The 143608-nt window shown below is 31.5% G+C and overlaps 15 protein-coding genes and 3 pseudogenes across 32 annotated transcripts; 9 read left to right on the top strand and 9 right to left on the bottom strand.

Annotated features, from left to right (window-relative positions):
• Positions 1-134: 134 nt before the first annotated feature.
• Positions 135-1167, top strand: LOC121219029 (uncharacterized). The gene is made up of 4 exons (XM_041096460.1): positions 135-234; positions 373-453; positions 553-654; positions 1063-1167. Exons 1-4 carry the CDS (start codon positions 190-192, stop codon positions 1165-1167), a joined length of 333 nt encoding a protein of 110 aa, XP_040952394.1. The 5' UTR covers positions 135-189.
• Positions 1168-2248: 1081 nt separating this feature from the next.
• LOC121230504 (probable serine/threonine-protein kinase PBL7) lies at positions 2249-6021 on the bottom strand (annotated as a pseudogene).
• Positions 6022-7480: 1459 nt separating this feature from the next.
• LOC121230488 (zinc finger CCCH domain-containing protein 11-like) lies at positions 7481-11436 on the top strand (annotated as a pseudogene).
• Positions 11437-12510: 1074 nt separating this feature from the next.
• LOC107957964 (60S ribosomal protein L4) lies at positions 12511-15374 on the top strand. Its single transcript, XM_016893596.2, is given in 3 exon segments — positions 12511-12848; positions 12851-13740; positions 15082-15374. Coding segments are annotated over 3 exon segments (1215 nt in total). The 5' UTR covers positions 12511-12637; the 3' UTR covers positions 15196-15374.
• Positions 15375-36374: 21000 nt separating this feature from the next.
• On the top strand, positions 36375-39510 carry LOC107905271 (APETALA2-like protein 3). The gene is made up of 10 exons (XM_016831877.2): positions 36375-37129; positions 37266-37291; positions 37416-37446; positions 37530-37617; positions 37713-37858; positions 38267-38311; positions 38400-38503; positions 38597-38733; positions 38816-38932; positions 39040-39510. Exons 1-10 carry the CDS (start codon positions 36630-36632, stop codon positions 39289-39291), a joined length of 1446 nt encoding a protein of 481 aa, XP_016687366.2. The 5' UTR covers positions 36375-36629; the 3' UTR covers positions 39292-39510.
• A 12235-nt stretch (positions 39511-51745) lies between these two features.
• Positions 51746-52727, top strand: LOC107905272 (geranylgeranyl pyrophosphate synthase, chloroplastic). The gene has a single exon (XM_041115374.1). It carries the CDS (start codon positions 51748-51750, stop codon positions 52651-52653), a length of 906 nt encoding a protein of 301 aa, XP_040971308.1. The 5' UTR covers positions 51746-51747; the 3' UTR covers positions 52654-52727.
• A 7709-nt stretch (positions 52728-60436) lies between these two features.
• Positions 60437-61144, top strand: LOC121230474 (geranylgeranyl pyrophosphate synthase, chloroplastic-like). The gene has a single exon (XM_041115369.1). It carries the CDS (start codon positions 60437-60439, stop codon positions 61142-61144), a length of 708 nt encoding a protein of 235 aa, XP_040971303.1.
• Positions 61145-63823: 2679 nt separating this feature from the next.
• On the top strand, positions 63824-66761 carry LOC121230472 (beta-glucosidase 44-like; annotated as a pseudogene).
• A 2924-nt stretch (positions 66762-69685) lies between these two features.
• Positions 69686-83513, top strand: LOC121230466 (uncharacterized). 3 transcript variants are annotated; one of them, XM_041115355.1, is made up of 5 exons: positions 69686-69926; positions 70044-70283; positions 70441-70570; positions 80892-82500; positions 82600-83513. In XM_041115355.1, the coding sequence occupies exons 2-5, from the start codon at positions 70054-70056 to the stop codon at positions 83226-83228; spliced, it is 2598 nt and encodes an 865-aa protein (XP_040971289.1). In that variant the 5' UTR covers positions 69686-69926; positions 70044-70053; the 3' UTR covers positions 83229-83513. The 3 variants fall into 3 exon arrangements, with proteins under 3 accessions (XP_040971289.1, XP_040971293.1, XP_040971295.1); XM_041115359.1 differs by having other exon boundaries at positions 69715-69926; positions 70044-70247; XM_041115361.1 differs by lacking the exons at positions 69686-69926; positions 70044-70283; positions 70441-70570 and adding an exon at positions 80338-80497 and having other exon boundaries at positions 80646-82500.
• Positions 74042-76774, bottom strand: LOC121203465 (protein SRG1). Its single transcript, XM_041115364.1, has 4 exons — positions 76444-76774; positions 75924-76174; positions 74869-75190; positions 74042-74354 (listed from the first exon to the last, which is right to left on the bottom strand). The coding sequence occupies exons 1-4, from the start codon at positions 76684-76686 to the stop codon at positions 74118-74120; spliced, it is 1053 nt and encodes a 350-aa protein (XP_040971298.1). The 5' UTR covers positions 76687-76774; the 3' UTR covers positions 74042-74117.
• A 1357-nt stretch (positions 83514-84870) lies between the features above and the next one.
• On the top strand, positions 84871-89584 carry LOC107905278 (uncharacterized). Of its 5 annotated transcripts, XM_016831886.2 has the most exons (9): positions 84871-85246; positions 85614-85808; positions 86254-86520; positions 86882-86916; positions 87006-87110; positions 87398-87548; positions 87647-88308; positions 88454-89264; positions 89417-89584. In XM_016831886.2, the coding sequence occupies exons 1-8, from the start codon at positions 85123-85125 to the stop codon at positions 89222-89224; spliced, it is 2310 nt and encodes a 769-aa protein (XP_016687375.2). In that variant the 5' UTR covers positions 84871-85122; the 3' UTR covers positions 89225-89264; positions 89417-89584. The 5 variants fall into 5 exon arrangements, with proteins under 5 accessions (XP_016687375.2, XP_016687373.2, XP_016687378.2 ...); XM_016831884.2 differs by having other exon boundaries at positions 88454-89584; XM_016831889.2 differs by having other exon boundaries at positions 84946-85246; positions 87006-87083; positions 88454-89584.
• A 919-nt stretch (positions 89585-90503) lies between these two features.
• On the bottom strand, positions 90504-92101 carry LOC121230463 (40S ribosomal protein S23). Its single transcript, XM_041115343.1, has 4 exons — positions 91995-92101; positions 91125-91280; positions 90910-91036; positions 90504-90822 (listed from the first exon to the last, which is right to left on the bottom strand). Exons 1-4 carry the CDS (start codon positions 91997-91999, stop codon positions 90682-90684), a joined length of 429 nt encoding a protein of 142 aa, XP_040971277.1. The 5' UTR covers positions 92000-92101; the 3' UTR covers positions 90504-90681.
• On the bottom strand, positions 92000-95776 carry LOC107905279 (interactor of constitutive active ROPs 2, chloroplastic). Of its 5 annotated transcripts, XM_016831893.2 has the most exons (5): positions 95601-95776; positions 94801-94881; positions 94416-94599; positions 92766-94331; positions 92000-92101 (listed from the first exon to the last, which is right to left on the bottom strand). In XM_016831893.2, the coding sequence occupies exons 2-4, from the start codon at positions 94818-94820 to the stop codon at positions 92790-92792; spliced, it is 1746 nt and encodes a 581-aa protein (XP_016687382.2). In that variant the 5' UTR covers positions 94821-94881; positions 95601-95776; the 3' UTR covers positions 92000-92101; positions 92766-92789. The 5 variants fall into 5 exon arrangements, with proteins under 5 accessions (XP_016687382.2, XP_016687381.2, XP_016687384.2 ...); XM_016831892.2 differs by lacking the exon at positions 92000-92101 and having other exon boundaries at positions 92729-94331; XM_016831895.2 differs by lacking the exon at positions 92000-92101 and having other exon boundaries at positions 92729-94328; positions 95601-95773.
• Positions 95777-102398: 6622 nt separating this feature from the next.
• LOC121202837 (uncharacterized) lies at positions 102399-112104 on the bottom strand. 8 transcript variants are annotated; one of them, XM_041115317.1, is made up of 12 exons: positions 111822-112101; positions 109606-109828; positions 109482-109517; positions 109316-109392; positions 108967-109232; positions 108516-108584; positions 108323-108381; positions 107606-107707; positions 107388-107477; positions 107245-107272; positions 106596-106654; positions 104963-105300 (listed from the first exon to the last, which is right to left on the bottom strand). In XM_041115317.1, the coding sequence occupies exons 2-11, from the start codon at positions 109805-109807 to the stop codon at positions 106615-106617; spliced, it is 969 nt and encodes a 322-aa protein (XP_040971251.1). In that variant the 5' UTR covers positions 109808-109828; positions 111822-112101; the 3' UTR covers positions 104963-105300; positions 106596-106614. The 8 variants fall into 8 exon arrangements, with proteins under 8 accessions (XP_040971234.1, XP_040971251.1, XP_040971236.1 ...); XM_041115300.1 differs by lacking the exons at positions 104963-105300; positions 107245-107272 and adding an exon at positions 102399-103529 and having other exon boundaries at positions 111822-112104; XM_041115302.1 differs by lacking the exon at positions 107245-107272 and having other exon boundaries at positions 111822-112104.
• LOC121218984 (cytosolic sulfotransferase 17) lies at positions 102547-103209 on the bottom strand. The gene has a single exon (XM_041096439.1). It carries the CDS (start codon positions 103207-103209, stop codon positions 102547-102549), a length of 663 nt encoding a protein of 220 aa, XP_040952373.1.
• Positions 112105-114191: 2087 nt separating the features above from the next.
• LOC121230457 (mitochondrial import inner membrane translocase subunit TIM14-3) lies at positions 114192-115809 on the bottom strand. The gene is made up of 3 exons (XM_041115297.1): positions 115652-115809; positions 115373-115551; positions 114192-114633 (listed from the first exon to the last, which is right to left on the bottom strand). The coding sequence occupies exons 1-3, from the start codon at positions 115682-115684 to the stop codon at positions 114474-114476; spliced, it is 372 nt and encodes a 123-aa protein (XP_040971231.1). The 5' UTR covers positions 115685-115809; the 3' UTR covers positions 114192-114473.
• A 926-nt stretch (positions 115810-116735) lies between these two features.
• LOC121230456 (protein IQ-DOMAIN 1) lies at positions 116736-120024 on the bottom strand. The gene is made up of 6 exons (XM_041115294.1): positions 119843-120024; positions 119513-119609; positions 118597-118884; positions 117909-118130; positions 117671-117790; positions 116736-117582 (listed from the first exon to the last, which is right to left on the bottom strand). Exons 2-6 carry the CDS (start codon positions 119585-119587, stop codon positions 116887-116889), a joined length of 1401 nt encoding a protein of 466 aa, XP_040971228.1. The 5' UTR covers positions 119588-119609; positions 119843-120024; the 3' UTR covers positions 116736-116886.
• Positions 120025-127136: 7112 nt separating this feature from the next.
• Positions 127137-129724, bottom strand: LOC121230455 (elongation factor 1-alpha). The gene is made up of 3 exons (XM_041115288.1): positions 129542-129724; positions 128248-128729; positions 127137-128151 (listed from the first exon to the last, which is right to left on the bottom strand). The coding sequence occupies exons 2-3, from the start codon at positions 128707-128709 to the stop codon at positions 127270-127272; spliced, it is 1344 nt and encodes a 447-aa protein (XP_040971222.1). The 5' UTR covers positions 128710-128729; positions 129542-129724; the 3' UTR covers positions 127137-127269.
• Positions 129725-143608: the final 13884 nt, after the last annotated feature.

Below are 143608 nucleotides of genomic sequence, written 5' to 3'. Positions count from 1 at the left end.
CTGGACAAAGTGCATCTGATGGAATTATAATTAGCGTACTTCAAAATTAGGAATGGATCCCTTATGACAATGTTCATGTTTTCTTGCCATGAATTGTTCTGATATTTCTCGAACCTCTATAACTTAATCATTTACGTGTAACTGTGGGTCCTGTTCTTTTCCAGAGCTGATGAGCTTGAGATAGCACTTATGGAGTTGACCAAAGAAGATAATCGACAAGAACTGAATGAAAAGGTATATGTAAAACTTTTTATATGAATATGCTAAACCCGCCAAGCATATAATTGATTCAACGAAATACTTCCACTGTTCTGTGAGCTTTGGGTTACTGAAGTTGCTTGCAGGATTTGAGGTTTGTTGATAATGCTGCAGATTGAACAGTTAGAGCAAGAGGTGGCTGATCAACACCAAGCTCTTGCTTTTAAGAGAGAGCAAGAAGCTGCAATGCTTAAGGTATAACTTGCCTCTTCTTGAATGCATTTTTTCTGGAACTATGCTAAATTATTATTCTCTTACAAGTCCTCTAGTGATTTTAGATTCTCTGTGCTACAGGTTTTAGAGCAGCTGGAGCAGGAGCAAAGGATTGTCGAAGAAGCTCGCAAAAAAGCAGAGAAAGAAGCAGCTGCCTTGAGAGAAGCAAATGCCGAGCTTCAGGTTCTCTTTCTTTTCTGATGTCCTAGTTATCACGGATAATGTTAAACTACAGATTTCATACCATTCTTCATGTAGGATTAAAAGAGAAGTTTAAAGATACTTGAGTATATACACCAAGAAGGAATCTACTATTCTGTTTTTCAGTTGAGTTTCATGCTAAATATACACACACATATATATATATTCTTGTGATGTGACCTATTGAAAAATTTAAGTTACTGTTAGGCAATTTAAGTTACTTGGTATGCTGTGTTCTGAACTTCTTTAAGCCCTTCACCATAAGAATAAGGTTGTTTTATTCTTATGATTCATACCATTTTCATTTATGCTACTCTGACAGATCCCATGATGCATGTTGTTTTCCCTTCTTTTGATTATATAAAAAAAAAAAAAAAGATTTATTTGCAGGAAAAGTACGAGAAGGCTTTGGCTTCTAATGCTGAAATGCAGAAGAGGTGGTTATGGCAGAATCAATGTTGGAGGCTACCTTGCAATATGAATCTGCCAAGCTAAACCACAAACTTCACAGTGAGAAATATTTTAAGCATCTTTCTCTCTAACATTCACTGGTTTACATAAGAAAAGACAAATTCTAAATATCCAACTCATATCTCGGTTTTTATAGTTTCCTTGTATTCAAAATGTTTTGATGAATTTTTCAATTAGCTTGATGATGAAGAAAACCATGAAGCAACGTAAAATGCAAAGAGCATATTTACTTTGATCCTATTTAAGAAAACTTTAGATGTTTTCTATCTCTTAAGATGCCCCTAAGAAATAAAGGTCTCTTTGCATACAATTCCACCTAGTGAACATTTTGAAAATGCTTTTACATGCTCTAATATGCAAGGGTATGATCCATTCTAGTATTCAGAGGCATTAGATCTTTGATTAATAGATATTATTCCACAGTAAATAGTCATGTCTTACTTTTGTAGGACTCAACGAGCCAATTCTGGACGAAAGGGAGAGGGATATTGTCATTTGGACTTGGCTTGCGGGACAAAATCAAGGTAAATATCTACAAACAATGGTGTTAGAATTGTTCTTCCATTATACATTAGTTTAGTCAACTTGAATTTGACATGGCAGGGAATACATAATGTTGAGGAGCCTACAGATGGTAAATCCAACCAAAGTGCAACGGAGGAAGAAACTAACACCGAAGACGGAGAGAAGACTCTAGTTAGGAATAGTCCTAGTGCCATTGTTATCCTTTAATTTTTGTCTTTTTTGTAGTTTCAAATATACTGGCAACTAATGATAAGACTTAAGAGGGTTCTATTTGTATAAAAAGTGTTAATTTTGAACCCTAGTAGACTTGTAGAACTAGGTTGATTTGAATATAATCATATGTGAAGCATCATATATACATTGTTCAGTAATCAAAGAATTTGTTTTAGTTATCCACAAATGTTGAATCCATGAGGCAATACCATCATTTTATGGAGATTTCATGCATTTGCTATAGCTGCCTGGTAAGAAGGCTCACATTATATTTTGAATAAGATAAAAAAAGGTTCATGTGCATAGAAAAACAGAAGCTACAATAGCTTTAATAATTGTGCCTTTGCTTCATAATAATTAAGCAAAATTTGATAATATGGCATGCGTTTTGCAGGCCTTGTGATTTCATGTACATTAAAAGATGACACAATTTAATAACATACCAGCATCTATCAACAGTTGGAAGATCCAAAGAAGACCCAGATGGTGATGATGAACCTCAGCAGGTATCAACTTAACCTCCTTGTCCGATCCCTTTCGGAACTGTTGCCACCATTGAAGCTTCTTATCTCTGTCTCTCTTTGTCCGAGGTGGAGTACCAGGCATCAAGCGAGAACCTTGTATTGGCTGTGTATCTGGTTTGAATTTTGAGAAGTAAGGTAAGTCAAAGCTGTGACTACATCAGCAATGAGAGGTCTCATATTGGTTGCTCTTGAACACACATTGCTGCCACTGCAAGTGCTTGGAATAAACCCCTTGAGGATATTGACCTTGGAGCATTGGATCAGCCATTTGAGAGAACATTTTTCTGTCTTTGAATAATGGCCTTGCCTGCAATAAAAGGTCAAGATTGAAAAATATAAGGAACCCCTAGCAAACAGACAGAAATCTCTACTTTTTTTTAACTTGCTTGTGAAATAGCTATGTAAACCGTGGTTGAAGACTAATTATAAAAAATCTGGAAGTTTAAGCCAAAGGTGTCTATATGCATTACACATGTTAATTCAGTTCAGGCAATTTCAGGTTTGGGTTGCTTTGGGTCAAGTCATTCGGGTTTTGAGACTGGTTTTTCAAGTTGGATCATTACAGATTCAAATCATTTCAATTCTGTCTCGTAACACGTACTCTCTCTCTCTCTCTCACACACACACACACATGCATATTTCTTACCCATGCAACTAGATTCTGTTCCCCAGCAGCTTTAGAATTATCAATGGCTTTCCTCCCGTTATGATTTCTAGAAGAACAACTCCAAAGCTATAAACATCGGATTTCACAGTTAACTGACCAGTCATTGCATACTCCGGGCACAATATCCATAAGTTCCCATAACCCTTGTAGATACATGGTGTTATCTCCAACAGGTCCAAGCTTGGCCAAGCCAAAATCAGATAACTTGGGAAAATACCCTTCAAGTAAAATGTTGGAGCATTTCAAATCTCTGTATATAACTGGGGGACTTGCTTTATCATGCAAATACTCCAATCCCTTTGCAGCCCCAGCAGCTATTTTCATTCTTGTACTCCAATCAAGTCTTTTTACTAGGTGAAATGTCTGCAAATAAACAAAAAAATCAATATCAGAATGCTTTAAAAACCAGATCCAGAAGTCAAACCAGTGTGCCCTCGGGTTAGACCAATTCAACCGGTTTTATGGCTTTTCCATTTTTTTTACTTTCAAATACATGTCCAAGGAACCACAAGTATCAAACTAGTAAAATAGACTGTCCAAGAAATCACAAAGTAGAATTAAACCATTACAGCACAACCATAATAAGAACTAGTACAATCCAAACTATAGCCAACAAGCTAGACTAATTGGACTAAAACCCAAACAAGGCAACCACACTCCATAAAAACTTAGAGATCTAAGCATATAATTGTGCACGGTGGCCTCAAACTTGGTACTCAAGACCCCAGCCTCGCCTTTGCCAATTGAGCCAAGGCCTCATCACATACAATAATTTCTCATAAAAGGAAAAAAAAACAAGTTTAGAACCACTTTTTGAAGTTTTCCCAATTTTTTCGGTTTTACCGACTTTTCTGGTTCAATTGGTTCTTAGAAGGTTTGAAGAATCCTGGTTGGATGGTATATCTAAACTAGATGGACCCAATTCTCGTTCAACTGGTTGGTCAGGTCCTCTTGTTAGTGAAACAAAAACATACTTATACAGTAATAAATAACAAAAATAATTGATTTAATATTTATACATACCATGTAAATGGTCTTCAAGAGAACCTAAAGGCATATATTCGTAAACCAGAAGCCTTTGATCTCCATCAGCACAGTATCCAGTGAGATTAACAAGGTTTGGATGATGAAGAAGCTTAGCATTAGAACCTCAACAAGGAATTCCCTGTTTCCTTGCAACCCATTTCTATCAAGTTGCTTTATAGCAACAATCTACAATGATCATAAAAAAACCAACATTCAATTTCAACTTTTCCAACTTCATATGAAAAAGCATGCATGCATGCATTTAATTTGCAGTAAAAATTGCTATACTACTACTATAGCAGAGAGTGCATTTTGATCCGTCTACTGTAAAAATGAGCACAAAGATCCCTAGAGCAAAATGGTCATTTTTGTAGCAGTTGAAAGGGGGGGGGATTGTTCATTTTATGAGAAGAACTTAATTACATGATGCAACATTTTTAAGTGACGGAGCATATTCACCTGATCTATTGTAGCTTAACCAAAAGTTAAATGCAGTGGTTCGAGTTAAGCTACAATGGATTGAGTGAACATGCGATGTTACATGAAAATGCCATGCCATATTTCATATTTTAAATTAATGCTACATCATTTAACTAAGTCTATTTCGTGAAATCAATAGTTTTCTTTTAAATGTTACAAAAAAGACCGTGTTGCTCGTTTCTCTAACATACAGGGACCAAAATGCACTCTGTGCTATATAGTATAGAGACTTACAATTTTTCTACCATCATTTGCCAACTAACCTGATTTGCTCTCCAAACGCCCTTTGTACACTCGACCAAAACCTCCTTCTCCCAAAAGGCACTCTGAACTAAAATTCTTAGTTGCCATTGCCAATTCACGAAACGGAAAAGTCTGTGCAGCAATATGTTCACTTCCTCCTCTGTTTGACGTCTCCCCACTTGACAATGAATCCGTTTTCGATTTTTCTGAAAGAATAAAGATGATGAAAATGTTGGCAAAAATCCAAATACATGTATGCCAAAGAGCATACAAGAAATGAAATTTTCAAACATCAACAACGGACTAAGCTTGATTTTGCCAAAGGTTTTAAGACTAATCCATCCTCATATACCACAACTTCACCTCTCAAAATCTACCATACACCTTGCTTTTATATTCCAAATCGTATGCATAATATACATTCCAAAATCCAACTTGAGCTATGCTACTCAACCTCTCGATGTACGAGTAATATCCAATACGAGTATGCTTATGTCTCGATTTTCATGCTCGAACATGCATCGGATACAAGTATCAACATGAGTAATTTAGAAGAAAAACAAAGATACTGAGCAAGGATTTTGCTACTTTGGTCAATCACTTCAATTTAACAGAAAAAATTAAGGGAGTTTTATAATAAAAAAAGGGAAGATCGGCTAGATATTTTAATATGTTAAATTAAAATATACATAAAATTAGGGCAAACCCAAATTTGCAAGTAAAATCCAGAAGCAAGCAAGCTTGCAAAACAGCACTAGTTCCATTTATTATCTAATATATATACCAACATGCTGCAAAGAAAGCTACCCTTTTAAGCTAATTAAAAATAAATAAACAATTGATCAAGCAATCAAGTCTATTTTTTTTTCCATTTCCCCCTTCCAATAATCCAATAGTTTGATCCAAATTCACCAAAAGAAATCAACAACTACACAAGAACTAATCAACTTGCATAAAACCCAGATAGAAAAATAACAAATAGCACATAAAAAGAGAAAAATAGCTATTATAAAAATCAAAAAAGGGTCAATTTTGATTTTTACATTTTAAAAAAAAGCTTTACCTGAAGTGGGTTTGAGCCGATCAAGTGCCATCTCTTCCATTTTTTTCTTTTTCTTGGATTTATTAGCTTTGGTATTTGATTTCCCAGAACAAGGAAGCCACCCCATAAGTCTTCTTCTTCTTCTTTCTTTACTTCTAAATCAAGGCTATCAAAAATCAATCAAAAAGATTAAAACAATATGAACCCATCTCTTGAATTACCTTAAAAACCCAGAAAATTAAAGAAATTTTGATGAAGATTTCATAAGCTTCAAACAAAAAGAAACAAGCTTTACTTTTGAAAAATGTTTTTTTTTCTCAGTAAACGTTTACTGTGGACCATTCATGGATGTTTACTGTCCCATTAACGGATTCAATGTTATCTTCTCGAATTAAAAAAAAGATAGATTTTAACCGTCTGATCTGATTAAAATAAAATAAGATCACTTTGGAGTAAAATTAACGGTCGAGATTGAAATTTTCATGTGAAGTTTGGTCTACGAAGAAAACGCCTTTTACTACAATAATTTTCGCTTTCCATTTGATTTTCTGGTTGGGTCAATGAATAAAATCCACCATTTTTATTTTATTTTCATCTCTCTAACTATTAACTTTTTTAATTTCATCCCTCAATCTTTCGAAATTAAATCCATTGAATAAATTCATGTAAGTGACTTTTTTTTGTCTAATAAGAAATTTAGTCCTTCAGTGTTTACTTATTTTATTAATTTTTTTAATATTTATAAAATTTCTCATTTTAATTATAATTCTAAAAAAACAATAAAATTATAGCTCTCAGTGTTCAGTAATTTATCAATTTCTGTTTAACTCTAAAAATTTCAAAAAAAAAATATTCTTAACATACCTCAAAAACTCGTGAACAAAATATTTAACATTATTCATATTGTGCTCATTGGTGTGGGTTCAAATCATGGTGTCGATTCACACCAGTTCTAATTATATCGGTCAATGCATATCGTTCCAGTGCTAAAGCAAATAAGTAACACATTTTTTTCACACCGGCTCGTTCGACCAATTTCGATCACATCGATTGAAACATGATGCATCGTCGATGCATGAATAATAATAGTAAAAATAATAAATATAAATTTTTAACTATTTACTATTATGCCAAAGACTTAATTAGAATATACGGATTATTCAAAAAAAGACTATAACTTTAAAAATTATTTTTTAAACTCGGTTGAGATATGGTAAAAATTCATGAACTATGTACTAAGAGTGAAATAATTTTACCCTTTTATTAAAAAAATGAAAAATTAGTCTTATGTCAAAAAATAAATTAGTTCTTTTATTAAAATTTATTTTATTTAATATTAAAAGTTTATCATATATGTCAAAATAGATATACGTGACATGTTATGTGTAATTATTTGTTAAAATTAAAAATTATTATATATGTTAGACACCGGCGCCATGTAAATTATACTTATTTTATTAGCTAAGCCAATTTTTAACAATAAAAATTTTTAATAAAAATTAATTTTGTTATTTTTTAGCAACGGCACTTCTACGTGTTTTGCCTAATTTGCGGAACCAATGCCTCAAGCCATAAAAATAAATAAAAAGCACGTGGATACCCACACCAATACAGTACATGCCACAGAAATCTGCCGCATCCGGAAAGCCAGATTTAGCGAAAAGACAGAAATCATAAGAATTGACTAAAGACCTTCGGGTCTTAAGAACAATGGAATAAGAGCAAAAAAAAAAATCGTCAGAAAATACAAAAGTTCAAAATCTCAACGCAATCCGTACAACCGAAACCTGATCCGAGTAAAACTGCTCAAAAGGTTCGGATCATCTCCCGGTTTATTGTGTTGTTTAGGAGAAATAAAAGAAACAATAATCTGAATTTATGTTTGAATTAGTTTACTTTGTATGAAAAGTGAAACGTTTGTTCTCTTGATCGAAATGTAAATTTGAATGGAGATGAAATATAATTGCAAACCATAGAGCATCCTTTTTTTAATTTGAGCTAAGGCGTTAAAGATTGAATACTGTTTTATTGATTATTTTCCTCGCTGTTTATTGTGTTGTTTAGGAGAAATAGATGAAATTAGAATCTATATTTATGTTTAAGTTACTTTACTTTGCATGAAAAGTAAAATGGTTTATTCACTTGATTGGAAATTTTGGTTCTTTAGGAATTGTAAATTTGAATGGAGATAAAAATCAATTTTTGCTAAACATATATTATCTTTTCCAAGGTATTGAAATATTATTTTTCTTACCCATTTCTTTTATCTCAGAAAAAGAAAGAGGAAGAGAAGGCCAAGGAGAAGGAGGTGAATGACTTGTTCAAGATTGCTGTTACTCAACCCAAAGTGCCTGTTGGTAATTGTCCCATCTTTTCCTCTTTGTTTCTTGATTATTATTGGTATATATGTTTACTTGTGTTGGTTTATTGGAACTGAAAGTTTAGAGCTAATAATTGGGCCTTGATCAGGTGTTGATCCCAGTCAATATTGTGTGAATTCTATAAAGCCGGACAGTGTGTCAAAGGTTTTAAATGCAAGTTCTCACATGACCTGAATGTGCAGAGGAAAGGCGAGAAAATTGACATTTACAGTGATAAGCGTGACCAAGGTTAATACTCACATGATATTTTATGTTTTTATTTATTTTATTGCTATCTGCTTAGCTCTGTAGTAAGATTGAAGGGTGTTCAGATTTTTATGTGTGTTCTTCTTTCTCTCTTGAAGGAACAATGGAGGACTGGATCAAGCAACATTGGAGAAGGTTGTGGAGTCAAAGGGAAGGAGTATCAGCAGAACAAGCCTACTGATATTGTAAGCTTTGCTGTTGGTCCTGTGCATTGTTTATCATTAGTTAAGAACTTATAATCTTTTGAATTCTATCTTTGTTTAATGAACGTGCTTACGCATTTATAGGTGAAAAGCTAGTGTGGCATGTCTTTTGTCATATTTTCAAGCACTTGCATTTGAATACGTAACATATTATGAGACTCATCTAATGTGGAAATTATTAATTAGATATGCAGAAGATAAGGAGAGGGAGAGGTAAAATTTAGTCGCAATGAGGATAAAGTTGGTGTAAATTGTAGGGTTTAGCTGTGTAACTTGAGATATTTGTTTCTCTTCTGTGCCTCGTTATCTAACTTTTAATTACTGTACTTATCACTGTTTTGATGTAAATTCAGGTTTGTAAATACTTTTAGAAGCTGTGGAAAAGAAACAATATGGTTGGTTTGGGTTTGCCCAAACGGTGGTAAAGATTGTCATTACAGGCATGCTCTCCACCAGGATATGTCCTAAAGTCACAGATGAAGGCTCTGATAGAGGAAGAGAGTGAAAAAACACCAATCGAGGATGAGATTGAAAATCAGGTAATACTTAGATTTGTTGGAATCAACCTACCATTCCTCCATCCTTGTATCAACATGGTTGTTACTTATCTTTCGTTAGGTATTTAAATTAGCTAAATATTACATGTCTTTGGTTGTAGCGTGCCAAACTAAAACTTCAACACTATGACTCCTGAGCTATTTATGGAATGGAAGAAGAAGAAGATTGCAGAAAGAGATGAAGGTTTGGCTGCACAGAGAGCAGAAAGGGCCAAGAATGACCGCATGAGGTATGCTTTTCATGGCATGTGTGCTTTCACAGGTGTCTGTGTGTAATCAGTTTTCTTTCTTGAAATCATTTACTAAATTTCTTGTTCTTTGTGCTTTCTGCAGTGGTCGTGAACTGTTTCTGTCAGACGCTAGTTTATTTGTGGATGATGCTGAGGCATATGAGAAATACCAGAGAGAGGAAGAATTTGATGCTCCAGAAAATAAGGTACTCTTTTTCTTGGCCTCTTCTATTTTTATGTCTTTAAAGCTCTTTTGAACTACATAAATCAGTCTGGTGAATCGTAGGTGGAAATCCAGGTAAGAGATCTTTAGGACGCTTCTATATGTGGAGCAGATGTTGGTAGATAGAGCATTGCCTTTTTAAGGTTTTTAGAGAAAGAATTACTAGTCATAGGGTCGTAATAAGAGTTCCCAATTTTAAACAGAAGTGTGACAACTGACAACTGACAACTGCTATTATGCTACCACTAGTACTGCTAAGTATTGACACTATCTTACATTTATCAATTATCAGAATCAAGCCACCTTGTCTCATATTCTTGACAATGGAAGTAATGTAATAGCTAACACTAGAGTTCAATGTATTTTGAGGTATTCCATCTCGAAACAGCTTAAAACTACTCTTGTTCCTGAGGATCTTTATGTTTCCATGCCTTGCCCTAGTTTGATCCTTAAAGAGGGAGTGAGGTTTAAAAAAGCACCTCCCTGATTGTGGTGATCATGTATAACATGCTTTCTTTCTGGTTTGCTGTCATCTGTAAGGAAATCTTTTGCCCCTTCTTCTTAGTGCCTGATAATGGCCAAAACTTGGAAATATGATTAATTCGCAGATAGAATTGGAGTACATGCAAAAGTATATATGCTTTTGACACCTATGTTACTTTGATTTGGGTATGGATATGGATACGTGTCCAACATGAGTATGGTTAGATTTTCCAAGTTTTTCCATGTTTATGAAAGATTCTTAGAGGTCATATTTCTATATCTGTATGCCGGACATGAGTTTCAGTGATATCAGTTTGGTTCAGTCGGGGATTTTTAGAACCGTCTCAGCTTTGTTTGGTTCTCGATTTTTTCATATTAAGTTTTTGTTTTATTTTTTAGACTTGCTTTGATAAAATGAGTTTTGTTTTATGACTTTTGAATATTATTTGACAAAATTTCAAGGTCTTTTTCATAAATATTTATGAAAACAATACTTTTTTAAGAACTCTTAAATTATTTTCACTATTTTAAGTATAAAATATTTATTTTTATAATATAAAAAATTATGATTAATTATATATTAAATAAAAAACATAATTCAGTTCGATTTCAGGTAATCGTGGTTTTTGAACTTGCATTTCATAAAAAAACTGGTTGGTTTTATGAACTTGCATTTTATAATATTCTGGTCGGTTTTTTTGTTCAGCCCTAGTCATATAGATATATGATGGACTAGATGTTGAATGTTTCTTGTTTTTCATATTCATGTTCAGGCAAATAGTGATTCAGCAGCTCCTACTGGACCAAGTACCGCCAGTGTTCCAGACGATGATGACGATGAATTGGACATCGATGAATTAAATGAACTAGAAGCAAGCTTATCGAAAACATCAATTCAAATTCAGGAGCCTTCTGCAGAAACTTAAATTTGAGACATGTAGAATCTTTAGTCCGCACGTGTTTTGAAGTGTGGACTCTATGATCCTGCTGCAACCATTACGGTTTCCTCCATAGCTTAAGACTACTGAGCTCCTTGTTATGGCAGCCATGTTCAAGGTTCACCTGTGAGCCTAATGCTGCTGTGAATTCATGTTGTGAAATTGCTAGTTGTATCCCATTTTTGATGCTGGGTTTATCTCAATAATGAGGATTATGAATATAATTATGGTTCCTTGTTAATAATTTAGGCTTGTATGCAGACAAAGCTGGATTCTCTTAATAAATGTAATTTTCATTGATCTATTATATCATATGTTGTGTTGCTTTATATCATTGCCAGTGTCATTGTCTAATCAAAGATGCATGCATTTATATATTTGTTCTAGAATTTAATTATTTTTTTGTGGTAAAAGAATTTTAATTTCCTATTACTTTAAATAAAAAATATGTATATATTTTAAGATTATTTTTAAATATAGAATTTAATTAATTAAAAAATCATTTTTCCTTATTGTTGATGATAAGCCAAATCAAAGAAAGAATAGATTATAATACACTTACACCCCAACAAATAGATTTATAAAAAATCTTGAGTTTAAATCCTATATTTTGTTTTTTCTTTTCTATATATAAAGAGATAAAATAGGATAAAATATATTTAAAATAATATAATTTATTTGTAAAATAATATTAGTTTTTATCATTATTAGTTAAATTGATATTTAATCAACTCATAACATCAATTAAGCCAAATGTTTAATATATAATGTAGTGGTTTGCATTGTATCCAAAATATCCCAAGAAAACTTTGCAATCTGAATTTAAAAAAGGACATAAAATATAGATTTAGCCCAAATATTTATATTTTTTAATCAATTTGACTCTTTTTTTTATAGTTAAACTTGACCTTCAAATTTTTAAAAAGAGTTAAATTTGATCATCAATCTTTTGATAAAAGTTAAATTTTTGTTTTTTAAATAAAAATGCTGACTAAAATTTTAATTTATTAAACATGGCAATTCATGTATGCTTTATGTTATTTTTATTTTTATAATATTTATTTTTCTGAATATTTTTATAAATTTTAAATTATTTATCAACATGACATATAATACCATGTCAACATAAAATATACGTAAAGAGTCACAAAAGTTATCACATCAATATCGTTAAAAATACTATTGTTTTAGTTAATATTTTTATTAAAAATGATTTGAAATTTTTCAAAAGATTATTAATTAAATTTAACTAAAAATAATAATGACTAAATTGATAAAAAAATGTGAATATTAGAGCTAAATTTGTTATTATACCATTAATATTTGGATGGAGTGGTATATGATAAGATTCCATGGACCCGTCAAGAAGGTATCCCCGTAGCCAAACAACCCTAAACCCAATTCTTAAACAATTAGCACACCTCCACTCTCCTCAAAACCCTAGCGCGCCTCTCCCTCTCATTTTATTCATTTCTCCCATCGCGCTCTCTCTCGCAATCCAAAACCCTGAAAAATGGCGGCCGCCGCCCATCCTCTGGTCTCCGTCCAAACCCTAGAATCCGATATGGCCACTGACGCTACCCCCACTGTTCCCCTCGCCGATGTTATGAAAGCCTCGATCCGACCGGACATTGTCACCTTCGTCCACGACAACATCTCCAAAAACAGCCGCCAACCCTACGCCGTCTCCAAAAAAGCCGGTCACCAAACCTCCGCCGAGTCCTGGGTACTGGACGTGCCGTCTCGCGTATCCCTCGTGTTCCGGGCGGTGGTACTCACCGTGCCGGTCAAGGTGCTTTCGGAAACATGTGTCGTGGTGGTCGTATGTTTGCTCCGACCAAGATCTGGCGCCGTTGGCACAGGAAAATCAACGTTAACCAGAAGCGTTATGCTGTTGCTTCCGCCATTGCTGCTTCTGCTGTCCCATCCCTCGTCATGGCACGTGGTCACCGCATCGAGTCTGTACCGGAGATGCCTTTGGTCATATCTGACTCCGTGGAGAGCGTGGAGAAAACCTCGGCTGCAATTAAGGTTTTGAAACAGGTCGGAGCATATCCGGATGTGGAAAAGGCTAAGGACAGACAAGGAATCCGACCCGGAAAAGGGAAAATGAGGAACCGGAGGTACATTTCTCGTAAAGGTCCTTTGATTGTTTATGGAACCGAGGGGTCAAAGCTCGTTAAGGCCTTCAGGAACATTCCTGGAGTTGAGGTTGCCAATGTGGAGAGGCTTAATCTTTTGAAACTCGCCCCTGGTGGACACCTTGGGCGATTCATTATTTGGACCAAATCAGCTTACGAGAAGCTTGACTCAGTTTATGGATCATTCGAGAAGCCATCAGAGAAGAAGAAAGGGTATGTTTTGCCTCGTTCTAAGATGGTGAATGCTGATTTGGGTAGGATCATTAACTCCGATGAGGTACAATCAGTGGTGAAGCCTATTAAGAAGGAGATCAAAAGGGCACCTTTGAAGAAGAATCCAATGAAGAACTTGAATGCTATGCTGAAGTTGAACCCTTATGCTAAGACTGCTAGGAGGATGTCTCTTTTGGCTGAGGCACAACGCGTTAAGGCTAAGAAGGAGAAGCTTGACAAGAAGAGGAAGCCCATTTCTAAGGTATATCAATTCTTTTATGTCTTTCATTTTGCTTGTTTTCTTTATGGTTTTGAGTTTCTTATGATAGTGATTGCAATTTCTGCGGTTTAGGCTGATATATCTATGTTAATGGAATTATGTGTTCATTTAATGGTCTATTTAATATTGCTTCTTGAATTATGCGGTTTAGGATGATATATCAATTTTCTCTCATTTCACCCCCAAAGTGCATGGCATCCAATAAGAATATGCGCTTGTCATGTTGTCATGTCCTTGTTGACTGATATCATGGGCCAATTTACTAATAAAGCCTATATATATGATTAAAGGGGACTTTTTGCTTATTAATGCTTCTTAACTGTTTGATTAATCCCCATTTATATTGTTGTCGTGCTTATGAGTGTTACTCTTCTTTAGCATAGTGTTCCCAGCAGTGTGTCAATTTCAGTTTATATACATATATTTGTTAATATATTATTGCTATTAACAATAAGGGTTGCTGCTGTTTAATACCATTGTTTTCTGTTTTTTGACCATGTAATCTTACGGAACTTGAATTTCTAGGGTGATATACCTTAAACCATTTCCTAAATGGTCTTTTTTTTTTCCATGTTTTATCGTTTGTTGCATGTTTGCACTACTTGTTTGAATCATTTAGTTTAGTCATATGCTAGATGGGTATGCTTTAATTGTTCAACCTTATGTTGAGCATTCTTTTGGTTCACTTTACTCTGTTCTGTTCTTTTGTTGTACTCAAATTATGGGTAGAAATGTTTGCATCTTAATATTTTTCAAATTGTTTACTGCTTTTTACATTCTTACTCAGATGTGGCTGATATTGGCATCTATTTCATCTGGATGTATTTGTTCATCCTCGTGAAAAAAATTGTGCATTAATGATTCTAGCTTGCATAGTGTTGTTTCGGTTCTTAATTGTCAGTATTGCCATTAGAGCTGACAGTTCTGACTTGAACTCAATCCAACTTGATTAACTTGAAACCAAACTCAACCCAATTAACTCGAGTCCGAACCTAACTCAACCTGATTTGATCATATAAAGGTAAACCCTAACCTCGAAATGATTTGAACACAATAACATGGCCTAAACCCAAATAAGCCTGAATTTATCACTCCAAAACTGAAATGATCTGAACTCAAAATTGATTTGAAAATTTTCAAAACCCAAATTAACCCGACTCTAGTTGACTTGATCAGAAACCAATCTGACCCCAATTGACAGGTGTAAATGCCATGGATCCCATATCTATTTTAGAAGTGGCCTTGTTAAAAGTTGAATTATTGAATACAATGTTAGTTTATTGACACCTTACTCACATTCGTCATTCTCTTTGCTGGTTTCAGGAGGAGGCAACCGCAATCAAGTCGGCAGGCAAAGCATGGTATCAAACTATGATCTCAGACAGTGATTACACCGAGTTCGAGAACTTCTCAAAATGGTTGGGCGTATCTCAGTAATTTAGTTCTTCCTTAAGAAATTATGGCAGACAATCATTTTTATCAGTTTTGTTTTAATGTTTTTGACATGTTATATGTTGATGGCCTTTTGGAATAGTTTCATTTATCTTGAAGACAAGGATTAAATAGTTTTCTTCCATTCTCCTTTTATGATAATATTGAGATGTTGGTTGTGTGCAGTGTTCTAGTAGTGAACTTGTATGACTTACCACCAAGGTAGAGGGAGCTAATCCCAGTACTTATCATCATAGAAAATTGTATGATTGCATGATCAAAAATCAAGTCTTACTGGGTCAGAAAAAAATGTCAAGAACGCGAATCTAGCACAAATATGCTATGTTCAAATGTTGTTACTTCTGTAAATTGGTTTCATGTTTTTCATTCATTTTGATGATGAAGAAGATGCAAAGCACCTTAATGTTTCAGTGATGGATCCTATAACAGAAGTTGACCATTTGAATTCGAATAGATTCATACATAGAAATAAAATAACCATCTTGGTCTCAGTTATTTAGTAATTTTAAAAAGGAAAAGTTGAACAAGTAAAATCGGGTAATGTATTAAGAGTTTGATTGTATTTTCATGTGGTGTGATATAATGATTAATTTATTTATTTTTTAAGTAAAAAAAAGTAAAATACGATTCAACTCTTAATATAATTAATTTTATAATACTCTTACTGAATTGAATCGAAGCTTTTTCTAGGTAAGGAAAATATCAAGTTCTCTTCAATGTTTTCATTAATGTTTTATTAGTTGTAGTAGATTTATTTATTTATTTATTTATCATGTTGAAGCTTCATATAATTAAAACTAGACAAATAATTTGACTCTTTAGTATATAAATTTATAAAGCAAGATAATTACACAAATATATGAATATGTCCAAAAACATATAAACAAATTACTAACTTATTAAAATTTATAAAAATATATAGATACAAAGATGCAATTTATCAAATAAAAATAAACTTTTTTTTATTGGCACCAAGTTTTTGAGCACCGAGATGATGGATTGAATCTCGCAACTTTTTCAAGGTTTTCCATTTTCTTCTCCAAGTTGGTGTTTAATTAATATAATTTAACATATTAATAAAATAATTCAAATAATTACACTTAAAATTAAAAATACCTTAAAAATCTGATTGAGTTTTAGCTCGATCGGTATGAGTATTGTTACCAATACAAGAGAGTATGAGTTTGAGCGCATTGAAGCGCATTATCCTCTTATTTATAGATTAACGAGAGACTATGAATAATTCGCAAGTATAATCGGAACTTATAATAAAATTATTAAAAAATATTTTTTATATTTTAAATATAATCCTAATACAAATATATATATAAATACACAAATTACTAATAATTTTTTTTATTAGCATTAAGATTTGAGCAGCGAGATTATTAATTTAATGTTGAGGATTTCCATTTCTTTCTCCAAGTTGATATTTAAATAAATTATTTTTAACAATTTTTAAAATCGTCCTAATCACCTCGTAATTCTAGAAAATTAAGCATATTTCAGAAACTTCCTTGTATTAAATTAATGTAAGTGACAACGTTGGATGTTGCCATAATCAACAACTTGTCCTTCTTTTCTTAAATAATTTTGTTCTCATCATTCGAAGAACAACAGTACTATACTGTGGTTCCATTTTTTTTTATGTAAATTCGATTTGGATCAAGTTGGCATTGGTTGGATAATTTATTTTATTATTTAAAACTATTTTTTATATTATTTAAATTTAAATTTAATTTAATAAGATATTAAATATAATTTATAAAAATAAAAGTTTTGAATATTAAGTATTCAAGTTCAAGATTAATCGTGCATAATTAAATGGGTAGATATCCAAGTCTCACCTTAAGTTGTTATCATGTGTGAATGTTAGTTCAGTTAATTGATTCGTAGTCTAGATTGTTCCGATTTGTAATTTGCTTGTATTGTAAAATTTGATTCTTTGTTTTTGTTCTTACTCTATTTGAGCAAGAATAATTTGATTCCACGCTTTGTAATTACTCGAACATGTATTGTATTTATAAATTTTTTTAAAAAAATGTGTACCTCAATTTAGAAAAACAAACTTGAAAGTTTCGACTTTCCTCTGTATTGACATGCGAGTCATTTTTTTTTTTTAATTACATAGGAAAATGTAAATTTTTAATTTTCGTCCTTATTCTACACTTAAATTTAAAATTATACAACAATGGTCGATTTTTAATTTTAACCTTTGTACTAAACTCGAATTTAAGATATAATTATTATGCTTTAAATTTATTTTTTTTGCATAATTTGGTACTTCAATTATTACAATGTCATCTATTAAGCCGAACTACTTTATTTTGATTAAAATGTTAATTTAACTTTTAAGAGTTGTTTAGTGAGGCTTCGATGGATCAGATGTTGATTATGAAAAGAGTTCTTGAACGATTTATTGATAGTTATGGCCATCGAATCAGTGAACAGAAAACCCAGGTCTTTTTTCTCTAAGAGTGTTTCCCTTGCTCTGGAAATGGAGATTAGCGGTGGATTTGGTTTCTGTCACGTCGATAATCTGAGGAAGTACTTAGGAGTTTCGCTCTTACACCAAAGAGTGAAAATGGATACCTTTCATTATCTAATCGACAACATGAGGAAAAAACTAGCAAAATGGAAGTCTAAGCTACTATCTCTAGCTGGTAGAGTCACGTTGGCTCAAGCAGTTTTAACTGCTACTCCCGTTTATGCAATGCAAACAACGGTTATTCCAAAGGGGGTTTGTTCTGAAATGGATAAGATTATCCATAATTTTGTATGGGGTGACATGGAGAAGAAAGGTATCAATCTGGTTAAATGGGACGATATTTGCAAAACTACAAAACATGGTGGTCTCGGCTTTAAGAAATTTGACAACCTTAATAAAGCTTTTCTTATGAAGGTCGGGTTTAATATTATTAAGAACCCTCACCTCTTATGGGTTCAAGTTCTTCGAGCTAAATTTAAATGAAGGGTGACCTACCGATTGTGCTAAATGCAAGTAACGCATCGCGATTATGGAAAGGGATTTGTAGTGTTTGGAATAGGATCCGAGATGGTGTCATATGGAATGTTGGTAATGGATTAAAAGTGGATTTTTGGAGGGATAATTGGATCAAAGACTAGGGACCCCTTATTAATGCCTGTTCACAACTTGAAGGAATTCCATCTGGGCATATTCCTGTTAAGGATATGTTGACGCTAAGTGGAGAGTGGAATTGGAATAAGATTGGCTCGTTACTACCACGCTCAGTGTTGTTAAGCATTGCTGCCTATAAACCTCCATCAGGTCGTGATGTGGATGATTTTGTGGGGTGGAAATATGATAAGAAGTGTGTATTTTCCATTCGTTCGACTTATGTTGCTTAGTATTTGGAACCAGATTTAGCGTATTCCGGGACCTCAAAAGGTTAGGGTATCTATTTGGCTTGCTTATCTAAATAAAGCCTTGACCAATGACAACCGAAGGAGAAGTAATCTTACCCAAGATGCAAGGTGAATGATTTGTGGAAGTTTGTCGGAAAGCATTGAGCATGTGTTGCGTTTATGCATACCAACTGTAGCAACTTGGAGCTCGATAATCAGGCTGGAAAAGAGAGACGAATGCTTCTCTATCAGTTTTGGAAGTTGGGTGGAAATAAATATCTCTGATTCTGAGCATTTTGCATGCGATCCCTCTGATTGGCAGGTACTTTTTGGTGTTATTTGCTGGCAGCTTTGGATGAGGAACAATTATGTGTTTAATGCAAATTTTGTTGAGAATGAAAGTGTTTTGGAAAAGAGTACCGTACGAGGGAAAACTAACTCTGTTCAATCTTTGGATCGATGGGGGCCTCTAAGTGTTCTAAAACTAAAACTAAAACTTTGATGGGTTCTACAAGATGATGAGTGACATAAAGTGAATATTGATCGTTTAGTCTTCAAGGTGTCCAGGAATGCTGTTGTAGGTGGTTTGATCTGCAATCAGCATAAGACGTGGATTTCTAGTTTCTCAAGGAATATTGGTCGTTGCTCATTTATCGATGCTAGCTTTGGGGAGCTGTGGAAGGTCTCCAACTTGCCTAGAACCTTGGGCTGAAACGAATAATTCTTGAGTTGGACAGCAATGAAGCTATTCAAGCGATTCAAGAAAATGTAGTTGATCAACATTACTTAGCTGTGACACGTACTATTAAGAACATGTTGCAACTTCCTTGGATAGTTAAAGTTACTCATACCTTCAAAAAGGGTAACAAGGTAACTAATGGGTTAGCATCTATGGCGTTCTCAAGACTAATGGGTAGGTGCCTTTTCATGCAATCGCCAGATAAAATCTTAAAAACACTACATGATTATTCCGGAGTGGCTTGGCCACGTATAGTTTAAGTTATGGTTTAATCCTTCTTTTTGTACCAAAAAGAAAACAATTATAAACGCTATTAAAATTATTTGTTAAAGTCTAATTCATTGTAACGTCAAATTTTTTTGTTACATGGCTATTAAATAAGTATTTTTCTTTTAATTTCAAAACATCATGCTTGTAAATTTAATAGAAAAATTTAATGCGTTAACAATTAAATTTAAATTTTTAAATTCAAAAAAGAAAAAGAAAAAATTCCTAAAAATAAAAAAAACAAAGATTAAATTTCAAAAATACATAAAGCACAAACACTTTATATTTTCTTTATAATTTAACCCAAAAAATTAACTCAACCTAAACATGATGAGAACTATACTAATTAAATTATAAATTTAATTTCCAATAAAAATAAAAATAAGTGAAAATTTAATAACAAAATTAAATCCAATTCATTTATTGTTTCTAATTAATTAGAAGCCAAACTTTGGGTGATGCCTAATTTAATTCAATTAAATGTTAAAAAAAAAAGTAGATAAAATCCAACACCCTACCTATACAGCCAAAGGTTGATAACATGTGATTTATTCTATGTCACATCAAACATGGGTTAGATATATGTAATTTAAGTAAAATTTGTATTTTTCAACCAAAAAGTTATTTTTGTCGATCGAGTCTTAACTTAATAGGTATGGATGTTGTTGTCAATACAAGATGACGTGATTTTGAGTACACTGAAACGCGTTATCCTCCTATTTATGGGTTCTAGATGGACTATAGGTAGTTTTAAACATTGTGTAAAAAAGAGCAGATATGATCAAAACATATAATGAGATTGTTAAAAAAATTTGTACTTATTATCTACTCAATTTTAAATAATTATAAAAATTAAATTACCTCGTTATTTTTATATGGATTAAATTGCTCGTTATCCTATAATTTATTAATTAAAATAGTTATCACAATCATCTATTGTCCTTATTTATTTATTTTTTAATGATATAGGGATTAAATTGATGGAAAATAATAAATTGCTTCTAACCTTAAAATACATAGGCATTTTAGGTATTTATTATATTAATTGAAAATATTCTCATTAAACTAAATATTTATTTATAATAACTAATAACTGTATTTAATATAAAAAATTAAAAATTAAATTATTCTATTTTTTATGGAGTTTACACTTAAACAAAAGAATTTAATTTAATTTAATTAATTAAATCGGTTTAAATAATTTGAATGTGTTAAAATAAATAATTTTAAAAAATGGCGGTTTAATTTTAGTTGTAAATTTTTTATTCATCCGTTGAAATTAATGGTGAATTTGGATGGACGGTGCGTCTACATGCGGTTAGTGTAAAAACAACAATAGTGGTAAAATTAGATTCTGTAATAATATTGTAACGTAAGATAAAAAAATAAATTAAACACACCGTACCAGATCTCACCGTCTATCTAAACCTACCCTAAAATTAATCAATTAAAAATTAATGAAATTAAGGAATGTGGTTATGAAAGCACATGGAGTGGGGTATGTAGAAAAAAGGCACATGCTGCTATTCGCTCCCTCTTTCTTTCGCATCTGCCGAGGACACGTTGCATTTTATTTTTACGTCTTGAAAATGATAATTTTTTTTTAATATAAATATATATAAATAGCCAATTGAGTCTTAGTTTAGATGATGTTAGTATTATTGTCAGTGCAAGAGAGTATGAGTTTAAGTGTGTTAAAACGTATTATTTTTTTATTTAAAAGTTTAAGAGTGTAATTCTCTTTACCATTGGTAAATACTTTTTCGGAAAAGACTTACCGTATCATTTGGTATATAAATTTGACACGTTTTTTTAATGTAATGTTTGGATTATTTTTTAATTAGATAGAATACTTATATTTGACAAAATTTATACATTTTGATACATGAAGATAATAATGTTAATTTTTTAGTACTTAATTCGTATTTTATAATTAATTTAATGAAAATTCATAATTAACTAATAACATGAGTAATTAATTTTCATAAAATTAACCCTAAAATTCGAATTAAATCACAGACATTAAATTGTACGTGACAAAACAAATTCTTAATTAACAATAAATTTATTCTATCAACAAAATATCAAAAAATTCAAACATATTAGCAATTAATTTCTATCAGATCAACCCTAAATTTTGACTTAAACTATGATACCTTTTAATACCAAAACATATAATTTTAATAAAATACATATATTAAATTAAACCAAAATTTAACACAAATATAACATTATAAAAAAATATCAAACTCCGATACTAAATAATATATTAAGCTTTTTAGGAAATTCCCCAAATAACAATATTTATTCTTCAATTTGAGTAAAATAAATTTATTTTAAGTATTTATATAAATTATTGAGTTTAGGGCATAGATTCGGGTGGACCCATTAGGTTTCGGGTTATACCCACAATGTATGGGACAGGTGGAGCCATTTTAAAAAGTGGGCGACGTGTACGGATGCTGCCCTTTCAAACCTAAGACAATGCCCAAGTATTTCTATTATTGTTATTATTGTTGTTATTATTTTCTTTTTTTTGATTTTTTTTTCGTTTTATTCATTTAAACAAGACACAGATATTTTGTTAATTTCGAAAAATAGTAAAAAAGAATTTGTGAGTTTTTGGAAATTGATTAATAAAATGATTGGAATAATTTTAAACAAAATTAATTATTAAAAACATAAATGAGATATAATTTAAATTTAAATAATTCTAAATATTAAGTTTTTATTTTTTGAAAATTTTAAAATAATAATTCTATCAATTTCAATTGCATAAATCATTATATATATATATTTTTTAAATACTATTATTAATAGGAATTATGAACAACAATAATATAAACGATAAATAAATTGTTACAAATTAATATACAAATGTCATGTCTATAAAATAATCTCAAAAAAAAAGAGAAAGACAATTTGAAAGTAACTGCGACATTGAAATAATTCAAAAATTAATCAGATATGTATCAACTTGATTAAATCGCTGAAATTTGCATCCTAGCATCGCCATCATCAAATCAACCCAATCTACAAAAAAAAAAGTCAAAAACCTTAAGAGACCTATTGTATCAGTGATGCACAAAAGGACAAATCTCATGTGATTTATCTTTGTCCTCGTCATCTCAAATTTATCAATGACATCGTTGCAATGATGTATCATTATAAAGCCCTTCGAGAATGGTTCCTAATAGATACGACAAACCCTTATATTGGCAAATCGCGTCTAAAAACGAGAACATGACTAAAAATTAAAAGTATAAATAAAGTCAAATTGCTTTCAAAGAAAACAAATTGGAAAAAATAAAAATCACGAAAAATGTGTACAAAATAAAATCACGAAACTCTGGACAAAACCAATGTAATGTGGACTGAAATTAAAAAGAGAATAAAACTATGAATAAAGAATTTTTTTTGAAGAAACTGCGACTACCAACCAACCCAAAGGCTTGCGGCATTGTCGTCGAAGCAAAGGTTTAATTTTAAAAATTGAGCCACTAGGATTTTTTTATGAAAAGAAAAGAGATGATCTATTAAAAGGGAGAATATTTCATGCATCATCAATGAATAATAACATGACATATATTCATTAAATAAAATAAATAATAGTTTGAAGAGCTTATAAATAAATACTAATAACTTTATTTAAACATAATTAAATAATAATTACTTATAAATAAATGTTAAAGCCTTAAACCCTAAACTCGATATCTTAACCATTTAAACTCGATACCCTAAATTTGAGAGTTATTAATATTTATTTATAATTATTATGATTATTTAATTATGCTTAAAAAAAGTTATTCATGAGAATTATTGAGACATGACAATCTCATACTACCTTAGCAAGGAAAATATCAAAAACGGACCAAATAGTACTATGTTTGGCAACAACTGTCATATAATAGACACTACCATACGAAAAGACCTTTCCTTATTATTCCCCAACACATGATGTATGAAAGATCTCTCTCTTCTCGTCACTTAAGTCTTTCACCTACTTACTTTGCCCTCTCCTGTCTCCTCCTCCTCCTACTTTTCCTCTCTCGATTCTTCCGTCTCTCCGTTTATCACAGATAAACTAATTTCATAACCACTACTATCATTACCTTCTTATATCCTCCTTATTGAATTTCAGTATCAACAATAATTTGATTGTCTACATGAAAAATCTCAAACTTACAAAAACCTACTCATATAAACATTTATTATTTTATGTGGTATAAATGTTAAAATTAAATCCTTACAGCTTGTTTGGTTGGGTGTATTGGCATAGCCAATACACCTCTAATCAGTGGGTCCCACTTAATACCCCTTTAATACTTTGTTTGGTTGAGGGTATTCTTATTACAGGTCTAATCCAATACTGACCTAATCCTCAAAATTCACGGATTTGTAATCTCACCCTTTTGCTCAGTTTAGCTGCTGTTTCAGATTACCCTCCATGTTTTACCCCCGATTGGCTTCCCCTTTTATTTTGTTTCTTCCTTCTGTTTCAGTTTAGCTACTTCACAACTTAGCCGTTCCTTCTATTTCTTCTTTCTGTTTCAGTTTAGCTGTTCCTTCTATTTCTTCCTTCTGTTTCAGTTTAGCTGCTTCACAACCTTTTCTTTTCTTTTTCTTTACAACACAATTTACAACGGTGGTAAAGAGTGCGTTGCAGGCGATCCGTGAGAGGGGTCTTCGCAGTTTCTTAAGGGAGCTCAAGGATGATGGCTTCACGTTCGTAGTTCCACTCTCTTCCTTTCTTTTGTTATTTCGATTTCTTATAATTTCTATTGTTTCTTCGATTCAAAAAATGGATAACCCACCTTATTTACTGATTTTTTTCCCTTTCCTTTCCTTCAGGAAATGCTTCTTCGATGGAAACCTTCTGTAAGTCTAATTCTGTCTCTTATTAATAATTTCCAACTCCTTTTTTCTTAATTGGAAATTTATCATTTCTTTACAAAATGGAATTAGGAGGTTACTGAAATTGAAATTTTAATAAATTTTAATTAGAATCAATAGAATCCGACTGGAATATCTATTGGATTTAGCAGTATGATTATTTTTATTTTACTTTATTTTCATGAGATTTGGATAAATAGAAAAAGAGAAACTTTAACTATCCTTTAAATTTAAGCTTACCAAGAAGAATTAGAGACTTGAATGTAAATCCGCTTGATTTGGGGAGAAATAATGGAAGCTAGGAAGATTATCCAGCTTCAGTGAGATGTTTCTGATTTAAAGATTCTAAATTACAGCTTGCATAGATGCAGTGGCTGCTGGGAAAGGAAAAGGGGGAACTGATTTTATAATTAGAAACTGATTCACCGATAAACCATGTGAATAGTTTAGCTCCTAAACCATGTGAATACTTTAGCAATGCCTTTTTGCTTCTAGCTCTAACAGCTCATTCACTCTTCATTTTCACATCATTTACAAATTTTGAACACCACCACAACTTTGCAGCACCCGCAATATACATTACGGCCATGACCACATTGTCGTCGTCTTAGTTAGTGTACACAACCTTGAAATATCGCTCCATACTGAACAAGAAAATTTTGAGTTCTTTTCATCCCTTGCTCCTTTATAGTTTCACAGTTCTGGCACCTTGGCGCGCTTACCTTTATCTATTGTGCAATAACTCGTTCGTCTCACAGCCATTTGAAGCACATTCACTTGAGCCTCAAGCTCCTCAAGTCCCTATTTAGTGACGCTTGTAACATCCTTTGCCTCATCACATAGGTTGCTTATCACTTCCTCAGTCCTATGTTTAATGATGCCAATGCCATTCCTTTTCTCATCACCCAAGCTATTCACAGCATTAGATAGCTATTTTTAGGCTATCTCAATTTCCCTCATCTAGTCAGTCATGACCATATGTGCTTTTAAAGCAACCACTGCAGCCTCAAGCTCTTCAATTCTAGTGTGGTCCTCTGACTCACCACCTTAAGTAGCAACCATCACTGTCAACCTTTTATTGTCCTTTCCCACAACTCCCATAATATCTCCTCTCTCTCTCTCGCTGTTCTATATATTATTCATTTTCTAATGTAGAGTAATTAATGCTACTGCTAATATTCTTGAAATTATGGCAAAGTCAAGGGGTGAAAAATGGTTAGATATAAACAGTAGTGTGATTGAGGAAGACTAGTAGAGGATTTGAAGAGTGAGTGGTCATTTAAGGTATAATCTATATTTGTAGCATGTAGAGTTCAATAAAAAGTAGAGCCCTGTCTTTATTAGACATATTAAATAATGTGAGAAAATTTAAAAGAAAAAGTCACTGACTATAATACATTATACAGTATAAGCTCCCTTATAAATTCCTTATCAGTAATCTAATCTGTTCTATTTTTTTATTGAATTTTGCAGTTTTTTTTCCTTCCATTTTCTTTAAATTATTTATTCTATTTTCAGAATTTGCTGCTTTTGTAAGTTTAATTTTTTTTATCTTCGTTTCCATGGGTAGGTTGGGGGGTTAGTGGAATAATTATATACTGAACCTCAATCCATACAAAATCAAACATTAGAACACAATGTAACATAGTTTACCAAATGAAATGTAAAGCTAACAAGCTTTTAATCCAATTTTGCAATTAAAATTAGCATCTAACAGGGCTCTGTTTGTAAAATAATAATAATAATGAAATTTGGTGGCTGGTTGTTGAAGTAGTAATGAATACTTCTCTAACCATTTCAGGACCTTTTCTCACCAAACTTTTTACCATAAATCCTTCATTATTTGCTACTTTCAACTAATTTCTGAATATTTTTTTTTGTTTATAATAAAGGCTATGTTTTCTGAACTTAGGAGTGATTTCGAATGTGTTTGATACGAATTTATTCAATATTTTCTTTTATGTTTTTCCATAACTTCTTTTGCTGAAGATTACCATTTTTTTTGACAGGGAGCGTTATAGTAATAACATATCTGGTATAATCCCAGAGGATCTTGGAATACTTTAACCGGGCACATTCCATCTACTCTAGGCAAGCTTCAAAAGCTTCGATTCCTGTAAGAGTACATTTTTTGAGGTTAATTTACTTAATTTCTTTGCCCTCTTGCTTTCTAGTCATGTGTATATTGCTAGCTGAACTGGATAAGTAAATTGTGTCTAAGAACATAAGAACAATTAATATCCCGAAATGCTTGGCTAAAATTAAAAGGAAAAAAATAAAAGGGGTTCATTACTCTTTAACCACTTTTTATTTTAGAAATGTACTTAATTAAATCCTGGTGCTAAGAACAAGCTTTGGCAAACCTTTGAAAGGCCCTTCAAAACCTGCTTTTGAATGCCACTCCAGATTTTATTTACAGAGTAAGGAGCAGTAGATGCCCAAAAGTGGCGTGTATATCTGTTGTCACGATCAAAAATGAAAAATCTACAATGGTGTTGTTTTTGCATTTCTGGACATTGTTTTGGCTGTGAGAATGCTTTATAATTGCTAGCTGAACTGGATATCGAAATTGTATTTTTACTAAGAATGTATGTCCTTATTTATAATTTTTTCTAAACATAGTTGAAGAAGTAATTCATGCTACAATTTCTACGCTTTTTCTTCTTCTATTTTTATTATTGAAATTGTATTTTTATTTTAATATGGTGCAGTCCCAACCTCCCTTGCTTGCTTCGCCTCCGGCCACTTGTATTCACTGAGCCTCTTGTATTCACTGAGTCACTGTAAGTTTTTTTGCAATTAAATTATTTGATTTTTTATACTGTTACTGAGATTATTTGCATGATTTTGGTGAATTTTTCGCATTCTTTTATCATGTGGTTCATGAGTAGCCTATAAAACTAGCGTGAAACATAAGAAGATTTCAGATGAATGGATCCTTTTCCTAAATATGCAGCTTACTTTTCCTAAAGATTTCAGATTTCAGATATGAACATAGATGTTATTCTCTCAAGTTCCAATTTCGATGCTTATATAATTGTTATTAAATTAATAATATTCAAATTCCTTGTTTAATTCAAATTGATTATAATATTATTTTAAATAAATTATCAAATTATAAAATGACACTCAATTGACATAATTATTCATAAAGAGTTTGTTCCTTTTTCAAATGCGCTTAATGTTAATTACTCATGTTTTTGTTGCATCAACGGGGAAAATGTTCTAAAAATTAAAATTGATAAAATCTTACTGAAGATTAACAACATCTCAACAAAAATTTAATGAATTATCTATTTTATTAATTGAAAAAGATATCTTATACGATATTTATTTTAAAAAATTTGCTACTCTAAAGTGTGAGGGGATTGATACTAAGTTCTAATTTTAATATGGTGCAGTAATGGCCCGTCTGCCTTTAATTGCACTACGTGAGAGGCGTAGAAGAATTGGTATTGCATTGACACTATGGTTGGAAATCTGTAGAATTGCGATTTGGTTCTTATTTAGAATGGGTGCCAGCCTTAGCCTACAGACTTATAGACCAAGGATTAGGTCTTATACCTTAGATTTTTATGCAAAACGGGATTATGTGAAAAGGCTTGTATATGCTAGTGATGAGACTTGTATTGAACAAGTTAGGATGAATAGAACTGTCTTTTTTAAACTATGTGAGATGTTAGAATCGATAGGGGGATTGAAGTCGTCAAGAAACATGCTTGTTGATGAGCAAGTAGCAATGTTTTTACATATCATATCCCATCACCTGAAAAATCGAGTTATCAAGCATCACTTTAGAAGGTCCGGGGAAACTGTAAGCAGAGCTTTTCATAGTGTTTTAAATGCTGTCATACGCTTACAAGATGTCTTATTTAAAAAGCCGGAGCCAATTACAGCCGATTCTTCTGACACAAGGTGGAAATGGTTTAAGGTATTAGACTGAGTTTTATATATAGCTTGTACGACATTTAGTTGACTAAAAATGACATAATTATTCTAACTCAAGGTTTTATATCATGTGATATAGAATTGCTTAGGTGCTCTTGATGGAACCCACATCAAGATTAGGGTGCCAACAGTTGATAAACCTAGATATCGAACCCGAAAAGGTGACATAGCAACAAATATGCTAGGTGTTTGTACACCTGAGATGCAATTTGTGTATGTTCTTCCTGGTTGGGAAGGTTCAGTTGCCGATGGACGGGTGCTTCGAGATGCCATTAGTAGAAGATATGGACTAAAAGTTCCTCGTGGTACAGTGTATAGTTAGAGGAATTTGAATTATTCATTGAGATCAAACTTTGTTTGCTGAATTAATCATTTTTAAAAAAATTATTTTATAGGTTGTTATTATCTAGTTGATGCTGGATACACAAATTGTGAGGGATTTCTTGCACCATTTAGAGGACAGCGATATCATTTGAACGAGTGGCGTCAGGGTTATCAGCCAAGTTCTCCGCAAGAGTTTTTTAATATGAAACATGCCTCAGCACGTAATGTCATTGAAAGATGCTTTGGCTTATTAAAACTTAGATGGGGAATACTTAGGAGTCCATCGTTTTATCCTGTAAGGGTGCACAATAGAATTATTATTGCATGTTGTTTGCTCCATAATTTTATTCGAACCCATATGAGTATTGATCCCATTGAAGCGGAGGTGGGAGAAGGATTACCTACTAATGTGGTGGATGACGATGAACCGAATATCACAAATATTCATCCATCGGATGCTTGGGCAACTTGGAGGATGGAACTAGCCAACCAAATGTTCGATGAATGGCAAACATCTAGAAATTAGTTAGGTTTAGGGACAAATTGAGTTTGAATTGATTTGTTGATGTTATTTTATGTATCTAGTTTATGAAACTTTGGTGGTCTTTGATTAAAATTCTGTATTGTACTAAACTTTGTTGAATTATAATTTAATTATCTTTTCATTCAGCATGTGTTATAAATTTAAAATTAGTATTGAACTACCGATATAATATTATAAATTGTTCACCTTTTGATTCATGATATTCAAAATAGTAAATAATGTTAATTTGTTTTTTTTCTTAAGAACAATATGTCAGGTGTTCCACCAACGGGTGCTTCTTCTCAAGCTTCTCGAGGAAGCAAGAGAAAATGGGTTCCAGAAGAGGATGCAGCCTTGGTTTCTTGCATGGTGGATTTGCACAATGTAGGAACATTTAATGCTGATACCGGATTCAAAGCCAGTTATTTGAACGAGCTAGAGAAAATGCTAGAAAAGGCTTTACCAGGAGCAATGTTGAAGGCGAGACCAAATATTGAATCTCGGATTAGGTGCTTAAAAAGGGAATGGTCAGTCGTCTACGACATGCTTAATGGTCAAAACAACAGCGGTTTTGGTTGGGACGAGCATAGGCAGCTCGTTGTTGCTGAAGATGCAGTTTGGGAATCCTATGTTAAGGTAAAATGTATTTCAAGTATTTATTTGCTTTTTTACAAAACTTATAACTAATATGATTTCCTCGTTTTTTTCAGAGTCACAAAGAAGCCTCTCAGTTCAGACATCGTTCTTTCCCTTACTACAACCAGCTTACTGCCATATACGCAAGAGATCGGGCGACTGGGAAAGACGCTCAAACAGCTGCTGATGTTCTTGAAGAAATACATGTTGAGGATGATCGTACTACAGATATGAATGAAGAGAGAAACACATTCTATGACTGCGAAGCTGACGTCTCTTTAGACGACATGGATGTTTCCGGTATGGATCCGCGAGGAGATAGAGATCAAGGGGGTTCCTCATCTTCAAACAAGAGAAAAAAGAAATATGATGCTCGTGATAATGTGTATGCTTCATTTGAGGAGGCTGCCACCTTGTTGGGGGAAAAAATCCAGGCCGTTGGCGATAGAATCAGTATGAGTATTGCCTCCGAGGTGGTAGTTCAGCAGAAGTCTGAAGAAAAGATGGAAGAGAAAGCTTCAAATTTATATTCAGCCTTATGGTCAATTGAAGGTTTAACCGACGATCAGCGGTATGATGCTTTGAGTAAAATTCCCGATCATCCAACTCAAATGATCGTTTTCTTCAGTTTACCTTCTGTTGCCCGATTGGAATGGGTCAGAAGATTTCTTTCTCACCATTAAATATCAATGTTCAAACTTTTTGATGTTGTAAAACTTTTGAACATATTGATTATGATGTACAATTTCATTTTCATCTAACTTTTTCTTAGTATAAGTTAATTATGTTTATGCAGAATATAATTTTCAAGTTATATATTTAATAATAATTATGTTAATTTATATTTTACAGTATCATATATTATGATTTGAGTAAATTAATATAAGAATATTAATTATTAAGAATTTTATTAAATTATATAGTTTAATTAAAATATATTTAATAATAATTATGTTAATTTATATTTTACAGTATCATATATTATGATTTGAGTAAATTAATATAAGAATATTAATTATTAAGAATTTTATTAAATTATATAGTTTAATTAAAATATATTTAATAATAATTATGTTAATTTATATTTTACAGTATCATATATTATGATTTGAGTAAATTAATATAAGAATATTAATTATTAAGAATTTCATTAAATTATATAGTTTAATTAAAATATATTTAATAATAATGATGTTAATTTATATTTTACAGTATCATATATTATGATTTGAGTAAATTAATATAAGAATATTAATTATTAAGAATTTCATTAAATTATATATTTTAATTAAAATATATTTAATAATAATTATGTTAATTTATATTTTACAGTATCATATATTATGATTTGAGTAAATTAATATAAGAATATTAATTATTAAGAATTTTATTAAATTATATAGTTTAATTAAAATATATTTAATAATAATTATGTTAATTTATATTTTACAGTATCATATATTATGATTTGAGTAAATTAATATAAGAATATTAATTATTAAGAATTTCATTAAATTATATATTTTAATTAAAATATATTTAATAATAATTATGTTAATTTATATTTTACAGTATCATATATTATGATTTGAGTAAATTAATATAAGAATATTAATTATTAAGAATTTCATTAAATTATATATTTTAATTAAAATATATTTAATAATAATTATGTTAATTTATATTTTACAGTATCATATATTATGATTTGAGTAAATTAATATAAGAATATTAATTATTAAGAATTTCATTAAATTATATATTTTAATTAAAATATATTTAATAATAATTATGTTAATTTATATTTTACAGTATCATATATTATGATTTGAGTAAATTAATATAAGAATATTAATTATTAAGAATTTCATTAAATTATATATTTTAATTAAAATATATTTAATAATAATTATGTTAATTTATATTTTACAGTATCATATATTATGATTTGAGTAAATTAATATAAGAATATTAATTATTAAGAATTTCATTAAATTATATATTTTAATTAAAATATATTTAATAATAATTATGTTAATTTATATTTTACAGTATCATATATTATGATTTGAGTAAATTAATATAAGAATATTAATTATTAAGAATTTCATTAAATTATATATTTTAATTAAAATATATTTAATAATAATTATGTTAATTTATATTTTACAGTATCATATATTATGATTTGAGTAAATTAATATAAGAATATTAATTATTAAGAATTTCATTAAATTATATATTTTAATTAAAATATATTTAATAATAATTATGTTAATTTATATTTTACAGTATCATATATTATGATTTGAGTAAATTAATATAAGAATATTAATTATTAAGAATTTCATTAAATTATATATTTTAATTAAAATATATTTAATAATAATTATGTTAATTTATATTTTACAGTATCATATATTATGATTTGAGTAAATTAATATAAGAATATTAATTATTAAGAATTTTATTAAATTATATAGTTTAATTAAAATATATTTAATAATAATTATGTTAATTTATATTTTACAGTATCATATATTATGATTTCAGTAAATTAATATAAGAATATTAATTATTAAGAATTTCATTAAATTATATATTTTAATTAAAATATATTTAATAATAATTATGTTAATTTATATTTTACAGTATCATATATTATGATTTGAGTAAATTAATATAAGAATATTAATTATTAAGAATTTCATTAAATTATATATTTTAATTAAAATATATTTAATAATAATTATGTTAATTTATATTTTACAGTATCATATATTATGATTTGAGTAAATTAATATAAGAATATTAATTATTAAGAATTTTATTAAATTATATAGTTTAATTAAAATATATTTAATAATAATTATGTTAATTTATATTTTACAGTATCATATATTATGATTTGAGTAAATTAATGTAAGAATATTAATTATTAAGAATTTCATTAAATTATATATTTTAATTAAAATATATTTAATAATAATTATGTTAATTTATATTTTACAGTATCATATATTATGATTTGAGTAAATTAATATAAGAATATTAATTATTAAGAATTTCATTAAATTATATATTTTAATTAAAATATATTTAATAATAATTATGTTAATTTATATTTTACAGTATCATATATTATGATTTGAGTAAATTAATATAAGAATATTAATTATTAAGAATTTCATTAAATTATATATTTTAATTAAAATATATTTAATAATAATTATGTTAATTTATATTTTACAGTATCATATATTATGATTTGAGTAAATTAATATAAGAATATTAATTATTAAGAATTTCATTAAATTATATATTTTAATTAAAATATATTTAATAATAATTATGTTAATTTATATTTTACAGTATCATATATTATGATTTGAGTAAATTAATATAAGAATATTAATTATTAAGAATTTCATTAAATTATATATTTTAATTAAAATATATTTAATAATAATTATGTTAATTTATATTTTACAGTATCATATATTATGATTTGAGTAAATTAATATAAGAATATTAATTATTAAGAATTTTATTAAATTATATAGTTTAATTAAAATATATTTAATAATAATTATGTTAATTTATATTTTACAGTATCATATATTATGATTTCAGTAAATTAATATAAGAATATTAATTATTAAGAAATTTATTAAATTATATATTTTAATTAAAATATATTTAATAATAATTATGTTTAAATATGATTAAATTATTTATTATTGATAATAATAATCTTATTATAATTTAAATAACAATAACAATAATCATTTACCAAAATAAATTTATGCTAAGGGTATTCTAGTCATTTTAGTTTTTTCCATTATGCTATTACACCTCTATTCCATTCAACCAAACACAAGATTACTATTACGCCTCTATTCCATTACATTCAACCAAACAGTGGATTAGCTATTACACCTCTAATCCCAATACACCTCTAATCCAATACGCCTCTAATCCAATACAGCGAACCAAACGTGCCCTTAATATCTACGCCCCTACCCTCGATTATATACATAAAAATAACATGCAAAACTATAATAAATGCTAACGTCTATGTTTTAATGAGGTTAGGCTTATACAATAAATATACTTAAATGAAAAATAAATTTAATTTAAATTTTGGAATTGATTTATTATTTGAATTCCTAAAATGTAGTAAATAATATAAATTTAAAAAATTAAAAAATTAAAAATCATAACATATAATAAATTCAATATTTAAATTTGAATCTATTATTTACAAAAACAAATTACCATTAATATTCACATATATTTTGAACTCGTGGGTATCTTATTTGAACTCACTCTTTATTATCATAAAATTTAGCTACTTTTTATTCGATATGTTTTGATATACGATTATCACATTAAACTTTAGTTAAATTTAATGTCGAGTTAAGTTAAACCTTTAAGTCGAAGACTTAAAGTTTTGTTGACAAAAGGTGACCCCCCAAATCTAGAAGGCTCAAGCTTGAGTTTATAATGTGTGGGTTTCTTTCTCACTATGCATATGTCTTATATGGGTTCTGTTTTTTTTTTTTCTTCCGATTCTCCGCATGTTGTGTATCGTTTGTTGATTCTACATAACATTGTAGTTTATCATACATGTAGTTGTACTTGTTCTTACAATTTATATTATATCTTGTACCATGTCTTGTACTAGTGAAACTTAAAAAAAAAAGCACCTAATTATATTTATTTTTCTTTTAAATTTACTACTTAAATTATAAAATATTTTAAAATGATTGTCTAATTATATTTTTTTCGTTATCTAACTATAAAAAATTACGAAGTGATTATTTCTTTCTATCATCAATTGACTACCATAAAAACGAAAACATCTAAAAATTAATAATAATTGGATGATAAAAAATAAACTAAAAATTTCGATGATAATTTTCTAATTTTTTATAATTAAATAAAATTAATTTAATATCAAAATTTTTACTGCTGGATCCAACAAAAATAATAATATATGGAAGGTTGAATCATGGCCGTTGAAAACCTAAGAGGAAACGAAGTAGATGAAGGACACTTGTCGAATAAGGGGCAGGCGGTGGAGTGTGGGGCCGTGGGGGACGGTTTCTATAGCAATAGTGGCTTAGCCTAGGCCTAGTGATTGTCTAGTCACACTCGTTTTCCTTCTTTTATTTCCTTTTTTTTTTTTAAATATTTTTTTTCTTAAATCTCTTTCTTTCTTCCTGACAATTCTTGCATTTCGATATTAATGCAATCCAAGTGAAAAATAAATAATCATTACTTTTATTTTTTTACAATAAAAATTAGTTTCAAATTTTAAAATATTTTTTAATTTCTTAATGTATTTATCGAATCGAGCCTAATAATTAATCATCCGTATCTTATAGGTCCATTAAAGGGTAAATACTAATTATAAGTTTTAAAGTTGCTTCATACCCAATATAAAAATTAAACTATCGACTATTGATTAAGGTACGAGAGACTCTTATCATCTCATATAACTCTTGAAATTAAATTTCACATTACTCATATCAATTAGCCATTTGATAATTTTAACTGTCGATTTAGGCTGTAAATGAAAGCATATGTTATTTTGAATTTATTAATATTTTTTAAAAATATATTTCATATTTACCTGTATTACATGCATCCAATATGTTTACATTCAAATATAGATATTATTATTATTAATTGTGTTCATTAAAATTTAATTTTATAAAATTTAAAAATAATTAAATGAAAAAAATATTAAAATTTATTTTAAAATAATAAAATTATATATTAATCCGTAAAAATCAATGACACATCATGGACTGAAAAGGGCCGAAACAAATAAAATAAGTCAAAAAATTAATCAAAATGGAAATTAAACTATTTAGTATCGGTCTAAAATATGATTTACACGTGTCAAACTTAACATTTAACACTTTATCGATTAGGACTTAGTTTAGTTGAACTATTCAAAAGTCTTTATTTAAGTCGTCAGATTGGTAAAATTGTTGCTATATGGATTTCTCTATTCGCATTGTTTGCATCAATCAAAATCTCTCATTCTCTTTCTTTTCCACAGTTTAGTTTTTTCTTCGACACTAACTATCATATTGATAAATTTAAACTTTTACTCATTGATGGGTATTAATCTATTGTATCAATCGTTGAATCGATACTTAAAGTTGTAGGGTCAAACTTAAGAAAAAAACTTAACAGCTCGATAATTTAAATAATTTTTTTGAATAATTTAATTATAATTTTATAATTTTTGGAAGTTTTAAGTTATTAATAATTTATTAAACCCTAAAAAAACACTTGTCTTATAACGAATTTCAAAAGAAAAAGCAACAATGGAGTAGGATTTTGATTTTTGATTTTGTAATATAATTTAGAAAAAAAGAAAAAGAAAAGGATGATCAAAAATGGCAAAATAGGTAGCTATTTGTTCCCTCTTACGTCCCATCGTTCCCTTTTGAGGGACCCCTCTGGCGTCCCTTCTCCTTTTTCTCTTTGTTGCTTGCTTCATCTTTCACCTTCCTTCACAAATCACAAGCCATTTGTTAAAAAAAAGAGAGAGCCTAAAATGAATCCTTCCATAGCTTTCCTTTGATATATCCTCCTCCTTCTTCAAACCCACACTTCATTTCTTCTTTACACTTCATATTTTCCATTATTTTTGACTCTTTTGAATCCTTTCTTTGTTTTCCCCATTTATTTAAAGCTTTAGTTATGGTGCTGGATCTTAACTTGACTGTTATTTCCGATGTTGATGACAATTCAATGGCCGGAGTTTTTTCCGGTTATAATAACAACCAAATGGATAGTTCCGGCGGGAGCTTTGGTTCCTCCGTTGTCAACGCCGACACAGCGACAACCGCTGGGGACGATGACTCCTCTTCCAACGCGGCTGCCACCGACACTTTCGGTTACTCCTTCGACATCCTCAAAGCCAGCCGAGAAGAAGAACTGGATAAATACAACAACCGGACAACCATCCCGCTTTTCCCGGTCGACGTTGAAGGAAATGGCTGGAAGTCAACGGGATGGCTGGATCTCGCCGGCTCCGGCGAAGTAGCCGCGGAGCAGAGGATCGTACCCCATCAGCATCAACAGCAAGTTCAGCTAAGGCAACAAGTGAAGAAGAGTCGACGTGGTCCCCGTTCTAGAAGCTCTCAATATCGTGGCGTCACGTTTTATCGTAGAACTGGACGATGGGAATCTCATATTTGGTAAATTTATATATACATGTGTGTATACATACATACACACATACATATATGCGGTATTATTAGCTCATTTTGCTTAATTATACTGTTTAAACTTTTTTTTTCCTCATTGGGTTTTTTTGTCCTTCTAAAAATGCAGGGATTGTGGGAAACAAGTGTACTTGGGTGAGGAGAATTCGATCCATTATTCTCAATATATATATATTTTTTGCTTTTTTTGAAGCTTTGAAAATGATGGGTTTTAAATTTTAAATCTTTAAAAAATCTGGGTTGTTGTTTATTTCTACAGGTGGGTTTGATACAGCACATGCTGCGGCAAGGTAAATTTTTCTTCTCATATTTTGGTCATATATTTTTGAAATTTTGGGTTTTTTTTTTAAAATTTTATTTTGATTTTTAACAGAGCATATGATCGAGCAGCAATCAAGTTTCGAGGAACCGATGCTGATATTAATTTTAACGTTAGTGATTATGATGATGATATTAAACAGGTTAGGGATTTAAATGTGATTAAATGAACTTAATTTATGCCTTCTGAAATAATACTTTTAAATTTCAATTGAATGATTCATTTTTGTTTTTGTAGATGAGTAATTTCACAAAAGAAGAATTTGTGCATATCCTGCGTAGGCAGAGCACTGGTTTTTCAAGAGGAAGTTCAAAATACAGGGGCGTTACGTTGCACAAATGCGGCCGATGGGAGGCTCGAATGGGGCAACTTCTTGGCAAGAAGTAAGCTTCATTTTGCTAATTTATGACCTTAATTTCATTTAGTTAGTGTTGATCTTTAATTATGTTTATTATATATACTTTGGTATATATAAAGTCCGAGCACTCAAAATTTTGTTATATATAAAATCTTTGGTAGAATATGAATATGGTGTATTGTATCGAGCATTATCCTCTGAATATGCGAGAGAAACTTGAAAAAAGTTTTGAGTGTACCCATGTTGCATGCATAGGCATATCAGATGCTCGTTATTAGAATCGTTCGGTTTAACCTAAACAGTCTAAAATGGTATTAGTGTTTTGGTCGATATGTTGTTTTAAGTGGTGACATTAAACTAAGAAGTTGAATTATGAATTGGTAACTGTTGGAAACTTGGTTTTGATTGGTTTATCATAATTCTTTTCTTGCAGGTATATATATCTTGGGCTATTTGATAGTGAAATAGAAGCCGCAAGGTGTGTAGATCATAAATTTTCTTGTAATAGTACCAATTTTTTTATTTCTCAACCAGCTCGATATATGTTGTTCTTGTTTGAATATCAGGGCTTATGATAAGGCTGCTATAAAATGTAATGGAAGAGAAGCGGTCACCAACTTTGAGCCAAGCACCTACGAGGGGGAACTAATCTCCGAATCTGAAAACGGAGGTACTTTTTTGTTTTGAGAATTGTCATCTTCAATCTGCATATATTTTAAACAATTTTTTAGTGTCCTCTAAATTGTTGGTCCTCTTGTTACAGACCAGAATCGAGTTCTTGACTTGAACTTGGGCATAGCACCCCCTTGTACGTCCAATCTCCAAAAGGAGAATGAAAATTCAAGCAACTTTCCTTTCCAGCACAGCTATGATGGCTTGCCTGTTGCGAGTGGAGCAAGGGTAATGTTGATTACATCCTTCAAATTTATTTCAGTTCATTGATTGAAGGATGCATTTGGTTGCTTATATTCGCCCGTTTCAGTTCGAGAACTCTGCTTCGGCAACAATGAGAGTTCAACCTAGTCTTGGCCAAGCAACAGCATTCAAGCACGTTCCGAATTGGAATGTTGCAAACCCCAGTTTCTTTCCAGTTTATAGGGTATAAGCTCCACATCTCTTTGGTTAACCCCTAATTTGCAAAACTATTTCCTACCTGTAGTTCGAAATAACGGTGTCGGTTGACGGTTTTTATTTATTTATTTACAGGAAAGAGCAATAGAGAAGAGGATAGAAGTAGATTCCACACCATGGCAAATCCAAGGTCCTTATGGTGGAACAAAAGAAATGTCACTCTTCCCTAGTGCAGCATCATCAGGATTCTCATCTTCAATAATTACTTCACCATCAGCTGCTGCTGGCCAACTCCGAGTTCCCAACGCAACTTTCCTCCAACACCATTTCCCCCCGGTGATCATGAACCCGAGCACCCCCCATTTCTACTGCAGAACCGAAAGGTAGCTGATTACCATGCCACCCCCATCTTATATTATCTGTAGGCAAATCGATGAAAAAAAGAATTCGAGGGCGTACCGAAATGCCGGTATATAAGAAGGTTGGGCTAGGCTACTTGACTGATCATATTTATTGTTAGTAAAGCTCATCAAAGCTACTAAGCTAATGTATTATATGTGGTTGAAATGAACAACATTTGGTCAATTAATTAGACTTGGTTTGAAAGTGACTTCTTGTTTTATGGTTTTTGAAATCTTTGTTTTATGTTACGTGTTGCTAGCAAATATGTTTAGCCTCTTGAGACATGAATGACTGGCAGATAGGGAAAGCAAAATGTTAGGCATAATAGAGAATTTTATTATCATATATCTTAAAATTATATTATATATAAAAAAGGTATTTCCATAATTATCCTCGGATGGGTGGGCCTTTTCGTCTTGGTCTGACTAAAATTCGATTCGATTTGAACAATTAAGTTAGAACCTAATTTTCAATTTGAAAAATAAAATATTTGAGTTCATTGGATTGGGTCGGAACCGTGTAACCGTTTGATTTGGGTTTTTTTGTCATCCCTAATTGATAATTTATGGTCAAATTATGGTTTTATATTCATTAGTTTTTTTTTTAAAACCCCAAAACATTTTTTATTTAAAAGTAAAATTGTAGTTGTTAAATGGGTATTCTTTTAAGCTAAATAAGCAATATACGTTGATTTCTTTTAATTGGTCAAGTAGGTTATTTTTATTTTTATTTGAAGATTTAGAGAAATAGGTCGATTTTAAGAGAGCATGAAAGATCATCAACTTGGGTGTATTTTTTTTTTGGAATTTTCAAAAATTATTTTCAGCTGAACTCGTTTTTCCTTACATGTCAGTAGAAAGTTTGTCCAGTTAAACACACTTTCATATACTCTCCCAAAAATCAACTTATTTCCCTAATTTTAAAAAAAAAACCTATTTTTTAAATTAAATTTTCATTTAGAAAAATTTAAAGTTAACAAAATGATTATTGATATTTAAATATTTTCATAAAATTATATTGATAAATTTAGTCTTTATTTGTTTTTTTTTAAAGTTAAATTTTACATCAATTTTTATTAAAAAGAATTTAAAAAAATGTCGAATTACATTTTAAAACATATCAATATGACTTCATGTTAATTTTTTTAAAATTATAAATTATTTATTAATATAACATATAAGACAAAATAATATCATATATTAACATTAAAAATACACGGATTATTATGTAGTTTGTCAAGTCAACATCTTAAAAAAAACCAATATTTTAGCCAGTATTTTCCAACTCTTTTTTAAAAGTTTATAATCAAATTTAGCCCCTCAAAAATAAGGATGAAATTGAAAAAAAAAAGAAAATATAAAGGTTAGTAGTGAAATTTGTGATTTTAGCATGAGACAAAAAACGCCTGTTTTTCCTATTAGATAAAGGGCCTCTACTTCCATAAGTCAAGCCAGTAAACTGAAACTATTCACAGGTACTTCATTTTAAGAATAATAATTTAAAAAGAAAAGTTGAAAAAAAAAAAGAGAGAAAAATGTGTGCTGTATTGGCAGTGCATCTGCTTTGTTCAAGGAATAGTAGTAGACCATGCAATTGCAAAAATAAAAATGAGTAGTGAGAGGTGAGGGTAAGAGCAGAGCAGCCATGAAAAGGCTGGTGTACCTTTCATTGTAAAGAATAGTTGAGGTGTTTAAAGGCTTTGATTATACCACAAGTGCATCAACATAGTATTGTTGTAATAGTGTGTGTATTTGACAGCTGCTTCGCAAACTTCAAGGGATCTTTGTTTTTTGTTGGGATAATATACAATTTGACCCCTAAAATTGTCTATTTTACCTACATGGTCCCTGAACTTGTATTCCGTCGACTATGTTGGTCTTTCTGCCCTAACACTGTTAGTTTGTATTGACGTGGCGTTTTTAGCTAAGGGTGTTCAAATGGTCTGTTTGGTTAATACCCGAACTGAATTACTCGAAATGTAAAAATTTTTAACTGTTAACCGAACCGAAATATCTCGGTTAATTCAGTCAGTTAACGAAATTAACCGAAATTTATATGTTTTTGCCTTTTGGTTAAAATAAGTATACAACATATAAAAAATACATTGTTGATGTTCATTTTCTTTTATTTAATAGTTCAAAAAATTTTAAATGGAGGTGACAACAACAAATAAGACATTAGAAACACCACATAAGTCTTGAAAATAACAAATATTTCGGTTAATTACTTGGTTTTGAACTAAATTAATTAATAACTAAAATTTTAAAAAACCATTAACCCACCTTCGACCGAACAATTTCAGCCACTGACCGATTAACCGTATTAGATCGGTTCAGTCGGTTAATTCAATTTTAATCGAACTGTGAATTTCCCTATTTCTAGCCAATCTGTTAAGGGAACAACTATCTCAAGGGTTATGGTGTTAGTGCAGAGAGACTAACTTGATTAGCAAAATACCAATTGAGGGAACAACTAGGTCCAAAAAGAAATTAGGGACCAACTAGATACAAATAAATACGTTCAGGGGTCAAATTATATATCAACTGCTTTTTGTTTCTCAGTCATAATAATTCATGCATGAAATACTGCTTCCAACAGTGACTCAGTCGTCCCTGACTTGAAAACAACTGTTGCATCTTCATTTTTTATTGGGCTCTATGTCTAACTCTTTCGTTCTAGGTCTTACCCTTGGGTATTGTACTGATTCAATGGTTCTACAGCTATGGGGGTTTCTCTTGTATCCATGGAATCCTTTTTAGTGTATCATTATCAAGTTTTTGAATATTTTCATCTTGGTTCATAGACACAACCAATGTCAAAACCCAATAAATTATAAGTCTATATTTTTATAATATTAATATTGAAAAAAATAGGATGAAACAATGCGAAGTAATTATGAATATAACCAATATCTACGACTGCAAATATTTGTGGAGTAGAGATACTCGTAGTAATCCTCGCCTCATTCAAGTATATCAAATAAGTATTCGATTGAGTTGAAGCAAATAATTACACTTTTCCATCTTCACAATCATATCCTCTCCTCAAAATGGGTAATTCAAGTTTTTCTATAGGAACACAAATTTGAATCCCGAAAAAATCATTATTGAAAAGGACGATTAAGAATCCTGAAAAGATTAACCGAATTAAAAAATACTAATGTTCAACAAATGATCTGATATTTTCGATAGCTCTCAATAAAAATAGTGGAGAAATAGGGAACAAGAAGCAGTCAAAATGACCCACCACATTCAACATGCCAGCTCTATATGTTGGCATCTGGTTTTGTATAGGCAAACAAATCATTTATGGAGTATTATTGCATTTTTGAAAACCAAGATTAATCATAGGTTTGGTTCATTTCTTTTCATTTCCACTTCCATCATCAAACGTGATAAACATTTATATAAAAGTTGGTTAATATACCACTTTGATCCCTCTTAAATTTTTTTTATAGTAAATTAATCACAACGTTAATCTTCAAAATTTATACGTTCTGTCAAATTCCTCCAAATTGCTTTACCCCTCTACTGGTCTCATTAATATTTTAACAATGAAATTTTTTATTAAAAAATTAAAAATTATATAAAAAATTAAATTTAAATATAATAGAGGGGCGAAAGCTAGAAATTTCATTTAATTTGTCTCTATGCAGATAGGTGTGAGCCATTATTGTTCACTGACAAAGACCCACGTGTTCGACCCGGTTTTGGCAGCAACAACAACAGTGTTATTTCTGCCAAACTTTTTGTGAACTATTCTTTTTTCATCAATTATTCATATATACCGTTCCATGAAAAAGGACCAATAAGTAATACTATATAAGTACTGGTGAAGGGCATCGTCTGCTAGGGGCTTTACTGTTACTTCTTACTACAACATTAAAGCTGTATGGAAACAGGGGAATTCCTGGTTTTAGGGCTTGGGTTTTTGTCTCTTTTGCTGATTCATTTTGGAACTTTGTAGGAGGAGTAAAAGTATGATGGATCTAACAGTAATTAGATTGTATTTTGTCACTTTTTAAAAAATGAGTAAATTAATATTTATATATTAAATTAAAGAGTAAATTAATTATTTTTATTAAAAAATTTATCTATTTGTATTGTTAAAAATTTTAAGATAATGCAACTATTTATAATGTAGAGTTTGTATTTGATATATAATCAAAGTATCCTTGTTGGTACAAGTGTTCAATAAAGAAGAAGATAGAAAGAGGTGGTAGTAGTGATAAGGAGGTCGGTTGGGAGAAGTAAGGCGAAGGGAGCTTAAGGTAGATAAGGAAGATTGTGTGTTGGGTCGAATGCTTAAGGTTGTTGAAAGGAAGAGAAGATCTCATTATTATTGTGTGTTGGGTTGTATATAGGAGGAGGATCCATTTGTTTGGTAGTGTCACAACATTAACAACTTTAAGATACGACGAATGTATAGTTGAGTAGGTAGTAAAACTGTTACACCTTGATTGTTGTCAAGTGTAATACATCATTCTTTTGTTAAGATAATATGAGATTATTAATCTTAGTGTCCTCTTAATAAGTGCGTGACCTAATGAAGAGTCCACTATTTAGCGATGGACCTAATGGGAGATAAAACATGTTGGTGGTTGGTCACCCAGTGACCAGCTGGATGGTGCAAGTTGGAGAGTCATTCGTACTAACTGGAGGGTGCAAGTTTGAGGGTCGTTCGTGAACAGTGGGTGCTTCCAGGTTGCTCCCCGTGACGCCACTTGTCTTGGATGCTTTACTCGTGAATATGCAATTCAGTGGAATATATTTGGGTGACCATACGACAAGATCGAGTGTCGTAAGCCTGCGATATGGCCGAGCCATTATTTATTTTAGCAATCTCCGGGTCACGCACATGTACTAAGATATAGACCACAAGTCTAGAACTAGACTCCATGGGCATTTGCAATTGGCCAACCCATATATATTTTATTTAATATTTATCTTTCATCAAAATGTTAAATATAAATAACTGTAATATATTTTAATATTTACATTATAATATTATATATCTAATTTTTGTATTAAATAAATTACACTTAAAATTCAAAGAAAACTAACATATTATAATATGTAAAGTGAGAAGTTTTGGGGGATATTATTTGTAGTAAAAATAAATGGAAAATTTGGTAAAAGGGGTTTCGTGTATTTAATTTGTTTTTAAGGGGGTTTTGCATTCTTAAATTACAACTTTAAGTCCCTAGGGTTTCAATTTCTTTCAAACTTTGAAATTTAAACTTGAGGATTTACAAATAAGGACCTCCATGCTTTTGATAGTTTGTCAAAATTCTCTAGCACATTATGATAGCTTGGCGACTCCATTAAGGACATAGAAAGTCGAACCATGAACTTAACTTCTGACATTTAGGGTGTTTGTAAATATGTATGATTGTCGATTGAATCTTAATTCAGTTAGTATTGACATTGTTGCCAGTATAAGAGGATATGAGTTTGAGTGCATTAAAGTGCATTATCCTCTTAAAGGTTGAGGAGGGGCTATGAGTAATTCTAGACATTATATAAAAAATCAAAGACTCGACATTGTATCGAAAATTGGACCACCTAAAATCAAACCCTTCCTTTTGAAGCTTGTAGAGGGTGAGGAAAAGGGAACATTATCCTCCATGGCTATCGGTAAACTAATTTGGGTTCCTTTTTGTATTAGAATTAACATTAAGCCAACATATAATAGCTCTTTTAGTTGACTGACCGTAGGATAGAACCATGCCCAAACCTTCGTAGAAAAAAAAACCTTGTAAGCTGCATACATAATTTTTGTTACATGTGTTTATGGTACTGACTTGATTTTTCTTTGTCTCCTCATGCATCATACGTAGTATTTTGTACTCATGTTGAATCTTTGCCATCCCATATGTTAGTCTTTTATTATTTGTCTGTGTATTTCGTGCTTATAATAGATCATCATAAGAATTACTGTGCCATACAATATATATTGATAAGATGTGCTTTGTTACCGTCTTTGCTTTAGTGTAAGCCTATGCGTGTCTTTTGATGGCCATTAAATCTCTATGATTATATTTTGTGTTGCCTATAAGTTTATCAACCTTGTATATAAAAGACTTTTTGTTTTCGTTTTTTTCTCTATAAGTATTGTTCATATGTTCATGCAACCTGTTAGAGATAGTGTGACCCAAATCCCGTCACTTGTTGAAGAAACAAATATAGTGGCAAAATAATGGGATCTATGGGGGCGAGAGGCCGGCACAAGTTGAATCTGTATAGAATTATTCTTCTTCTATTTGACTTTGATTAAAATAAGGTTTTTCAACCTTTAAATAGATGTAGTTGAAACTCCTCCTCCTCTACCCGTGGTTTTTCCCCGAAAAGATTTTCATGTAAAATCTGTGTGTTCTTTTTTTTGTTATCGCTTTGCAATCGTTCTTCCGCCATTATCGACGTTTGTTATAACACATCCATTCTCTTAAGGCATATAGGATAGACTCTTTTCCACATGTATATAGGAACATCACATTATTTATTTTATGCGTCATGCATTCATGGATAGTCTATGATAAAGCTTTAACACCTTTGCAACGACTTGCCATTCATGTTTATAGGGCCAAGTTACATTGGAAAGAAGAAGAACCCTAAGGATTAGAAAAGCCTAATATTTCTGACATAGAGGAAGCCCATAAAATGAATGTGAATGAGGAAAGGTTAAAGGCAATTGAAAGCATGCATTTCTATAGGTCTATAGAGGCAGAAGGTCTGTGCTTGGCTCTTGATGTTGTCGTTCCTTTAGAAATTGAAAAGTATGATGGAACTAGTTTGTATCTTTATAAGAGATGGGAAGAGCTATTCACAACCTCTATTAATTTACCACATTCGGTAGATATTCCATTTGCTCTCATCGAAATTGATTCCACACGTCGTCTTACCACTACACCTAATGAGAAAGGCAACTCGATAGATGGGATCCACGATCAATTCCATTATTCTCTATAAATACTTCCCACAAACTCTTTGTATAATCGCTTCCTAAACTATTCATAGTGTGAATCGTCTTCATCCTATCGTTTCTGTATACTCTCATGGTGCAAATTGCCATTACAAATAAGTATGAAGTGAGAAATTTTGTTTAAGAGGAATCGTGATAAGATTATAAAATTTGAGGGGCCAAAGTTAAAAAAATTGTATTAAAAATGCTTAAATTAAATTATAAGTTTTCAAAAGAGCTAGAATTATATATATTTTTCATTTAATCAAAAGTTAAAAAGAGACTAAATTAATTCTTTTAATTTTTGAGAGGAGCTATAAAACAATTTTCCCATTGAACCTAAAGAGGTCTAGACCCGTACCTGCCTCTTTGGCTACTCACTAGTTACAAGCAACTCCTATTTTTTCATTTGTGTAACGCTACATAACAAGCAACATCAAGATATCTCATCTATCTTCAACATCGAAATATCTCCTGTTTCATAACTGAGACACATCACCTGCCTTCATCTGCTTCAAAACTTATCGGCTTGGATCTTGAAATCCATAAGCACGAAAGCTTGCAGCAGCAGCAAGTTAGGCAAAAACCGTGGCAACCTCGGTATGAAGACATTGCAAGTTTCATGCTGTAATTCCAGCTTTCGAATCGTGAGCAATCATTATATGTTCCCATACGGGACTTGTTGACGTGTTGTTGTTGCTTTAGATTTAATCGCACTTTACATTAGCCATGTGTCTATGGACAATTTTTTTTTTGTCAAAATCAGGGTGTCTATCATCAGTAGCGGTGATCACCCATCACTTTGACCCCGATCAGATATTCTACCGCCATGCCCGGGCCATGACTCAGAGCTTAAAACAATTTAACTCATCCGGAATCCGAACCTGTAATAATTCAAATTTTACGGTTATAGGGAAAGTGAATTTTCGGGTCTCTATTTCTAAAAAAATAGATTCGTAAATATTTATTAATATTTTTAATAAATATTTACGAAGTCAATTGAGTGGTTAATTAGACTTTAATTAAGTAAATTTAGCTTAATTAAGAGTAATTAGTGGAAAGGATTAAATTGAATTAAGTGTGAAAGTTTAATTATAGAATAAAAAAAAGTGAAAGGACTAAATAGGAAATAAGCCAAAAAGGGCTGACAAATGTATGGTTAAAATAAGTTAAATGTGTACAAATATAAATGGTACACATGTATTATACATGTGTATTTACTTATTATATAAGTAAAATAATAATAAATAAAATATATTATATTAATATTATTTTATATTAATTAATTAAATAAATAAAAGTTATAACAAGTGTAAGGTGATAAATTAATACATGTGTATTAATAAATATACACATGTATAAATAATAAATATTATAATAATTTAATAATAAAATAAAGAAATGAAAAAGAAAAACAAAGCAAACGAAACAGAGAAGAACAGGGGAGAAAGAAAGGAAAGAAAGAAAGAAAGGGAGAAAAGGGAAAATTAAGGTTTTGAAGCTTTAAACTTTAATAGGTATGTTAATTTAGCCCTTTTTACTTAATTTTGATATTTTAAAAGCTTTAGAATAAAATTTTGATGAAATTAAGTTGATATTTTGAAAGTTATTAGATTTCGAAATATTGTTCATGTTGAGTAAAATGATGAATTAAGGGCTAAATTGATAAAAATTCAAGTTAGAAATGAAATAATGATTGAATTGTAAAGTGATTCATAAGTTTTATGCTTTAAGGACTAAATTGAAAGAATTTCTAAATTATGGTTTTATGATGAAAAGTAGATAATTATGTCTAAGTTTGGTTAAAAATTGAGTAGAAATTGAATTGTAAATTATGAGATATAACGAATTTTGTGAGACAAGGTCAGAATGAATTCGAGTTCCCCTGTTCTGACTTTGGAAAATCACCAAAAATTGGAGAAAAATAATTATAGGGTTAAAGTTATATGTTCAGAATCTCTAATGAGTCTACTTAGGAGAAATCAACAGGAATATTATCCGAGTTTTGTACTGTGAGATAATTAATTTTTAGTGAAGAAGGGTCGAAACTGTTAGACAGCGAAATAGGAGTGAATTTAAAGAATAAATTGTACTTAATGGCTAAAACAAAAATTCTGAAAATCTTATGGTAAGAAGATTTGTGAGTCTAGTTTCAGGAAAAATTAACGGATCTTAATTTAGAATTCTGTAACTCAATATATAAATTAGTAATTTATTAATGATTATGAATTGTATTAATTTCGTAGTCAATGTGGTACAGAAAATCTCGGCTAAAAAAGGACAAAACAAAGTCAACGGGAGTTAGCTCGAAAGTTACGGTTTGTATTTCTATAACCCGAACTTAATATTTAATTATTGAATTTATTATTTATTATGTATGGTAGGTGCATTGATTAAATTATTTGAAATAAAATAAATTATGAATATGTGTAAATATGTGAATTGTGTACTAATTGAAAAGTGGTTGGAATAGAACCGAAGTATGATTATATGTGAATATCTGAAATATATATTGGTATTGAATTGTATACTAATCAGAAAGTGGAAAAGTGAATTTGAATTGAATGGAATTGAATGGAATGGAATGGAATTATGATTAATTGAAATGTGTATTGGTTGGATATTGAAATATGAGAAATTGTGATTGAATTGAAAGCGAATTTGAAATAAAAAAAATGATTTGAACACCCTGTTAACTAGTCGGACTGAGTCGGATATAGTTGGCATGCCATAGGATTTGGAAGTGTTCAGGCACTGAGTGCCATACTGGTGTGTTTGGTTGGAATCCGTATATCCGCCAAAGTCCGAGTCTTGTTAATAGGGGTAAATATGAATATTAAGTAAAATTGGAATAAGAATTAAATTTCCTATTAACTTGTCGGGCTAATCGGATATAATTGGCATGCCATAGGATTGGAAGAGTACGGGATTTGTCGACTTTACCGATCGGGCACTTTATATGCCGTATTTTAGGCACTTATGTGCTAGTTACTGTTACCGCTACTGCTACTGTTACCGATTCAGCACTTTGTGTGTCGAATATTGTTACTGCTACCGTTACCGATTCGGCACTGTGTGTGTCGAATATTGTTACTGTTACCGTTACCGATTTTGCACTTTGTGTGTCGAATATTGTTACTGTTACCGTTACTGATTCAGCACTTTGTGTGTTGAATACTGTTACTATTACTATTCCGGATTTGTTCCAATGAGGTACTCTGTGTACCGTACTGCTACTGTTACTGTTACTGTTACTGTTACTGTTCCGGCTTCGGCCGATGAGGCACTATGTGCTGTACTGGTGTGTTGGTTGGATCCGTGTATCCGTCTGAGTCCTAGTCATGCTAATATGGGTAAATAAAGGTATAAAATAACTGATTATTACTGAATAATTGACTGTTACCGGATAATTGACTGTTACTGGATATTAGACTGTTATTGAATAACTGAATATTACTGAATAATTGATCATTACTGAATAACTGATTGTCACTGAATGAATGACTGCTACTGAATAACTTAATAGTTACTGAATATCTGATTTTACTGAATAATTGACTGTTACTGGATAACCAATCAATTGATCGATACTGAATAACTGGTTATTATTGAATAATTGATTGTTACCGAATAACTGACTGTTACTGAATAAATAATTATTCTGAGTGTTAATGAATATTACTGATTGATTAATTGCTATTAAAAAATAATAAATGATTTGAAATTTAAAGTAGACCAAAACATTGGTTGGAAAGTGAATGTTTGAATTCTCATTGAGTTTGAATAGTTCAATATATATATATTAATATGTTTTATAATTGTTTAAGTGTTCAGATTATAGAAATACCACTGAGTGTATACTCAACGTACGGTTTGTTTCCGTGCGCAGGTTAAGTTAAGGCTAGACTGTTGAATCAACATTCCAGGCCGATCCCGAATTTAATAAGGTAAAGTATGTTGAGTACTATTGATAATGGCATGTACCTAGGATGTTTAATGAGAGTCATTTAAGTTGTAAAAGTATTGATGAAATAAGTAAATTATGGTTGGCAACGGTATATAGTATGAATTTTGAAATATAAAAAAAAATCGTATTGATTCTAAATTAGTTCCAAATTGAATTTACTGTCTATATTGGACTGCGAGGGCCCATTAAAGGGACGACATCTTAAAACTAGGATGAGTGTGAATATTTATTTTAATTAATAATTGAAATTGGACTGTACTGACTGGTAATGTCTCGTAACCCTGTTCCGGCGACGGTATAGGGTTAGGGGACGTTACAGAACCCAAACCTGAAAACTAATTGTATACCCAACTCTGATCCGACCTGACCTGAATTCAAATTTTTCATTTAAAATTGTGATTAATTAAATTAAAAAATTATTTATAAAAACATGCCTAGATGACCAAGTAAAAAAATTATTACACCATAGAAGAAAAAAATAAGGAACGAAAATTAGAGGGATACTTGGAAAAATATATTGAAATGAGAGAAGAAAAGAAACTAACGTGAAATGGAAGCAAATGTGGTAAAATGACGTAGGTAGTGATAAATTTTAAGGATTTTTTAACTTAATTAATATTAAAAAATATATAAGGGTAATTTCATAAATATTTCGGGGCGGGGCGATTTCTAGCAGACCTTACCCTAACCTACCACGAAACTTGATGTCAAGAAAAAAACCCGATTCTATTGGGTCTGATTGATTCGAAACTTTTCGATTTCAGGTTTTTTTTGTGTCATCCTAATATTTTCCTCGTTGCGGGTGCTCTTTAAAGAGGTAAATGTCTGATAATAAAATATGCTCTATTCTCATGAGCAGAGATCGAATCTCCCATTTCGTAATTAAAGGATAAGATAAACAATAACGATCAAGTAAATTTATGATTAAGCTAAGCAAAACAATAACAAATTTTGATCGGAATCTTATCTCAATCTTATAACTTGCGTTTACGGCTACGTTTTAATGATGAATTAAACAAAGTTTTTTATCAGAAACTTATCTGGAAAACAAAACCAAACTTCTACTTATGGTCGACCCATTTTAAGAGATCAGGTATTGTATGTTAAATTATTTTCTTAAAAGAATGATAGTTTGTTCTTAAATATAGTTTTTAAAGAATAAGTGAATTTTTTGACAAATTTCTATTATATTAATTAATAAATTTTTAAGATGATTTCTCACGAAATAGATTTTAAATCAAATGCAATCAAATAAAATCAATTAAATTATTTTTATTAATAAAAAGAACTTTAGGCTGGCTGGCATGTTAATTATTCCCTTACAATAAGGTCCTTAACCAACAAGCATGGCTAGCCATATTCAAATTTGTTTAATTTCATGCTGAAATATGAAATTTAATGATAATAGAACAGGACGGGTTGATGTGGAATTTATTGCCGATTCGGGGTTTTCCAGCTTTATAAATAACACTTGGTTCAACAATGGCATTACATACCAATTCAAGAGCTTCATTATGCAAGGCAGTCCATTTCAAGGATTCGAGTTTGAAGCATACATGGCCATAAAGGCCAAAAAGATTAACAAAATACTTGATGAAGCAATACCATTGCGACATCCTTTAAAAATTAATGAGGCAATGAGGTACTCTCTTCTAGCTGGTGGCAAACGTGTACGTCCCATTCTTTGTATTGCTTCATGTGAACTAGTGGGAGGTGATGAATCATTAGCAATGCCAGTAGCTTGTGCTATAGAAATGATACATACAGCATCGTTAATCCATGATGACCTTCCTTGTATGGACAACGATGATCTTCGAAGAGGTAAACCAACAAACCACAAAGTTTTCGGTGAATCAACCGCTGTTCTTGCCGGTGATGCACTTCTTTCCCTTGCTTTCGAATACATTGCTTGTAACGCAAATAACGTTTCACCAGATCATCTGGTTCGAGTTTTTGCCGAGTTAAGTTCAGCAATAGGGTCAAAAGGGCTTGTGGCGGGTCAAATTATGGATATTGTGAGTGAAGGAAAAGTGGTGAGCTTGAAGGAATTAGAGTACATTCATGTTCATAAAACAGCTAAGCTATTAGAAGCTTGTGTTGTTTGTGGTGTAATAATAGGGGGTGGAGATGATAATGATATTGAAAAGGTTAGGATATATGCAAGGTGTATAGGGTTGTTATTTCAAGTGGTGGATGATATTTTGGATGTGACTAAGTCATCAATGGAGTTGGGGAAGACAGCAGGCAAGGACTTGGTTAGTAATAAGGCAACTTATCCAAAGGTGATGGGTATTGATGAGGCTAAAAATTTTGCCTACCATTTGATGAATAAAGCTGTTCAACAGCTTGCTTGTTTTGATACTGCAAAGGCTGCTCCATTGTATCATTTGGCATATTATATTGCTAATCGACAGAACTAATTACTTGTATTTGTTAATATGTAACTGGAATAAATGTTTGTTGATGTAACCCTTGAGTATGGGTTTTATGTAGGTAAAAGTATCATCCATATATTTATATTAGGAGTCAAATTGTATTTTTTCATTTCTATTAATAAAACGAGTAAATTAGTTCTCGTACATTAAATCAAAGAGTAAATTGGTCATTTCTATTATAAAATCCATCTATTTGTATTGTTAAAAACTAACGTGGCTAACAGATTAACTAGACAGTGACACAAGATGAGTCACGTGTACTTCATGTTGACATATAAGGACTATTTTTAATAATAGAAATGGGTGAAATTTTTAAAAGGAGGACAGATTTACTCTTTAATCTAACATAAAAAGACTAATTTGCTCTTTTTTTTTAGTAGAAGGGGCAAAACGCAATCTGACCCTTAGTACAAGAACCTTTATTTTACTTTTACTATTTTATGTACTATTAGTGAATAATAGTATAACATCTTATCATTAAATAAAATAAAAAAATAGTGGAATATTTATAAATAAATACTAATAATTTTATTTTTACATAATTAATTATAACTATTATAAATAAATACTAAAAATTCTAGCAGATTTAGTTCACAATAAAATCATCGATTCTGGCCAATTACTCTAGAAGTTTTAGGTCTCAAGTTTAAGGTGATAATTCTCTTCACCGATTCCAATTTTACAGAATATCAATATCTTGAATATTTCATGTAAAGATAATATAATTTTTAGCTCTTGAACTTTTCAAACAACGAGTTTCCAAAAACACCACTATCAATAATAAAAATGAGACTTAAAGAATAGATGGCTCAATAGAGGAATATTTTTCAAACGAATTCAAGTGCAACCGCTGTTTTCCAAAATGAGTTGAATTAGGGTTTTATGGTCCGAAGGTTTACTTAGTCATTTCGATGGTTAGTGTAGTCATTATGATCTGGTTATAACGTCTAGGCTGGGTTAGAGAGGCTACAATAAGGTACCTTTTTCCTTTTCTTATTCATGTTTGAAGCTTCCCATGTTTCTTCTTATTTGATCTCGTGGTCAAGAAATTTTCCAAGTATATAAACTATTTGTTTCGATTATATCAATAATCAACTAATTTGAAATAATTACCATATATAGTTTAAGACTAATTATTAAAAAATCATACTTGTATTATTAAAAATTTATACAAGATTGGAATGTCTGTAATTTCATCATCTCTTTTTCTATCCATTTTTTTAAAAAAAATTAATGTTGTTAACAATTAAATTTAAATTTTTAAATTCGAAAAATAAAAATATTAAATTCCTAAAATAAAAATATAAAGATTAAATTTCAAAAGTACAGAGCACAGACACTTTAAATTTACTCTATAATTTAACCCCAAAAATTAACTCAACCTAAACCTGATACCAACTATACTAATTAAATTATAAAATTAATTTTCAATAAAAATAAAAATAACAAAATTAAATCCAGTTCATTTACTCTTTCTTATTAATTACAAACCAAACTTGGCTGATCCCTAATTTAATTCAATTAAATGTTAAAGAAAAGTAGATAAAAATCTAACACCCAACCTATAAAACCAAAGGTTGAAAATATGTGATTTATTATATGTTACATCAAGCATGGGTTAGGTATATGTAATTTAAGTAAAATCTATATTTTTCTAAAAAAAATGTGATTTATTATTTTTGATGATTGAGTCTTAACTCGATTGTATTAGCGTTGTTGTTAATGCAGGAGGACGTGAGTTCAAGTGCGTTGAAACATATTATCTTCCTATTTATGGTTGGGGAGGGGCTATGGATATGTAAAGCCACAAAAATTTGAGCTTTGATTTGTTAAATTTTGTCAAGTGATTTGCTTCAATAGTTAAGTGCTTTGGATATGTGTTTGAAGTCATATATTCAAATCTCGTTTTTTGAATTTTTTGCTATTTTTGTTTCTGTCCCTATTTCTGTTTATTGCGCTTAAATTTTATTTTTACACAATTTGCGCTAAAAATGATCTTGCTAGTTTAGTGGTAAGGAGTCAACTTATCTTTGAGTTTTGAGTTGGATTTTATTTTATTATCTTTATTTTATTTTGAAATTAAAAAAAAAAGATTTTTCAAAAACTTTCCCCACTTTGCACATTCCTTCTTTTCTCCCTATTCAGTTCACTTTGTTTCTCTTTCCTTTTCATGTGGATTCTAGAAAAGGAAGGTCTTCGAATTTTCTTTCTTCCTTTCTTGATTTTGTTTCCCAAAATTTTCTGTGTTCTTGACTTGTTGTTCTTGTGGTACTCAATTTTGGTGGTGGGTGTTGATTGAATTGTTTATAACTCAGTTCTTGAGTAAGTACTTCGATATTTGTTTCTTCTATTACTGAAATTTTTCCTTTCATTATTTGTTTTTTTTGGTAAGTTGGGGTTTAAGTGTTGTGTTTTCTATTATTAATCTTTTGGGATATCTAGGTGAAGGTTACGGAACGATTAATCCATCAGAGGATTACGGCTTGTGAAGGTGTTATTTACGTCCGAGGTTAAGGGATTTATGCCAATTTGGAACCGTTGTGGCTGTTTGGGTTAATCGTTTTGTGGGTTGGATTGATATTTTAGGAAAATCAAGGAATTTATCCTCTCAAATCGATTTGCTATTGTTGGCTAATTCGTTAAGTGTATTATGCTTTTAGGTGCCAAAATACTTGTTTTTGGAACCTACATCGGAAAACTTCCAGATGTGTAACAAAAACTTGAAAAATAGTGAACAACTGAAAGCTGAAAAACTGGACTGTCGATGCCACATGGTTTATGTAACACCCCCTACCCGTATCCGTCGCCAGAACAGAGTACGAGGCATTACCGAGGAGTACAAAACACTTACAGATAATTTAAATATATTTTCATTAACAACTTGTCTCGATTTCATACTATTTCATATTTAAGCTTTACTCACCAAAGTATTTGAAATATCATCTTTATGCAAATAGTACACATGAGGTACATAATTCCATAGTTAAGAATGAACACATTTATCAAACATATTCCACATTCATATATCAATGTCTTACATTTCCATATATCAATAACCGTCATTTTTTCTTGTTTTTCAGATAATTATGTGTAACCATTGATAAGCATGTAATTCACTGTTTCTTCCTGTCAATCACAATTTCAAATGACAAATTCGTGTGAATCAGCTCAACCTCATTAGGTGTTTAAATTCTGTCACTTTGATTCACATACTCATAATTTACTAACATATCCTGTCAAACACAATCTCTGAATGATAAAATCACATAATTGAGCTCAATAATAATAATGATAACATTACTTACATTTATTTTTCCACATGTTACATTTACGACTTACCAACTTGTCCATCCAAGGAACAGCTTACGGATTTGAGTACATCGTGATCTGAAGCCCGAAATCTAACTGAAGCACATAAGTGTTAAACGGAAGCCTGAAGGCTAACTGAAGCACATAAGTGCTAAACAGAAGCCCGGAGGCTAACTGAAGCACATAAGTGCTAAACGGAAGCCTGGAGGCTAACTGAAGCTCATCAGAGCTGAACTGAAACCCCAAAAGGGTTAACTGAAACTCATATGAGTTAACGGAAGCTCGTAAGAGCTAAACGGAAAGCAAACACGAGAATTCGCAAAAAATGCTGAATCTCGTTTTACTTGGGTAATTTACCGTCAATTCATCTTTTTCACTGAAAGATTGTACTCATTTCCTGCGTTCCGTTCCTCCGAAATTCTCAGTTTAATTTCATAACTTTTGTACATAATTTACTTATTTTCAACAATTAACATACATAAATATTAATCACCATTCATAAAATAATATTGAAATTTAATAATATTAACAAATGGTCACTAAATTTAGTTATATAAACTCACAAGTTCGATTTTTGTATTATAGCGATAATCATAATTTCATAATAAATATTCCAAATAAAACATTATATCGTTTCGAATTCAACACTTATCGATTATAATCGGGCATGTGATCAATTTATATACGAGTCATTCATATATTTTTGTATATTTTCCTCCCCCTCCTCTCCATCCATATCCTTAATATACACAACACACTTGTAAGTAACATTATCTATAATTTTCACTATCTACTTATGTGAATATTCAAGCTGTCCATCTATGTCATAGATACTAAATTATTTTTATCTTGAGCTACAGAACTCCAAATTAAGATCCATAAATTTTTTCAGAAACTATATTTATATATCTTATTACCATAAAATTTTCATAATTTTTGGTTGGGCCAATTAATACAGTTTATTCATTGAAGTCTCTCATGTTCTGCTGTCGACAGTTCCAACCCTTCTTCACTAAAAATTAATTATCTCCTCGTACAGGATTCGAATGATATTCCCGTTTGTTTCTCTTGAAAATAGACTCATTCAATATTCTAAACATATAAATTTAAGCCCCTAATTATTTTTATCCAATTTTTTATGATTTTACAAAGTCAGAACAGGGGAACCCGAAATCATTCTGACCTTGTCTCACAAAATTTATCATATCTCATGATTTACAATTCCATTGCTTACATTATTTCTTCTATAAGAAACTAGACTCAATAATCTTTAATTTCATATTTTATTCATCCTCTAATTCCATTTCTACAATTTTTGGCGATTTTTCAAATTTAGGCTACTGCTGCTGTCCAAAACAGTTTTAGTGCAAAATGTTGATTTTCATTTTGCCCCAAATTTCACAATTCATACAATTCAGTCCTTGCTCAATTAACCCCTCAATTAAGATAATTTTCTCAATTAATACTTTTAATAAACATTATAAGTTATTTCATAACTATTGAATTTCAGAATTTCCACATAAAACTCTAACTTCAAACTCTTTTACAATTAGGTCCCAAACATTCACTTTCTATTCAATTCTTACAATAAAATCAACATATAAACAATTTAAAGCTCTAATTCCATGCCAAATCATCATATACTTCCAGCACATATGTATAGAAACTTTCAATTTCTTTCATAGAATCAAAAACTAATGAATTCAACAATAGGACCTAGTTGTAAAAGTCACAAAAACACAAAAATTTCAAGAAATAATCAGAAATTGAACTTACTTGAAGAACAAATATGAAAAACCAGCTTAATAGAACCCTTCCATGACGTTTTTCTGATGAGAATACAGAAAAATAAAGAGAAATCTAGATAATTTCACTTTGGTCCTAGCTTTATTAAGTAAATTTTGCAATTTTGCAATTTTGCCCTTAATTCTCCCTATTTTCTTGCTGATTTCATGCCCTTGCCATCCAGAAAAAATAGAATTTGGGTCTATTTTCCTTTTAAACCCTCTTTCTTTTATCAATTAAGCTATTTAATCATTTCTCACAATTTTGCATTTGATACAATTTAGTCCTTTTTGTTCAATTAACTATCAGAACTTTAAAATTTATTGACGAAACTTTAAAACTAACATATTAACACTCCATAAATATTTATAAAAATATTTATGGCTTGATTTAAAATTATCGAGGTCTCGATACCTCGTTTTCGATTCTAATTATTTTAATATTTATTTTTAGTATACTATTCACTATTTCAAAATTTTTCCTAACTTCACATTTAATTTATACTCACTAAATTAATAATATTTCCTACTCATTTGTCGGATTTAGTGATCTCGAATCACTGTTCCGATACTACTGAAAATTAGGCTGTTACAGTTTAGGTCAATTGGGCCTTGTAGGCCACATGGGCTAGCCAAGTAGGCAAGTGGGCCACACAGACGTGTGAGCCCAAAATTTAAAATTTATCCCTAAGGTCGTAATCATCGTATGAATCGAATATAGCCCTTCCATAGGGTTCGTGTGGTACACATTGGTCTATAAATCATTATTTTTTATGTTCTGTTAGTGTTAAATATGATTTATGAACGCATGAGTAGTATGTTAGATGTGATAGCATGACCTGTTATATGTTAATATTATCTAAATCTGATGTGTAAAGCATGTATGTAATACATGTAAATGATATTTGTTTAGTTCTACATATACATTGGGGTGGGATTATAATTATGGAGGAAGTGTGAGTAGTTTAATTTATCTATCATATTTGGTGACTCAGGCACATATATCTATTTCAGGTGGGTTACGACATTTTGATCATGGGCTTAGTCTGCATATATTCTATAAAGTGACATATGATCACTTAGAGGTATGTGGGGTTGGATGGGTATTTAATGCCCTAATTAGTGTTTAGGGATGGTTGGAAATGGTGCGTAGTGAATAATGGTAGGATTTGAATCTATATCTGTTATGCATTTGAATCTGTATTTGCTATGCATTGATGTCTATATCAGTTCCGTAGTCTGTTTAAGCATGATTATCTAATTTATTGTATGTATTGAGTTATACACTGAGATTGTAAGCTCACTCTCTGATTGTTTGATTCTTAGGTAACCCTCAGACATAAGACGGATCGGTGTAACGAAAGCTCGGTTTTACATATTTGCTTTGCATTTCCTTAACTTTGTCCTATTTAATCTAATTTCATTCCGTTGGACTATTTCGAAATTTGGGACTGTTTTGAATTTTTGGAACTGTTTTTAAATCCAGTTTTTTGTTTTATTTTTCATTTAGAACCATTAAAACATTTTAGATGACATCAAATCTTTATGCAAATTATGGACTTCAAAATCAAATCGTGTTTTCCAAAACTTTATTTAACTAAGAAATTCCACTGCAAAACTAAGTGATTTTACAAGTAACCATCAGCAGAACTAATACATTATCTAAAAGGAAGTTTTCCTCAATCAAACTGGAGTTTTTTCACTCCATGTTGGCTTTAATTATTTTACTGTTTCAAAATGGTTTATGGATTTTCGAACGAATTTAGATAACACCTCCAGATCTGGTCATAACATCTAGGTTAGGTTTGGAGTGTTACAGGATAATTCTATACATTGTGTCAAAAAAAGTAGATATGATTAAAACCTATAAAAAATAGTTTAAAAAATTTGTAATTATTTGCTCAATTTTATTAATTTTTAGTAGTGAAAAGTGTTAGTATTACTTCAATTGTACTTATCTACTCAATTTTAAACATTATAAAGATTAAATTACCTCATTATTTTCACATGGATTAAATTGCTGGTTATCTTATAGGTTATTAATTAAAATAGTTATCACTATCATCAAGTGTCCTTATTTATTTACTTTCTATTAAATTGGTGGAAAACAATAAATTGCTTCTAACATTATAATACATAGGCATTCTAGGTATTTATCCTATTAATTGAAAATATTCTCATTAAACTAAATATTTATTTATAATAATTAATAATTATTATACAATTATTAAACTATTAATTTTAATTCTTATACAATTATTAATTATTATAAATAAATATTTAGTTTAATGAGAATGCTTGCAATTAATAGGATAGATACCTAGAATGCCAATTTATTATAAGGTTAGAAGCAATTTGTTCTTTTTCATCAATTTAACCCCTATATTTTTAATAGTTTATTAATAGTTTAATAATTTAACTATAACTAATTAGGGATGATAATGGAGCGGGACAGGTCGATACGAAATTTATTGAGCAATTCATGTTTTTCCATCCTTCTAAATAACACTCAGTTCAACAAATACGGCACATACCAATTCAAAAGCTTCATTATGCAAGGCAGTCCATTTCAAGGATTCGAATTTGAAGCATACATGGCCATGAAGGCCAAAAAGATTAACAAAATGCTTGATGAAGTAATACCATTGCGACATCCATGAAAACTTAATGAAGCAATGAGGTACTCTCTTCTAGCTGGTGGCAAACGTGTACGTCCCATTCTTTGTATTGCTTCATGTGAACTAGTAGGAGGTGATGAATCATTAGCAATGCCAATAGCTTGTGCTATAGAAATGATACATACAGCATCGTTAATCCATGATGACTTTCCTTGTATGGACAACGATGATCTTCGAAGAGGTAAACCAACAAACCACAAAGTTTTCGGTGAATCAACCGCTGTTCTTGCCGGTGATGCACTTCTTTCCCTTGCTTTCGAATACATTGCTTGTAAAGCAAATAACGTTTCACCAGATCGTCTGGTTCGAGTTTTTGCCGAGTTGAGTTCAGCAATAGGGTCAAAAGGGCTTGTGGCAGGTCAATTAGTGGATATTGAGAGTGAAGGAAAAGTAGTGAGCTTGAAAGAATTAGAGTTCATTCATGTTCATAAAACAGCTAAGCTATTAGAAGCTTGTGTTGTTTGTGGTGTAATAATAGGGGGTGGAAATGATAATAATAATGAAAAGGTTAGAATATATGCAAGGTTTATAGGGTTGTTATTTCAAGTGGTGGATGATATTTTGGATGTGACTAAGTCATCAATGGAGTTGGGGAAGACAGCAGGCAAGGACTTGGTTAGTAATAAGGCAACTTATCCAAAGGTGATGGGTATTGACGAGGCTAAAAATTTTGCTTACCATTTGATGAATCAAGCTGTTCAATAGCTTGCTTGTTTTGATACTGCAAAGGCTGCTCCATTGTATCATTTGGCATATTATATTGCTAATCGACAGAACTAATTACTTATTGATGTAACCTTTGAGTATGAGTTTTATGTAGGTAAAAGTTTTATACATATCTTTATATTAGGAGTTAAATTGTATTTTACCCCCTTTATTATAAAAACGAGTAAATTAATTTCCGTATATTAGATCAAAAAGTAAATTACCATTTATATTAAAAAATTCATCTATTTGTATTGTTAAAAACTAAAGTGGTTGACGGAATAACTGGACAGTGACACATGATAAGCCATTTGCACGTCATACTGATGTATATAGACTAGTTTTTAATAGTAGAAATGGCTTGTTTGCTCTTTAATCAAACATAAAAAGACTAATTTGCATTTTTTTTTGGTAGAGGGAGGCAAAATGCAATTCAACCCCTAGTACAAGGGCTCCATAATACTTTTATCATTTTATGTAGTATTAATAAATAATAATATGACATCTTATCATTAAATAAAATAAAAAATAGGAAAAGACTTATAAATAAATACTAATAATTTTATTTAAATATAATTAATTATAACTATTATAAATAAATACTAAAAACTCTAGCAATTTTAGTTCTCAAGTTTGTTGTGATAATTTTCTTCATCGATTCGAATTTCGTGTAATTTTATTATTTGTGAACAATATATAATTAATTTAAATATCTTAAAATTATTATTCATGCAATATTAAGTTTTGATTTACACAAAATCAATATCTTGAATATTTTATGTAAGTACAATATAATTTTTAGTTCATCGAACTTAACAATTGATTCCACTTTGCTTCATGTACTTTTTTATCCACTTTAATGTTTGAATTTGGTAACTAAATTTATTTTAGCTCCTAAAACTTAACAATATAAAACTTTAGTCTTTAATATTGTGTCGCATCATCACTTAAAAATTTAAATTTTTTTTATAAATTTTTAAGTATAACGTGATACAATCTTAAAATATTGGATACAATGTTTTAATCATGACATATTCAACCCATAAATAAACAAGAAAGAAAGTCTGCGGTTCTCAGCCTGAAAAAAAAAATCTGAATTAAGAGTACTGAGTAGCCATGAAAAGCCTGGTGTACCTTTCACTGTAAAGAACACTTGAATGAGTTGAAGGCTTTGATTATTCCATAAGTGCCTTTCAAAGCTTTTCCCCATAACATAGTATCTGTAAATATTGCATAGCCAGGCGGCAACTGCGTCTCAAACTTCAAGGCTTTTGTTTCTTTAGTCTCTCGGTCATGCATGCATGCATTAATGCTCCACTTGGCTCATGCAGTGATGCCTCTGCTGGTTTGGGTTCACCACTGAGTCCCTGACTCACTATATCATCGTCTTGTTTTGTTCATATTGTTGTTGGGCTCTATGTCAAGTGTTTTTTCTAGGTCTTACCCTCGAGTATTGTTATATAGGGTATTTCTATTTTCCAATGGTTTTTTAGTAAGATATATCGTACTCTTTTGTGTATTTTCCACCTTTGTTCTTAGACACAACCCTTATATGTCAATAGGATAGTATAAAAATTGGTAAAAGTATTATAAAAACCAGTAGATTACATTTTATCTTTTATATTAAAAAAATAAAATAAAATAATTTTTATACGTTAGATCAAAGAGTAAAAAAAAAAATTTCCTGCCTCATACCCGTCCAAGTTCCTGTACGATTCATTATATGTATATGAAACCAATGAACCCTATCCCTTATCTCACTAAACATTATGAGAAACACCAATTTAAACTAATCATCCCATCATCATCATTATCATCATACTCTGCATGCCAGCTCTATGTGAAAACCCTACCTCGTATATATAAAAGTTTCAAAACCCTGTTTTTGTTGATGTCTGTTGGATATGTCTTCGTTTTGCAAATTAATATCCATGCATCTCCATGTATGTGTTTGTATATATATGTGTATGTATGTATAGCTGAAGGGTTTTGAAGCCATCATCATCGTCACTGTCCATGACCCACGTGGTCGGCTCGGTTTTTGTAGCAGCAACAACAGTGTTTGCGTCATTCATATACAGTTGCTATCTAAAAGGACCAATAATTATTACCATATAGTAATAGTAAAGTTGGTGAAGGGCAGTAGGCTACAGTATATATTACTTGGTTGAAATTTGCTATTACTCCTTATATTTTACAAAAATTATGGATTTAGTATTGTATTTTAATTTAGCTATTTTTAGTATTTATATTTTTAAAATTTTTAAATTTAAATATTTACTAAACAATAATTATTAAATTCATTATATTATGTTATTTCCAGAATTTAATATGTCAACATATTATTATATGTATAATATCATATTAACTTATTATTCTTAAATAAGTGTAATATCGATGTAACATCTCTTATCCAGATTGTTGACGACCCTTGACAGTGACACTACATTTGATGCTTGAAAGCTTCCAACCTCCTACTCAAATCAAACTATATCATAAAATCCAACTTATAACAAAAGTTCATTTCTTAAATATTTTCTCTTTTCATTATTTATATAGTTAGTTATAGATTCTCTAAACCAATAAAATATTGTTTAAAAGATTTGATTTTTTTTTATTTGATTTCAAAATATTATATTATGAAAAAATCATTTGGCATCAAAATTTTCCATCCCACACCTCTCTATAAATAGGGATGGATAACAAGGTTTTTAATTCATTAAGAAAACCAAGCCTTAACCACCATGAAGCCTTTAGTGATTTTACTATCTTTCACTTTTTTTAGCACAACTTTATATGCAAATTCCCATTCACAGCAGCATTTTGACACTGGAGGCTTGAGTAGAGAAAGTTTTCCAGAGGGATTCTTATTTGGAACAGCAGCATCAGCGTACCAAGTGGAAGGAATGGCTAGCGAAAATGGTAGAGGGCCTAGCATATGGGATGCATTTGTTAAAACTCCAAGTTAAATGAAATGGTCTCTCTTTTTTCTTTTTCTTCTTTGTGGCCTTTTTTTTATGACTTGAAACAGGACGTATTGCAAATAATGAGACTGGTGAAGTTTCTATTGATCAATACCATCGCTATAAGGTATCATTTTTCCTTTTTTATTTCACATTGCATTACAAGAAAAGCATTCACTTTCTTATTCCTGTGTGAAGCTCCCCATGCTTCCAATTTTATCACTACCTATTGTCTTTCTTCTTGTTTGCAGGAAGATGTTGATTTGATGCAGATGTTGAATTTTGACGCCCATCGATTTTCGATCTCGTGGTCGAGAATTTTCCCAAGTATATAAGCTATTTGTTTCGATTATATCAATAATCAACTAATTTGAAATAATTATCATATACATTTTAAGACTAATAATTAAAAAATCATACTTGTAGATGGGACAGGAGAGGTAAACTGGAAAGGAGTTGACTACATAATAGATTGATTGACTATTTGCTAGAAAAAGGTACGTATAGATACAGATACATACACATGTTGAGCATAGTTAATATAACATGTGGCATGAACGCAGGAATCACTCCACATGCGAATTTGTATCACTACGATTTGCCACTAGCACTTCAAGAAAAATATTTAGGTTTGCTGGACAGACAAGTTATGTAAGTCCAAAAACAATAAATATTTTTCAAAGAGAAAAGCTAATATTTGAGAAATTTTGCTTAAATTGGAAAATAATTTTACTGTGATTTGAATTTTGTAGCCAGGATTTTGCTGATTATGCAAAATTTTGTTTCAAGACATTTGGTGATAGAGTAAAGACTTGGATGACTTTCAATGAACCGAGAGTGGTTGCTGCTCTTGGTTTTGACAATGGCATCAACCCTCCTAATAGATGTTCAAAGCAATTTGGAAATTGCACTGATGGAAACTCTGCCACCGAGCCTTAGATTGCAGCACATCATTTGATTTTAAGTCATGCAGAAGCTGTTAAAAGATATCGTGAAAAATATCAAGTAATTGTCTAGAAATTGTTGTTTTTTATATATTTACGTAGATGTCTAATACACTTATTTGAATGAATTTGATGAGGTCTCTTTTCAGGCTAAACAAAATGGAAGAATAGGTATTTTCTTGGACTTTGTTTGGTACGAACCTCTAACAAGATCTAAAGCTGACAACTATGCTGCACAACGAGCAAGAGACTTTCATATTGGGTGGTAAAATCTCTGATGAATAGACAAATTAATCATCCTATAGAAATGCTTATATGTTTTTCGAAAATATAATAAATGAAACATTTCTCATCCAAAAGACCAAAAATATACCAACAGGTCCTCGTTGTTTTAGCTTCATTTTCTTTCAAAAATTCATATCCAAAACATATTGTTATTGAATATGATTTTGTAGGTTTTTGCACCCTCTAGTTTATGGAAAATATCCAAGGACGATGCAGAAAATTGTAAGAGAAAGGCTTCCAAAATTCACCAAAAGTGAAGTGGAGAAAGTGAGAAACTCATTTGATGTTCTTTGTGTGAACCATTATACTTCGTACTACATATACGAGCCGCATCAACCTCCGTCCAATGTAACTGGTTACCAACAAGATTGGAATACTGGGTTTGCTTGTAATTTCATCATCTCTTTTTTTCATAGAATTTTTTTTTATTGTTTCCTTACTATGAACTAATTAATTTATGTTGTCATTTAACAGATGAACGCAATGGTGTGCCAATCGGTCACCGGGTAATTATTGTGCAATTACATCATCAACTTTTTCAATCTATTAATAATGCTTTTTACAAAACATAAATTAATATATAAAAAGTATTATGCTCAATTTTGACTTTGGTGGCAAATTTAAGATGTTTATCTCAGAAATAAAAATTTGATGGCATTTTCAATCTTTAATATTCTTAATCATGTCAATTCTAGCTCAAATGTCTAATTTACAATAAATATAGGCTCACTCCGAATGGTTATATGAAGTTCCATGGGGTATGTACAAAGCAGTGACGTATGTAACAAAACGTTATGGAAGCCCAAATATAATTCTTTCTGAAAATGGTGAGACGACAAATATTTCCACTCGAATATAATTTTTTTGTTTGTCCATTTTTTATTTCTTTAAAGAAAGTGTATCTAATTATTATTTTGTTTTGTTAATTAACGACAGGAATGGATGATCCTGGCAATCTCACATTTCTTGAATCGTTATATGATATTAATAGAGTAAACTTTTATAGAAGCTACTTAAAGGAATTGAAAAGAGCTATGGACGATGGAGCTAATGTTACCGGCTACTTTGCTTGGTCAATTCTAGATAATTTCGAATGGTTATTAGGATATACCTCGAGATTTGGTCTGGTGTATGTTGATCACAATGATCTCAAGAGATATCCCAAGCTCTCAGCATATTGGTTCAAGCAAATGCTCGAAAGAAAGAATTCTTAGTATTGATTAAGAATACTTTTAGGATTTTAATGTCGTTTTAGATTTTTTTTATCGTGATTTTGGTTTTAACTTTTCTATTTAGAATAATCTCTTTCTAGATTTATCATTTAGAGATTTTGTAATAAATTATTTGGTGGACAAATTTTAATTTTATAATTTATGGTGAAAAATGTTGTCTAGCCATATTAAGGTTCATTCCTTTTTAAAGATACCTATCATTCATTGTATATGAAATTTACTTGAAAGTTATATTTGTAAATAGTGATTAATGAAAAATTATAAATTAAATAAGAGTATTATTAGCATGTTTACAACTTTGAACATTACAAATCTGCAAACTAAAATCTAAATAATTTTTTTATCTCCGGTGGGATGAACAAAATTCGATTCGAAAAAATAAAAAAGAAAATTAAATTTCGAGTTAATCGAATCGAGTTGTTTGAGTCAACTTAAATAAGTAATTCGAGTTTTGAGTTCAAGTCCAAGTTGAATTTTACAATTCAAATAACTCAAATAATTCGAATATTTCTAATAACATATTAATGTAAATACCCCTTTGGTCCTTTTCAATTTTTAAAATGAGCAAATTAGTCTCTCTCTCAACAAAAATTACAAAAAAATTCAAAAAAAAATTAAAACTTAAAATATTTTTAAAAATTTTAACATTTATACTTTTAAAATATTATAAAATTTTAAAAAAAATTCTAAAGCATATATAAAGAAACTTAAAATTTTAAAAATTTTCTAAAAAAAATAATTTTGGGACCTAAATAAATAAATTAATTATTCAAGCTTATCTTATTATTTTTTAATATATATAGTTTCAAATTTATGTGCTCAAACATGGAATTAGTTTACTGCAATAATATTTTAATTGACATGTTTAGTTTTTTAATATAACTCGAACAATTTTACTTGATTCGACTCGACTCGATTCGTAAACATTTCAAATCAAATTAGGATGATAAAATACGATGATAAAATACGACTCGTTAACTCAAAATTTTTTCACTTGATTCGATCAAAGGCTCACCCCTAATCTCTAACACTTACTATCAAATCAATTAGGATTTAAGGTAAGCTCTGCTACTCATCAATTGGTATCGATCAACCATTTTGATCGTCGAATTGTCGCTTGAACATCACTAGTTGGACTTTAAAAAAATTTAACAATTCAATCACTTAAATAAAAACTTTCTAATAATTTATTGACTTAAATAAAAAATTTTAAATAATTCAGTAACTAAAACGTAAATTTACTAATAATTTAATGATATTGAATAAGCCTTACCCATTAAAAAAATATGAAATAAGAAAAGTATTCACTCAAAATTTGTGATCACAAGCTGAGAAGTAGCCATCTCTTTACTTGAAAGATGAATTATGACAATAACATCACATTGCCATGTCCACCATTATTGTTGCACCATCACATCTCCTTACCCCATGATTAGAAGAAATAGATCTTAGGTACATTAGGATATAGGGTCGAAGGGACTGGAGGATATAGGGTTGTCTAAGGATTAAAATGAGAATTTGGTATTAACTAAAATTTCATTTCAAGGAAAGTTCTGGACATCTAATTATAATTTTAATTATTTTATTGTGAAATTACGATTTAATCTTTATATTTTAATAACATAATCTTACCTTATTGTTTTTATAAGAAAAATAATAATATGGTGGTCCATAATACGTCCATTGCAACTTATAGATGAGTTTTCTTTGTCATAGATGGTACCTAATAGTACTTAAAACATTTTTTTTGTCACAAATGGTACTTAATAGTTCTTTCATAAAATAAAATCAGTGTTTTAGAATCGGATTTGACTGATTGGCCGGTAGATCGAACCGATTGGACTAAGAATCAACTTGGGTACTGGTCCAAAAATAATTAATACAGATCAATTGAATTAAACTAAAAAAATTAATTGAACCGATTTTTCTCTATTTTGTAATTTTTTTATTTTTTTATGAATTTTTAATAATTTAGTTAATCGAATCGGACAAACCAATCAAATCGAGAATCAGTGGCATGATCGGTTTAACCATTGATCTGATTCTAAAACCATTAATAAAAACCATGTAACCCAAAAGAAGTCCAAGTGAGAGGAAGAAAAAAGAAAGAAAATATAAAGTAAAAAAGAAAATAATTTTTCTGTTCTTTTTACTGCATGATAAATTTTAATTTGATACTTTAAAAAATAGATTTAACGATTGAACTAACAGAAGTACTAATCCGAGAAAAAAATAATTTAAGTAGCACTTATGACAAAAAAATATTTAGGTATTATAACGAGAAAACGATATAGTTTAAGTACCAATTTACAAATTTTGAGGTATATAATTTTTACTCAATTGAATTAATATTTAATTGACCCGAGACATTAATTCAATTAAAAATTTATTTCCTTCTATGTAAGCATTATGTCATTAATGACATGAATAAAAATACGTCATAGCATTATCATAAGTTTGAATGTACAGCTTGCTTTCTTTTAATGACGTGAAATATTTGGAGTAAACTAATAGAAAGCATCAAAGTTTACCCAGAATAAATTTAGGGTAAATTTTATTTAAAGTTACTGAATTATTAGAAGTTTACATTTTGATCATTTAACTTCGAAAAGTTCTAAAATGATCATTAAACAATTTAAATTTTTTTATTTAAGTTACTTTCTCTCCTCTTCTACAGTTTAATTTTTTTCAAGAAACAATTTTGAATGTCATCAATTTACAAACCAAAATCTAAACAACTTTCTTTTCTGATCTTCGATATTAATCATTAGATCAGCTTGGATCTAAGATTTTTTTTTTTTACTCATCGATGAGTTTTGTTCCATCATATTGATCATTAAATCGTCGCTCGAAAATATTCGAATAGTCTTGTGACTATTTTATAAATTTTTAAAGTTCAGCCATGAAAATGTAAACTTACTAATATTTTAAAAGCTTTAGTGTAATTTACTCATAAATTTAAATATTAATGTAAGGAAAAAGATATTATTTATGAATAAAGCTATAAATAATAATAAAAAGGAAAATAAAAAACGACGGCGTTTAGGTTCTTTTTGACAGAGTGAAAATCACCGAACAAGTGGTCAAATAAGAGAGCAGAGTAGCACATAAAAACCGTGCCTCTCATAACGGAACACCTTCAATATATTATTTTTAAAAATAAAATAAATAATAAAAAGGGAAAACTCAACGAACGGTGTTGATAAAACCTGGTTGGCTCATCAGATCTGATCTGAGTCGACTTATCTTTTTCCTTTCTTCTCCAGCGTCCGATTTTCCCTTGAAAATCCAATCTCTTTCACTCCCGCCCTTTTCCATTTTTCTTTTTAATCAATTTCAATTTTTTTCCCACTTTCTGGTAATTTTCTCCCTTTTTTTTCTTCCTAGGGTTTATCATTTATGTTTAGAAAATTAGAGATATTTTGATTTTAATTAATATTTATTATGATTTTCGATGATTTATTGGATGAGTTAGGATTCTTTACATGGCGACGTCGGCACCGGTTCCGGCGAGTCCAGGCGGCGGTGGAAGTCACGAGAGCGGCGGCGAGCAAAGCCCGAGATCCAACGTGCGAGAACAAGAGAGGTTTCTCCCTATCGCTAACATTAGCCGTATCATGAAGAAAGCTCTCCCTGCTAACGCTAAGATCGCTAAAGATGCTAAGGAGACCGTACAAGAGTGCGTTTCGGAGTTCATCAGCTTCATCACTAGCGAGTTCGATTCTTTTGCTTATTTTCCTTCTTTCTTTTGTTTTTCATTTTTTTTATTAATTTTGGCTTTTTATTAACTGTTTTAGCTGAATTTTGTTAATTTCATCATATGAAATTTATTTATTTTTAATTGTAAAATTGGGCATGAAATTGATGTGCAGAGCCAGCGACAAGTGCCAGAAGGAGAAGAGGAAGACAATTAACGGGGACGATCTTCTCTGGGCTATGGCAACTTTAGGGTTTGAAGATTACATCGATCCGCTTAAGATTTACCTTACCAAATATAGAGAGGTAATTATCTAAAAACTGTTCTTTGTCATTTGATCCATTTTTACCCTTATGGTTATTTTGGATGTTTATTTGTGACCCTTTAATCTAAAGTAAAACTTATTATCATCCTATATGTTAGAGGCAGAATCAAATGACTTCGTAAAAACTTAATAGGTATTTGACAAGTGTATAGATAATAGTGAATTAACAAAAAGAAATTTATATAGGTAATTGTCCATGTGAAAATAATGGCAAATAAATTTGGCTTATGGATGGTGACATATATGAGATTTCAATTTTTTTTCTCTGAAACCAAATGGGCCCTCTGGTTTTAAATAATTGTGTATTCTCTGACTTCTATATTGGTTTTGATAGCTAATTTTTTTGTTAAGTTGTATTGGACTGATTTTTGTTTTTTGGCGTGTATGTGTGGTTATTTTCATGGTCAATTTGGGTCATTGCAGATGGAGGTGAGTTAATGCTTTTCTCTACAAATCAAGTTGCTAATTATTAAATATTATATTGCCTCATATTTGTCTCCTCTAAGCTACCTCTCTGATATGGCTTTGTTTTTCAAACTATGTTGTTTGGTAGGGTGATACAAAGGGTTCGGTTAAAGGTGGAGATACATTTGCTAAGAAAGATGTCCAACCAGGTCCAAATGCCCAGGTAGGGTGTAAGGTTTTTTTTTTTTTTTTTTTGTTTGAGATTTCTCCTGCATTCATTTAAGTTTTGGTCCTCACTCATGCATTGCACATCTTTTGTTCCTTTCTTAAAATTAAGGTCGTCCCTACACAAATTATGCCATCTTTTTCTTTGATCTTTCTGGTAAACTAGACAAGCTTTGACATCTTATTCCATCTTCTGGTAAATAATTCTCACAGCTTGCTCATCAGGGTTCATTCTCGCAAGGTGTTTATTATGGGAATTCTCAATCTCAAGTAATCTCTCTCTCTCTCTCTCTCCCTCTTTTTGTGCTGTGGAACCTATTAATGCATAAACACACTAGTGACTCCTTACATATGGCAGCTTGTGGTTATCCGTCTCCTTTTTGTTTGGTTTTGGTGTCTCATATGGCAGCTTATGCTTGTTAACGATCATAACCTAGCCTGTCAAAGTACAAGTGGTGAACATTTTTTATTTGCTGAATGCTTGTCGCTTAACCTGATAATAAATAACCTAATAACATTAGTTTGTCAATGAAACCTCAGAAAGTATCTTCACAGAGTTTAATAGCTATTTGAGTATTGTACTACTACTACATTTATTTCCAAACTATCCGTGATGATTCATTGTTGTTGTGATGCATCATCTTCCATCAATTTTGCTTTAGGGTGTGCTTGGTTGAGTGAAAAGAGGGAAGGACCAAAAGATGAGAGTGGAAAAGTTGAAGCAAAATAAATTTTGAGCTTACTTGATAAGAAAGAAAAATGAGAGTAAAGAAAATAAGAAAGACGAGTATTTTCCATGATAATGCATAAAAAGAAATCATTTTAAATTGGAATGACAAGAGGAGACAAAATGAGAGAGATATAAGTAAACATTATACATTTGTTAAAATTTTCATTTTTCCATCTTTTCTACCAAGCACTCTAGTGAAAATATATATATAATGCTTATATCTTTCAATTTTCTGTCTTTTCGATGTTCTTTTCACCCTACCAAGCAAAGACTTGATGGTATTACTCGATGATGTTTAAATTTTAAGAAAGAAATAAAATTTAGTTGGTCAGTCCGGTTCTAATATCTCTTAACTTTTGTAGTCACAAGCCCATATGATGGCTTCTGATGCCCGGCACTGAGAACGAGACCAAATCCTTCTTGAGCCAATTTCATCATCCAAATCTCATTGAATTATCATGTTTCAATGGTGGCAAAAACAGGTGTGAAAAACTGACATTTTGGATGGTTCAGATCATCCTTCACATGTAAGCTGTTAATATCAGTATATTTGGAGTAGATTGAGTTGTGTGAAAGAAATGGTGTAAATGTTAAGAGGGTATTATTGTAGATTTGAACTGTTGGAGAGAACATAATATTGTGTTATTAATGACATTGTTTAGGGAACTTGGTAGTTTATGTTCATCATATATTTATAACTGAACAATTTAAGGTTCAAATACAATGTACAAAGTTTATTTATGTGATTGCTGATTTCTACTCTTTGGATATTGTTATTGTTGCCAAATTTGGTGATTGTTGATTTCTACTATTTTATGTATCTCATTTTTATGGAATTGTATGATTTCTTGTCAAATTTAGTGATTGTTGATTTCTACTCTTTTATGTATCTCTTTTTTATGGAATTGTATGCTTTCTTATTGTGGAAAAAAATTGGAGGACAGGGTAAGGATTAGCTTAGAATTTTTATTGGGTTACTTTCTGAAAAGTTTGGTTTGGAAAAGTAAGACTTTTGAAAATTGTTGTGCAAAAAAAAGTTTAGCATTTATATCAAAAAGTATTTTGAAAAGTAAAAAATAAGTTATTTTAAATTATATTTAAAATTGTTGAATTTAAATATTAAATGTTTTTTTAAGTAATTAATATAAATTATTTTTAATATTTAATTTGAACATATAAATTATATATTAGATATTAAAAAGGTAAATTACACTAGTAGTTACTTAACTATTAGTATTTTTTTTTTTGTCATTTAACTATTCGAATTTTTTCTTTTATGGTCATCAGCTGTTAAATTACTTATACCAATAGAAGGATGTAGTAGTTTTTAAATTGCCATAATAGTAATTTTAACCCTCAAAATTTATATATTTTATCAATTTAGTCTTAATTATAAAAAGTAATTTAACTCTCAACATTTACACATATTTCGGTCTCTTTTTTTATTGTTTTACTTTTATTTGTGACATTAATGATTAATTTTAAAAGAATAAGAAAAAATAAAAATTATTATCTTAAATTTTTTAGGTGGTTTTATTTTTGGTATATTTTCGATCAAATTTAGATTTAGTTGATAAATTTATTTTTTTATTATATTTATAATCTAAGTTGATATTTGTTAATTCTAAAATAGTAATATTACATCTTCGTAATAATTATTTCTATCACTCACGATTTTTAAATTTACAAGAGTTATGTTTATACACTATTATAATATCTAAAATATGATTCATATATCAAAATTATATTTTACAAAAAAAAATTATATTAATTGCTTAAAATTATTTAAAATCGATATTTCACATATCACAATATTAACAAATTTAAATATTATTTAAATTATCTTTATAACATCGTATCTAAAACAAACACTTTTTTAGAACGGCTAAAACAATTATTTTAACTTTTCACAACATTTTTTAATAACAGTTTAATTAAATTATCCTAATTACATACAAACATATATTAATCGTATATTTATTACATTCTTTTTTTCAACCCAATCATTTATTATTTTGACCCCAAACTTAACCAATTTCCCATTAATATATACAGCTGTTTTACTAATAAATATTGGCTGCAAAATGCAAATTTAAACCTTAAAAACGATATTATTGAGAAGATAACTACGAACCTTATACATAAACTGTAAAACCAACCAATTATTTTAAACTTGTGCAGTATGGAGAGCTCTCATACCTCTTTGGTAATGCTCCCAATGTATGATTTCATAATCTTTAACATGCTTGAAAAGTCTTGGTCTTTCCTCATTCACTAGACCATCTTGGGGTCCAATCTCTTTGTTTTTCTCTGGTGTGTAGAAAACTGCAATTGATGTCCTCACTTTCTCTTTGTCTGTTATTACTCTATGAACTGGGCTCTTGAATATCCCATTTGTCATTATCTGTCACAAATTTCGAATATAAAAAGTAAAACAATATGAAAAATATTCTTTGAAAAAATCATAGTCATCATTATTTTCGTGTTTATTTCTTGTATTATAATCAAGTAAAAGTATCATAGATGACATTGTACTAGGAATAGGATTATATTTTAGTCCATTTATTTAAAAAAATAGACAAATTAATTATTATATGTTAAATCAAAGAGCAAATTGATCCTTTATATTAAAATTTTCATCCAAATCTACTGTTCAAACCGTATTGCTAATAGAATAACCATAAAGTTACATGTGACGTGTCATGTGTACTTCGTTCTGACATACAATGACCAGTTTTTAATAGTAGATATAGATAAAAATTTTAACAGAATGACTAATTTGCTCTTTGATATAATATCTAGAAATTAATTTATCTATTTTTTGACTAGAGGGATCAAGTCAAAACACAATCCGATTTTTAATATAAAGGTCCACATTACACTTTTATCATCATAGTTGTGTATGTATGTACGCCTACCTCCATTTGATCACCCATGAGGATGAAGAGGGCATTTGGTACGGTGGGAACAGTAAGCCATTGTTGATTTTGTAGGATTTGAAGGCCTTCAATATCTTGCAAGATGATGGTGTAACCTGTGCCATCTGAATGAGGTTTTAAGCCAAGAACAATGTCAGGCCTTTGACAACATGGGTAATGGTTAAACCTTGCTTGCAATGTTGCTCCTTCACCAAATTGTTCCAAGAAGCAGTTTTCCTCTAAATGCAATGACTTAGCCATGGATTTTGAAACAAGCTTTGTCACCATCCTCATCTTGCATGTGTAATTTTCTAAAATTTTGCTGCAATAAAGAATGGTGGGTTAGTCACATCTTCACAACCATGAAGCCTGTTATGGTTGCGCATAAAAGTCCGTGATCAAAGTACATAAAACAGTCTAAGACAATCATTTGAGTAAAGGAAAACTATATTCATATAACTAATTTATTAGAAAGTTTACGTTTTTGTCAAAAAGATACAAAATAGTTACTAAACTATTTGAAAGTTTTTGCTTCTTAAGTCATTGAACCAAAATCACTTGCCAGTTAAGTTTTTTTTTAAATTTGGCTAGCAAGCTCTTAGTGACAATTTGACAATCGATGTGGTGGATTAATACCTATTGATGAGTAGAAGAACATATCTTAGATCCAAGTTGAATTGACAGTCAATATCGAAGATTAGAAAAGAAAGTTGTTAGATTTTGGTTCATTTATGATTCAAAATTGTTTTGTAAAAAAAGCTTAATTACAAAAAAGAAAGGAAAAGATTACTTTTAATTAGTGCAGACGTGCAATGGTGCAAACAAATAATATCATACAACAATGATTTTAAGACTCTCATAGTGAAAAACCATCGAGAAACTCATGTTATGCATAGGTGTACTCAAATTGAATGAAAGGGGAAAGGTCCAAGAATTTCAATACCCTTCAATTTAAGCCATTTTCAACATAATGTTTACTTTTTGACCCCTCCAAAGTTTTAAATTTTTATTTTGACCCAATATCGAATTCCTAGTTTTGCTCCAAGGTAACTCACCTGAATGATTGAGGGTTTTGAGGCCAAAACTTGGGGACCCTTAAATCATAAGGGTAAACAGTGAGAAGCAAACGATCTTGCCAGTCAAGGAATTGACCTTGTTCAGGTGAAGGATCACCTCCATATCCTTCCATCTCTTCCACTACTCCTTTGCTGTATTTCTTCTTCTCTTCCATTGACTGTCGAAAGAATTCCCTCGTCACTTGCTGAATCTCATCAAGAAATGAACTTGGTATCCCATGATTTATAGCCTGAAACAAATTAACCATCCTATTACATACATCTCAAAAAATAGGTAAATTATTTTATACATATTAAATACTTGTAGGGACTAATTTTTAACAACAAAAATAAATAAAATTTTTAATAAAGTGATTAATTTACTCTTCTTTCTAATTAATTTATCTATTTTTTTTTAAATAGAATGGAGTAAAATGAAATCCAAATAAGAGAGTTTTTAATGGTACTTTTAGCTCTAAAAAAGAAAAGAAAACTGGGTTTACAGTGTTGAATTCCAAACCTGAAAGCAACCCCAACAGCATAGTGCTGATTTCAGCTTCTGCAATTCTTCTTCAGTGCTTGATGATGAGAGGAGACTAAGGTCGATAATAGGGATTGGAGCTAACGGGGAAATTGGAGCATTTTGAGCATCTTTTTCATCTCTACAAATGTAAAGTGATACGGGTTGTTCGCCATTGACGACCATTTCTTGAACTCGCCTTGACAACAGCACCTCAGCAAGGGTATTTGAAGAACTCGCCATGTTTGATACTACTAAGATTACTCGGAAATCGCTTTGTATTAACAAGGTCAAGTTAAGTTTATAAGGTAGGCGTTGAGGGGTATCAAACAGAAATAATGACGTCTATGTCACACTATTAATAGTTTTCCGTCGTATCAGTAATTCATTCTAAATTTTAGTATTTTTATTTTTAAAAAAATTAAACCTAATTAAAAATTCTGAAATTTAGAACAAAATTATTGATGTGATCGGAAATGTATAATATCTCTATTTCTATTTCATACTATCTGTAAATTAGTTTCTCTTTTTTTTAAATGTAATTATAAAATAAAATCAATTAAGGATAAATTGCGTTTAAGGTCACTAAACTATTAATAAGTTTACAAAATAGTCATTAAATTATTTAAAAACTTTTATTTAAGTCATTAAATTGTTAAAATCGTTATTGTACTTGTATGACTTTCTTTGTTCGCATTTAATATTGATTTTGACTCCAAAGGTATCTATTGGTTGATACAAAAAGTATGATAACAACATTGAGGAATATATTTAAAGAAAGAAATACTTCGATTTATTTTTAAATTGGATAAATATAATTATATATGTACGTAATATATGTACATAAAATGATATTATATCAATAATTATATAGATAATTTATAAAAAAATCAAACCAAAATTTTATATATAAAATTACATATTAAATTAAAATTTATGTATAATTTTAAAATTCATCCCTATAGCTTGTGTACGAGGGTCGGTTAAACCTTCAATGACACTTGATTGGACCAAACTGAAAGATAATTTTTTTTTGTATATTTTTTCTGAATAGATGTTTAGATATTTTTGTGCACACCCCTTGATGACCAGAGGAAAAACGTAAGCAGTGATGTAATTTAATTTAATTTTTGTGAAGCAATTATTTACGTATTCTTTAGTTTTTTTAATTATAAATAATAAAAAAATTAATTTTTTCTCAAAATTAATTTTTAGACCATGACTTTAACTAATATTTTGAAAGTGTGGTAGCCCGTCTTTGAAGATTAATGATTTATTACGGATTGGATCCAATTGAATCAAACGAATCAAAAATTTAATTTAAAGAGATTCGATAAAATAAATTGAAGACTTATCTTGAATATCTCTAAAATATTCTAGACTTTATTAAGATATTCTTGATGTTGCATTTGTTGTGCTTGGGTGGGAATACAGATTGTGCTTAATTCTTTATAGTACCAAGTCCGATATACTTTATGCATCGAGATTTTAACACTTAAATTGTTCTATAAACAAATTAGTCGTTGAATCTTAATTTTGTCAAAATCATAAATAATAATGGAATTCATACTAACAAGAAAGTGAATTAACGTTGTTGGATTGTGTGCCATCACTATAGAGTGCCTACGCATATCAAGCCAAAAGATGCTTCAAAATCTTGAGACTTGAGGTTGAAGTAGGCATCAATATTTAAAAGATTATTGTTAATCTAGTGCGGTATTTTGATACTGGATGCTCTCACCACATTAATAGTAACATCGTTATAGTACCTAATATCACCGTCACCGTTATTTTTACACTAATTGTAGGTAAACGTATTGTCCATCCAAATGGGCCGTTAATATAAGTTATAGATGAGTCTATAATACCAATTTTATGTCTTTAAAATTTAATGAGGTGTCATTATTTTATTGAGGCTTAAAAAGTAATGTGATTCTAATATAAGTTACTCCCTACAATAAATATAGATTCGATAACGGTGAATGTACCAAATTAATCCATCTACTATTGGATGGATTAATTTAGTCCATGTACTATTAAAAAAAATCAATTAAGGCCAAACTAGAACATAGCTAACGTTATATTGTTAAAAAAGTTTTTATGGTTCTGTAAATAAAATATTTTGTCTGGAATTGAATTGCAGTTGAAAATAATAAATTACAATATATTTTTTCAATTCAATTATAAAATTTTTTATTTAGATCAGACTTGAGTAAAAATTTAGACTCATTTTTCGACTCGGATCCGGGCCTAATAATCGGGTCTAAAATATTGTTAAAACTTGGCTCAAAATCAACCCGACCCATGAGCAACTCTAATTGCACATTGGTATGTATTCTTTTCACACACGTAAGAGTTTTTTTTTTTAATTTTAAATCACTAACCAACCCCCAAAAAAACTCAATTAAATCAGGATATTATTTACTTTTTTAAGTTAACTCCTTATTTTCCGTCATTTTCTGGGCATCCAAACAAAAAAAAACCTCCAAAAGTCAATTAAAATACCCAGGATATTATTTACTTTCCGAAAAAAAGCAATTTTTGTTTAGAAAGTCAACTAAAATACTATTATTTACTTTCCAAATATATCTCCTCATTTTCTCAAATTTCTCAGCATCCAAACAAATCCGATCTTTAAAAACAATAAAAAATACTAAAATAGTGTACCCAATATCAAAGAAATTCAAATCTTGAAATACATAATCCTACTGGAAAATCAACCTCTAAGGAAATAAAATTAAATCCAGAAAAAATAATAATCAATAAAAATATTAGGATATTATTCAAAAATCAACAAGAAAATTCGAACGAGAAGTACATCGTTAAGGTTGAGAAGAGATCACGGTCGGAATTGAAGGTCGATTAAACGACTATATTTTAAGGTCGAGCTTAGATTTTGTTGAAACTTGAGTCTCAATTTCATGATTTACAATATCACTTTTAATAAAAACCATTTAAAAATTCGAGGAGGGAAGAAGGAATAGAGTTTGTTAGTGCTATTTTTGAATTGAAAAACGCGCCAAATAATGAACGCGACTATTAAATGACTAGGGTTATGTAAATTTATTATTCGTTAAATATAATTGAATTTTCACGTGATATTGATTGTGTGATCAAATAACAGTAAAATAATATGTTAGTTTAATAGCACCAGCTAACAATTTTATCAATTTGAACATACTAATAATATTAAATATCTAAAACTATCTCATATTAAAGTATAGAGATTTCGTTAATAAAAAGGGCAAGCTGCACTTGAGGTCATTAAATTATTAGTAAGTTTATATTTTGGTTATTTAATTTGAAAAAGTTACAAAATAGTCACTAAACTATTCAAAAGTTTTTATTTAATCACTAGATTGTTAAAATTGTTGTTACATGTCTCCTCTATTTGCACCGTCTGTACCAATTAAAAACTCTCTTTTACCTTCTCTTCTATAGTTTACTTTTTTTTTCATGAAATAGTATTGAACATCATGAAACTACAAATCGAAATTCCAATAGCTTTTTTTTTCTGATCTTCGACACTGATTGTCAAATCGACTTTGATCTAATGTATATTCTTCTTCTATTCCTCGATGGGTACTGATCCATTGTACTGATCGTTGAATTATCGCTTGGATCCTCACTAGTCGGACTTTATAAGAAAAAAGAAGTTAACAACCCAATAACTTAAATAAAAACTTTCAAAAAATCTGGTGATTAAAATGAAAACTTTTGAATAATTCAGTAACTATTTTATAATTTTTTAAAGTTGAGTGAATAAAACATAAAGTTACTAATAATTTAATAATCTTTAATGTAGGTTAACCAAAAAAATAGAGACTAAATATCAAATTTCAACATAGTAGAGGGACTAAAACACAAAATTAGACCAAAAGAGGAAAAGAAAAGAAAATGAAAATCCTGTTTAACACACCAGACACGATTCCACTTCCCTCAAATTTTTTTTTACTCTCTATCCCCAAAACCCTTTTTTCCCAAATTTCTCAGGTTTTTTCATATTTGACTCTCGAATTAGAGCAACTTCATTTCTCTGCTGCTCCAAAATCAAGTAATTTCGTTAATCTCATTGCTAATTAGTTTCATATATTAGTACTTTTTTTGTTCTTTTAACTATTTACTAGGTTTGTTTTATTCTAGTGAATTTAGAGTTTTTGATGTTTTCTTTTCTTTCTTTCTTTTCTTGTTATGATTTTTAGGGTGCTTTAATGTCGCAAAAAGTTAGTGAAGAAATCGACTTGAACTGTGATGCTGTTTCGGTTGACCGTGAAAACGGGGATAATGATGTAAATATTAAGGATTCTGGAACTTGTTTGAAAGAAAGTGTAAATGAGGCAGGGGAAGGAAGCAAAGTTGAGAGTGTAAAAGATGAAGAGGTAAATTTGGAAGCTGATATTGGGTCTTTAGGTGAAGAGGTGGCTTTCGGCTCGGGTGAAGTTTCGAAGATGGAGGTTGATGGAGAGTTGAAAGGAAATGGAGATGGTGAGTGTGTCTCTGTGGAAGAGAAGAAACCAGTGGTGGCCGAAGAAATGGCTGTGAAATCTTCTAGTGAGGTTGCTGAAGACCTTAATGTTGGACTGTGTCGTAGTGGGGATCCATTGCTAGAGGGAACTAGTGTTCAGTCTGTCTCAATTGTTGACGATACTACTCATTCTGGTGACGAGAGGCTGAATTCTCCAGATTTAAGTCATGAAAACTCTTTACCTTGCGGGGACCAGAAAGAGAGTTTGAACCATCAATCTTCTTGTGGATTAGAAAGCCGGGATATGGAAATTGATGCACACGATGATACCAAAAAGAAACGAAATGCAGAAAATAGGTCTAGTGTGTTAATTGATGGGGTAGACTCGAATCAATCTACAAGCACGGATGAGGATGAGGATGAAGATGTAAAACACGAAGAACCTGAATTTTGTGTCTCGGATTTAGTGTGGGGTAAAGTAAGGAGTCACCCTTGGTGGCCAGGACAAATATTTGATTATTCAGATGCCTCATCGAAGGCAAAGAAGTATTTTAAAAAGGGCTGTTATTTGGTTGCGTATTATGGTGATCAGACATTTGCTTGGAATGAAGAGTCACGGATCAAGCCGTTTAGGCCTCATTTCTCGCGTATGGAAAAGCAGAACAATATGGAAGAGTTTCACAATGCTGTGGATTGTGCTTTGGACAAGGTTTCTAGACGGGTAGAGTTTGGTCTGGCCTGTTCCTGCATTTCCAAGGAAGCATATGCTGAGATCAAAACTGAGATAATTGTTAACGCTGGGATCCGGGAAGAATCTAGTAGAAGAGTCGGTGGGGATCGATTCTCGACTGCTGCTTCTTTTGACCCTTCTGAACTTGTTGAGACTATGAAAGCGTTGGCCCTTTCACCTTTGTACAGTGAGGTTGATAGACTGCAATTCACAACATCACAGGCACAATTATTGGCATTCCATCGTTGGAAAGGTTATTCCCAGCTACCCGAGTTTCTAAATCTTGGTGGCTTATTAGAGACTGATGCAGAAATCCCTTTGTTTGAGGAAATGAAAACTGAAGTTCCTAGTTCCAAGGTTGAAAAAGAGATGCCCGAGAATCAAGATAAAATCCCTGCAGGTCCGTGCAAAAAGGAGAAAAGCTTGTCGGAGTTTTTAGCTGAAAGACGGTTGAGCTTGCAGAAAGTTAAAAGGAAATTGAATAACAATGCTGGTGACAAGTTAACTTCTTCTTCACCTGCGAAAAAACTAAAGGCTGTTGACACTCTGCATGATGACTCAGCATCGAAACTGAACAAAAGTTATGTGTCACCAGGGTCTGGTGATAAGTCTTTGCAGTCTAAGCAAACTTTCAGGGTTGGAGCTAGCATACTTAGGGTTGCAAGTCTACTCAATGGTTCAACGGTTTCATCTCCACTATTTAAGCATTGCGATGGGAAATTTCAAAAATCTGCAGTTAACAACAAAAAGAAAGGAAAATCTATGTCTGGCAAGTCTCCTGGGAAGGTTTCTCGGACAGGTGCTTCATCACCTACTGAGATTCACTCACAGCTTTGCTCGGCTGCCACAGATCCCTTGAAAGGTTATAATTTATTGACCCCTATAGTTTCTTTCTTTACAGAACTGAGGAATTCAATTGCTACGGATCTTAACTGCTTTGAAATGTCTGAACAATCTTTAGATCAAGGAACGGATGATATAATGAGGGAGAAATCAACTGGTTCCAAAGTTACTGGAAGGTCTGAGCTGGCCTCGATTAAAGACTCTTCTTGTCCTGACAGGATAATCCGATGCCTTCCCGAAGAGCAATCACCGGTTGACAAGGGCAATGAAACCTCCGAGGTTTCTCCAAACACACAACCAACTGTTCAAGCAAGTGTCAATACGGATTCTGAACCGAAACATACAGTGGAAGGTGAAATTCTTGGAACAGAAACAGAGAAGCAGCAGATAGCAGACTCAGATGAAAGTTTTACGAAGGATCAAACTCCAACTGCCCTGATTCTGAACTTTTCAGACATCGATTCAGTTCCCTCGGTAGAAGACCTTAATAAAACCTTTAGCCATTACGGGCCATTGGTTTCACCAGGTGCTGAAGTGTTCAAAAAGAGCACCCGAGCCAAAGTGGTTTTCAAAAGACGAGCAGATGCAGAAATGGCCTTCAGCAGTTCCGGAAAGTACAGCATTTTCGGTCCCTCACTTGTTAGTTACCGCCTGAAACGACTAGCTGTTGCACCAACTAAAGCTTCTACCGGTTCAACGAAGCGAATCAGGGTGGGTGAAACACGTGAAGATGAAAATACTACTTGATGATGGCTTATAGTATGGTGAAAGTTGATGTAGAAAAGAAAGGTTAAGCCATTCATAGCTCAAGGTATGAACTTCTAAAATGCCTTTCTTTATGAAAATTATATTATTATATACAATTATCTTGGTAGGTTGTATTAGTTGAAAATGTTGGTAGTATCAAAACACTTGACTTAGCTATCAAATTCTTAGTGGCAAGCAGGTTAATTTACTTATGGCTTAGTAGCTAACCATCTCTAACATTTTGATTTTGTTGTGTGGTCAAAACTTCTTTTACATTCATTTTCACCACATTTTTTGCATTGCTTTTTCTATTTCTCTGGGTGTTGTATAGAAATCCTTAAGCATCAAAGCATCATTTTGAGTATGGATTTCTTGTTGAATCAGATGTTTTCTTAAATTGCAACAGCTTTTTGAGATAAAAGATGGAACCATTAGTAAGTCTCAAATATTTAGTTTCATCAAATCATACCTTTGAGTTCTATTATTATCAAGTCAAGACACTTGTGTTCATTTCATTGAGTAGTTTTAAGGTACAAAGTTGCTCATTTGTGAATTTCTGGTTCTTGTGTTAAAGTGTATGATGAGTTAACTTTTCCATATTAGAATTACTTGGGGAGTTAGTAGAAGTTATCAAATTTGTTAAAGTTTGGTTATTGATAATAAAATTATAAGTTAATCCTTTCAAAAATAATATAGTAATAATTTTTTATTATTTAGTTTTAACTCAGTTGATCATCTTATTATTGCAATGAGTTTAATGGTGTTTTTGGATATAATAAAATATATTTGACCTATTCAAACATCTGGGTTGAATGGCAGGGCATATTTTGAAACCCCCATATGGCATTGTAATGATGAAGATTTGAAGGTGGCAAGCAGCGCCTTCTTATCATCACCTTAACCCGCTCATCATCTGACAGGAAATAATATGCCCCAACACATTATAAAAATATTTATACAAACACAATACACTGAATTACTTGGATCCTGAATTATTTTACTTTCATCTTTACCAAGTATATAACAAATTCAACAAATTATACTATTTTTTCATCAATTTTTACTATTTACATTGTTGATAAAAAAAAAATCAAAGATGTGTCAAGTATATTTAAAAAAAATTAATTTATTCTTTAATTTATCGTAAAAATAAAATGTAATTTAATTTTTAATACAAATTATGCGTAAAACAAATTTTATGTATCATGCCATTCAATTTTTACGCAATTTACAAAAGGTTAAAATATGTCATAAATTTGAAGTTTAATATTTTTTTTCTTATTTTTAAAAATTTAACATATTTACTTTTCAAATTTCAAGATTTAAATTTAGTTATTAAAATTATTAAAATTATTTCGTTAAATTTTACATTATTACTAAGTAAGTATTGTTTAATTTCAAAATATAACACCAACAAAATGAACAAAGTTGACACTTAGATCAAAATTTTAAAATCTGAAAAATGGAAAGATTAAATTCTTAAAAACAAAAATATAAGGATCAAATTCAAATTTATAAAGAATATAAAGACCTATTAAAATCTAAATCTCATCAACCGTCGCATGATTCAAAATCAAACGGTCCAAATCACCTAATCACCACCACTAAAAGTCACAAAGTATTCGTACATACACCTCGGTGAAAGTGCTTTATACATAAACCAATCCCAAACTTTTCTTTAAAAAAAAAAAATCTTTTTCTTCACTTTATTTAATTAAATTTAATTTTGAACCGCCTCTTCTCCCAAATTCAAAATTTTTCCACTCTCCCTCTTCTTTTTTTTTTTCATTCTTTCACTCATCTCGCCTTCACTTCTCCATCTTTGATCAAGCTTTTAAATTAATCGGCGTCGTTTTTTTTTAAAATACAAATTGATATTAATCTCTGTGTGGAAATGGTTGATTCAGAGAAACAAAGCGATTCCAATATGAAAGGGCTAAGCCTCATCGATGTTTCGTCCGAAGACGATTCTCTCATCAATTCGCCACTCGCCGATCCTATAAACCTTAAATCTTCAGGTTCGGATTCGGTTGTAACACTGTTTTCTGTTTTTCCCCTGTTCAAATGGTTAGATTTCCTTGATTTGAGTATCTTTTATAATTTAATCATGTTTTAAGATCGTCTTAAATGTTTTTGGCTGATTTTATTAGTTATTATCAGTAATTAGTTCCGAAAAGAAGTATTAGATATTAAGTGATTTTTTGCAATCAGCTCGCTTCTTTTTCCGTTAACTAGTAATGTATTCTTTTTTTCTTTTTCGAACTAAATTTGTTGGGATAAATTCTGGGCTGCTTCATGATGATACCCCTCCCCCCATTTTACATTTTTCGAGTTGAAATTTGAACTTAAATCGTGTTTTTATTATTGGGGTTTTATATTGTACAGAGAAAAAAAGTGAAACCAAGACTGTTAGGTTCGCTGTGGATCCCGAGAGCGTAGAAATGGCAGTAGGCTCCACTGAAGAAGCTAGAAAGGTAAAGGAACCATCGGAGTCTTCAGAACAAGAGAAGACAAGCAAAAATGGAAAATATAATTTACGCAAAAGTTTAGCATGGGATAGTGCTTTCTTTACTAGTGAAGGTACAAATTTGTTTAATTTTAGGTCAAAATATGCTATCTGTCCATATAGTTTGACGAAGTATGAGATTCAGTTCATGTAGTTAGAAGTTAAAAATTAAATCTTCTTACCTTCTTTGGTTTAAAAATACTAATTCAATTGATACTGTTAGTAGTTTCTTTGTCAAATTTTCCTTCTGCCTACTGAGTTTATTGTAATTTACTTTTGAGGTTGGTATGATTGCATAAATATATTGATGGTAAATTTTCACAAAAAATTGTCAACATTGATCCGAGACTTTTAAATCAAAAAGTAAGAGAGTAGTTTTTAACTTACTAAGTAAATGGACAAAATCTCAAACTTCATTTAAGCATACGGCTGACTACATATTTTGATTTTACTTGCATTTGACCATTTATGATTCTTAAATTCCGGTTTTACATAATGTTTTGTGCTTTGTTTTTTTAGGTTTTCTGGAGCCGGAGGAGTTGTCTAGTATGCTGGGAGGCAATGAGAAAGGTCAAATACAAGCATTGCCTGGGATTCAAGAGGATGTAAACAAGTCTTATGATTCATTAACAACATTGGATTCTGAAACTTTGACTTTGGAAAGTCTTGAGGCTGATTTATTTGAGGATGTAAGAGCTTCAATCCAGAAATCTAACAAAGTTTCTGTCACTGCGAATTCTAGTGGCAAAAAGGAGTTCAAAACAACAGATACTAAAACTGTGTCATGTAAGTATAGTTTGTTTCCCTTTTGTCTCTGCATTGTTTTATTCTAGTGCACCCTTGATTTTTGTGTTTGATGCCACACAACCACATATATAATTTCAAAGGGCTCCTCTTCTGTGCAATGTGATCATTCGCTATATGGAACTTATACTCTACTTATATGATACTCATTGAAATGAGCATAGGGAAAATGAACATTCATCACCTAGTTACCTAGAATGCCCTTTGATCATATTCTGAGGCTTTCTTCCTTCTTTTTTGTAAAGAATATTACATGGAGTTTAAAGCTCAAATTAACATTCTAGACATGCATATTCATCGAACAAAAGTATTCTCAAACTGACAGTTCCCTTTTTATTTGCAGCTTCAAAGAAGGTAGAACTTCCAACTCAAGATAAGGTACATTGAAGAAGTTTCAGCTGCAGTAATTTTTCTTTACTAATAAGTTTGCTGTATTTCTCTACAATAACTTTTTCTTTTTTAAAAAGAAAATCCAGATTAAGCAAAAAGCTACTCCAAAGAAGCCTAATGTTGGTGTCAAAGACTCTGGGAAAACAGTGAAGCAGGTTGTTGTCCATCCACAAATTTCACAGGCATGTACAGTGCTATATCATGCAAATGAACTGATAGTTGTATTGCCTTTTCTAGTTGAGATAAAAATAATATTATTCAACAATATAGTGTTCTAAGTAAGTCTTAAACTTCCAAATCTAAATATTTAAGTTAAATTAACTGGCTGCTTGTGTTATACTACAGGTTCATAGAAAACTATGCTATAAGCTTGTAAAAGTTCACTTATTGTAACTGCTAGACATGCAGCCATATAACTGCTATTTACTATCACTGAAGACTTTTTTTTTTTTTTTTTAATAAACACTAGACTGTACGGTCCGTTGCTAGAGCCGGAGAATCAACTTTATCTCTTCATAAGCCACCAAAAATATTAAGTGGTGTTGGTCATACACCAACCAAAAGGGCTTCATTGGGTGCTAAGACTGTCAAAATGGATAAAGATGCAAAAACTGTTACTGGTAATTTGAAGTACACTTTTTACAGATTTTTTTTGAAAATTGAGGATGTTTCTTGCCTTCTGCTTAATCCATTCTTCAATTAATTTTAACGGTTGCAGGTAGAGGGACTACAGTATTAAAAACTCCTGCCTTGGTTGGTTCTAGAAACATTGTGCCTAGGCCTAAATTATCCTCCAAATCTTCTTCCTGCTCCCCAGCCTCTAGCAAAACGGAGCTGACATCTTCGTGTTCCTCACTTGAAAGTTGTGCCAGTTTTTCATCTAACAGAACTAATAAATCTTCCTTGAATTTGATTAAACACAAAAATGGCCCCCGAATTGTTAACCCTTCCTCAGGTTCCGCTATTAGTGCTCGATCCAGAATAGCACCAAAAGGTAAAATTCAAGCAGGAAGCTCAAAGCCCCCAACATTTGTGAAGTCTTCTACAAAGTTCTCTTCCAGTATATCTCCTGCAAGCTCTATCAGTGAATGGTCCTCAGAGTCGTCATCATCAATCTCTGCCACTAATCAAAGTTCTAATGTTAGAGATAGCCTTGGCACTGGCTCCCGCAAGGGACTTACTACAAAACGTGACGCCCACCAACGTTTGGACTCGCAGAACCTTCCTACTGGCTCAGAGGGAGATGGTACTGAGGTTAATGGCTCACTTGATGAAAGTGAAAACAAGGTCTCAGCTGGAACGAGTCGGCTTCTTCATCCAGGTTCAGTGAAACCCTCTGGACTCCGAATGCCATCACCAAAACTTGGCTTCTTTGATGGGGTTAGTTCTTATTTCTTGAACTTTCTCCACAATCTATTCAATTATGAAATCTATATGATAAGCACCACCTCCTTGTTTATTCTAAGCTCTAGTTTGCTTTGTCGATCAAGGAGTATAACCTGGGTGAAATTGGTAATGAATGCAGGTACGATCATCGGGACGTACTCCAAATGGGAGTATGCTGTCTCATTCTGGTGTAACTAGTGGCTTGCCTAAAATTGGAGCAAAAAGCACTAGTCCAGGTGGAAACTCAAACAAGGCAAAGATTGGAAAGCTTCAACCTGTTAGATCTCTCACTGTAATCCAGAGCCCCAAGGTAGATGTTAAACAAACTTCCTCTGCTGTAAAATCGAGATCTTCCTTATCTATCCAAAAATCTCCGGTTGCTGCAACAAAGATACCAAGTTCTTTGAGAAACCTCAACACCAGTACCGGCATGTCTCTGAAACTCCAGAGTACATCCTCTCCAAGAACTGGTAGAGAAAGTTACTCAAAGGCTCAGGGCATTGGTTCAGCCGGGAAAGTAGAGATTGTTCCTCTTGATGGAGTAACCGAATCAACTGCTGATATAGCTTCCAAGACCGATGTTCAAAACACAATTGCATCAGAAGCTGAAAACAAGACATACGGTTGTCCATGCTTCAAGAAGGAAGAAGCTCCTGTTGAAGACCGAATTGTCGCTGTTCAGAAAGAACCCATTGCTGACTTCGAGAACAGTATGTCAAATCCCACTCTGATATCTCCATCCCCAATGATTTCTGAAGTTACTTGTGGCTCAAGGATACCTTTCTCGGTCAAGGATTCTTTTTGCAATACAGATGCATCACTTGATGTTTTATCGGGATCAACAGTGGTGGCCGAGAAGACAACTGTATTACCATTGTCGGAGAGCACGTTGTCAGAGAATAATATCTAAGTGCAACAGTCTAGTTTCATATTCTTTTTAAGGTACCTTGGTATGTGCCTCTTTCCAATTGTTCTTATTTGGAATTTTTGATACAATCTTGTAGATTCAATCATAAACTCTGGTAATTCAGTAGAATTTGTACTCAGTTCCATCACGGTTCGAATTTCACCAAATTCGAATCTGATATTTTCTTTCATGTAGGTAGTGTCTTATGATGCGCGTTTCACAGAGTTTCCGGGCTGAACTTGAAGTTTTTAGGTTTAGATTTATCTTAGTTTGAGCATTGAGAGCAAGCATTATAAGATCTCATGAAACAGTTCATGAATCATGTCTGCAAATCTCAACATATAATGGAATTTCTTGTTCTTATGGAATTTTGCAAAACTATTTTGTTCATAGTTTTATATTTCATAGAACCAATATTCCAAATGAATATAATATTGGAATATTTTTCATTTATGGATAGGGATAAATATCATAACTATACATGAATTTTGATGTTGTGCGATTTTACAAATGTTAACATGTATATATATGAATTACAAATTAAATTTCATATGTATAATTACATAAAATCAAAATTTATATATAAATTCGATATTTATCCTATAATATGTATGGATGTCTTTCCAAACTCCCATATACTAGATGTAGATATCAAATATGGATAATTTAAAAAGAATAAAAAAAAACAAATAATATAAGGAGAAATTTTAAAATTATACATGAACTATAGTTTAATATGTAATTGTATACATCAAATTTTGATTTAATCCAATTCTCGTAAAATATTAACTCAATTATTGATATAATATTATTTTATATTTACATATTGCATACATAAATAATTATATTTATTCAATATAAAAATAAATTAATATATTTTTTTCTTTAAATGTATATGATTAAATTAAAATTAAACTTTTAAGTACATATTTAAACCATAATTAGAGAGTTTTACATGTATAATTACACCAAATTAAAACTTATGTATACAATTACACATCATATAACCATAGGACTCGTAAAAAAAAAGGCATGAATTTAAATTAGAATGTTATATTTATCTCATTTTTTAGTATTTTTTCAATATTTCTTATAAAAATATCGTTATATTAATATTAATGAGATTATTAAAAACCAATTTTAAATAATTTCCCTCATAAAAAATAGGTTTTTTAATAATTTAATTTTAAGTAAATATCATGATTAATAAGTATAGATATTTATAGAAATATGCTTCAAATGTTGAACACAAATACTTGGAAAAATTATGAATTCCAAACAATAAGTAGAAAACACCAAAATACTTTTGGATCAAACCATAACATCACAAAATTCAATACAATAACCAGAAAATTAAACAAAATGTTACCAACAAAAGCTACCGAGCAACGCATTGCTTTAAATTCAATCTCAAATAAAACTATGAAAACATCATAAAAGACATCCTCATTGTTGCAAACTTAGGATCTAGGCTTCTCCTTCTTCTCTTTGAAAAGTGCCAATAATGAAACACCAGACACCTTCACAACCTTGAATCTAACACCGGGAATATCACCGACGGCATGACCCTTTCGTCCAAATCCAGCAATCAACACCTCATCCTACAACAAATGTATTATCCTTGTAAGAACATGGCTTAAAAACAATTTAACTATATTGTAAGGTTTCATTCAAGTACTGCTACTCACATTTTCTTCGATGTAGTTTAAACAACCGTCGTTTGGAACGAACGCGGCAATCTTTTTTCCATTCTTGATCAATTGAACTCGAGCACACTTTCGGATAGCAGAGTTAGGTTGCTTAGCTTCAATACCTCTGCATGATATGAATTTGTTAGTACAAAAGTATCAATTTTTGGGGTAATGAAAGAAAGAGAGAGGATAAGGAGAGGATCTAGTCTTACATCTTTTCAAGGACAATGCCTTTGGCATGGGAAGAACCAGCAAATGGCTTCTTCCATTCATTACCAAGGTTGGATTTTTTGTATGACTTATCGGCCCACCTTTGCCTCCTTCGGTGGGTCCTCAGCTTACGTCCAGCTCCCATACCTCGTGTCTTCCTGAAAGAAACACCATTAAAGTCATAATCCGACTCCTTAAATACCCGGATTCCGGCAATGAGTGTATAACATGGGTATGCATTTGATACAAGTATGTTGTAAGTTTATAAGTTGCTTTTCATATATTTGGAGAATCATACCATATAGACCTACTAATTTGTGCACCGAACTTAAAAACTCAATCCGATTTGACCATAAAAGGTTAAAAATTCCAAAGCATTCCAACTTAAAACCATAAAAACACGAATAGAAAATGACCCAAATCGAAAAATGCAGAAACTAAAACGAACAAGACCCAAAATGACCCTCACAACAAGCCCAAAGTGACTAGAATCTGAAATAATCTGAACCCAAAACGACCTAAACCTAAAACCCCAAGCATGAAATCTGAATGAAACTATCAAAAACCGAAAAGACCTAAAAATTTAAGTTTTTTTTTAATTAGTCTAATAAATGAATGAATATGGAGACAATAACACTAGCAGTGAAGGAAAAATTACAACAAAAAAATCATTATTCAAATATAATTCTCCACAATCGTAAGCAGAACCCAAATTAGATCAACTAAAACGAATCCGAATTAAATTTCAGTTCAATACTTTAGAGCAACAAATTATCAAAAAATTCAAAAAAAAATCAAAAGCAAGAACAGTATAAAGAACTAATAGAAAAGCTAAAAGATTTGAGCTAAGAACTGAGAACAATGAAACATACCCCATGTTGGCTGCTTGTTTTCAATTGAAGGACAGTTCCAAAAGGGATTTGAATCGAAAGCCGGAAGAAACCACAGCCGCTGAGCTTAAACCTTCAAGGCTTTAACCCTAGAAAAGGAATATATATATACACACACATATGAGTACTTTTAGTGGGCTGGAATTTGTGCCCAACACTAACCTTTATTAAGCAGTCTCTTTAGGATATTAGGCCCAAGTCCAAAAACTTGGGTCTGGTTCGTCTAAGCCCGTTGAGGTTATGGCCCATTTTACTATTTAAAAAATAAATTTATATTTTATAATTAAATTTAAATAAAATAAAATGTTTTTATTAGTAAATAGTAATTTGGGATAACTGGTTTCAATTTTAAAAAAATTATTCTAATGTTCGACAAATTAAACCCCAACTCTTAAACTAGTGGTAGCAGAATAGCTCTATTGGTCGAACGTTCAACCAACTGAACATCATAATCAATTAAAACTCAATGCTTCATGACCTCTCCTCAACTCATAAAACACACTCGAACTTACATTTTCTTACACTGATATCAATACCTATACCAGTCGAACTAAGACTCAATTTGCCTTTTTATCTTAATTCAAATTGACTAGATATACTAATCAATCAGTGGTTTCCATGTAAAAGAATTTCCATTAAACTCAATTGAAATCACCCCTTAAAAACAGGCAACTTTAAAAGCAAAATTAAAAGACAAAATTTCCTTAAGAAAACCATAAAAAGATAATGTTTATATCAGAATTATATGCAAACCTGCAATGCAAATACAATTAATCTTTATTTTTGACCTTTCTTCCATAACACACCAATCTTTCTCAACATATTGTTCTTCTTTTTCGAAGAATCGTCATTATCATCGTCATCGATGTTTTCCCACTTCGGTGATCCGATAGTTATATCAAAAGGTATTGTCTTGTCTGAATATTTCCCATTGTTAGACAACATAGCAGTAGCTGCTTCGGCTGCTTTTCTCCATTGATTTGCTTGTACTTTAAGTCTCTTCAACTCGGCTTCCATTTCTGTGTTTGCTGCTTGTGCTGATTCGAGCTCTTCAGTCAACCGAGCTGCTCTTCGGTTACTCTTATCGGTTTCTTCCGTTAAATATCCGACTTTCATCAATGCTGCTCGCTCTGCAGCCTTTGATGCTTCTAACAACACAACAACTGGTTCATCACTCTTCGTTTTGCTCTCGATTTCCCTTTTGAGCATTTTGTTCTGCCCAGTTATGGTGTTCAGTTCGGTTTCCTTGACGGTCAAGTTATCTTTCAATTCTTTCAAATCAAACTCTAACTTCTTCAACTCCGCTGCAAGTTCAGATTCTCGAAGACCCTCATTTTGTGATCTTAATTCTTCAACATTGGCTTTCGTTCTCGTTAATTCAGCCTCGAGTTTGGCTTCCTTTTGGGACGACCCTGATTTTATGCATTCCACTTGTTCATAAGCGCTCCTAATTTGCAATGTGCTTTTGATATATTCTTCTTGGTACCTAACTTCAGCTTCATCCAATGCCGATCTCAATTGACTGATTTCAAGTTTCGCGAAATTAAGCTCGGTTTTAACCCGTTTTATCTCCTCATTTTCTTCATTCTGTTGTTCGGGATCCTTAATGCAGCCATTACCAACCAGTTCTACTTGTAGCTTACTAACAAGTCCTTCTAATGACTTAACTCTACCTTTTGATTGTTCCAACTCCAATAGTAACATGTTGTAAGCTTCGGTTTCTTTGGTTGCATCAGAACGTAGCTTTTCGATCGTTTTATTTGCTACTTCGAATTGCATTCGGGTTTCGCTAACAAGTTCGAGACCGCGTGCTTCAGATTCTCGGCAATCAGTGAGCTCGGACTTGAGTTTTTCGACCAAGGAAAGAGTTTCGGTTAATTCAATTTTCATATTCTGAATCTCAGCATGTGCGGATTCAGCAAGCTTCGTTTGAATAGATTCAGATTCATAGACCTTTTTGAGCTGAACTTTAAGCTTTTGAATTTCGTTCATAGCGGAAACCAACGCAGCCGAATCCATCGAGTGTTGTTTCTGGACAGCCTCAAGTTCAGACTGCCATGCTCTATCTCGATCTTTCGATATTTTACGGAGTTCTTCCACTCGGTCATCCTCAGAAGCAGAAATTTCCATCAATTGTCGTTCAGATTCTTCGAGCTTAGCTGACATTATCGATACCTCTTTCTTCGCCTCCTCAGCCTCCTGTAAGGCCAACCTCTTCCATGACTCAGATGCAGTTAGTTGATCCTTCGTCTTCTTCAACTCACCTTGGAGTTGATCGAGCTGTGCTTCAAGTTCCGCCACTCGGCTCAGTCCATTCTTCTAGAACTCATACAACAAATGGCAATCACATAAGCACGTGAGTAAATAAACAAATGTTTTATAATATAAGTGACTAAAGAATACCTCAGACACCGAACTTTTCAATGCTTTACGCTCGGTAACCTTAGGACTTTGGTCTTTTGATGCCTTACTTGCCGTATTTGGTGACGAAACAGAACCCAAATTGGCTCCGGGTATCTTCAACTGTCGAGCAGTCTGTGGTGTCATAGGAGATTTTTTCTGAGGCACTACCACCGAGCTTGTTCTACTGTCATAACATGAAAACCAATGAAGCCTATGGCTAAAAGCCTAAAACAACACGGCGCATCATATGACTTGACCATCGGTTAAAACGGCTGGTCAAGCCAAGAAGCTGATGTTTGCACGATTTCTAACAATATGACATAAAAATCTTTACAATCTAAATCATCAAAATGCAATAATTAGGTCGATTAACAACCTATCATACCTTGCTTTCGGCGTTTGCATGATACCCCCGAGTCGAATCAAGAAAACGAAAGGATTTATATATGTCCTCTGCTCAAAAAACCTGCAAATAGTTCAATCATGTACTAAGAAGCTATATATATACATATATGCATGTATGAAAGACCTAACTAACAAACAAATAATACAAATAATTCCTTCAAAGAAACTCAATAGGAACTACATCCACTACCACCAACCAAAACTAATTGACGAAGTTTAAAAACAAAGGAACAAAATAAGGTTGCCATCAAATGAATTCAACATGTTTCCACTTTTTATTGTCTTTTTTGGGTCCTTCCATTATTGAAACCAGAAATGAAAAATTATGATTTTGGACCAAAAAGTGAATCATTTTGTCTTTAATGAAATTTATGTTTTATTCATTGAATCCAATCAAAGAAAACTACTACTCTCTTTTTTAATCTAAAGTTCCCATTTTTTTTAATGTAAAAATTTAAGACGAACTTGAAGAAAACAAAGTTTCAAGGATCAAAGAGAAAAAAAAAAAAAAAAGAAGTATCAGAGGAAACTAAACTCTGGGTAGTAGAGAGCTAGCTTTAAACAAGCTTTGCAGTGACAAAAAAAATGAAGCCATGAATTTTCTTGGAAAATGAAACAGAAAGAAGGAGATAAGCAAAACCCAGAAAGAAAATCATACTCAAAGTATTGAAAACATTACCAAAAACATCAAACACTAAGAAAAGTACAATGCTCAATAATGAAATGTAACATGAAACAACACAAGTCTCAAGCCAAAAGAAAAAAAGACTTGATTTTTACCTGAAAGAGAGGCTTAGCTTGAAAGAGAAAAAGGGAGAAAAAAAACCAGACAATGTTAAGTTCTGTTTGAGAGTTCAGCTGTTTGTCTCATTTTCCCTAAAGCAAAAGTGTAATAAAAATCTTTCCTTCTTTATTTCTATGTTTCACTTTTTTTTTTTTTTGGTTAAGCAATGGCAACAATGGCTCTTATTGGGACGTTTACAGAAAAGTTTGTGATTTTTTTATTAAAATAGAGGTGAATATACCTGAAATATCCCTTTATTAAGTAACCTGATCAAATTAGTCCCTCTATTATTAAATAGATCAATTTAGTTTCTATATTATTAAAAAGAATCAAATAAGGCTAAATTGAAATAGAACTAACATTTACTGTTTAATAAATTAATATTTTCAAAGTTTTTATTGTTCTATAAATGGAATTTTTATTTGGAATTGAATTACAATTAAAAATAATAATTTTCAAGATAATTTTTATACATTAAATATTAATTATGTTGCACTTTAGTCTTATTTGATTCTTTTTAATAATATAGAGATTAAATTGATCCATTTAATAATAGAGGGACTAATTTGATCAAGTCTCTATAATACAAGGACCTCTCACATACTTTAACCTTAAAAGAAACATTACACTACACTCTTTCACGATCATCTTTCATGTGCCATTTTCCTTGTTTTAGAACTTTTATTACAGCCATTAAAAACGACATCTTACTCTTTGTCGTTTTTCCTCCTAATATTGCCAACATAAAAGATAAAACGACATTTAGGATACCTTCATGGAATGTAAGAAATTTAACGATAAAGTTCTTAAATATAATATATATATATAAGTTTAGGATTATGATGAGAACTCGATTTTGAACTTCGAAGATGGCAGTGTTGTTAAGAGGAGTAGTCATGAACCTTGAAAAAATTAGTCTTCATGAATCCTATATCAGATAAAAAAGATATCTTGATTATTCTATCAAAACTCAAATTCTGATTCAAAACTTTTGATACAAAATTAATTAGTGTAAGAGATCGAAAAAGACTTGCACGAAAATTTGAAAGATGTTAATATTGGTTAGAAGTGTGGGTGAGTCATGAAATTGATTGAGCAAAGTTTCGATAGTAAGTTCGTATAGAGATTGGACCTTGACACAAACCCTTCCAGACACATGTCATTTTGTGATAACTTGATAGTAAGGTCGTAGAATGCTATATTTTGATGGGATATGGGTTAAACTTTTATAAATCAATGATAAAACTTTCGAGAGCTTTATAAGATACGATGGAGAAGTTATTTAGTGAATTTTTATGTGATTTAGTGACGATTTACATGATAAATAAACAAGAATCTTTCGGTTAAACGAACTATTCTGCAAATAAACCTCTCTTTGATCAAAATGATTAACTCGATAAAATTTTCCAAACAGAATGATTACAATGAAAAATGTCACGTGTCAGTCACTCAATGTGCCACGTCAGCAATCCGTTAAAAGAAAACGAAAATTTTAACGGCAATGACTAATTCGCACAATTATTTTATTTAAAGTGACGAATTTGAGAAAAAAATTTGAAGTGACCAAAATAACACAGACGCTATTTTAGAGTGACCATTGATGTAGTTTACCTTTATTTTTATAATATTATCAATCCTTTGATTATTCAATTAAAATAGTGACGTAAAATTTTTTTCAAACATCTCTTTTTAATTCATCATATTGAATGAGAACATTTTAAGAAAATGATCGTAACTATTATAATCATAAGAGCTATCGATGTTAACTATTTAAATTAATTAATAACATTATAAAAGAGATATTAAATTATATTAAACTTAAGTATAATGATTAAATCCTAAATTTGAGTATAATAAAGGACCAAATTCAAAATTTGACCTTTCCTTTTCTTATATAGAATTTAGCTGTCTGACTAACCCTTGTATGAATTTATTTATACATTTTCCTAGAAAATCTCAAATTTTCCTTTTTGGAACTTTCCTTTTGCATTGACAATGGTGAAATATGAGACAACCTAATGAGCCAATCGAACCTATATATATATATATAGTAACATGAAATTAATTAAAATTGTGGGGGCGTTGGATCCCAGTTTCAAGTTTCAACCAAACATTTCACATGCGAAAAGCCTTGTGATTCATGGCATCATTTTGTTTTTGTGTGGATCCCTAGAAAATAAAAGGTTAAATTGCCCAACAGGTCCATGTACTTTAATCTTTAGCAAACTAGTCCCTCAACTATAAAAGTGAGTAGTTTAATTGTTAATATTGTAATATACTTAATTTTAAAGCAAATGTGTAATATTAAACTTTAAAAAATGCTACCTTACCAAGAACTCATCTCTATTTCTTAAGACAAAAAGAACTCTAACTATAAGGTTGACCAAGGGCAAAACGAGGAATTTTTTTAGGATGGGCAGAGATTAAGTTATAGATTTTTAAAAGAGAAAAATTGTAATTTCATCATTGTATCAGTTTATATTTCTATAGTTTTCAAAAGGACTAAATCAAAATTCTAGCATTTTGGGGACCAAACTATAATTTTACTATATTTCAACTTAATATTTTATGAAATTTAGGGTCTAAAACAATAATTTTCCATTTTATGGAGGGCAAGGTACATCAAGTTTGTTGAATTTCGGGTTTTTTTTTTTTACTTTAAAACACAACAAGTTAACTTTTTAATGTTTAAACTTGCTACCATTTAAAATATTTATCTTTATACCTCTCGTTAATCTATAATACAAAGACCTGTCAAATAATGCGTCTCAAAGACTAAATACGTCAATATAAATATCACAAAATAACCAATCAATGACATTGAAATGGGATAAAAGAAATAACTAATTTTTTAGGGTTTCAAACATTAGAAAACAATCATACTTTTATGTATTGGATTGCAATAAAACCTTTTTTTTTCTCTTTGTATATGAAAGGATAAGCTTGCAAAAAAAGAGAGAGATAGAAAAGAGGTGTTTTCATGTGTTTCAGACCCTTGCTTTGTTTGCAATGAAAGCAACAACTAATAATGTACTGCTTGTGATCTTTGATTTTTTTTTTCTTTTCAAATTGGACAATAAAGGGACTAAAAACAAATAACATGACAACTTAGTGTTATATATATATATGTATGTATGTATGTAAAGTGAAATAATAATTATTGACACTAGTCAAAAGGAAATAACTAATAATAAAATAAGTCTAACAAAAAAAAATTGTTTTTAAAGAATTTGAATTTGATTTTTCAAGGTGCACATTGTGATTTATGGCATTTTGTTTTTGTGGATCCCTAGAAAATAAAAGGTTAAATTATCCAGAAGGTCCTTTTACTATAATCTTTGAGCAAATTAGTCTATGAATTATAGAAGTGAGGAATTAATTGTTATACAGTTAATTTTGAAGCAAGTAGGTAATATTATAAATAATAAGATTAAGGGTGTGTTTGGTTGGGTGGAAAAGTAGAGGGATGGGAGGAGGTAATAGAAAAGCGACAAGAAAATAAATTTTGAGTATATTTGATTGAGAAGAAAAGTGAGAGGAAATAAAATAGGAGGGATGATCATTTTTCATCATAATACATAAAAATCAATCCTTTCAAATTGGAAAGACGAGAGGAAAGAAAATGAAAGAGATGCGTATGTTAGTTTAAACGTATGAATTTTTCACATGTTTCATTTTTTTTCCTCTCGTTGTTCAACTTTACCAACCAATGAATAAAAAGAAAATTCTTTCCATTTTTTTATCTTTACTACCAAACACACCCATAAAATGAAAAATTTTGTTTTCCATCCTTATAGTTTTTTACCCCTTCAATTTTCATCATTTCAGTTTTCTTTCCCCACTACCAAGCAAATCCAAAACATTAAAAATGCTACCTTAAGTACAGAAGTTGAAAAACATTTTTATAAAAGCAAAATGTTAGATGAAGAGGTATATGGGTAAAAATATAATAGAGGTTCTTGTACTAAGAGTCAGACTGCATTTTTCTCCATTTACTCAAAAAAATGAGCAAATTAGTTACTGTACGTTAGATTAAATAGCAAACTAGCAATTTTTGCTGTTAAAACCCGACATTACTGATTGAATAACCAGACAGTCACATGTGGTATGTCACGTATATCTTATTCTAATATACAAGGGCCAATGTTTAACAGTAAAAATGGATTGAATTTTTAACAGAAATACTAGTTTAATCATAGTTTCTTTAAGTTAAAATCCTCTCATGTGTATTTTTTTAGATTTTACAAAAGATATAAAATAAAATAACATTTATAATAATATTTGTTACTTTATAAATGAAATATGTTTTTGATAAATTTCCAATTGAGTTGAGACCCGATTGATGAGCAATACTACCACTAACTCAATCAACCATACTGATTGAATTGGTGCCACAAATTAACCGGATGCCAATTCAATTAGATAATGACAAAAATACCCTTTATAAAGTAAATTGTATTATATATAAAAACATTATGACTACTTGTAGTAGGGGGCTGGAGTTTTAGCCAATATTGACTGCAGTCTCTTTATGATGCTTTCCCCAAGCCCAAAAACTTGGGTCTGGTTTGTCTAATCCCATTATTCAAAAAATTTTACAACTAAGTTTAAATAAAATAATAATTTGCTCTAAACACAAAATAATAAAAAATAGAAATTTTAGAAATTATTTTCAAACCTAAATTTAACAATGTAAATAGTTTGAATTGAATTTTGAAAACTAAAAAATAAGACTAAATTTCTAGAAATTATAACTCAATTGTAATATTACTAAAATAACTCATTCATTTTATAAATTAAAAATACTTATTTATTTTTAAATTTTTGATAAATCTAGAAAATATATAAGAATTATAAATTTTCAATATTAATATATTTAATACATAATTTTTTCAGTGAAATCATAAATGTGTAATAATATAATATTTATTCTCCTTCATAGTTAGGTAGGGGCTTCTGTTCTCTTTGTTTAAGGATTTTTTTTATTTCATTATTATAATTTATTATTATAATTATAATATTAAAGATTATATTTTTGAACAGTTGATTGAGTCTTTATTTAGTTGGTATCGATATTGTTGTCAATACAGAAAGACGTGGATTCAAGTGCGCTGAAGTGTATTATACTCCTGTTTAAAAATTAAGGAGGGGCTATGAGTAGTTCTAAATATTGTATCAAAAAACAAATACTAAAAATCGAGATGCTACACTCATATGGAAAGATTTATTAAGTGAAAAGAAGGAAAGAGCTATGTACAAGGATAATGGGATTTTAGTTTTCTTTTAAATAAATTTTTAAAATAATTTTTTGCATGAAAATTAATTTGAAAATATCTATAATTTCAAAAAATATGAATTATTAGATTTTTTTATATTTTAGTTATAGTATAGGGATGAAATTAACTATTAAGTTAATAAGCTTTTCATGTCTTTTTTTTTATTAGAGATCATTTTATATTTTTTTCTAGTTTAATTATCAAAATTAAAATTTAATAATGACATAACTGTCCACGTTGGTGTGTTAGCAAACTAACGAAGTAACTTAAATTATTAATTTTGAAAATTTGAGTGATTAATTTGTAATTTTTTATAAATAGATGTCCTTTGGCAAAATTAGACAAAATGTGGGAGCGGTAGTTTGGAATTAGGACGATGGAGGATAAATTATATTAAATGTTGACTAAATTATTAGTAAATTTTAAACTTTAAAAGGTTAAAATATAATATCTGAACTATTCAAAAGTTATTATTTAAGTTATTAGGCTGTTAATTTTTTTAAAAAAAAATTCGACTAGTGAGTTCTAAGCGACGAATTGGGGATCGATATGGTGAATTAATACTCATACACAAGTAGAATAACATACCTTATATATAAGTCGATTTGAAAGTCAGTGTTAAAAATCAGAATAAAAACTGTTTGAATTTTGATATGCAAATTCGTGACATTCAAAACTGACTTATAAAAAAGAATTGAATAATAATAATAAAAAGGAAGAGATAGAGAAAGAGAGCTTTTGAATAGTATAGATAATATAAATAAAGAAGGCTATACGATAACAATTTTTATAGTCTAATAATTTAAATAAAAAAATTTGTATTATTTAATAATTAATTTATAATTTTTTGAAATTAAAACTTACTAAGGGTGGGTTTGGGGCGACGGGAAGGTACGGTGCGTTTAGCTTACTTTTTGTCTCACGCTACAGTATTGCTACAGTATTTAGTCTCACCACCACCGTTATTTTTACACTAATCGCAGATAAATACACTGCTCATCTAAATTCACGCTAAAATTGATTTACCCTAGTAATAAATTATTGCTGTTGATATTGGAATTGCATATTACAAAGAGCTCAAATCTCGATAAAGGTAGAACAGTCCATTACCCAAGCCATGCAGCAGCATTATGAAAGCTGTAATAATTGTAATATCTGCAATTTATTATTGTTGATTGTGGGATTGTGTTTTTATGTATTTAGATTATATTTATATATTAAATTTATTTTTTAATAATTGGAGAGTGAATTTAATATTCTTTTTAATTGAAAAAAAAATTATTTGAAATTAAATTCAAGTTTTCATACATAATATAATGTAAATCTAGATTAAAATAAATATTAAAATATTTTATCCAAGTTTGATTCAATCAATTTTTTTTAAACCGTCAATCATAATAAAATTAGATTCGGTTAAATTCTTAATTCAATTTTAAATAACAACAATTTTTAAATTTTCATTTCACAAATTCAGGTCAGTTTTTTTTTTCTTGCTTATCACACTTGCCATCACTAAAGTTATTCCAAACATGAATCTCAATAACAGAGAGAAATAGGTTTCAATAACATGTTTGGATCTTTGAACAAGAAATTCAAAGCATCCCAACCAAACACAGTTGCAAATGAACACACAATTATTACCCGAAAGACAAATGATTTTAGTCCATCAAGATGATCCATTGTTGAGTTCGAAACTCAAACCGGTTCCACTCAGTTTTTGCTCCACTATATTGTCGAGCCGATTAGCCATCTCGGGTGTAAGATGGTTTTGCCAATCCCCAACCTTGCCTTTTCTGAAGAACGTCTTGTTCGTTGCCTCATCGTCGTCTTCATGTCGTTTTCCCGTCTTGTTCACGTCTAAATTACTCAAGTTCTCAAAACTGCATAAATCTATTAGTTTCTTCACTACCCCACCTTGTTCTTCTTCAAAGCTAAAAGGGTACCCTATAAACTCAGCCAATTTTTTCACATACAACTCACTATCATTCATCAATTCTTCGTATTTCAAAAACATTACCTTTTCCGGTCGTTCTTGACTAGCTTTCCAATAACCCAGAATATGATCCCAAGCCGGTCCAAAAACAGACCTCCCTAGACAGAAAAGCTCAAAAGCCTCCTCTATCGCAATGTGTTCGTTTTCCTTAGGCCTTCGGTTGGCTGCAAAGTGAAACATGGAAACGAACGCATCTTTCGGGTCCCGACAAATGTAAACAACTTTAACATCATCGGAACCCAAAACAGATTTGGGCAAACAATGGTAAGGTGCATGGGTGGGTATGAGTGGGATACCTGGTTGACGGACGTCTGGTTTATATTCAAACCCGACCATATTTGGGACACAATGATGAGGACCCTTGGTAAGTAATGGACTATTGGAGGTGTCGTAAAGGTTTCGAGTGACGATGGCGAAACTCAGTGCTTTGAGCCATGTAGTTCCACTTTTCGGAGCGCTACAGAGGAAGATATCGCCTGGTTTAGGCTTGAAGCGGTGTTGAGCTAATATGATGCTTTCGAGGAAATGAGGGAAGGTCCAAAAGCCTTCGTATAAGCGAAGAGGCTGGAAAGAATTCCACCCATTTTCTGTTGGGAGTGTTGACATGAACTCCACCACTCTTTCAATCGCCTCAGCAGAGGAGAGCTCTTCAATGTCTGCAATCATTGTGAATTAGCCTATGTTTTCTTAATAAGTCTTAGATTAAGGCTATGTTTGTTTTACTGAAAATGACTTTCGGAAAATGATTTACTTTTCTGAAAAAACTAATATTTTTTGGTGTTTGGATGAATCTGTGTAAAATATTGTCGATCGTTTGGTAGATTTCTTAAAAATATTTCATAAAAGTTGTTTTTAATTAAACAAACATACATTTGAAATTTTCTTATTTTTGTATTGTTTAATTGAATTTACTTTTATCTATAATTTTATATTTTACATTGTTTTTGCATATATTAAAAATATTATGTTAAATTCAGATTCATTACAACATCATTTTTTAATTACATGACTACTAAGTGAGTATTTTTTATTTAAAAATGTAACATTAGCAAAATTGACAAAAAAAATTAACAATATCAACAATTAGACTTAATTTTTAAATTTGAAAAGTAAAGGGACTAAATTCTTGAAAATAAAAGTACAAAATACTAAATTACAAATCTGTGAAGTGTACATAGACTTATGACATATTTTAACATTTATACTATAAAATATTTATTATTAAAATATGAAAATTGAATGTTTTCAATAATATGTGAATAATATTATTTAAATTTATTATTTTTAAAATTTATTACTAAAATAAAATTAAAATATTAAATAATTTATTAAAATAATAAATTATATTTATTATATTAATAATTTATTATAAGACTAAATATAAATAATTAAATAAATATGTTTAATAATATTAAAAAATATAATATTTTAAAAATTTTAAAAATAAAAATAAAAATTATTATCAATATAATAATATTAAGCTTGATTAAAGTTAATTTTTATAAAAAAAATAAATTTATCTATATATGAGCTTTTTTTCGAAAAATAACTTATACTTTTCAAAATGGTAAGTCCTTTTACAGGAAAAAGGGCGTATTTTACTTTGACCTATAAATCATTTTCCGTTGACCAAACTATTTTCTGTGAAACAAATACAGGAAAACACAAAAAAATATTTTCCGTAAAACCTTTTACTTGTAAAAAAATGAGCCCTAAATCTATCTTGAAAAAAAGCATAATGATAAATTTAGCCCTCAAACTTTACATTTTCTATTAATTCAACCTTTATTATTTTTCTGAATCATTAACTTTTCAAAAAAAAGTTATCGCTTCTCAATGTTATTGATGTGACAACCTATATGACAGTTCTCTTGCAATTCATGTTAACATGACATTTATTGTCTTATATGCCAACTCAATAAATAATTTAAAAAATTAAAAAAATAAATCAAAATTCAAAAAAATATATTAGAATGAAGTACATATGGATTGTCATGGAAGCTACTACGTTTAAAAATTTAACATTTTAATCAGTATTTTCGTTAAAAAAATCATTACGACTCTTTTTTAAAAGGTTGAAAACCAAATATAGGATAAACGTACCATGGAGGCCCCTATATTAGAAGTTAGATTGCATTTTGCTCCCTCTATTAAAAAAAGGACAAATTTGCCTCTGTACCTTAGATCAAAAAGCAAATTAATCCTTTTTGTTAAAAAGTTAATCCATTTATATGGTTAAAAACTATACAGTTGATGAAATAACCGAACGATAACACGTTGGCATGCTACGTATAAAAAAAAATTCTTAACAGAAATACTAGTTTACTCATAGTGTTGGGAAAGAATTCCACCCATTTTCTGTTGGGAGTGTTGACATGAACTCCACCACTCTTTCAATGGCCTCAGCAGAGGAAAGCTCATCAATGTCTGCAATCATTGTGAATTAGCCTATGTTTTCTTAACAAGTCTTGGTATTTTAGGGACACATTTATAATAAAAACATTAAACCTACCTTAAAAAAAACATAATGATAAATTTAGCACTCAAAGTTTTTATTTTCTATCAATTTAACCTTTATTCTTTTTTTAAGTTAAATTTGATCATTGATCTTTAAAAAAAAAATTATCGCTTTTCAATGTTGTTGATGTGACAACCTACATGAAAGTTCGAGTGCAATTCATGCTGACATAACATTATTTGTTTTATTATGTTATCTCAACAAATAATTTAAAAATAAAAAATAAATCAGAATTCATAAAAATTCAAAAGAAAAAAGAATGAAGTACACGTCGATTGTCATGTAAGCTACCACGTTTAAAATTTTAACATTTTAATCAATATTTTTGTTAAAAAAATCATTACTGACTCTTTTTCAAAAGGTTGATCAAATTTGACTCTTTCAAAGTAAAAATACCATGAAAGCCCTATATTAGAAGTCAGATTACATTTTGCTGACTCTATTAGAAAAAGGGCAAATTTGCCTCTTTACATTAAATCAAAAAGTAAATTGATCATTTTTGTTAAAAAGTTCATCCATTTATGCTTAAAACCTATGCAGCTGATGGAATATCCAGACGATAACACGCAACATGCCACGTGTAGCTCACATTGACGTATAAAAACCAATTTTTAACAGTAGAAATGGATGAAACTTTTAATATTAAGACAAGTTTACTCTTTGATCTAACGTGCAATGATTAATTTATTTATTCTTTTAGTAGGAGGGTAAAATGCAATTTGACTCCTAATATAAGGACCTCCATGGCACTTTTATTCCAAAATTGACAAAATACAATTTGATACCAAATTAACAAAAGGAATAAATGTTAAAGGACTACATTTTACATTATGCCACTAAGAGTAGCAACTACAGATGCTATTTTAGAAGAAGACAATCATGAAAAAGACAAACAGTAAAAAGCAAAAAGGTGTTAGGTAAATTGAGGGGTCTAAATCAAATTTCAGTTCAATACTTGGCAACAAATTATCAAAATTCAGAAAAAGGGGCAAAGTTTTCATCAAAAGCAGCAGCAATACACTTAAAGCTATATATATATATATAAACCCCAAACCCCACATTTAAAAATCAGTATTGCATAAAAAGAAAGTACTTCCCAAGGCAAGAGAAAAAAGAAACTTTCATTGAATGTGCAAGAGCAGTGTAAACAATCAATAGAAAAACTAAAGAATTTGAGCTATGAATAGAGAATAATTAAACATACCCACGTTGGCTGGTTCTTTTCACTTGAAGTAGGGTTCCAAGAGGTCGCTGAGCTTATACCTTCAAGGCAGGAATGTAATATATACATACGCAGATAGTAAAATGGAATTAATTAAAATTGTGGGGTGTTTGCTCCTGCTTTCAAGTTCCAACCAAGCATTCGCATAAAATTTGAATGATGACACTGCTGTTTACGAAAACAAACATAAATAAGATCTTTTATAATTTTACTGGTACCATATGTTTGCCATGTCGAAAATAATAATATGGACAACTTGCCTTCTTTGCTTGTTTATTGATGTAAATTGCCTTCTAGTCCCATATATTGATTTTATTCATGATTTCTGGTCATTGTATGCAAAATGTCTCATTTACCTAAAGTCAGCATGTGTTCTTAATTGGTGTTAAGAAAAGATAATTATTTAATAACCGTGCCAAACAATAATCTATTTAAATAATAAAGAAAACTAAATAAGTGAGAGACTACAAAATAAAATGTGTAATTTTATTTTCAAGCAACCATTAATGGGTCCAATACAAAGACTACAAAATAAAAAAGGATAGAAACTTAGCAATTTGATTCTATTTCTTGAAGGAAATGGGCAAAAACACAGCATTCGCTAAATTTTCTAATTGTAAAGGAACTATACCTTGATATCTCTCTTCTTCTGGTATATTCTATCAAGGTAAAAAAATGATAACAAAGTTATTTAACAGTCTCCTACGTGGAACTTTGAGTGAGAAGGAAAGCCTAAACTGGGATGTTTAGTATAAATGTTAAAACATCACAAACCCGAGTTTCTTGAAGTGAGTTTATCGCCTTGTAATGTAATTTTCCAACAATCAACTTGGAATATGAAGATAGATAACTTTTTGGGGACAACTGCAAACAGCATAAAATTGAATGGTTAAGTCATTGTTGTTAAAATCAAATAAATTATAACAAAAAATCACAAAAACAACATAAAAGTTTTTAAAATGCCACAGTTTTTAAATAGAAGGCTGAATTACCTCGGAATTTATTGTCCTGGGTTATTAGACCAAATGTTTCCGCAGTCTCACGAATCATAATACCACTCACTCCAGTGAAACTAGTTACCTTGCACTCGGCCACTATCAGAAAATAGAGAGAAGATTACAACAGAAATAAAAAATAAAAACCAACAACAACAAATTGAAAACCATCAGTATAAAGTTTGCAGATGAATTAAATTAGTTGGAATTAGTAATTACTGCATTATTTAAGCCTGTGTGCTCATTGTCTAACCCAAATAGCATACACAACATTCTTTAGTTACACATTTTAGAGCAAAGCTTTCAATAAATCAAAGGTGAATATATTCTTTAGTTACCCTTTTGAATTGATTTGAAAAATTGTGACCAAAGAATAGATAAAGGGTACCTATAGAGGAACTTATAATCGCTCCTATGGATTCTTTTTTCCAAATTGGCTTTTGAATTTTCAGGAATCAATGTAACCTGACCGAGAAGAGTTTATAAGTTCTTTCATAACAACACGGAAAATGAAGGTCCCTCAAAATAAACTTTGTTACTGCATTCATTCAAATACCCTACTGTTCCCATCAAATCAACATATATTGGTACAGTTTACGTAGTTGTAGGCTGATTGAAGTGGGCAGAGTCTAAAAGCATTTACAACTTCATAAAAAAAGATAAAGTTGCACGAATAATCTGAATTATTGCTATAGAAGTAAATTATAGACTAACCTAGAATGAGAGCACCATGTAAATCCGCACCAATAAGACATTGAGCCAACTGATTTTTCCTACAATTGAGTGCTGAACAGATGTATCATTGGATCAAAAAGAATTTAACGATCATATGACTCAATAATAAATAGTACCCTCCACCTCCACACTACTGAAGAACCAACATAAGTAAAATGAGATGATATCTCACCCACTAGTTTTTAGAAGTTGATTCATGTAGCCTTTCCACATTTCATGCATTGGTTTAAATGTATCAAACCTGAAGATCAAAGCCATACCAAATATTTTCAAAATAAATGGTAGAAATGAACATTGTTACTACACCACAAACATATAAAAAGTAAATAAAGTATCCCCTTGAAAAAGAAGTACTAACTAAAATCCTTTAGTTTTAATCTCTTTTTCTTTCTGTTTTAACAATCAACAAGGAGATCTGCTGTTTTATCCTTATTCTTCTTCATATTCAGAACAAAAAGATCCCCGTAATCTATTTCCAGATAAACATATGTAAACACTTGCTAACATCCTCACTCTTTCAATGCAAAGTGAAGAACACTGCAACACAAAGACATATAACAATATTCCTACAACAATAGAAAAAGGGAAAAGAGCATCAACTGTATCCTTGTTATAACACTCACTTTTGCATAGCTTGAGGCAGCTCAAATACTCCAGACTTCTTAAGCTGCTTCATCGACATATGTCTTTTAGAGCGCTTAGAGAGGTTCTTCAAAGCCCTGATTTGAGAACCGGTAGACATAAGTCGACCTTTCACGAAATTATCAAGGAGGATCCAATTTTCGAATTTGATACTTCTAGATCCTTGCATATATTTCTGAGCTGAATCACCACCTTGAAGAAGTTCATGCAATATCTTATCTGCCATGCTTCCTTTTTTGTTGGAAAACTACGACAAAAGACATCAACATTACATCCATTCTACTAACTACAAAGTCTTAAAGCACCGCTATTCAAACAAAAAAATGTTACCTTGGAATCAGCTGGTAACAAATTCTCATGCATAGGTTCTGATAGCTTGGAATATACTTCACCATTTTCTTCAACATCTATATATGTAAAATTATAATTCATCTTATATCAAAACAAAGATAGAATACATACTGAAATGTTCACAATCAGCAATACTAGAAACTACCTTGTGAACTAGAGGGACCCGAGAAGGGAAAATTTCCTAAATTTAAAACATAAATGGAACATAAATTAGCCAAATGAACATTGAATATATATATAGGGGAAGAAAAGTGAAAACTTTTGGAAACCTTTCTTCAATGACAAATTGGAGGAAGGAGCAATGGGTGCTTTAGTGCTAGAAATTTCTTTTCCATCTTCTTCAGCCAATGTCATTTTGTTTTTCTTCTGTTCTTGAAGAAGCTCGGCTTTAGCAACAGCAAACCTTCGTTCCAATGCTTCTTCTAAACTTCGCTTTCTTTGATTTTGACTAACCGGGGTTGTTGTCGCCATCAGAAACTAAACTGGTTTAAGCTGGCCAGGGTTTAAAAAAGCAATTAGTGGTATAACGGTGTTAGCAGCATTCAACACCGCTAGTCACCACAATAGCAAAATCTAGATGATGAGATTAAACAGAGTAACAAGCAGTGATATTGAAAACAGAAAATCAGATATAGCAAAGAGCATATAACGCAAACAGAGCCATAACTCAAAATCTCATGAGTCAAAGTAGAAATCTTCTAAGTTAAGTTTGGTTTAAAATTTGACCTTAAATTAATTTTTCTGGTATTTGGTCCGGTTAGAAACTTGAAGGCAAGATGGATGAGCTGAGACTGGGTCAAAAGTTTATAAAGGAAATTCAGATAAAAATATTAACAGTGTGTTCTTCATTGAGCTGATCATGGGCCGGGGCTGGGTCTCAACAGAATTTTAAACCCATTTTCTAGGCCCAACCCAAAAAATAGGCCTAGAATTTTGCCCAAGCCCAACTTGGATTATAGATTCTAAACCTGAGCCCGGCCCGTATTTTAGGAAGAATTTCCTAAGCCATCTCCAATGAATATTTTCCAGTGAACATTTACCTTTAGTTGCTTACTCAATGACATTAGTTGATAGCAGGAAATAGTTGGTAACAAGCAATAATTGAAAAAAAGAAGAAAAAAACACCTTGAAAATAAAGAGGAAAGAAAGAAACAAAAGATGTAAGAGATGGGAGGGTCATAACTGAAGGTACTAAAAAGGGAGCATTGGCCATTAAATCGGCCATGAAAGCTATCATACATCATATATAAACAAAGACTTAAGATCAATGAGTTGCAGACTTTTACATACAATTCCCAATTCAAATAATAAAGGAGGGAATATTGTACTGGAATTGCCATCGTATTAGATTTTTTATTATCACACCCAATATTATTCATATACATGAAAATAAAAAAAATTATGAAAAATAGATGGGATAGCAAATTATTTAATGAAATAGATGATATTTTACGGCACCTTAGTGAAGTCGGCAAATAATTACAAATGCATTACTTAATAAATTATACCTCAAATTATATGCAAATACATATGATTTCACAAACTCAGATTTAAAAAACAAAATAAAAAGCAAATTTCAAAAGTAAAGCAAAACACTAAAATCAAAACAAGGAAAAGACTTGAGCTTTTAAATTTCAAAGCAGTTAGGAAGAGCAAAATACTAAAATCATAACAGTTATGGAAGAGCAAAATAAAAAGCAAATTTCAGCTCTTCCTAACTGTTTTGATTCAAGGTTTTATATTTTTTTTTTACAAAAGAAACAGTAATGCAAATGCTAATATTCCAACTCTACATTTATTAAACAGTGCTGGTTCTTTTGTTCTTCTCAACGACTACAGTCGCCCAAAATCAGTCAAAGATTCTCTTAATGGTTGAATAAAAAAAACCAGCAACAACAGATAAATGCCGAGAAACCATGTAGAAAATAAATCCACAGATCTCGAAAATTGGAGACATATAGAGAAAGGAAGCTCGAACGATCAGATAAAGTGAACTAAGAAACCAACAGAGCCCCAACTTCATGCTATTTACATACACAAAAACAAAATAAAACAAAGGCAGAGGATGTAGCAGTTTCAGCCTATTTTCTCACCGACCAAACAGCTCCAACAGAAAATCACCTAAAAGAACTCGAAGCTGCAAAAATAGAGTGCCTATGGAACGATGATGGTGGTGGCTGGTGGAGAAATTGGAGTGAGTAGAGTGGAGACAAAAATGTAATATGTATTAAAAAATTGCAATTTTAATAAAGAGAATTAATTTTTCGTCAACAAAATCAAGAAATTGCAGCTGTCCATAGGAAAAAAACCAACTGTACATAGAAGCCATGGAGAAGCAGTTCCAAAAAAAAAACATAGGTCTTCGCCATGAAATCAAAGCAACCAAAAGTTGTTATTTATGAATTTAATTAATTAGCAAAGCAACCCAACTGTTCTCCGCAATTCTTTTTTCTGAGTAGAGCAATTATCAGAAAATAGAAGATACCTGGAACTGGATGAGATTGACCGGCGGCACAGCGGCACGGAAACGTCTGAAGGCTGGAGCGGAGAAGCGCCAGCAGTGGTGAACTCCGGCGCGGGACGAAGCAACGGTGATGGGCGCCGGCGAAAGAGTAAGCGGGAGATAGAGAGACCGCCGGAGAGGAGACGGCTGTCGAAGGGCAGCGGCGCTGGACAGCTGGAGGTGATGAGCGGCACTTAGGGGATTTTTGTTTTTAGGAATTGATTTGGGAAATTGGGAATAAGAGCAAGTCACAGGTCAGTATAATTAAAAAAAGTCTTAATATGACATTTGGTAGTTGACTCTTTTTCTTGGTGCCTAAATTTTTTTAATTTAATATTCGAACATGACAATTTCTTTTTAATTTAGTACTAAATTTGATCTTTTTTTTTAATTAATAATTAAACTTTTTAGGATTCCAATTTATTACCTAAACTTAACTCTTTTCCCTAATTTAGTACTTAATTTTTTTTTCAATTTGGTGATTGTCAAACATTTTACAATTTATTCTAATAGACTAACAATGTTATTTTTCTATGAAGTAGCAAAAATAATCAATGTATGACCAACATGTGATATGATATGATATTTTTTATATTTTATATGTTCAATTACTTTTAATTTTATTTATCTATTTTATTAATTGAAGATAATGAATTTCTTTTATTTGAGCTTTTAAAAAATCTTAATTTTGCTTATTTAATATTAATTCATTAAGCATAGTTCAATACCTATTTTTTTAACATGAATTTTCTAATATTGACAATATTTTTGTAGCATAACAAAAAATAAATAAATACCGCTAGTGTTTTGTGTAATTTGTATAACATTTGATAAATTTGGGTACCAAATTGAACCTAAAAAGGCTTTAAGTACCAAATAAGACAAAATGCCAAGTTTAGGTACCGAATTGGGTTAAAAAAAGTTTAGATACCAAATTAGAAAAAAAATGTCAAGTTTAGGTATCAAATGTTATATTAGTTCAGGTATTAAATGTTAATATTAGACTTTAAAAAAATTAATAATTTATTCGAGCTAAGTCAGACCCAAGCTGAAACACTTTGACCCGAGACTCGGTCTATTTAGAAAATAGATCTTATTTTTTGTTTAAATCCATGTTTTGAATTTGTCCAAATCCTTTTACTTTTCGAGCGGACTTTCGAGTCTAGACGGGTGAACTGGCTCATAATCTCTTAAAATAAAATATCTAAATTTAAAATTAAATGCCAAGAAAAAGTGATAATACGGTAAGTCACATAATGTTTAATTCGAGGAAAAAAATAAAATAGAGAGCATAATTAATTTTTTAATTAAAATTAATTCGTTTTTAATTATTTATATTATTAAAATATTCTATTGAAAATTATTAGAAGTTAGGAAAAAAATGATTTTTTTTGCAATAAGAAAACCATTATTTATATATTATAAAAATATGGAAATATTATTAAATCTAGTATACTCTCTTTGCCAACTTGATTGTTATCACAATAAACCCGGCTTGATAGTTAAGCCTATTTATCACCCTAGGTGTAGATTGAGTTTGAGTTGTACTAAATACATTTATTATTTAAATTTTAACATATTATTGTAATTCATTAAAAAGAATTACAATAAACATAAAGTAATTGATATCAAAATTCCCGTGATTTGTTGTTTTCCTTGAAAGAAGATTATCCCATAGTGGAATTTAGAAGTGTTTATTAGCCGGACAAGATTAAATTTGAATCCATTGAAATACGATATTAATACATTTTATTTTTGTCTAAATTCAAATTAACTCGAAATATAGACTTAAAATATTACTCAAACTTGCTCATATCTGAAAATGATTAACCCAAACCTATTTTAAGTCCCACCATATTATTTAAAAAAATAAAAATATTTATTAATTATTTTTATTTTTATAATTTTATATAAAGCCATCTTAATTTTTTTAATGTTCACATCAAAACATTATACATTACTATAGATTTAATTTTCATGAGTTATAAATTACATCATATATAAAAATAACATTATATAAAACATTACAAACTTAAAAAATTAGATCGGGCCAAGCCGTACCAAACCCAAGCTTGAAGATATAGGTCTAATCTTTTAACTCAAAATTTCAAGTGAGCCTTCATACTTGAGTGTATAACCCAACTTATAAACAAGTCTAGTGGAATGGCTTGTTCGAATAATGAATATCAAATCCAACTTCGCCTTAAAAATTTTCCTTTTATACTTACAAAATGTTAAATAAATATTTGAATTTGAATAGTAATACTAAAGAGAATGCATTAAAGCAAATTTGAGGGTTTCAAATTTGAATTTTACAAAAATTCCAAATCTTAGAGACCTAATGCCATGCCATCCCCAAAAGCAACCCCAACTCTATTATGAATTTAGCTCAAAACTTGTATCCATTACAATTATATTGCCTCTATCAAACATCCAATCAAATTAGAAACTAAAATTTTGACAATCATATAGAAGGTACTCGTTTTGCAAACAGGTCTACAACTATTGGGTCAAAAGAATGATATGAATAAATACCTTTGCTCTCTTATTTCGTCATACGGTAATCACAAGAAGTGTATAATCTGGGTAAGAAACGACACCATTCGAGTTAACAATCGTAAAACTCCAACCACATCAAAATGCTGAGCCACTGCCACCTTTGTTTCTCCTCATCATCATATCTTTCGCTTCGTTGATCTTCGATGCAAGGTAATGGCTTCCACCGGCATCGGGATGATTCGCAACCATCACCCTCCTATGTGCCTCCTTAATCTTTTCCGCCGGAGTACTTTCTCTGTTTGGAAAAATTATATATAGAAAGAAAAACGTTCATGCATAGCTCGTGAAAGAACATTGTTTAGATGACATTGTTTACGATACAAGGTGCAATGGCCAGAAGAGAACGAAGGTAAATGTATTCAAAGAACCCTAAATGCAATGACCGAAGCACAAGCTCACAAAAGAACATTGTTTAGATGAAATTGCTCGCGAAACAAGGTGCAATGGCCGGAAGAGAACTAAGGTAAATATTCAAAGAACCCAAAGCTATACAGCCTTTTTTCATTCTTGAAACGAACTTGAACCCCGAATATATGATTAATTTCTTAACAATCCCCAATCTTAAACTAAATCTCAGCTAAGATCATAAAACTAACATCAATAAAATTGAACCTATAAACTTCATTAATATGCCACAATAACCACAAAATCAAACAAAGCCCGTTTCATTAAAATCTACTATAAAGCATAAATTATTTGAGACAAACAAGGGGTTAATCGTCATTAATAATTACTAACAAGGTTCACAACATCAAACACCATTAATGATTAACAATCATCCGTATTGGAACTATACTAATTACCTCTACCCTCAAATTATCCCACATAAAATTCATTCATTTGACGAATAACCCATAAAAATCAAACAAAACCATTTCATTAAATTCAATTTTCAACTTCAACTTCAAACATTTCATAACATAAAGCAGAAAATTCAACACAAAAAAAGGGGTTAAAAGAGGAGAAAAAAGTACCTTACACCGAGAATAAGAGCGGCTTCTCTCCGTGTCATACTAGGCTGAAACCCACCTTCATAAAATCTTCGAACCCTAGCCGTCGGCGGTCTTGCCTTAAACGCCTGCCAAGCCCTAATACTATATCTCCCCGCATAAGCAGCCGCCGCCACCGCGATTCCGGCTATTAAAGGAGCAACCTAAAATTAAAAAGAACAACCCAAATCCTTTTTAAGCATATTTGAATATTAAATACCTATAATTTCTTACATAGAAGGAGAATCAATTTAAGGGACTCACCATTTCTGTGCTATCTCTGGATTGTCGTTGCATTTCGTTATAAAAGATTTTAGGTTTTAGGGTTTTTATGTGATGAAAGAAAACAGACCCGATTTGTTATTTATATTACTTGACCCACCCACCACCGACCCGGCTTTTACGTATTTCCCAAGGAAAACATTTCTTTTAGATTTTTCTCTCTAATTTATGGACCGCTGATTTTTCTTTTTTTTTTCTTTATAAAAAATTATGGTTTTCTTAAAGGCATAATTTTAACTTTAGCCCCTAACTTTTATCTCTTTTATCAAATTGGTCTCAACTCTTTTTGGGATCACCTTGACATCAACCTTTGAAATTTAGTCAAATTATTTTTTGATAGACGAAAAACTAATAGAACTGTTAAAATTTTGACAACATTGAACGGCAGCCTATGTAGTAGTCTACGTGTACTTCAATGTTTACAGGGATAATTTTTTTTATAAAGTACACATAATCCATCATGCGGACTACCATGTCATCATTGTTAAAATTTTAATAGTCTCGTCAAATTTTCGCCAAAAAAATAATTTGATTAAAATTTGAGAATTAAGGACCAAAGTGAAAAAAAAGAAGATAAAGCTCAAATTGACAAAATAACTAAACATCATAGGATAAATTTGTCGTTAACACCTTTTTCAAATTCCTTGATCTTAATTTTATCAAGTTTATTTTAAATTTATACGTGAACTTTGAATTAATGCAATTTGATACATAAACTTTAATTCAGATGCACTCATATACATTTGAAGAAATAAATACATTAATTTATTTTTATATTGAATAAATATAATTATTCGTATATGCAAAATATAAGTATAAAACGATACTATGTGTTTATAATATATAAAAATTTGATCAAATCAAAATTTTGTTTAAATTTACACAAAATCGAAATTCATTTATAAAATTACACCGTAAATCAAAATTGATGTATAATTTTCAAATTTATTCCTTTAATTAAAATTAATATTTTAACAATTAAATCGTTCCGGATTTATCAAATTTCATCAATAAATTAGCAGATAAATATCATAAAATACAATTAAACAGTGTAAAAAGCTCAAAATAAACAAGTAATGTATATAATTTATTATACAAATCAATACAACACCAGCACAAGAATTATAATGAACAAATTGTCAATGAACTAAAAATTATGCGTAGTTTGTTCTCAAATCTCACAAATAAAACCTGTATGAATTAAAAATATAGAGAAATTAAATGACACCACCATTCACCGCACCAATTTTTGTATTAGTAATAATGCTGGTATCGACTCTCGGTGGACCAGAGTGCCGCCTCGGTTTGGCCGGTGAAGGTGGATACAAGAGTCGTTTTTTGGTCGACATGATCGGTCCTTTGTCGGGTGTACCATTTGCTTCTAGTCCCAAGGGACTTTGCAACCTGGTTTTGGCTCTTGCCGATTTAGTTGGTACCATATAACTCGGAAGTGACGGCGAGCTTGCTAAGCTCTCGTCGTCACGCACCAATGAGCCGGCAATGCTGTGTCTTCGGTTCCGTTCGGATTGCGCGCTGACTATGCTTCTTGTGTCGTCGTCCTGGGCAATGATACTGCCGCTAGGGCTTGCGGACTTCAGCTTTGGGGATGGTGTGGAAGGTGGTTTCGGAGAAGGGGATAGGTGACTTGATGTTCGGTTAGGCTTTTGGCTCGATTTCGGGGATTGTTTATTATCCAAATTGAGTTGGTAACGAGCGTAAGCTTTGCTGATTTCTCCTTCGAAATGTGCACTCTTTACCGATGACTGGTCGTTGTTCGGTTCCTTTCCCGTCACGCCACGTCCTTCCCATGGTCGAGCTGCCATCCATCGTTCTAACCAACTCCAACCCCACGTCAGGTTGTTCATATCCATGAATAACGGATTCATAGATTTCGAACCGTTCTTCCAAGTTTGCTGCAAAATTGGGATATTTAGAACATCATCACCATTATTATATTTCAATCCGTTAGTGTTTCGAGTTTATCGTAATGCTCGGAATTACCTGATGAGTAAATGAATAAGCCATTGCCCTTTCTCGTCTCATTGCAGCCTCGTGTTTGCTCAATAAGCTCGCTTCGATTTGTTCCTTCGATTGCAAGCTATCGTCCCAATCTTCCCCCATCTGTTTAAACAACCAAAACCGGCACTTTCCCGATGAGAAAACTAAGCTGTTTAACGAACATATATAACAAAAATCACTCAAAAATGCACTGTAATAACCCCGATTTTATAGAACTTACCTGCAAATTCACAAGCTCTTTCGCATGTTTCTGCAAGATTTGTCTCTGAAGAGCTTGATTTTCTTCGGTCATACGGATTCTCCTCATCCGAATCTGACACTGCACACGAGAAAGTGTTTGCATACAACGAAGGGTACTCGTCACTTGCCGTTTCACCGCAGGTCCTTCCATTAACGATTTCAGCCTCACAAGTCCTCGTAAAGCACACAATGCTCTTTTCGCCTTTAAAACGATAAATCATACATAATCAATGAATCCATTGCTTAAATTTTCGGTTTAAATCGTGCAAAAACAGTAAAAGTACTATGGAGGCCCTTTTACTAGAAATCAGATTGCATTTTGCTCTTTTTACTCAAAAAATAGATAAATTAATCTATGTGCATTAGATTAAAGAGTAAATTAACTTTTTCTGTTAAAAATTCCATCACTTTTTACTGTTAAAAACTGATGTATCTAACAAAATAATCAGACAGTTACACGTGACACGTGTACCTCATGTGAAGGTATAGGGACCAGTTTTTAACCGTAACAATGGATGAAATTTTTAACAGAATGACTAGTTTAGTCTTTAATCTAACGTATAATGACTAATTTACTCATTTTTTAGGGAAAAAGACAAAATAAAATCTGACTCCTAATACAAATCCCTCAATGACACTTTCACCTGCAAAATACTATCCAACATTACCATGTAAACTCGAAAAGCTGTCTGAATTTTGATCGCTGCAACTTCCTCCATAGATTTTCCAGCAAACCGAGAGTCTATATTAAGTCGGCGTTGAACGACCGTAACAGCAGCCGGGGTCGGAACAGCTGGAGCAACAACAACATCATCATCGGTAGCTTCAGCAACCGTCTCGGGTTTGATTATTTTCTCATCTTCCGGCTGAGGTGGAGGGGACAAATTAACAGTTTCTAATGTGGGTGCAGCCGCATTAGAACTACTAGGACCCAAATGCACTTGCTTATCCAAAATCTGTTCTTTTTACATATGAAAAGAAAAGCGGTAAAATTGTAAGTTTAGTCCCTCTATCATATTCAAACTTGAAATTAAATTCCATATACTTTAATTCGACATAATTTTATCATACACCTTTATAATCAGTAAATGTACGTTAGAGATCCCTCTATTATAAAGGCTCGATCAAATTAGTCCCTCTACTATTAAATAAATCAAATTAATCCCTATAAAAATAGCACTTACTATTTAACAAAGGTAATATTTATTAAAGTTTTTATAGTTCTGTAAATGAAACTTTTTCTTTTGGAATTGAACTACAATTGAAAAGAAAATTTAAGACATTTTTTTTGGTATCATTTGATTCTTTGTAATAGTATAGGGACTCAATTAATTCATTTAACAATAGAGGGACGAATTTGATCCAGCCCCTATAATACAGGGACTTCCTAGGTACTTTAACCTTTTATAATCTCATTAGTCTAAATAATCGACGCCTTATACCAAATTAAACAAATCTCAAATTTCAGTATAACAAAAGGATCAAAATCACAAATTGACCCCAAAGAAAACATAAAAATTTAAGTACATGTGGGTTGACCAGAAATTTAACATGAATTATGGACTGAATTGAAAATTTTCAAACCTGATTTTTCTTTTCCTTTGACTCTGGATTGAAGGCTTTCTTTAAAGAAGATAGCCATTTTACTTTCTTCCCCATCTTTTCTTTCCTCGATATGATCCTTCAAAAAAAAAAAATCCATGATCTATCATGTTAATGTATATTTATTAACACAATCCAAAACATGATTAAAAAAAAACAAGCTAAAAAAGTGATTTTTTTTCCTACTTCAGCTAAAAATTTTCTCTCTTTTTTTCCCAAATTTTCTCACCAACCAAACAGAACAAAAAAAAAACCTGCTATTTAAAGTTTAACAAAATTGGGAATGTACCCAGATTTTGAAAGAGGGAGTACCTGAAACAATAATGCCCAGATCTCAAGAAATTCGGAAGAACGAACTTTTTTTTTGTGTGTGTGTCGGTAAACAGTTACAGAGAAAGAACAAAAACAGATCTTGAGAAGAAGGAAAGGTTATGTTTTTCAGACAAATTGAAGAAGAAACAGCTGTTTTTAAGTGAAACCCCCCACTTTATTGGGTTGGTCAAATTGGGCCACTTTTAATTGAAAAGATTTGCCTATTCCTTATCTGATTGGTTTTTTTTTCTTTTTTAAAAACAGCTGTTTTTATTTTCACGAAGTTTAGTAACTAACACAGTTAAAAAAAGGCGCCGCTTTTTTTTTCCTGTCGCTTTCGAGTTTTAATGGCGATTTTCTGTTTTCTTTAGATCGGTGAAAACTGAGACACAACTGCACATATTTTAGATATGTGTATATAGGTTAAAATATGTTATAGGTACTAGTATTTTTAAAATTTATAAATTTAGTCTATTTACTTTTTAGATTTTAAATTGTAAATTCAATCATTAGTTAAAATTATTTTATTAAATTTGTTAATGTTATATTTTAAAATAAAAAAAATACTCACTCGGTGGTCAGAGGCGAACGGTTTAAAGGACTTAGGGAGGCCAAAATTTTAGGAAATTATGATCTTTTTTCCTTGAATTTTTCAAAAAATTTTAATTAGACCCCTCAAAATTTTTGGAAATTATTTGAAAATTCTCATTAAATTCTTAAATTTTTTGAAAATTTTATTAGGCCCCTAAAATTTAGTCCCACGATTCACCACGGTTGGTGGTAGGCATGTAATTAAAAAATGATATTATAATTAACCTAAATTTAACAAAAAAGTAATTGTGTTAATAGTTGGACCTAAATTTTGAAACCTAAGAGAGAGTAGAGAGACTAAATTCCTGAAAATAAAAATATAAGGACTAAATTGCAAACTTTCAAAACATACACAAAGTTATAATATATTTTAATATATATTTTGATTTATCTTTTAAGAGATTTACTACATAAAAATAATATTAAAAATATGTAAATTCCAACATACTTAAATATATATTTTATTTTATTTTAAGATTTGAAGAGAAATTTATAAATAATAGTAATAATTGTATTTACAAAAATTCCAACCCAGCTAACCACAATTTTGTTTTTATTTGGACACATAATTGCAAAATGACTTGAAGAATATATTAAATATAATCTTTCTTGTCTTACACTTAACCAAATTATTCCTATTGTAGATTTATGAAAAGGGCCAAAAAAAAAAAATTCTTTTTACTATCCTTGAATCTCTTTTAACAATAAAATAGCGAAAGGTTTCGGCCAACTTGTCTCAACTTTTTTTATTCCCTCTTCGATTTTATTTTCCTTGTAATTATCTATTGTCTTTTGTTGTAGGCATCATCTCCCGACAACAAAAGATTTTTGGCTAACTCACCCCAAACTTCTCTTTTCTTTCTCTGGCTTAGCCTTGAACTTTTTTTGGATTCGTCAAAATCAAATCTCAAAGTTTATAGAAACCATTTTCCAATCGTTGATCATTCACCATCAGATTGTTGTGTTTTCCACGCCAAGATCTCTCTAAACCAGCTAAGAGACTTAACCTTTTAGAATTTTCTGTAAGACGTTTTGAATGGCAAGGCGAGAATCAAAAGCCTAGAGTTTTCCAGAAGTTTTCATGGTTGTCAATTGTTTGGCCATTGAGCAACTATTAATGATCCCCCCACCATCCCTAGTCATGCCTTTAATGGCAACTAGGTTATTTTCCAAGCATATTGTGAAAAGGCTCCTTGAAATAATTTTTTTGTCAATTGTTTTCATCATGATTTGGCATCATATGGTTACCATCCATGACTTTTTTTAATTCCTAGTGACTCAAGTTTTCTAATTGTTTATGATTCAAATCATAAATGATTTCACTATCATATCAATAAAGATCTGCACAAAAGCTCGTCGTACCAAAAATCTATTTGTCTCCATGGCTAAAACGTGTTGAGGTTATATATCATGACCTCTTCTTGCGCCCACTCTATCATCAAGGAGGCTTGATTCAACTAATATTGGATGTTCATTTGTCTATCAAAGAATGATATGCTTTACATGACTTTCGAGGCTTTGTCTTGTATGAGACCGAGATCCTCAACTGCTTTCCCTTTTTTCACGTAACTAGGTCTATGGCTTTGTTGGCTTTTGTTTGTATAGGATGTAGGTCCTCATTTGATATAATCCATTATTTCTTCAAGAAATGAAATGAATATTTGAAAAAAAAATCCTTTACACCTATATAAAACCCTCCGAAAAAGTAAAGTACCAAAAAAAAAATATTTTCCCTACATGGCTCCCAACCCACCTTACAACAATCAATCAACCAAAAGGCATGTACCACAAACACATTGTTTTCTCAAAATTTTCCCCTTCACATAGCTTGTATTTGAAGTAAGGGTACTATTTGTCTCACCCAAAAAAGAAGGATGCGAGGGGGACCAACCGAAAATTAAGTAAATCTTCGAGAAGATAAGCACATTTCGAAATTCGAATCATCATTAAGTATCATCTTGTTAAAACTAAATCTTACCTTGACTGATCACATCAAGTCAACTTAAACAACCCATTGGTCTAACTACGGGCCTCTCTACTCCTGAAATCTAGGCGATAAAACCCTTAGTCAATAGGATACACAACAAGCTCTGAGCTCTCTACAAAAACTCGTTCTTCACCAATGAACCCCAAGTTATCTTTTACCATAAACCTTTGTAAATTTAAAGGAGACAAGCATAGGCCTTGACTTTTCTAAAAATAAAAAATTACTTGTTTAGTACCTTTTAAAATGATAAAATTATAAATTAACCTCCTAAAATCTCATAATTAAATTTTGGTCCTTTAAAAGATTTTCTAAATTCTCTCCGGACTCCATCCAACCTACTCGATCCAGCATCTTTTTTGTTTCATAATTTGGGTCACATAATTAAACTTCCATTGTTCTTAATCATTGCATGAAATTGTGATTATTATTAATGAGTTGGTAAAAATTAGATAATTAATGAATATTAAGGCATAATCTAACTAACCAACTCTCCAAATACTAACGTTCTTGTCCTAATTTGTTTTTATTTAATTCCGACAATAAAAATATATTAGATGGGTCCATTGAAAAAATTATTTTAAGAATTATTTTCATCACATTATTTATGGTCTCTTTCCAATTATTTAATAACATTTTAACGATTTTTTTCATGTCATTGACACTTAATTTTGGTAATTTTTTTATCCTAAATATCGAACTTAAAACCTTGAACCCTGAATCCAAAACCAAAGTACCAAACCCAAACCCTAAATTATAAACCTTGAACCTTGCACTTGGGTTTTGAGTTTTAGGGTTTAAAACTTAAGGTTCGATATTTGGGATTTAAGATAAAAAATTACCAATATTATATGTCAATGAATGAAAAATTTTACTAAAATATTATTAAATAATTGAAAAGAAAACCATGAATATTGTGGTGGGAAGGACCATAAAATAAATTTTCCCATTATTTGAATTATAATTATATCAATTAATATCAATTAATTAATTTAAATTATAGGATAATGTTTGTTAATGTCACACTTGTCATGTCTAATGCTTGATAATATATAAGACGTGGATACACGTCTATTTCAATAATAATTGGACACCCACAATCAAAATCAAGTCCAAATAATATAATATAATTTTAAAATAAAATAAAATAAAATCAAAATTATAATATGAAATTCCTTGGTTTAAATGGAAAAAAAATGAATTTTTTTTTATTATATAGGCATTGGGTCCAATTTGTTGGAAATTATTTTAATTGTAACGTAAAAGTCTCCATTTCAAAGTTCCGTTGAAAATATCTGTCGTATTTTGGAATTTGAATCATAAAACGACAAAGAAAATAAATTTTTGGGTAAATTAATATTATTTGATTGAGGCTAAAAAAAAAAAAAAAAACCAATATTTATTCCAGAGCTGTCAATTCATTTCAAAATGTTACAAAGAGGTCCACAAATTTGGCCATAGACAAATGTATGTTACCTGATGAACTTTGAAATTGATTTAATCAATTTAATTGACGGAATTTGATTAAATTGTTAAAATTAGGAGAAAATTTTTTAGGGGAGCAGAAATTAAATTGTAATTTTGAAAGAATTAAATTAAAATTTTGTCATTTTAAAGATGGACCAATGTGTAATTTTACGTTTACTAATTTAGAATTTTAAAAATTTTAGGGGGCCGGGGCTTATAAAATTTCAAATATATTTATAATATATAAATATTTAACTCAAATCTTGTTTATCGACTTACAAACCAGTCAAACCTATAAATTTTTTGGTTTAATCGAAAATATTAATCAAGTTTAAGTTAATTCAGTTTAATTTGTTATAATCATGATCGATTAGTTAATCAATTAGAATTTAGAATTAATCGATTAAATTAATTTTTATTTTTTTTAATCGAACCGATGAATTACTCTTTTCCGACAAATGAATACCCATTGCTTGGCCCATAATTAATTATAGGTCCAACCACTTTTGATTCTAACAAATCCATGTTCTAACAAACACATTGATGATCTTATCCCCTTATAATTGTGTTCAAAATATTTCATATTTCTAGTGATTAATTTATTATAAAAACTTAAAAATACATTATTTTGAAGTAATAACATTGGAATTAATAGTGGTTGTAAAAAGTGGTAATATACTTCTTCTATAAGTATTTGGGTCGAGTTCAAATTCTAAAATTAACATTATTGAAAAAAATTATCCGAATATCACCCGAGTCTAAACAATATTATTTTAAGATTGTAAAACTGGTAAAAACCAAGTAATAATATTGGACAACCAAACTGTTAATATGTTAAAGCATTTTGAAGGTTAGGGAGGTAATACCTTGTATGAAAATGTTAACTCCTATCAATAGGTTTTTTTTTTTTTAGTTCAATAATGGGGGAAGGGGGGTCAGTAGCATAGATCACAAATTCCATCCATTTATGGGTGCAAGGATAAATTTGTCTAAGTCGAAAATGATTCACATTATAGTGTATACATGGTTGAAAGGGAGTGAAGTGGTTGAGTCATGTATACATGTATTTGGAAATTGTTGAGGGGAGATCGGTTTTATTCTGGGAGATGAATTTTTAGAGTGTTGTCCAAGGAGCCAACAAACCTCTCAATAATGGAGGTATTGTGTTTGAGGTGTTTATACTCGGGTTTTATCTTCCGACTCTGAGAGTCAAGTGGTAGTGTTCTTATCTACTAATGTCATTTAAGAGCATGAGTTCGAACTCCACCAAGACCAATTGTTCACGTCACCTCGAAGTCAAGAGACAAAACATAAGGCCCCGGGTAAAATACCTCCATCCTTTAGGATTAACCGGCTTATTGAATGACACTCTAAGAAGATATCTCCCAGAATAAGACCAACCTCCTCTCGACAGAAATAATTAATGTATTACCTATCTGTTTGAAGTCGGGTCGAGCATGACATGGAAATTACCCACATATTAAACATGCATGATTTAACTGTCTAAAGAATGTTAGCCCTTGAAATCTCATAATTATGCAAAGTATAGATTTGAAAAATATATTTAGTTGCCTACGACGTTTCTAGAATTGTGGGGTGACCCCATCTCTGAAGGTCCCAAAAGATTTTATATGTTGAATGAAATTAAGGAAGCAAAATTATATTATATTTGTTGTACACCAATAATCACCAACTCAAAACTTGAATAAAATCTGTGTCGTCTACCTGCGACCCGATCAAGTCCCACCAGATGGATATGTGCAAGGCATACAACGAAAGGACAGTCAGGGGAACTCGCAATATCAGCTCACATGAGTCAAGGGGAGTTCGCGATCCCAGCTCGCACATACCTGAGGAGTTCGCATGTAAGGGGCCGCGAGGTCTAGCAGGCGGCCCAGAATGGTACACGTGTTCAACATGCTCGAGGCCTACTCAGAATGTTAGTCCTATGAATAATGGGGTCAAGTCCATGAACAGTAATAATATATATAAATACTCAAATATTCCCTTTAATGAGACACATAAAAAATTTACTCAATAATATTATATTATAAATTTGAGGGTGAGAAGAAAATAATTACAAAGTAGATTAATTTGCATTGAATTAATTTAATTAAAAACATGTTATAGCAAGAACATGTTCTACAACCTTTTTTTAAAATTATTTAATTTTTTGTAATTTGCCCACCAAAAATAAAAATCAAAGATTAAAAAGGAGCTTTGATATTTCCACCTACTAGCCAGCATATTATATTTCCATATTGTAGTATCAATGTTGAATAACTCAAATTATTATATACCTAACAAAAGCATGATTTTTGAAGGTACTATGAAAGTTGAATAAATAGATATAATACATGAGGAAGAATTTGGTGAGGTTACATACTCAATTTGTTTAAGTTTTCCAAACAAATCGAGATAGTAAATATCAGAAAGTCCGGCAAAATGGACGATCTCGATCCACTTGTAATGTTCAATGCATTTCAATGTAATATTATTTTGATTATCGAACTCTGATTAAACTTTATAAATCATAAAATTATCTTTAAATACCAAAATGGATATATATATATATATATATGAACTTTTTAGTAGTTTGGATACATTATTGGTATCAGAATATTGTTCCACAACGATCCAGAACAATGGTTGAGGAATATATTATAGTGAACAAATGGCAATTATTAATTTTTGCCACTAAACTTTGAAAGAGACTACTGATTGATTTTAAACTCTAGTTTTTGGCGAACCAGAAGGTGCGCCTTATCTTTTCATGTTCTCCTACGGATTTCTGCCACAAAAACTTGAGATATTTGCAAAATAGTGGATCACCGATCACTACAACTTTTTTATATAATTATAAATATTTTCTACTTGCAATAATAATTTAAAATTCAAGCTCAATTCAATTCTAAAATCACTTTTATTATGGAATCGAACTAAACATCACTTAAAACTCTCAAATATAATACTTTTAATTTTTTTTATCATCTAATCTCACCGCTACTATTTTTACACTAATCCTAAAACCAGTCAAATGCCAATTTGAAACATGATATTAAGTCGATTACATCAAAAATCAAAACAAATCAATTAAACCGTCATCGCTCCATACTAAAAAGTATAGCTATGTAAAATTTGCCTCACCTATTCGCAGGTGAGGGCACAGCTGAAAAGAACAGTGACGGCTGTGAATTCTCTGTCGCTATGGAGCAATCGATATAATATAGAAACGCTCAGAATTGAAAAACATTAAAACATAAAACTAGAATTTGTTTAAAAAGCAAATCAACAAGTCTCACAAAAAGTAAATTTAAAGTCCAAATTTAAGATAATTGTCCAAAGCTGTAATGAAAACTGATATAATTATCTCTGCAATAATCTCTCATTTCTTCTTGGCAGCAGATTTGGTGACCTTAGCACCAGTTGGGTCCTTCTTCTCAACACTCTTGATGACACCGACAGCAACGGTCTGGCGCATGTCACGGACAGCAAAACGTCCGAGTGGTGGGTATTCGGAGAAAGTCTCAACCACCATGGGTTTGGTGGGAATCATCTTTACCATACCTGCATCACCGTTCTTCAAGAACTTGGGTTCCTTCTCGAGTTCCTTGCCAGATCGTCTGTCAATCTTGGTCAACAGCTCAGAAAATTTGACAGCAATGTGAGAGGTGTGGCAGTCGAGGACTGGGGCATAACCATTTCCGATTTGGCCAGGGTGGTTCATGATGATAACCTGTGAGGTGAAGTTGGCAGCTTCCTTGGCCGGATCATCCTTGGAGTTTGAAGCAACAAAACCACGTTTAAGATCCTTAACAGCAACGTTCTTAACGTTGAACCCAACATTGTCACCAGGGAAAGCTTCCGGGAGGGATTCATGGTGCATCTCAACAGACTTAACTTCAGTGGTCAGACCAGTAGGACCAAAAGTAACAACCATACCGGGTTTGAGGACACCAGTTTCAACACGACCAACAGGGACAGTTCCAATACCACCAATCTTGTAGACATCCTGAAGTGGAAGACGAAGTGGCTTATCTGAGGGCCTCTTGGGCTCGGTGATCTGGTCAAGAGCCTCAAGGAGAGTAGGACCCTTGTACCAATCGAGGTTTGTAGATCTCTCAATCATGTTGTCACCCTCAAAACCGGAGATTGGAACAAACGGGATCTTCTCAGGGTTGTACCCAACTTTCTTAAGATAAGAAGAGACTTCCTTGACAATTTCATCAAACCTTGCCTTTGAGTACTTTGGGGTTGTTGCATCCATCTAATAATACCAAAAGACAATCAAAAATCAGTTCCAAACTACCAAAAACAGTTTATCAATTACAATATAATACAATAGACAAGTTCTAAACATTACCTTGTTGCAGCAGCAAATCATCTGCCTAACACCGAGGGTAAAAGCAAGCAAAGCATGCTCACGAGTCTGACCATCTTTAGAGATACCAGCTTCAAAACCACCAGTGGTTGAGTCAATAATGAGAACAGCACAGTCAGCCTGTGAGGTACCGGTAATCATGTTCTTGATAAAGTCACGGTGTCCAGGTGCATCAATAACGGTGCAATAGTATTTGGTGGTCTCAAACTTCCACAGGGCAATATCAATGGTGATACCACGTTCACGCTCAGCCTTAAGCTTGTCAAGCACCCAAGCATACTTGAATGACCTTTTGTTCATTTCAGCAGCCTCCTTCTCGAACCTCTCAATCACACGCTTGTCAATACCACCTAGCTTGTAGATCAAATGACCAGTAGTGGTCGACTTGCCAGAGTCGACATGGCCAATGACAACAAGGTTGATGTGAACCTTCTCCTTACCCATTATAAAACTCTGGAGAGAAGCTGAAAATCAAAAAACAACAAAATCCATATATAAATAACAAATAACAAATCTAAAAACCTACCAAGTTAAGAAAAACTAATCAAGTTAAAATTCCACATATTCAACAAAGATAAAAAGTGGCCGCTGGGATTCGAGCCCAGGTCCTCCATAGATATGGAGTTCTTTCCACTGAACTACAGCCACTAGATCTTAAAATATACTTTTCCATGAAAACTATCTTTGATTGTTTTGATAATTTTCAATAAAAATTTTCGCTTAGGCTGAATTTACTTCAATAGATCGGTTTTCACAGGAATTATTTTCTCAAAAATATAAAATTAAAATTTTAAATCATAAAAATATTAAACGAACATAGATGCATAAAACCTAAACACAAATCGATCAAAGGAAAAAAGTCAGATAAGATTATTTACGTAAACAACTAAATCACATAAAAATAGAACTAATATTTCGGCAAAAACAATCAGGTAAGGTTATTTCTTCAAATCAATAAAACTAGCTTCTATATGTCAGTTATCACAGGAATCATGATCACCAGAACTAAATTTAGAATTTTACTCCACCTTTGATGCATCGAATCTAAATAAAATGGATCGAAACAAACAAAAAATAAAGAACTACGAAATAAACCAATCATCCAGAAAAAATAACTCAAAAACAAACTTCGATTAACATAAACTATAACTAAATCACGTAAAAAGTAGAACTAATAGACATATAAGCAAACAACCAATCAGATGAGATTTACATCTTCTAATCAAAAGAATAAAATTTCAAAAACATTAAAAACATATAAGAATAGGATCTATACCTGTAAGCTTAAAGAAAAGACTAACTGAGAATCGCTACACAAAAAAAAGGCTCTCCACGTAATAGCTGAAATGAAAGTAGAAAGCAAGTGAGGGAGGCAGCCTGCTTTAGCTTAAGTAGCCAGTGATTCAACTTTGGTTTAACTAGGGTTTCTTTCTTATCCGTTGGATTAAAGATAATCCAACGGCTCATACTTGACATCTCACATCAGCAGCCACAAAGTTTTTTTTTTAAATAATTATTTTTTGTGTATTTCGTCCTTGCTTCCTTGTTAAGATTAGATGCCCTAATCTGACTTCATTTGCTCTGGAAAACCCTAAAGTACCCTTTAACCTTTTGCAAAATAAAACGAGAGTCCTTAAATATTTGAACTGACAATTTTACCCTCCATTCTTTATTCAATTTTCGGTTTTTTGTTCTGAAGTAGGGTGTATTTAGACCTGTCCTTGACTATTGGCCCTCTCAAGTCCGACTTGAGTCGAGCTTGGATAAATATTTTATGTGTCTCAAGTTGATCTGATTTAAATTCAATTTAGATAACAAAATATATTTGAAATTTGAAATTTAATTGTTAAATATTAATTAAAAATATATATTTAATATTTTATTAATTTTTTAATAGTAAAACAAGTTTTTTGAATAGACTGACTTAGTTTGAATTCTTTAAAAAAAAGGGTTTTGACCTAACTCGACCATGAACACCTTTTTAAGTGTAATTGAGTAAAATCGAGTTCAAGCTATAAGAAGCTAGGTCCAAACTTAGAGTTTAATTTAGGTTTTGTTTAGCATTGTAATTGAGTAAAACCAATATCAAGCTATAAGAAGCTAGGTTCAAACTTAGAGCTTAATTTAGGTTTTGTTTAGTATTGATTCTCAAAAGTGTTTTTGAGCCAAAAGCAGTTTTGAGCAAAAATTAAAATTTTCTGCTTCTGTTTTTTGTGTTGGTTTTTGTCTCAAAAGCACTATTGAGAGTGTTTCTGGGACAAAAAATACTTCCTAGAAGTAATGTTAAACTAACCATTACTTTCATGTTTAAAGTTTGGGTTTAACTCTTCCGTTAAAAAAATATATTTAGGTTTAACTCGAGATAAAAATTAAGCTACTCAAACTTGTTGGCTTTGACTCAATTAAGTTGTTAAACCTAATAAAAACGAGTGAGTTCACAATTGTTTATATTAGTTGGAATTGAAATTTTCAATACTATTTTTATATAAAAAAATTAAGCTATAGAATATCTAGAGCTCAAAATTTTACATTTAAAGTTTGATCGAGGTTTTCAAAACTGAACTAATGGTTGAATTAGTTAAACCGTTACTTTCCTGATTTGGTAATTTTTTCAATTTAATTAAATAATTAAATATTCATAAAAACTTAAAGAAATAAATTTTATTAATTTATAGGTGAATAATACAACCTCTCTAATTGGACCTAATTAATTTTCATATTTAAAGCCCAACTCGATCCCAATCAATTGTTTAAATAAAATAATAAGATCGTTTATTCTTTATTTTTATTAAAAAACATTAAATTTAAAATTTATTACCAAGCACACACTCTATTTTTTTGGGATAAATTTTAAAACTATACACGAATTTTAGTTTAATGTGTAATTTTATATATGAATTTTAATTTTATGCAATTTGATACATGAAATTTTAATTTTATCCAATTCTCTTATACATCATTGTTTTATGTTTATATATTGCATACACATATAATTATATTTATACAATATACAAATACTTTGATATGTTTATTTATTTAAATGTGTATGATTGAATCATAATTAAAATTTTATGTATACACTTGACCACGATCAATGTTTCATGCACATAAATACGCCAAAATCAAAATTCATGTATCAAATTACACATTAAATCTAAAATTGGTATAATTTTAAAATTTATCCCTATTATCAATTTACTATCCAATACTTAAAATTGTCTATTTAAATAATTAAATTCCAAGCCCCTATAATATCTAATAATTAAATATGACTTCAAAGCCCCTCTATATTTGAATTTGGGAAAGTTATCTATGTAATTATATGATTTTAACTTCAATTTTCAATTTCTCTTTCTTCTTTTTTATCATTACAAATATAAAATTACTAATAAATAGACTAATTTATTAATTTTTATTTAAATATGATGACTAGGGGTGAATCTAGAATTTTTTTTTAAGAAGCAAGATTAAATTATAAATTTTTAAGATGTAAAAATATAAATTTTATCATGCATTAATTCATAATATTTTTATTTTTTAATGGACTAAAGTTTTCATTTTGGAGACAAAGCGCAATTTCACCTTAATTTATAACTCAATCATTTATAAGGATTTAGAACTACAATTTTCCATTATTGAGAGGGTCAAGGTCCTTATCTACCCCTTTTATTCGCCCTGATAATAACTAAAGACAAGTTAACTTAGATATTTATTTCTTACATAGAATTGACATCAAAGTTCTCAACATGCTCGACATTCCTCTCCCTTAAGATTGTATCAAGTATCAAATTATTACAATATAAATGAATTATTTGAATAACTATAAAGTAGAATCAAACTATTATAGCACAAGACAAACTAATAATTGGTATGATCTAAATTAAAGTCGACGAATTTGACTAAAACTCACACATAACAGCTGCACATAATAAGACTAAAAAATTTATGCATATAATAGCACAGGGTGAATATTGAACCTGGATACTCAGAATTTAATGCCTCTATTGTGCCAAAATTTTTAACTATTTTACAGGTGAGTGACCATCAAACTTATTGCTATAGGCCGATAGGTGTTTTTATTAATATTTTTGTTCGATTTTGTATATTAAAAAAAACATAGGTACATGCGCGTGGTTCACTTTCTCAAACATTCAACAACGTATTTCTACTCTATAAATTTTTGATAAATTTAGAAAGAAAAAATCCTCTTGAAAAATAATACCAATGGATGACACAAAAGGAATCCACCTCCCACCAACAAAAAGAAAAACACACATTTCCCTGGTGCTAAATCAAGATTATGATAAAACTATAACACACATATATAGGCATAATTTAAGAAACGATCCTTAACATTTATATATTTTTACAATTTAACCTTTATTTTTTTTAGAAATTATGACCTCAATGACTCAATTTCAAGTGAAATTATTTTATTATTAACGAAAAAGTAATTTTGGAAATTAAATTTAGTTTGATTTGGAATATTTTTTAATAGTTAAAGTTAGAGTTGTCAATAGGTTGGATTGGGCCAGGTTCAGATAAAAAATTTAAGCATGGGCTCAACCCAAAAAATGGGTTTAAAATTTTGCCCAAACTCGACTAACCTGTATTAAAATATTTAAATTATTTTTTATATAAAAATAAATTTTAAAAAATATAATACATCAAATATACTAAAAATATTAATGTTGACACCATTTTTGATGAAAACGGGGTCGACTTGGATTTAAAAAAGAATGAAAACGGGAGTCGCCACCAATCCTTTTTTGACGAGGTGTGATCGGGTCACCTCAAAAAGTGGTTGTTTTTAATAAATGATTTAATTTTATTAAAACAACGATTTTGGTCTACGAAATTCAGAAAAATGAGTTCGGGAGCCGGTTACGCACGAGGAAGGATTAGCACCCTCGATACGCCCAAAATTGGTACCTAGTTGATTAATTAGTGTCTTAGTGTCGAAAATTGAAAATTTGAAGAGTTTTAAAAAATGCGATCCTTAAAAGAAAATCTGATATCGTGAATTGAAACATAAGATTCTCTTGTTCCGAAGGAATATCACATCCAGCACGTTAGGACACGATACTCTAAACCATCGAAACCAAGATCACCTTATAGTTTAATGAAACCATACTTTGAAGCTTTAAGAGGATATTTGGCTATTTAGTCAAAGGAGAAATCGAAACCCAGCACGTTAGGGCACGTTTTCTCGAATTTCCAAACGCGAAATATTGCCTTATTTAGAAAAATTTTCCTTTTGGTGTTTAGTGTCAATGCTTGACAAAACAATAACGAATACGACAAGGTGAGCAAAGTAAAATGAGTAACAACAATGCAATAGGCAAAATGAAATGACGAGGCGATTACATAAACAAAGCATACAAATAAATAAATAGAACTAACATTTTAGAAAAAGCACTAGTGTACATGGATAAATAAACATACACCAAATAACAATGATGACAATAAATACAATTATGTAAAAATATATATATATATATGCATGTATAATTTAAAGCCATAAAATAAGAAATATATATAAATTACAGAATATGAAAACATAGATAAGTATGTACATATATATAAAATCGGTAAATATTATAAAAAATGTAAATGTGTATTTATATATTTACAAATCGTGATAATATAAAATATATGTATGTGAATTATAAAATATGTGAAATATACAAAAAGCATTTTTAAGAGTATAAAATATATAAGTATGTATATGATGTAAAATATGCATAAATATATGTAAGTATATAAGAATTATGAAATGTGAAAAATATATTTAAGTATGTATAAGTACGTATATATACATATTATAAATATATAAATATATAACAAAGCATAAACTAATAATAATAATAATAATAATAATAATAACATTGGAATATAAAAGAAACGTACATAAAAAATAAAATATTAAAATAAAGTGAAATGAAAAATGTTAAATACGAAAAAATATATGTGTATACACGTACGTAATAAAAAATACACTAGTACATAATTATAATAATAGTAATACTAATAATACTAATAATATAAAAATAATAATGATATTTAATAAAGATACAAAAATAAACGAAAAAAGGATTAAAATTGAATTAAAAACAAAGTTGTAGGGCCAATTTAAAATGAAAACAGAGAAAAGGGACTTAATTGTAACACGCGTGCAACTTGGAGGGTCAAAAGCGCAATAAACCCAAGTATTAAAACGTTGCGCAGCACGGGGGACCAGGATGAATTCGGGGCAAAACCATGGAGCCAAATTAAAAAATAAAAAACCTTGATTGTAAACTCCCAAAAAAGCGGAAGGGCTAAAAGTGCAATTAGCCCTTCCAAAGAAAAACACGCGGATCCTCCCTGGTGCGGGTCGGGTCGACCCGACCCGTGTTCAAAACGACGTCGTTTTATTTGTTTAAACTGGGGGTCCAAAACGGTGCGTTTTGACCCCCTATAAAAGTCAACAAAAATTTCAAAAAAAACCATTTGTAGAGCTGAAGGGAAAAAAAAGAAAAGGGAGAGAGGAGAGGGGAGCTCGGAGCAATTTCCGGCCAAGGGGGGGTCACCGGACGGCCACCGGAGGCTCGCCGGCGCCGGCGCTGGCCACCGCACGCGGTGGCCGGAAAGGTAAATTTTTTATTTTTTTTTTGTTATTTATTCTTGGTCTTAGAATATATAGATTTTAGGTTTATATTAACTTTAAAAATGTATAGATATGTATATAGAAATCGAAAGAAAATGGATATAAAAAAAAGTAACCTTTTCCGTTTGCCTTTCCTTTTTTCCGAATGCTTGCTATCTCAGTACTGAGATCTATGTATTTTTTTAAAACTCTAACTTCTATTTTGTATTCAAATGCCGAAAAAAACAAACAAAAGAAGAAAAAAAAAACCCCCATATTCAGTCCTTCATTTCGGGTTTTATAACCCATTTTTACATCCTTTTTCTATTATTCTATCCTGATTTTTTTGTCTTGATCTTGCAGGGCATGGAGGTGCTGGTAGTGGAGGAGGAGCATGCAGCGGCAGATGGTGTCAGACGCGTGGGGGTATGGGGCCGCTATAGTGGAGCAGTGTATGGGGCAACGGCGCCAGAAACCCTAGGGTTTCTGGCTTTCCAAAAAAATTTTGGAGACTTGGGCCTATCGGGCTTCACTGTTTTGGGCTGGTGTTGGTTTTTTAGTGTTTAGGTAGTGGGTCTGGTTGTAACTGGGTTTTGGGTATTTGTATTTAGGTTTTGTACTTTGGACTTTATTTATTTGGTTTATTGGGTTTTGTTATTTTATTGGTATGGGCCCGGGCAAAATGGGCTTTTACAGCTGCCCCTCTTTGCTCATTTTCGTGTAACGAGAATAGAGCAAAGACATCAAAAGGGCCAATTTTGCCCGGTCTTGCCGAGTCTTGACTTTTTGGTGCTCATCTTCTTCAAGTAGCCTTATTCTAGTCTGCTACGTCTTGTTGCTTCGATCCGCTCTACTGCAACTTCAGATACGCCTTGTAGCTTCAATCTACTCTGCTACGACTCCATGGGGATGAGATTTGTGTTTTTAGTCTGCTCCACTACTGCTTAGGGAGATAAGACTGAATATGATCTGCTCCACTATTGCTTAGGGAGATAAGATCTGTAATCTTCAATCTATTCCACTGCCAAATACAGGGAGATAGAGTTATCGGCTTCAATGTACTCCACTGTAGTCAGGGAGGTAAAATCTGCCATCATCGATCTGCTTCGCTGCCAATACAGGAAGGCAAGATCTGCAATCCTCAATCTATTCCACTGTCAAATACATGGACAAGATCTGCTTTCTTCGATCTACTTCGCCACCAATATGGAAAGACAAGATCTGCATCTTCGATCCACTTCCTACCAATATAGGAAGATAGGACCTGCTATCTTTGATCTACTTCACGCCAATACATGAAGACAAGATCTGTTTTCTGCGATCTACTTCGCCACCAGTATGGAAGACAAGATCTGCGTCTTCGATCCACTTCTTACCAATATAGAAAGATAGGACCTGCTATCTTCGATCTACTTCACGCCAATACATGAAGACAAGATCTGTTTTCTGCGATCTACTTCGCCACCAGTATGGGAAGACAAGATCTGCATCTTTGATCCACTTCCTACCAATATAGGAAGATAGGACCTGCTATCTTCGATCTACTTCACGCCAATACATGAAGACAAGATCTGTTTTCTGCGATCTACTTCGCCACCAGTATGGGAAGACAAGATCTGCGTCGTCGATCCACTTCCTACCAATATAGGAAGATAGGACCTGCTATCTTCGATCTACTTCACGCCAATACATGAAGACAAGATCTGCTTTCTGCGATCTACTTCGCCACCAATATGGGAAGACAAGATCTGCATCGTCGATCCACTTCCTACCAATATAGGAAGACAAGACCTACTATCTTTGATCTACTTCACGCAATACATGAAGACAAGATCTGCTTTCTGTGATCTACTTCGCCACCAATATGGGAAGACAAGATCTGCGTCTTCGATCCACTTCTTACCAATATAGAAAGATAGGACCTGCTATCTTCGATCTACTTCACGCCAATACATGAAGACAAGATCTGTTTTCTGCGATCTACTTCGCCACCAGTATGGGAAGACAAGATCTGCATCTTTGATCCACTTCCTACCAATATAGGAAGATAGGACCTGCTATCTTCGATCTACTTCACGCCAATACATGAAGACAAGATCTGTTTTCTGCGATCTACTTCGCCACCAGTATAGGAAGACAAGATCTGCGTCGTCGATCCACTTCCTACCAATATAGGAAGATAGGACCTGCTATCTTCGATCTACTTCACGCCAATACATGAAGACAAGATCTGCTTTCTGCGATCTACTTCGCCACCAATATGGGAAGACAAGATCTGCATCGTCGATCTACTTCCTACCAATATAGGAAGACAAGACCTACTATCTTTGATCTACTTCACGCCAATACATGAAGACAAGATCTGCTTTCTGTGATCTACTTCGCCACCAATATGGGAAGACAAGATCTGCATATTTGATCCACTTCCTACTAATATAGGAAGATAGGATATGTTCCTTTGACCTATAAAATCAATTTTATGGACCTATTTACGTCTAGTGTTTAGGATGACATGATCAGAGTGGATCAAATGCTCCTAACTAGATGTGTATGAATGATATTTGTAGAATGTCATGAGAATGGTCCATTTTTAATGCTTAGGTTGTCATTCCTCATTGTTCATCAAGGTTCCATCACTGATGCCTTCTTGTTCAGCCAGTACCTTTGACAGAAAACCTAAATAAATAGACGCTATTTAGACTATCATTTCTCAAATGTTTCCAACCCTTAGGTTTGGTTAGTTCTAAACAATAGTCCTGTTTCAGGTCCTCGTATTATTTAGAAACTTTCAGAGTAATATGCAGAACTCCTTCTGCATGTGTATTGTCAGTCCATTAATCGTTATTTCAATGAAAAATGCTTGAAAAAGATTATCAAAATGGACAAAATGAAATTTTGTTGAGAGCAAATCTCTAAACAAACAAATCAAGATAGCAAATTTTGCTGAGATACGAGATGAATAAGATGAAAAAGATTATCACAATGAATAAGATGGAACTTTATTGAAAGCAGAGCTTTAAATGAACAAATAGCAAATTTTGCTAAGATGTAAATAAGATAAAAAAAAGATGCCCCAGATATCGCAGCATGAGCTTCTTTGCACAAACTCTGTGTTTAGAAGTCCTAAAAGACTTTGTTGATGCCCCAAGATGTAGCATCTCTCCTTCTTGTTAATTCGGAGAAGACAAAACTACTCTATGCCTCATCTTTGATCGAAAATTTGAATTGCCCATTCCTGGGTTTTCAATTCAAAGCCCCTTTGGTCTCAAGGTGCCCTTTGCGGGTTTTCGCCTTGGCCTCTCCCTTTTTTTTTTTTTTTTTTAGGCAAAGTACCTCTTCACTGAATCCGAATTCACAGGATTGGGAAAGCTTTTGCCATCCATCCCAGTTAAAATTAATGCCCCTCCTGAAAAGGCCTTTTTTACTACATAAGGTCCCTCCCAGTTTGGCATCCACTTTCCTCTGAAGTCCTTTTGTATGGGAAGGATCTTCTTCAGTACCAAGTCCCCTTCATGGAAGTTTCTAGGACGAACTTTCTTATTGTAAGCTCGCATCATTCGTTTCTGGTACATTTGACCATGACGGATAGCTCTTAACCTCCTTTCTTCAATCAAGTTCAGCTGATCATATCGGGCTTGGACCCATTCTGCTTCGTCTAACTTTAGTTCTGAAAAAACTCGGAGAGAGGGAATTTCAACCTCAATTGGTAGCACTGCCTCCATTCCATAAACCAAAGAGAATGGTGTTGCCCCGGTAGAAGTCCTGACGGACGTTCGATAAGCATAGAGGGCGAATGGCAACTTCTCGTGCCAATCTCTATAGGTCTCAGTCATTTTCCCCACAATCTTTTTGATATTTTTATTGGCTGCCTCCACCGCACCATTCATCTTCGGACGATATGGCGATGAGTTGTGGTGCTTGATCTTGAATTGATTACAAACCTCTGCTATCGTGCTATTATTCAAATTTAATGCATTGTCTGATATGATCCTTTCAGGCATTCCATACCGACATATGATTTCCTTCTTTAAAAACTTGCTGACAGCTGTCTTTGTGACGTTGGCGTAAGAAGTAGCCTCTACCCACTTAGTAAAGTAGTCAATCACTACAAAAATGAAACGATGTCCGTTTGAAGCCTTTGGCGATATCGGCCCAATGACGTCCATGCCCCACATGGAGAAAGGCCATGGGGAAGTCATGACGTGAAGAGGTGATGGAGGCACATGAATTTTGTCTCCGTAAATCTGGCATTTATGGCACTTCTTAGCATACTTGATGCAGTCTCCTTCCATGGTAGACCAATAATATCCAAATCTCATGATCTGTCTGGCCATTGTGAAACCGTTAGCGTGTGTTCCACAAATACCATCATGGACTTCTTCCAAGATCTGCTTGGCCTCTACAGCGTCTACACATCTTAACAGCACCTGATCTTTTCCTCTTTTGTACAGGATTTCTCCATCTAAGACGTAACCACTGGCCAGCCTTCTCAACATTCTCTTGTCATTCTCAGTTGCTTGGTTTGGGTATTCACAATTTTTCACGTATCGCAATATGTCCTGATACCAAGGGTTGTCGTCCTTTTCTTCTTCCTCGTCAATATTACAACAGTGGGCTGGAGCATCATAAATGCTCATTTGGATAGGCTTCACATCCTCTGGTCTATTTACTTTGATCATGGAAGCCAACGTAGCTAAAGCGTCGGCCATCTGATTCTCGTCTCGTGGGAGATAACAAAAAGTGATGTCGTCAAACTCCTCAATCAATTCTAGGACTATCCTTCGGTAACTAATCAACTTAGGGTCTCTTGTTTCCCATTCGCCTTTGAGCTGATAAATTACCAATGCCGAATCCCCATATACCTCAAGTACCTTGATTTTGCATTCCATAGCCGCGCGGATTCCCATGTTACATGCTTCATATTCCGCCATGTTATTTGTGCAATCAAAATCTAGTTTACTGGTGAAAGGATAATGATTACCGTTTGGAGATACCAAGACTGCCCCAATCCCGTTGCCCATGGCATTTGAGGCTCCGTCAAAATTTAATTTCCAAGTATTGCCTTCTTGTGTGCTCACTTCAGTAGTTGCCACATACATCAGATCCTCATTTGGGAAGTCAAAGTTCAAAGGCTCATAATCGTCCAGGGCTCTACTTGCTAGAAAATCTGCTATCGCGCTCCCTTTTACAGCCTTTTGATTCACATAGGTTATGTCAAATTTAGATAGTAGAATTTGCCATCGGGCCATCCTTCCGTTTAGAGCAGTTGACTCCATCATGTATTTCAGAGGGTCCAACTTTGAGATTAACCAAGTCGTATGGTACAACATGTATTGTCTCAATCTCCGAGTAGTCCAAACCAATGCGCAACATAATTTTTCAATTGGCGAATATCTCGTTTCGCATTCGGTGAACTTCTTACTGAGATAATAGATCGCTCTTTCTTTTCGTCCTGACTCATCATGTTGGCCGAGCACGCACCCCATGGAATTCTCAAATACTGCCAAGTATAGTATCAGTGGTTTGTCAGGGCAAGGTGGCATCAGTACTGGGGCGTTGGACAAGTAATGTTTAACTCTTTCGAAAGTTTCCTGGCACTCCTCATCCCATACACCTGGATTGTGTTTCCTAAGAAGACGGAATATGGGGTCACATTTCTCAGTTAATTGTGAAATGAATCGAGCGATGTAATTTAGTCTTCCTAGGAAACCCCGAACTTCTTTTTGAGTACTTGGCGGAGGTAATTCTTGTATGGCCTTAACTTTGTCTGGGTCAATTTCAATTCCCTTTTCGCTGACTAAGAATCCTAGCAGTTTTCCTGACCTAGCCCCGAAAGTACACTTGCCTGGGTTAAGTTTGAGCTGGAACTTCCTTAACCTCAGAAACAGTTTTCTCAGAACTTGCACGTTTTCCCTTTCTGTTCTGGATTTTGCGATCATGTCATCAACATAAACTTCTATCTCTTTATGCATCATATCATGGAATAATGCTACCATGGCTCTCTGATACGTTGCTCCCGCATTTTTCAATCCAAAAGGCATCACTTTATAACAAAACGTCCCCCACATCGTTATGAATGTGGTCTTCTCCCTGTCTTCAGAAAGCATCTTAATTTGGTTGTACCCGAAGAAACCATCCATGAAAGAGAACAGTGAGTATCCGGCCGTGTTGTCTACCAAGGTATCGATATGAGGCAGTGGGAAATTATCTTTTGGGCTGGCTTTGTTCAAGTCTCTGTAGTCCACACACATTCGCACCTTCCCGTCTTTCTTAGGAACAGGGACTATATTGGCTACCCATTCTGAGTACTTGACCACCTGTAAGAAACCAGCATCAAATTGCTTCTTGACTTCTTCCTTTATTTTTAGCAAGACATCAGGCCTCATCCTTCGAAGCTTTTGTTGGACTGGTTTGCATTCTTCCTTTATAGGCAATCGGTGTACCACGATATCAGTACTTAAACCTGGCATATCTTGGTAGGACCATGCGAAGACATCTTTAAACTCTTGAAGCAACTCAACAAGGTCTCGCCTTGTTTCCTTGGCAATGCAAGCGCCAACTTTTACCTCTCTGCCCTCTTCTAAGATCACCACTTCTACTGATTCCTTATAGGGTAGAATTTGTTTTTCTTCTTCTTCCATCATTCTTAACAAATTCGGAGATAAAACGCTGTCTTGGTCACCCTCAAAATCTTGAGGATCATCTATACTCATGTCTTGCTCAAATAGATACTCTGAATTAGTAACAGCGTCACTCATCTCGTTGATATCTGAAGACCTGCTATTGGAACAAATGGAGGCCCAAATAAAAGAATCTAAGAATACTTGTATGCATACTATGATTATAAAGGGAATGAAAAGAATGAAAGAATATTTGCTCAAGATGAAACTGAATGATAAGTTTTCACTGAAATTAGATTTTGGACATGTGCCTTTTACAAAAGATTCTTATCACCCCCAGGCTTAGGGCAACAAGTGTTCTGAATATTACTCTGAATTAGTTCTAAATGTTACAGGGATCTCTTCTGCAGTCCAGTTATTCAAAACACTTCCAGGTTCGTAAGGACGAATGCCCGATAAATTCCTTTCCACCCTTTCTTCCGCGGATATGGCATTGATGTCCAACCTCTCAATCCTTTCTTATGTAACCTCATCCTTCTCTTCAGGGTGGGCAATTCCCCTTGAAACAAAAGTCTTAGATATATGGGGAAAGGTTATCGGTCCCCACTTGACTTCTATCCCGCCCAAATGTGCTCTTCTCTTTTCTTGCTTTTTCTCCATCTCTTTCCTCTTTCCCTCGCATTAGGCTTATATCCCAAACCATAACGGTCCTGTTTGTTAACTAGGATCGGTACTCCAACCCTTCCCTGGAGGTATTTTCCCAATCCTCTTCCAGGCAATGCTCCATTTCCCATCGTTAGCTGTAAGCTCATTGACGTAGCTTTGGATATCTTAGGCTCTGGGATTTTGCTCATCTCGATGACAAATGTGGCATTTACGAATTCCAATGATCGGAATGAACATTCTATCGCTTCACTATCAGCCTCTATGTATGGCATATCATCGGTGACTGATGCAATGATGTCTTCTTCTGCACCTATAGTCACCAATCGACCCTCTATCACCAATTTTAACTTTTGGTGAAGTGACGATGGTACAGCTCCTGCAGAATGGATCCAAGGCCTCCCCAATAGGCAATTGTAAGATGGTTTAATATCCATTACCAAAAAGTCCACCTCGTATGTATTTGGACCAATCAATAGAGGTATCTCGATTCTCCCCATCACTTTTCTCTCAGTGCCATCAAATGCTCTCACTATATTTTGGCATGATTTCATGTGAGAACTATCCACGGGTAGCCTGTTTAATGTGGACAGGGGTAAAACATTCAGGGCCGATCCATTATCCACGAGTACCGCCGGTAGTATACACCCCTTGCAACGGGCAGTGATATGCAAGGCCTTGGTAGATCCCATACCACCTGGCGGGATCTCATCATCGTTGAAGAAGATGAAGTTATCGGCATTTATATTGTTAACCAGGCGATCCAATTTGTTCACTGAGATATCTTTAGCGACATAAGTCTCATTTAGCACTTTTACCAACGCATTACGATGTATCTCTGAACTTAGAAGTAACTCGAGCACTGAGATGCGAGCGGGTTGCTTATGCAATTGTTCCACCATGCTATACTCGCTATGCTTCAAGAATTTTAGGAATTCTCTAGCCTCATTTTCAGTCACCGGTGTGTTAATTTGCGGTTCAATTCCGGTCGTCTTCGTTTTATCTTGTTCAACCGCCAAGGCTTTTCCTTTTATAAGTTCCCTTTTTGTATTTCCCAGGTCGTAACGTTTTCCACTACGCGTATAGAAACCTGCGTCATTAGCCTCTTCTGAAGCATTTATCGGGTTCTCCTCTCCCGTGATCATCACATTGCAGTCGTAATTCCAAGGAACCTTTTTGCTATCCTTGTAAGGAAAGGCTACAGGTTTTTGGATTATGACCATTGGCGCCAGTTGTATTCCAGATCCTGTACTCGTTGGCCTTGAAATAATCACCACTGGGTGATTTGGGGCCTTTCCCGTAGGCCCCTCCTCCGAGGCATAAACTTCTCCATTTTCAAGTCCTTTGATCTCTTCATAAAATTCTAGCTCTTTGTTGTTCATCAGATTTTGCACCATGGCCTTGAATTAGTGCAGTTTTGAATGTCATGGTC

The sequence above is a fragment of the Gossypium hirsutum genome, chromosome A01, assembly GCF_007990345.1.
Source record: "Gossypium hirsutum isolate 1008001.06 chromosome A01, Gossypium_hirsutum_v2.1, whole genome shotgun sequence".
Taxonomy (NCBI): Eukaryota; Viridiplantae; Streptophyta; class Magnoliopsida; order Malvales; family Malvaceae; genus Gossypium; species Gossypium hirsutum.
The sequence above is the reverse complement of the archived record's forward strand: the minus strand, read 5'-3'. Positions and strand labels throughout refer to the sequence as shown.

Excerpts from the sequence above, each read along its gene's own strand:
- LOC107905278 (XM_016831886.2), top strand. The coding sequence starts at position 85,123 with ATGGTTGATTCAGAGAAACAAAGCGATTCCAATATGAAAGGGCTAAGC. Across the intron at positions 86,917-87,005 it reads AACTTCCAACTCAAGATAAG|AAAATCCAGATTAAGCAAAA; the intron begins GTACATTGAAGA and ends TTTTTTAAAAAG. Across the intron at positions 87,111-87,397 it reads TCCATCCACAAATTTCACAG|ACTGTACGGTCCGTTGCTAG; the intron begins GCATGTACAGTG and ends AATAAACACTAG.
- LOC121230457 (XM_041115297.1), bottom strand. The coding sequence starts at position 115,684 with ATGCAACGACAATCCAGAGATAGCACAGAAATG. Across the intron at positions 115,552-115,651 it reads CCAGAGATAGCACAGAAATG|GTTGCTCCTTTAATAGCCGG; the intron begins GTGAGTCCCTTA and ends TTTTAATTTTAG. Across the intron at positions 114,634-115,372 it reads GCTCTTATTCTCGGTGTAAG|AGAAAGTACTCCGGCGGAAA; the intron begins GTACTTTTTTCT and ends TTTTCCAAACAG.
- LOC121230463 (XM_041115343.1), bottom strand. Across the intron at positions 91,037-91,124 it reads GGCATTGTCCTTGAAAAGAT|AGGTATTGAAGCTAAGCAAC; the intron begins GTAAGACTAGAT and ends CATATCATGCAG. Across the intron at positions 90,823-90,909 it reads TAAACTACATCGAAGAAAAT|GATGAGGTGTTGATTGCTGG; the intron begins GTGAGTAGCAGT and ends CATTTGTTGTAG.
- LOC121218984 (XM_041096439.1), bottom strand. The coding sequence starts at position 103,209 with ATGGTCGGGTTTGAATATAAACCAGACGTCCGTCAACCAGGTATCCCA.
- LOC121230456 (XM_041115294.1), bottom strand. The coding sequence starts at position 119,587 with ATGGGGAAGAAAGTAAAATGGCTATCTTCTTTAAAGAAAGCCTTCAAT. Across the intron at positions 118,885-119,512 it reads CAAAGGAAAAGAAAAATCAG|ATTTTGGATAAGCAAGTGCA; the intron begins GTTTGAAAATTT and ends TAAAAAGAACAG. Across the intron at positions 117,583-117,670 it reads CTTATTCATTTACTCATCAG|CAAACTTGGAAGAACGGTTC; the intron begins GTAATTCCGAGC and ends CCAATTTTGCAG.
- LOC107905271 (XM_016831877.2), top strand. The coding sequence starts at position 36,630 with ATGGTGCTGGATCTTAACTTGACTGTTATTTCCGATGTTGATGACAAT. Across the intron at positions 37,618-37,712 it reads ATGATGATGATATTAAACAG|ATGAGTAATTTCACAAAAGA; the intron begins GTTAGGGATTTA and ends TTGTTTTTGTAG. Across the intron at positions 38,933-39,039 it reads GTTTCTTTCCAGTTTATAGG|GAAAGAGCAATAGAGAAGAG; the intron begins GTATAAGCTCCA and ends ATTTATTTACAG.
- LOC121202837 (XM_041115300.1), bottom strand. The coding sequence starts at position 109,807 with ATGGCGACAACAACCCCGGTTAGTCAAAATCAAAGAAAGCGAAGTTTA. Across the intron at positions 109,518-109,605 it reads CAATTTGTCATTGAAGAAAG|GAAATTTTCCCTTCTCGGGT; the intron begins GTTTCCAAAAGT and ends TTTTAAATTTAG. Across the intron at positions 108,585-108,966 it reads CTGCCTCAAGCTATGCAAAA|GTTTGATACATTTAAACCAA; the intron begins GTGAGTGTTATA and ends TTTGATCTTCAG.
- LOC121230455 (XM_041115288.1), bottom strand. The coding sequence starts at position 128,709 with ATGGGTAAGGAGAAGGTTCACATCAACCTTGTTGTCATTGGCCATGTC. Across the intron at positions 128,152-128,247 it reads TGATTTGCTGCTGCAACAAG|ATGGATGCAACAACCCCAAA; the intron begins GTAATGTTTAGA and ends TGGTATTATTAG.
- LOC121230474 (XM_041115369.1), top strand. The coding sequence starts at position 60,437 with ATGAGGTACTCTCTTCTAGCTGGTGGCAAACGTGTACGTCCCATTCTT.
- LOC107905272 (XM_041115374.1), top strand. The coding sequence starts at position 51,748 with ATGCAAGGCAGTCCATTTCAAGGATTCGAGTTTGAAGCATACATGGCC.
- LOC121219029 (XM_041096460.1), top strand. The coding sequence starts at position 190 with ATGGAGTTGACCAAAGAAGATAATCGACAAGAACTGAATGAAAAG. Across the intron at positions 235-372 it reads GACAAGAACTGAATGAAAAG|ATTGAACAGTTAGAGCAAGA; the intron begins GTATATGTAAAA and ends ATAATGCTGCAG. Across the intron at positions 454-552 it reads AAGAAGCTGCAATGCTTAAG|GTTTTAGAGCAGCTGGAGCA; the intron begins GTATAACTTGCC and ends TCTGTGCTACAG.
- LOC121230466 (XM_041115355.1), top strand. The coding sequence starts at position 70,054 with ATGGCGACGTCGGCACCGGTTCCGGCGAGTCCAGGCGGCGGTGGAAGT. Across the intron at positions 70,284-70,440 it reads ATCAGCTTCATCACTAGCGA|AGCCAGCGACAAGTGCCAGA; the intron begins GTTCGATTCTTT and ends ATTGATGTGCAG. Across the intron at positions 70,571-80,891 it reads ACCTTACCAAATATAGAGAG|ATGGAGGTTGATGGAGAGTT; the intron begins GTAATTATCTAA and ends GAAGTTTCGAAG.
- LOC107905279 (XM_016831893.2), bottom strand. The coding sequence starts at position 94,820 with ATGCAAACGCCGAAAGCAAG. Across the intron at positions 94,600-94,800 it reads ATGCAAACGCCGAAAGCAAG|TAGAACAAGCTCGGTGGTAG; the intron begins GTATGATAGGTT and ends ATGTTATGACAG. Across the intron at positions 94,332-94,415 it reads TGAAAAGTTCGGTGTCTGAG|AAGAATGGACTGAGCCGAGT; the intron begins GTATTCTTTAGT and ends TATGAGTTCTAG.
- LOC121203465 (XM_041115364.1), bottom strand. The coding sequence starts at position 76,686 with ATGGCGAGTTCTTCAAATACCCTTGCTGAGGTGCTGTTGTCAAGGCGA. Across the intron at positions 76,175-76,443 it reads GCTGTTGGGGTTGCTTTCAG|GCTATAAATCATGGGATACC; the intron begins GTTTGGAATTCA and ends AATTTGTTTCAG. Across the intron at positions 75,191-75,923 it reads CAAAACCCTCAATCATTCAG|CAAAATTTTAGAAAATTACA; the intron begins GTGAGTTACCTT and ends TCTTTATTGCAG.